Here is a 144,179-nt window from a genome sequence, read left to right as displayed (position 1 = left end):
ATGCTCTGTTGTTTCATTCTCCATTCCTATTCTAACCTCCATCATGTGAAGACGTGTTTGTTATTTTGTCCACCGGGACATGTTTATTTTTGTACTTTTATAATAAAAGAAATATTGCTTTGCAAACAAATGACTGGGCTCTCAGTCCATCACCTCCGCGGTGGGTTAATGTTCAAATGGATATTAATCACTCAAACCGTGACAAAAAGAACTCTGTGAGATGAGTTGGGTTGAGAAAGAAAGACTGTCTCAAAGTTACTTAGCCGGCTTTCAGGCCTAAGATAGGACCAGAACTCACAATCTCCTGGTTTTTAGGTGTTATACCACGCTACCACATTATCCCACACACGGTCTCTTATCTTCAATAGCTCTTAAATAGTTCATATACAGGGTGTCATACTGGCGGCCCACAAGCCAGATGCATTGTGTACAGGCCACATTACTCTAGTTCTACAATGCGGGAAAAACTTTGCAAAATGTCGCATGATGGAACGTGACGACACAAGTTCGACATCCATAAGAGCTGTGTTAGTGCAGGGGTTAGAATGTAGTACTGCAGCTACTTCTACTGACTGTAACTCACTGGCTCAAGGTCGACTCAGTCTTCCATCATTCCAATATTGGTAAAATGAGTACCCAAATTGTTTGGGGTAATATGCTGACTTTGTAAACCGCTTAGAGAGGGATGTAAATCATTGTGAAGCAGTATATAAATCTAAGTGTTATTGCTATTTAGTTAACTTTGGTTTAAAAAGCACTAATAATGAAAATTAAGAGTATTCTGGGATGTTCTGCTATTGCTTTGGCACTTCTGAATTACTTTCAAAATACTTTGTATTAATATAGACTAGACAGCTACATCTTAAAACCACACACAGCTTGCTCTTAAGAGTAATGCCAGAGAATTACCACATTATATTTTTTAATCTGATAAAGTGTATATCAATAGAAAGTAATCAAATGAACAATATTTAAATGTAATTACATGTCATTGGAAATGAAATTAATTTTTTTCACATTTTCCTAAACCATTCTTTATTTGGTGGCCAAACATTTCAGAAGTCAAATGCAGCTCTCAGCCCAAATCAAATTATATACCCAATTGGAAAGATATTCTTATTTTATTTATCAATATATAAATATAAAATAACATTCATGGTGAATAATAAGTAAAGCAATGAACCTCTTCTCCCAGTCTCTTATTGTCGAGACTGTTAAAACTACAGTATTACAAATAACAGTGTATCCAGGGAGGTTGGCAGGCGATGGAGATATTAAAAATGTTAAGATTACATCTTCAATCGTACAGTTATGGCTACCATCTTGTCTTTTTTGTACCTTTTCATGGGCATCCTCCTCTGAATGTGCCTGGTCTTTTAATGCATTTTAAAATAGAGCCATGAGCTCACTTTTGAGAATCTGTCTTAATCTATTGTTTCACTAAGCATGGTAGTGAAAGTTACAGCAAAAACTATGCAATATATAGTTACTTTTTGAATGCCTGTTTTCCTAAATAGCATTATATCATAGATAATAAATGAGTGGTTGAGACTTCATCCAGTTTCCCTTTACACATCCATGCTATTTTTAATTCTGTCACTTTTGTGCTTAGAATGACATTTAGCAACTAAAATTGATCCTGGGATAAATTTTAAGCATCGTTCAATCTCATTTATCTGAACTGCTTCAGGGCACATATAAACCATTTCAATTATGAGGTGCTGAATAAATAGAATGCCTTTTTATACAGGTCCCTGATCACAAAGATTGAATTCCAATGTATGAAACTTTGCAGTATGTCTGTATAGAACCACAAAAGATGCTATGGCACAACTATGCAAATAATGGTTATAATTATGACAACATTATGCATATAATGTATGATTAAGAGAATACCAGTTAGAATTGGTGTGTATAATACTATGTATACTTAAAAAGGATTGGATACAGCTGGTACACTATTGTTGCAAAATTGAAAATATGATGCATTATAAATAAAAATGTATATATGCAAATAAGGAGCTGTGATGTTCCTTTAATACACCCGGGTGATTCAACACAAAAATATGTAACCCTTCCCTGGTGCAGAGCTGAAGGGGTTGGATACTGTAGCCTAGAGGATAATTCTCTGCCTTACAAGCCAAAGGTTGCAGCTTCAAGTCCCAGTGGGTATGGCTAGCTGATGAGGCTAAAATAAGGCCAGAATAGAATCTATCCTAGTCTCCCTTAATATATATATGGTCTTGGTATATTCGGGTTTCTTCCCGTGTAGGATTTGGAAATTTCTGGCGACGTTTCGACGAGGTCCCACTCATCATCTTCAGGCTGATGTTTCTGTCCTTGTTCTAGGGCGAACACAGCGAGACCTGAGCTGCCTTCCTTCTATAAATACTGGTGGCTGGGTGTGGTTTGATGGCTCCGCAATTGCCTGCTGTGTAGAAACTTCCTGGTGAGTCAGTGGGGTAACACCTGGGGTCGTTGATGTAACTGAGGTATGCTGATTAGTTAATGGTTGTGGATTAGGCGTGATATCCTGAGTAATTGGAGCTTGCAGGCTACTTGATTGTTTTGCAATGTGTGTTCTGAGTCTGGCTTCAGTTTCTATGGCTGGGATACGTTTGAGGGCTGGTTTCCAGATGTCTGGTAGGCGGGAGCTTTCATCACGCTTGTTCATATTTTGGGGATGTTTTTCAATCTTGATGGCTTCCATGATTATTCTTTTGTTGTAGTGTTCTGTTTTGGAAATTAATTTTGTACTGTCAAAATCAATTTCATGTCCTGTAGTTTTGAAATGTTGGAAAAGGGTGGAGGTTTTTTATTTTTTCTTTAATGCATTCTTATGTTCTGCAACACGTGCATTTACTCTCCTGTTAGTTTGTCAGGTCTCGCTGTGTTCGCCCTAGAACAAGGACAGAAACACCAGCCTAAAGATGACGAGTGGGACGTTGTCGAAACGTCGCCAGAAATTTCCAAATCCTACACAGGAAGAAACCCGAATATACCAAGACCATCATACCTGTACCCGTGAAAATCTACGAAAACAGATATATGTCACATATTTGTGGGGTTTTTTTTTTGCTGAATTTGAAAATTAAGGGAGACTAGATCTATTTCGGCCTTATATGTATATGTATATGTATGTATGTATGTATGTATGTATGTATGTATATATGTATCACTTTTGTTTCTGTAGAAAAGCTCACTTATTCTCAGAATATTTTCTCATGTCTTTTTCAGCCTCTGTATTAGTAACATTTTGTACTTGGGAAAGCTGGGCTAATATGACACTTCTTAAATATTTCTGAGACAGCAATTATTTGGAAATAACAATGGAAGACATTAAAAAGTAGTTGAACTAAAAAGATTATTGCTGGATTCACATTGCATTAAGCTTTAATTTATTTCATGAAAAAGCCTTACTGACATGATTCACATATGATGCTTAGCCAATAAACCATGATTTAGAAATGACAGTGTCAAAGTCAGTTATGGCACATGTGTCAAAGATGACATATCAAAGATGACAATATTTTGGGTGGCATTCCAGAGTTCACCAATAGACGACAACCATTTTTTAAAATATGTTACTTTCTTTCATGATTTTTGGAGGCTGTGGAAATTGCATGACAATGGAGCGTGATCTTCCAGACAGTGGTGGGCTACAAGCCAGAACACTAAATTGTGCTTACTGCCATGGCTTGTAAGTTCTTGTGGGACCAGCGCGACTTTGCTGCTACACCCGTGAGGGTAGCAAAATTGCGCCCATGTTTCGGTGAGGTTTTATCTGCGGTTCCATGCACGATTTTGCTACCTCCACAGTTGCAGCAGCAAAATTGCGCTGGTCCCACAAGAACTTACGAGCTGCAGCGGCGAGCGCAATTTAGCATTCCGGCTCGTAGCCCACCGCTGCTTCCAGATCTTCCAGAAATTGTGTAGCCTCCATAGCCTCTGAAAATCCTGCAAGAACAAGGCATGCTTTTGTGCAGGTTTTGGAGGCCGCAGAAGAGCTTTTTTCTGAAGCTGCTTCAACAACAAAGGCCTGGAGCAGTCATGGATAGGCCACTGGGGCCTCTCAATATAAAGATAGCACCGTCTGAAGTTAAGTAGTGTATAACAGATCCTGGGGAGTGCTGGGCCATGGGGGCAATTAAAGCGCCAGGTTTTTGAGTAGCAACAGTAGCACTAGGGCTAAAGTCAAGGCTTCGGCCTCCGCCTTAGGCCCAGTCTTGGGACAGCCACTTGGGACCACTGTTGGCCTAGATTGGGGGTTAGGAGACAGATAATTGTTTCTCTTTTTTCAGGTGTGTGTGTGTGTGTGTGTGTGTGAGAGAGAGAGAGAGAGAGAGAGAAAGAGGGGGGGGGGAGAGGGAGATGTCAACAGTTTTAATTTAGACATTTTTTGAATGTTTGACCTGCCAAGCCCAAAAGATTCACCATCACAGGCTAAGCAAACACTACACATTAAGTCAAAGTAATGGGATATCATGATATGTGAACTCGGTCACGTAAAAGGGCAGCTCCCTCAGGCTAGCCAAGAATAAATTTGCCTCTTAAAAGAAAATAGGCTCCCTTCTTCTTCGCTGTCTGTGTAACGATCGCAGTGGCTGTGTACAACTCACTACTCGACTTTCATAAGATCACTTAACCTTGGCTAGAAAAGAAGTTTACCACCCTTCCAAAAGAGTGTTAAAACTGTATATATAAGATGAAATGCCAGTCAGACGTCTGCAAAAGCCAAGCATCTGATCTCTTTGCCAGCCAAAGCCACAATAGTGATAAAGGTAGTGAGTGCCCAGTTACCAAAAAAGGAGATTCCTGCAGCAGTCTAGAGCAATGTTTCCCAACCTTGGCAACTTGAAGATATTTGGACTTCAATTCCCAGAATTCACCAGCCAGCATTCACTGGCTGGGGAATTCTGGGAATTGAAGTCCAAATATCTTCAAGTTGCCAAGGTTGGGAAACACTGCTCTAGAGTATTCAATAGATGTTACATTATCAATACATTGTGGCACATTGTTTATAATGTAAACCGTAAGTAATTTAAATTTAAATGGCAGCCCAACACATTCTCAGTGGCTCCAGGTGGCTTGAAAGATAAAAACCTAATATAAAACAATAAAAAAGAATAACCACCTCTCTGCCCCACCGCATGACAACAGTTCATTAATTAAGCCAATTGATGGGTGCTATCATACTCCGGATTCCCTAGGTCTGCTGGCAAAAACAAGTCTTCAGGAACTTGTGAAAAAATGCCAAAATGGGAGCCAAAAATGTCAAAATGGAAGCCAATTCTGTGGGAATGATATATGACAGGGTGAAATCTACCACAGAGAAGGCCTTTCTTCTTGGTTCCAACAAGGAGAGGGAACCCCAAACCCCCCCATTCCTTCTTGCCATGTACAGCTAATTTAAGATGCTTCTGTGAAGGATTGGAGATGAGGTGAAAGTTTCATCATGATTTTTTAAAAATTATTAGCATTATATGTTATTACTCTAGGTAGAGGGTAAAAAGGATGAGGATGCACCTTAATTTGTTGTTTAGTGCATTTTGTAAACTCAATTGCTGGAGTGTGTTCCCCGTGATTACAGTATAATCTACCCCACTGTGTTTTGATTGTAGTCAATTCTAGATTACTTAATAAAAGATGGCTAAACAATCAGATTTATCATGCTATAACCCAGTCATTGTTTTGATCCTCAAATTTATTTATTAATTGGATTTGTATGCTGCCTCTCTCCGAGGTCTTCTAACCTATATCAGATCTAAATATTGAAACTGCTCCAGAAATGTAAGGTTTAGAATGAGCAAATTCTGTTTAGGTTATTCGGAAAGGAATTAGTTAGAGAAAGATAAAGTTCACTTGACATCTGTCATGGCAAAGATTAGTAAAATGTGGAGCAACATATACGATAAGCTCTAGCCACTATGGATAACAATGAGTCATACAGTTCAACATAGCAGCATATATAAACAGCCACAAGGTTAAACAACAAGTATGTCATGGAAGCCACAATCCAAAGGATGCAGTTTAGCACTTGATTATGTCTGATGCATATGTATATCATCATTTTAGCCATTGTCTATCCACTTCAGGATGAAGGCCTCTTCCTCAGGTTTTCTAATCAATATGGCCCTGAGCTTTCTTTTGCCAATTAGGCCCACAATAGTTGCGGATGGTGTCGATCCATTGTGTTTAGGTTTTAATCAAGTGGTGCGTGTATTACATTATTTGCCTCAAGACATATAATCCCCCCCCCCATTGTTCTCTGTTCAATGTCTGGAGTACTTTGCTTGTGCTCTAAAGATTTATGGTGGAGAGGTAGATAAAATACAGGTAAAATTATATGAAATGGGTTGTCTCAAAAGAAGCAATTTACACATAACGTGGTCACCCACTCATGTGCAGTCTACTGATTTAACTTGCAATAGCTTTACTCTGTATAATGTGTGAGCCTACTTGATTTTATTAAAGTGCAGAATTGGACCTGGTTCAAATCCACATTCAGGTATAAGGGTTACTCCCTGATTTTGGATCAACCATTATTTGAGAGAAGAAATTACCAATTGGTTCTGTCTGGAATATGAAAAGGAATAAATACCATGGGCATAGTTCCCTCTAAGCTGAGCAGTGAGCAATCGCTCACTTAAAAATCATCATCAACTCAGAGTTTTCCAAACCTGCCCAGAAGCCGAGAGGGAAGGAGAGAGGGAAGGAGAGTGAGAGGGAAGGAGAGAGAGAGGAAGAGAGGAAGAGAGAGAAACAGATAGAAAAAAGAGAGGAAGGAAAAGAGAAAGAAAAAGAATGGGAGTAAGGAAGAGAGAAAGAAAATCAAAATCTAGTTTGAAACTAGCTCAACTATTTAAGTGGCATTTTGATAGATAGAGTTGCCCTATTATGAGCTCACTGTTATAGACACACAGAACAGTATTTTATTTTGAAATTCTCTGAGGCAAAACAGGATGGATTTTTTATTTGTTTGTTTGTTTGTTTATTTGTTTGTTTATTTATTTATTAATTATTTCTGTGCTACCCAGTCCCGAAGGGACTGCCGCTCAGACACTATACTTTTCCGCCCACCCCCCCAAAAAATTAGAGGGAACACTGACCATGGGAATAACAAAATTGCATTCTCAGCCAATTAAGCCAGGCAGCCTTAAACGCAATATCAAACCACTCCAATTTTGTTTAGAGTTAGTTTTAGTTCCAATGTTACTAATGGAGGCAAAGTATCTGAGAAGCCTTTCAGAATTTCTGAATATGCCAATCTATGTGGTTAGTTTGATTTTTCCCCATGCAGGGATTAAAGTAGGGATTAAAAATAGTCAAACATAGGTGGGTCCATGACTCTCCATACATCAAAGCCCAGTTTTCATTGTATAGACTTAAATTCCCTTTTCTGGGGGTGGGAGAAAAGAAAAAAATGCCTCAAAACTATCTTGGAAAGCAGCTGCTAGCCTTTTGTTTGAATATAATCCTGGTGGTCCACACTGCTGGGTCACAAATATGAGATACAATTGCTCAGATGGTGTGCAGCTGCCCTGTGGAACTTCTTAGGAGCAAGGATGCAGGGTTCAGATTTTTGATCAGATTGCTGGGGGAGGGCTGAAGTTTTTCCTCCAAAATTCAATTTTGGTTTTCTTCTCTGTGAAAGAAGTTATGAAACTGGTGATCATGGCTGATTAAAAACACACACACACAGCTATCATCAGAGGCCCAGAGTATGAAGAAAAATTCTGAAATTAAGCAGCTATGTAGAAAAGAATGTTCTCTTTATCATGGTTATCTTTGTTAAAACATCAGCATTGCTTTATGTAAAAAAAAAAATGAAACTACAAAACAAAAACAGGCTGAACCTATTTAGCCAACTGTCAATTTTACTTCTAAAACTTACTTCATAGATCAGTACATAAAGTTGTCTCCAACAGGTAAGAGATACATGCATCACAATGAACATTTTAGATGCTAATACAGTATGTTTGATTCAAACAATGCAACATGATCTGCAAACTATATAGATTTAAGATTAAATAGAAGCTAGTTCAGTGCCTGTCAGGCTGTCTTAACTTGTAGTTTCCGTTATGATCGAATCCTGCATGCCATATGCATACTAAATGAATATGATGGAAATCTGTGCAGTTTTAAAGGATAAATCAGCATTAAATATAAACAACATTTTTCAGACACGGAATGTACATTTGCATGCATCATTTCCAGGGAGTGCAAATGTAAGAAAAGGATAGCTCAAATGCTCATCATGCCAACAATCTATTCCCATCACTGCAAAGCTTAAAAAGGGTTCTGGGCACAGGCCAATTCTCCTCTTCAAGGACTTGTACAAGACAATCCTGCATTTGTGCAACTCCTATTCACTTCAACAGTTTCTTGATAGATCATGTTCCAGTAATTAAATAAACACATTCTAAACCTGGATAACACTTGTTTCAAATGTTATTTCTGAAGAATACAAATTTGAGTACTGAATTCAAAGAATGGAATGTTGTTAAATTAAAGCATATGACAAGAACTATTTGGACCAGTCAAAAGCCTTTCTAACTTCGGAACTCTGCAAATTATTCCAAAGAAGTTGCTCAAAAAACATGTAAGCACATGTTAAAGCAGCTGTATCCCCCCCCCAAACCCCCCCCTGCTCTTGATGTTCCCCAGCTAGAAGCAGCCACTTTATGATTTGATGGGCTTCCACCTGTTCCAAAGCATTCAATTTAAAGGATTTGTCCAGTCCTCTAGAGCAGTGTTTTCCAACCTTGGCAACTTGAAGATATTTGGACTTCAACTCCCAGAATTCCCCAGCCAGCATTTGCTGGCTAGGGAATTCTGGGAATTGAAGTCCAAATATCTTCAAGTTGCCAAGGTTGGGAAATACTGCTCTAAAGAACCCTGACCTTTAAAAGGCTTGACACAGACTTATGTGAAGATGCCAAACATCATAAGAGTGCAATGACATTCATTTCATTGGGTTTCAGGAAATTCTGATTTTGAAATATTGAAAATCCTAAATTTTGAGCTTGTTTATTTTGCAGGTGTTCTCTATAAAAATTCAAGTGGAGACTTGGATAGACAGTGCAAAATGGAGATCATAGCTTTAATGGGAAAACAATATGGGCCAATATTTATAGTACCAATAGAAGAGAAAGTCACCTGTATATAAACAGAGAGCAAATCCCCATTCACTGATGATGTTACATAATTGGTAATGAAATATCTGAAAGAAAACAACTAATCTCAGAGAGCACCAAGGACCACATCATATATGTAGTCTTGAACCTTTGAACATTCACATTAATATACCCCAACAAACACAAAGGCAAAAGTGTCTCAGCATAGACAGTGCTCAGAATTCAGGATAATCTACATTTGATGTATTGAATGTTCTATTGGGTTCAGACAGAATAGCCCTTATTTCCTAATGTTTTTCCCCAAAAAATAAATAGCAACTGAGAATACTTAACAAATACTGCTTGTATATAGTCCTTCTTCCCAGAAATCTTTCATTAGATGATTCTGAAGATTTAGTTTTCAGTATTTTTAAAAATCTTATCCAGCAATCCAGTGCGGCCTTGGACCTACAGGTCAACGCACGTTTGCAGTGGAATAATTCCTTTTTAAGAACGTTCCAACAGATTGTCTGAATACTATAAGTTTCCAAATAGTGAATATAATCATTCCCTCACCAAACTTCTGTTTCTTACCATTCTGCAGAAACCAGCTAAAGATATTTCCTATGCTTTCATGAGTTTGATCCCTCTTGCAATTCAAGAAAAATAAAAGGATATATGGGACATTCAAACTCAAATAAATGAAGGCTTATTTTAGTAAGCAGGAATGTAGGCAATGTAGTAATTGAATGAGTTACTTTGCATGGCAGGCTACTGGTATTTTTGAGAGTCACCTTACATAATGGGTAATAAGAGCTGCTAATAGTTGCTGAGATAGAATGGGGGAAGGATATAGAAGATTATCAAACATTTTTCCCTGATAGATTTTAGCTGCTATTTAACTGAAAAGAACAATCAAGCTGTGGAAACCAATACTGTCCAAACTTAGAAAGATCTTTCTTGAAACCAATGGGGTAGTTTCTCATTATATATACAGTGTTCCCTCGATTTTCGTGGGGGATGCGTTCCGAGACTGCCCGCAAAAGTCGAATTTCCGCGAAGTAGAGATGCAGAAGTAAATACACTATTTTTGGCTATGAACAGTATCCCAAGCCTTCCCTTAACACTTTAAACTCCTATATTACAACTTCCCATTCCCCTAGCAACCATTTACATTATTACTCACCATGTTTATTTATTAAAGTTTATTTAAAAAAATGTTTTTTAAAGGCAGACGAAAGTTTGGCAATGACATATGACATCATCGGGCGGGAAAAACCGTGGTATAGGGGGGGGAAACCGCGAAGTATTTTTTAATTAATATTTTTGAAAAACCGTGGCATAGACATTCCGCGAAGTTCGAACCCGCGAAAATCGAGGGAACACTGTATATATAAATTAACCTTGGTGCCTCTGAAATACTTTTGTCCCTGAGTCTGTCGCCTGTTTGCTTGGAGATTACACACATCACAGTTTCCAATGTTAAGAGTAACCATAGGCAACTTGGTGTTGTCTAGATGTTTCCTATTTCAACTCCCATCCACTCTGGAATGTAGGAATCGTCAAATATATCTTGAGAATATCAGGTTGCATCCCCACGTTAAGACAATAGAATCAAAATCTTTCCTAAATTTTCTTCACAGTCAGCCAAATAAAGCCCATTTTTAAAACTCTCCCTAAAGCAAAAGTACTTCCAGTTTTTCCCCTTTATGTAATTGTAGTTACAGTGCAACTTTAAGACATGAAGAGAGGAAAATGCACAACAGTGCCCATATTATACATATTTCCAAAAGAACAATCATCCGTAGGATTTTTCATCTATCACACAGCAGGCACATAGGAGTCCATGGGAATGGCAGGACCCTGTTTCAGTCTAGTAGGTTGTTATCCACATCATGCCAAGGACATGTTCCACCTTGCTTTTGCATTATATAAAGAATGAAATATGGAAGTTGGAATTTCAAACTCTCTTGAACCAAGCCTTATTTTCTTTTCTTCCATAGAGAGGTTTTCTTTGTTGGTTGAATTCATTCAATCACTGAAAAAAGAAAGATAAAATTAAATCAGATTTTTTAAAAATCTTGCCAGATGTCACTGCTGCTCCTTAAGTATTTTGATCTGAGAGGCAATTTAGCAAATAAATATACTGAGAAGGTATTTATCCAGTCCATTGGCAACAGATAAAGAGTGAGACGAGAGGGGGGGGGGGGTCATTTTGAAGTAGAGGGTTTTTTTAAAAAATAAGAAAGGTTCAAACTATTAAGTCATAATGACATCAACAGCCTTGCTGTCCAATCACGTTATATTGTAATGGATTAGGCATGTATAAAACATAGTTGAAACTAATAGGCAGGCCTTTGATCCATGCTTGGAGTACCAGATAATTTTAAGGGAAATAAGGATCGGGGTTGAATCATTGCATCAAAATGCACTTTCCTTATTATTGCCCATTAATTAGTTATCTATAATGTTAACAAATCAGTTAATATATACACATATGTAATTAATAATTATTATTATTAATAATAATAATAATTTATTAGATTTGAATGCCACCCTATCCGAAGACTTGGGCGGCTTACAACCACAATAATAACAGTGTTACAATGTAAACAAATCTAATATTAAAAAACATCTATAAAACCCATCATTTAAAAACCATGCAACACACGTATACCATACATAAAAATATAAAAGCCTGGGGGAGGTGTCTCAATTCCCCCATGCCTGGCGATACAGGTGGGTCTTAAGTAATTTGCGAAAGACAAGGAAGGTGGGTGCAGTTCTAATCTCTGGGGGGAGTTGATTCCAGAGGGCCAGGGCCGCCACATAGAAGGGTCTTCCCCTGGGGCCCGCCAAATGACATTGTTTAGTCGATGGGACCCGGAGAAGGCCAACTCTGTGGGACCTTATTGGCCGCTGGGATTCGTGCAGCAGAAGGCGGTTCTGGAGGTATTCTGGTCCGATGCCATGTAGGGCTTTAAAGGTCATTTCCAACACTTTGAATTGCGACCGGAAACTGATCGGCAGCCAGTGCAAGCCACGGAGTTTTGGAGAGACGTGGGCAAATCTGGGAAGCCCTACGATAGCTCTTGTGGCCGCATTCTGCACGATCTGAAGTTTCCGAACACTTTGACTCCCTGTCCAAATAGGGCCGCAACTGGTGCACCAGGCAACCTGGGCAAACGCCCTCCTCGTCACAGCCGAGAGATGGTGTTCCAATGTTAGCTGTGGATCGAGGAGGACGCCCAAGTTGCGGACCCTCTCTGAGGGGGTCAATAATTCCCCCCCCCAGGGTAATGGACGAACAGATGGAATTGTCCTTGGGAGGCAAAACCCACAGCCACTCCCTCTTGTCAGGGTTGTTTGAGCTTGTTGACACCAATCCAGACCCCAACAGCCTCCAGGCACCGGCACATCACTTCCACTGCTTTGCTGACTGGACATGGGGTGGAGATGTATAACTGGGTATCATCAGCGTACTGATGATACCTCACCCCATGCCCTTGGATGATCTCACCCAGATCATGTAGTTGGCATCCAAGAAAAAAAATCATAGGGAAGCAAAATGAGCAAATGTTTTAGAACTCAAATCATAGGATTATCATAGGAATATCAGATGACCTGAGAAACGGCTGGCCCTCAAGGGAAGAGCATCTTTATAGAAACATAGAAGACTGACGGCAGAAAAAGACCCCATGGTCCATCTAGTCTGCCCTTTTACTATTTCCTGTATTTTATCTTACAATGGATATATGTTTATCCCAGGCATGTTTAAATTCGGTTACTGTGGATTTACCAACCACGTCTGCTGGAAGTTTGTTCCAAGGATCTACTACTCTTTCAGTAAAATAATACTTTCTCATGTTGCCTTTGATCTTTCCCCCAACTAACTTCAGATTGTGTCCCCTTGTTCTTGTGTTCACTTTCCTGTTAAAAACACTTCCCTCCTGAACCCTATTTAACCCTTTAACATATTTAAATGTTTCGATCATGTCCCCCCTTTTCCTTCTGTCTTCCAGACTATACAGATTGAGTTCATTAAGTCTTTCCTGATACGTTTTATACTTCAGACCTTCCACCATTCTTGTAGCCCGTCTTTGGACCCGTTCAATTTTGTCAATATCTTTTTGTAGGTGAGGTCACCAGAACTGAACACAGTACCCCAAATGTGGTCTCACCAGCGCTCTATATAAGGGGATCACAATCTCCCTCTTCCTGCTTGTTATACCTCTAGCTATGCAGCCAAGCATCCTACTTGCCTTTCCTACCGCCCGACCACACTGCTCACCCATTTTGAGACTGTCAGAAATCACTACCCCTAAATCCTTCTCTTCTGAAGTTTTTGCTAACACAGAACTGCCAATGCAATACTCAGATTGAGGATTCCTTTTCCCCAAGTGCATTATTTTACATTTGGAAACATTAAACTGCAGTTTCCATTGCTTTGACCATTTATCTAGTAACGCTAAATCATTTACCATATTACAGACCCCTCCAGGAATATCAACCCTATTGCACACTTTAGAGTCATCGGCAAATAGGCAAACCTTCCCTACCAAACCTTCCCCTATGTCACTCACAAACATATTAAAAAGAATAGGACCCAGAACAGACCCTTGTGGCACACCGCTTGTAACCTGTCTCTGCTCAGAATACTCGCCATTAACAATAACTCTCTGATGTCTATGCTTCAGCCAGCTTGAAATCCACTGAACTATCCAGGGATTAAGTCCAATTTATTGTATGCAAGAGATCCTAGACCAGGGATATCAAACTCGCCTGTCAGGGAAAACAGAACTCCGTTTTTGTTGGCAGAGGACTAGCAAAACAAATTAAAAACAAAAGGAGAAATGTTTCTCCCTTTGCATTTGAGCATGCAGGAAGGGACAGGAAAGGAGAAAGGGAAAGACAAAGGAGGGAAGATGGGAAGAGAGCAAGGAAAGAAAAATAAGGAAAGGGGAAGAAAGAAGAGGGAAGGAGAGGGGGGGAGGTAAGGAGAGGGAGAGAGGGAGGGAGGGAGGGAAGGAAGGAAGATTATAATGTGAGGGAAGGTCTGAGGAAAGTCCTGTCTTAGCACTTGGCCACAAGTGACATGACCACTCCGAGTCTTCGGAGAGGGACGGCATACAAATCTAATTATTATTATTATTATTATTATTAATAATAATAATATGAACGACGTTGAACTGGCCACTCCCACCGTGGCCACATACCCCAGCGCTCCTCCAAGGTCAAACACAACCCTGGTGGGGCCCTCGATGAAATCGAGTTTGAGGCCCCTGTCCTAGACAGTCTCTGGCCTCTGCTCATATAGGAAATGTCTGGAAGACCATTTGTGCCAGTAGTGTCAAACTCAAGGCTTGTGGGGATGGCCTGGAAATAGCCCGCAGTGCCTCTGGCAGCCAAAATGGGGCACAGGAGGGCGCACGTGAACCCCCCCAGCATCCTGTTTTTGTCGTGGACTGCCTCCTGCAGCACCCTACTAGCCAAAACGGCTGGCAGCATGCCCCAGGAAGCATCTGTCAGCTGGCCCACAGAGAACAATACTGATCTGGCCCTCAAATAAATCCAGTTTGACACCCCTGATCTATGCAGACACATGAAGTGAGGTAAACTATTTATTTTTCCAGGTATTGGTGGTGAAATACTGTATTACAAGCAACCATAATTTGGTTGAAAGTAGGCAAAGACTGCAGCTTGAAATTTATATAGGCATCACCTCCATCTTCTTCCCATCCCGGTTTGAATTAATAGATTTGGTGGAAAGGGGAGGTGGCAGGACAGGCTTTTTAATTCAGTACCACAAGTAACCTGTTTTAGTGTCTCCTCTACTTTTCCTGAGAAAATGCTGCTCAATGGTAAGAATCCATCTAAAGGAAAGAGAAAAAAAGTGAAGCTGGCAATGGCCCTTCACCTGTAGGGTTCTTCCTATATGGCTGGCTACCATTGCATCAAAAGGTAGTTCTGCCTTTGGTGTGCAGAGGGCCTATCTCAATAGTTAAGTTTGAAACTTGAAGTACAGTAAGGAGCCAAAAGCAAGAAGCCAAAAGCTACAGGCAGCTACAAGATTGGTATGTATGTATATATGTATGTGTGTATGTGTGTGTATGTGTGTATGTATGTATATATTGGATTTATATGCCGTCCCTCTCCAAGGATTCGGGGTGGCTTACAATTGAGTGTTACTGAGCTATTTGGAGATTGACGTTTCTATGGAAAAGAATAATATTCTGAGAAATGTTAAGATGTTTTGAGTTATGCAGACTCCAAGTATACCTGGAGAAAGGTTGAATTGACCTTGGTCTCTTTTCGGCTCTACAATACCATGGCAGTAGTATGTAGATAGTAGAATCACAATCCATCACTATTCCATCTAGTGATCTACTATTCCATCACAATCTATTGGAATGGAATAGTATGACAGTATCTATTGTGGTGATCCATTTTCCATGTAACACTTGAATCTGAATAAAGTTTTTAGAGGAGGACAAAATAGCATTGATTTGTTTTGAAACATTTCCTTTTCTAAAAGATTTCCTGGGCAAATCTGAACATTTATAAAACACTATCAGCTTCTAAGAAAATAAAAATAGTAAAATATGCCAAGGGGCTCCAAGAAAGAGAGGGAAATACTTTCTAGTTGGATGTTGCAGAGAAATGGAAATAGATGCATAAGTTTCAACTGCTAGAGGATTATATTCTGTAGAATTGGTGAACAATTCTAAGAGCATATAAGAGCAAGTCCTGTATTAACAAATAGAGCAGGAGATAGAGCCGAATTGAAAAAACATAAACATTTTTCAATAATTGTTTTTGTCTTATTGGAAAAGTCTATTGCACTTTAGAAAATTTGATTTAACACTGATTCAGGAGATTATTCATTGATTAGATAACATGCTTGGATTGGTTGTTTTTGGACTCAAATTGATTCAAATATAAAATTATTATGGCATACAACGCCTGTAGTTTCCTGAAATAGTTTTCCTGCAGTTCCGTATTAGCAAAAACTTCAGAAGAGAAGGATTTAGGGGTAGTGATTTCTGACAGTCTCAAAATGGGTGAACAGTGCAGTCAGGCGGTAGGGAAAGCAAGTAGGATGTTTCTCTGCATAGCTAGAGGTATAACAAGCAGGAAGAGGGAGATTGTGATCCGGCTGTATAGAGCACTGGTGAGACCACATTTAGAATACAGTTCTGGAGACCTCGCCTACAAAGATATTGATAAAATTGAACGGGTCCAAAGACGGGCTACAAAAATGTCTTAAGCATAAAACTTATCTTAAAATGAAGGTCTTAAGCATAAAACATATCAAGAAAGACTTAAGGAACTCAATCTGTATAGTCTGGAGGACAGAAGGGAAAGTGGGGACATGATCAAAACATTTAAATATGTTAAAGAGTTAAGGTTCAGAAGGGAAGTGTTTTTAATAGGAAAGTGAACACAAGAACAAGGGGGCACAATCTGAGGTTAGTTGAGGGAAAGATCAGAAGCAACGTGAGAAAATATTATTTTACTGAAAGAGTAGTAGATGCTTGGAACAAACTTCCAGCAGATGTGATTGGTAAATCCACAGTAACTGAATTTAAACATGCCTGGGATAAACATATATGCATCCTAAGATAAAATACAGGAAATTGTATAAGGGCAGACTAGATAGACCATGAGGTCTTTTTCTGCCGTCAATCTTCTATGTTTCTGCTAACATTATTCATTTGTTTGGTTGGTACATTTTTCATTGGTCAATTTAAGACTTGCATTGCACAACTGCTTAAGAAAATGCAGCAGACCTTCCAAAACCAGTATTTTTTTCAGCAATGCCATTCTCTATTGAAAACACTGAAAGAATGACTTAAACACTAGCATTGTTTGAAAATGCTGTTTTTAGTTAATACCTGCTGTATTTTATTTTCTTTATTTTTAAAAAAGATCTTATATCACAACAAAAATATATCACTAACTCTAATAATATTACAGACTAAGAAATGATTAAAATCAGAAAAATTTGTATTTGTGAAATATAAGCATAAATCAGTAGTACAGATTTTATTACTCTTCATTCCTCCAAAATTGGAACAAACTAATTTGCAAAAAGAGTTTAGCAGAACTTGCAATAAATACCGTAATGGTGTGTGCGCGCATAAGAGTGGAAGCTTCATAAACAGTGGCATACTTAAGCTATAAACATTGTAAATATTGTTAATTACTTTATACACACATATATTTCCATGCCATTGATTTAGTTGGAAATTATCTCCTGACCAATATGGGTAAGATTGTTTATCGCTATAGTAAACTTATTTCTGACAAGCAATACCAAGAATGTGATATACAACTTTCCAAAAATTGCCAACATTTATCTATTTAGAGCTGATATGCAGATTGGCATAACAATTCAGGCATTCCAGTTTTTCAAAGGAGGAACATGTACTGTATAATATATTTCCTGCACTATCACAAAATTCAGACTGAAGGTGACACTGTGGTTTGCAAAACATCCTTCCTTATCAGTGGGCAAAGAGACACATAAAGTCATAGCCATGCACAAGTTAAGCCATAAAATATACATTTGCAGAGATGTTACGCTATTCCTTATGAATATTAGCTAAGATTTGAAGACTATAGTACTTCTATAATATTGTCTCCAGCTTGGTGAACAGTTATGTCAGCCTCCCCTCTTGAGGGCTGAAGATGTACAACCTCTCAACTGAAAGCTAAAACTGAGGCCATGCTGACTTAAACTAAATTGTTTTTATAATCAGAAACTATTGCTAAGCATACTTATTTGGGAGTAAGTCTGCCACTCCACAGGACCTATGGCTTAATTCTATCATTACATTAGTTTTGTAAAAATATGTGCATCTAGAGCTATGGTCAAATTATTGCAGCTTAGATACATTAGGTATAAATTAAATACTTGGAACTCTACTCTTTTTTCTACAGATTGGTTGTTACTGAAACTCATGCTACATTATGGTTGGGTTCATGTGTTAAGCCACCATTGTTTAATCATAGTTTGTTGAATAAATAATAATTTACTGGATTCACATAAGCTGAGCCACAATGAAATAATCCGTATTTTAATTAAACGAAATATGTGTTTCTCACATGCATCTGGGAGTAATTCCCACTGAGTTGCCAAAAGTAATGTTTGCATAGATTTTTTTAAAAAAGGTACAAGTGCCCATTATTCAGCAGCAATTTCGGCTCCCAATTTCAGCCATTGCTCCAAAAATCAGCATCATTTACGTAATCCTTTATCTTTCCACTTAAGAGATGTTGTACAACTACTCCTAGATCACAAGATTGTGTAAAATGAGATTGCATAATAAGTGAGATAGCAGTTCACATGCAGTTTAACCAAAAAAGGGAGCAAATTATTGTTGACTTTGCATTTTTCTAGCCTGTCTAAAATTAAACAAATCTTTTTTTTTTTTTAAAGGATGTTCTTTCATATTTTGCATAATTTTTAATAAAAAAGGAAAGAATATCATGTTGGGGGCTTCCTTATTGTAAGTGGATAGCCCGCTGAAGCAAAACAGAAACATTTATTGACTTGTTTAGCAGTGCAAACTCACTTCCTATGCAATTTATATGAGGCGAGAATTTCTTACAAACACCAGTTTTCACATAAACTGCAAATGCTTTACTTCTTACCAAAACCATACAAGTATTTTGTACAAACAACCAAGTAAGGAACACACATGCAAATAACCAATTTACTTGGATAAGGGATATGATTTTACTTGGGCTAAATGGTTTTCTCTTTTTGCATGCTGGCTGTTTACTTGCTTGTCTGTACCTGTTCCTTTTCTAAATATGTATGGAATCTATGAACCTTTTCACAATTATGAAGCACAAAAAAACCAACCTTCCAGCAATCCGTAAAATGTTTCTCTCTCCCTCAAAAAAAAAAAAAAAAAAGTTGAGGCAGCCTTTGTTGAATGGTACTTTTTAATATATGCTCACTCTTTGAAAATATCAAGAGGGGGAAACAAAGAGGGAACATTTCTTTTCTACTTAGATGCTAAGAAATATCCAAGCACAAGCTGGTAGCAAATTGCAAAGGAAAAAAGGCTGGAAAGTAGCAACGGCACAGACTACCTAACACCATGCACCACGTTCATAATAACAATAATGTGAATGGCGTGCAGGGAAGCATAATTCTCTGCACGAGTGAAGTCTCTGATGTCTAGGTGAAAAGGGGAGAGGAAGCAGGTAGGGGTAAGGGCAAGAAGTTAAAGTCTACATTTCATGCAGGGCTATTATGCATCAGGCCCATTTTCCCCACAGTACTTCTTCAGACATCCGAGTTGGAGTTCTGGGTTGTGAGCCTGTGATCTGTGTTGATCTCGTACCTGTAGTGATAGCCCTCCATGTGGTCTCTACAGGCATCCCTGATGTTATACATCCACTTTTTGATCCCCTTTCGGTTCAAATATAAAACCAGGAGGAAAATGGCACCAATGAGGGCCAAGACTATCCCGAGGAAGACGTAAGAAGTCTGCAGCTGGGTCTGGTCGTCGATCAGAAGGGGGCAGTCGAGTTCGGACGCATTGATGCTCACCAAAGAGCGTCCTTGCAACTCCTGCGGGTAGGAGCACCCGAGGGACCCTTTGGCCCAGACCTGCTTGCTCTCCTTCAGCCAGTTCACCAAGTCCTTGACATGGCAGTCGCAAACCCAGGGGTTGCCGCTGAGATTGAGGGACAGCCAAGGGAGGCCCTGGAGCTGCAGGAGGGTGTCGTTCCTCAGGGTCTTGAAACCATTGCCACCGAGATTGAAGCTGTGCAGCTGTTGGAGGCTCCCCAATAATACGTTACGCAAACTCACCAGGGAGTTGCTACCTACGTCTAGGTGCTCCAGGCTGGGCAGTGCAGAGAACATCCTGGCCGGCAGATAAATCAAATTGTTATCCGACAGGTCCAAGTGCTTCAAGTTGAGAAGGCTGCCCGTCTGGAGCAGCTCAGCCACCAAGAGCACAACACTGTTGTTGTAGAGGGAGCTGCTCAGGTTGAGTTCTTCCAAGGGGCTGCTGGTATTGCCCAGGGCCATGGGGCTCAGCCAAGTGAGCAAATTGTCGCTGAGGTCCAAGTGCTTTAGGTGGGAAAGCCCGGCAAAAGTCTCCGCGCCCACCCAGCTCAGCTGGTTGCCTCTCAGGTCGAGGAGGGTGAGATTCAAGAGGGAAGCGGAGAGGAAGGAGGCAGAAGAGAGGTTGCTGATGCAGTTATGGGTGAGGAAGAGGCCCTGCACCGAAGGCGGCAGCGCAGACGGCACCTCCGTCAAGTTGCGGTTGATGCAGTTCACTGTCAGGGGTGTCTCGGAGCACACACATAGCGCAGGGCAAAGGAGGCTTTGTGGTTGTGGCTGCTGAGCCCAAACCCAGCCTGAAAGGACCAGCAAGAGGAACAGCTCCAGCCCCCCAGCTCCTCGCCTCTCCCCACTTAGCGCAGGGGATGCACGGCCCCAATGAGAGCACCCCAGCATCACCACCTCTTGCCAGGGACTGTTCTCTTGCGGTGCTCCCTGGGCTGTCTCCGTCTCAAAAGGATCCTTGGCTCCAGCCCTTCCGAAAAGCAATCTTCTTGGGTCAAACGGAAAGGCAGAGAAAGGAAGGTGCAGATTCTCTCCTCCACGTGTTGTGCAACCCAGCTGGGACTCCGAGGCGGTCTTGGAAGGGGAGGAACAGCCCTAGGAATGGACCACTTCTCTTTCACGTCCTGCCACCCTTGGGGGGAAAAAAGCAGAAAAATATAGGAGGAGGAGAGAGGTTTGAACTAAGCTGGGATGAAGAAGAGATCACTGTTTTCTTCTCAGACTCTGCCTTCCTGGATGCTCCTGCTTCTCAAGAGCATTTTCCCCTTCCCAAGAGCCACCCTTTGAGTCAAACCACAAAACAGCCTGGACTGCAAAAAATAAAAATGGGAGGGAGGGAGGGAGGGAAGGAAGGAAGGAAGGAGGCAGTAGTTCTTGGATTCCTATTGATATGTTACAGCAAGTTTTGCCAACCTGCCCGTACCTGGCAGAGTCTCCGCCTTGGGCAACCTTACCCAGTGGGGTTTAACAGCAATGTCTCATCACCCTGAGCAGTAGGGGATAATGGCCATTATAGTCCAAATATCTCAGGGATATGTCTGTTTGGGGTAAGCTCGTTTAATAGATTTAATAGTAATACTGTAGATTCCTTTTCTCCCTTTGCTCAGGAGCTCCAATGACTCTACAGTACTCCCTCTTCCAATTCTCCACTTACCCAACAACCTTGTGAGGTAGGCCAGGTTAAGAGTGGGCAAGAGCTTCCCAAAGAGCTTCTATTCCGGCCATTAATGACACACATGGTTTTTAAAACTGTTTTAATTTGTTGGTTTTAAATTGTTTTGTTTTTAAGGGGTCTTAATATTACATTGTATGTTTTGTTTTTTTGGATGCGAGCCGCCCAGAATCCTTTGGGAGTTGGGCGGCATACAAATCCAAATCAATCAACCAATAAATAAATAAATACTGGCTAAGAATGGCCTTGAACCTGCGTCCTCTTACCCTCACCACTACACCACACGTTTTTCCCTTTATAGAAACACAGAAGATTGACTGCAGAAAAAGACCTCATGGTCCATCCAGTCTGTCTGCCCTTATACTATTTCCTGTATTTTATTTTAGGATGGATAATATGTTTATCCCAGGCATGTTTAAATTCAGTTACTGTGGATTTACCAAACATGTCTGCTGGAAGTTTGTCCCAAGCATTACAACATCTACGGATGCAAAAAACATATCGGTAATTTGCCGCTAACTGGATAATACGCTGGGCTTTCTATCATTTTGGAAGAGTGGAAATGTAGCATGCGGCTCAAAAGGATTCGCTGCGGGCCAGCAAGTTTCTAGTCCCTACAGAGGCCGTGCTTTTCTTAATCCGCGTTCGCTTTTTACAGATTAACCCAGAGTCCCGGCTTTTGTTCCAACCCCGTTTACCAACCCCAAAGAAAGTTACTGGAGAAAACTGGCAACTTTTCGCAAGTCCCCCTCCCCGTCGCCCCGAACCGAAAGCCGTCGCGTTCGTTATCCCTCCCTTCCAACTTTTCCCCAACAAATAATTCTCGACCACACCCTACAAAACAAGCCCCACGTTTAAATAGCAACAACAACCCCCCCCCCCTCCGCCCTACGGCTACCTCCCATGCAGGAAGGCGGGAAACCCGGGGCTTCCCTTTTGCCAAAGATGCGCGGGATCCAATAGTTGGGGACAGACCTCCCTCCCGCCTTTTCGGGTGGATGGGGGGGCGTAGATGGGTGATTTCAACCTGGGGCTTGGCGAGAGACCCGACTCGTCCCTTTCTGCCTTCTGGGCCGGGAGGGCGAGGACGGCTTGAGCTGGCGTAGCTCAGCTGAGGAAAATTGAAGAAAGAGTCCTTCGTCCCCTCAGCCCCGCGCCGGCATTAGCTTACCTGTTTCGCCACCGGCTCCGCCACTCCCGCGCAAACTCCCGGGCCGAGTGGGAACTGCATGGCGCAGGCAGCAACTTTCCCTGCCTCTCTCTCTCCCCTCACCCCGCCCGCCCCATCTCCCGGCTTGCCTAGCCCGGCCTCCGCTGGAGGAGAAGCCAATGGCAGGCGCGGCCTCGGGGAGGGCAGCCCGGCTCAGCGCACCACGCCCTCGGTGGCAGCGGGCGGCCGCTTCTCGCCTCCCTTCCCGGTTTACTTTGCAAAGAGGCGGCGGCAGGTGGGACTGCTTGGCGTCCCCCGCCGGGAAGCGCCGCCTTTGCACCGCTGGTACCAATACTAATAGCATTAAGACTTATATATACCGCTTCAGAATGGTTTTATAGCCCTCTCTAAGGCTTTTTTTTATAGAATCAACATATTGCCCCCAACAAACTGGGTCCTCATTTAACCCACCTCAGAAGGATGGAAAGCTGAGTCAACTTTGAGCCGGTGGTGAGATTTGAACTGCTGAACTACAGCTAGCACGTAACTAAAGGGCAAACTGCAGTGCTGCACTCTAATCCCTGCACTACCCCGGAGAACGGCTGAAGGGCCAGGGAATACCTGTACAGGAATCCCCCCCCCGCAGAGACTGGCGGAAAGCCCTCTGTACTTACTCAGAGGAACTCATTATGGCAGCTTGACTTTGACATCTAAAGAGTGCAATTGTGTGTTGAGTTCACGGCTACCCTCAGCATACTCGCAACAATCCACAAGGTCCTTCCTTGTCTTTTCCCAGCGGTCCTGTGATGGTTGGTTGAAGTTGCCCAAAAAGAGAACTGATTCACAGAGAGGCAGCCAGTCAACTGTGGTACCCAAGGATGCCACTGCCATAATAGGCTGGGCTGGATGTTATCCTAGACTGGGCTAACTTCATCCTGCTTGAAGCAACATCCTGGCTGGTACGTCGTGCTTTGCAGCCACAACTTTTGGGAGAGCTTTTAAAACCTGCTGAGAACTGTGATTACAATAGAATGGAATAGAATTTTATTGCCCAAGTGTAATTGGACACACAAGGAATTTGTCTACATAGACATAGAAGAAAAAGATACATTTGTCAAGAATCGTGATACAACACTTATTGATTGTCATAGGGGTCAAATAAGCAATGAAGAAACAATCAATATTAATAAAAAAATCTTAGGATACAAGCACAAGTTACAGTCATACAGTCTTAAGTGGGAGGAAAAGGATGATAGGAATGATGAGAAAATGATTAGGGAAGTTTTCTGAGGCGGTGGGGATATCGAGCTGATTCAAGACACAAGGCAATGAATGATGCTGAGTTAGAGGCTGTACTGATTTCACAGCTCTTGCTCTTTTCCTATCTAGGGAAGAAGAATGGAATAAGGAGCTGTTTAGACAAAAGAAAAGAAAAGCAGAGTATCCCTATACCCTGTGGTTGTTGCACCTTAAACTTTACACATATGCCAGAAGCCTGAAAAAATTCTTCAAGATCCAGAGATAAGTTGAAGCTGTACTTGTGGAACCCATTTCTTCCTGTTTCTTGAAGGACAGAGAGCTGTGTACTTGCTGCTAACCTCAGCCAATATCAGAAGACAAGTTTAATGCATGCCTGAGATTACGATAATGCCTGTGTCAGCTCAGGACCAAGTGATCCTCCTGATGAGAAATGGTTTTTCTGACTCCCCTTGCATTCTCCTTTTGACTATGTTTGAAACAAAACAAAACAAATTTACTGTCTAATTTCATGATTTTGCCTTCATGACTGACTTTCAGCAATGGAAGGTGAGTTTACACAAATGGATCTGATAAAAGAGATCCAACCCTGTGTAGAGACATAATTGAAGAAACCTTATTCCTGGTTCATATAAGGGAAGAGAGCAAGATTTTTACAGTCAAGTTTGGAGCAGTTAATATTAAGTTTAAATCTTTTGTTAATATATGTAATATATGTTTCAGCCCCTAAGTGAATGGTTTAACAATTAATCTGTGACAGGTGTCCTCTGCATCTCAAGCCTCACTTGACAGACAGTTGCCCCAAATATTGTCTTGCTCTTTAGCTATCTTTAAAAAAACGGAGAAAAAAATGTATATGCTCTCGATCCTTTATCATCTGAAAGTAAAATGGTAGCCTGGCTATATACCATATGTGGGTATCAGTTGGGAGAATTGGGTGATAGTGGGAGATGGGGAATAATGATAAAATGAAACTGCTGCCTCAGTATTGTCTGCAAGTACGTAAGTAGAAGAGCTTGTGTTGTGCTGTCATGACACACATTTCATCATTTTGACAACATCTTGGCTTGCTGCGGATGTCCCTGGTTATTCAGATGGATCCATAGTGAGTCAGTTATGCTTTTTTATGACAAGGTTAAAAAAGCCATTTTTTTATGAACATGACTCTTGCTTTATACTTTGGGGAGTTATCCACCAACTGGTGATTGTTCATTTTACAAAGTCCCATTAAGGAATTTTTTTTTTGGGGGGGGGGAGGCGGGCTGGCTCTACTGAGAATTGCCTTTATACTAAAGGCTTTGTGGCTGACACCCGAATGAGCCACTGAACATTTGCGCTGGCAGATTGGGGGCAATGCCTTTGCGGATACCATTCTTCTCTTCTCAGATCCCATTGGGAGTAATGAAAACCAAACTGCAAAAAAGGCTACGTTTCTGAAAAGGTGACCAGATGCATCTCAGAACAGAGATGAAAGGAAAATAAATCAGGACCCATCAGTATGTCTCTAGATAATTTCTTGTACATAACAAGGTTTCTAACCTCCATTTATGGAATTACAACAAAATAATTTCTTGTACATAACAAGGTTTCTAACCTCCATTTATGGAATTACAACAAAATACTTCATTTTTTTTCTTCTGAGTTAGGTTTATTAACTTGTTTATTAGATTTCTACACTGCTTTTCCTCCAGAACTTACAGTGGTGCATAGAATACTCTGTCCTTTGTCCATCTGCCTACCTAATATTGCTTAATAAATCTCTATACTTAAACTGGTTGTCCCGTATTCTAATCCAACGCCTTGACCACCATGCCACTAGTCCCTTGGTATTGGCTAGAATTGGTTTATTATTGGGCATGTAGGTTATCCCAGTAGATGTGAAGCAAAGAAATTAGGGAAGGCAGACATGCTGGTCTATGGTAGTAAAAAAACACACCAGGTAGTAAAAAACTTAGTATTGTTATCAGGTAATAAAAAAAATCTAGTACTGTAGCATCTTTTAACAAATTTTATTAAAAGTTGTATGTTTTCATGAACTGCAGATCACTGCATTAGATGATAGAGTAGCTGGACTAATGAAGGATTTAAATGGGGTAAAATGGGAGAGAGAAAGAGAGGGGGAATAAGGTAGGTTGATTATGCACTTCACGTGAGACATTACAAGTACATGTACCATATCAGTTAACAATTACAATGAGTTAAAAACTTCTGAGTTTCTTGGGAATCTTCCAATATTTATGTGAATGGAGGGAAAGAAGAAGATCCATTTTGTGAATTGTGATTTGCTTAATATATGTAGGGCATTGTCCATGTATTGGAATTTTATTTGGGATTCTCATGGAAAAGGATATTTTTGCAATATTTTGTTTGTCACAAATAGTCACATAAGAAGAACATAAGAACATAGGAAGAGCCACGCTGAATCAGGCCAAAGCCCATTGAGTCCAGCATTCTGTATCACACAGTGGCCCACCAATTGTACATGGGGATCTTGAGCAGAAAGAGAAGGCAAAACCCTCCCTTTTCCTTGACCCCCAACAAATGGTACCCATGGGAATCTTGCCTGCCTCAACCAACATAGAGGCGGCACCTGGACATCCATTTCAATAATCACCGATACACTTGGCATCCATGAATCTGTCTAATCCTGCCTTGAAGCTATCCATGCTGACAGCTGTCATGACCTCTTCTGGAAATGAATTCCATAAACCAATGACCTCCTGGGTGAATAAATATTTCCCTTTATTTGTCCGATATTTTTCACAATATTTTTAGACAGTTTCTAGAGACAGTTCAATCAATCAATCAAGGTGAAGGTTCGTGGATGGGTTTCCGAAAATTTTGTTACCAGGCTAGGTAACATCTTCAATGGAATTTAGGGGATGTCATGTTCTTCTGCTTATAAGGGCTTTGGGTGTGGGTGTGTCAAGTGAGGGTCTAGTGATGGGTCTCGTAATGAGATTACATCAAGTCAGAGTCATTGAGAGGGAAACTACTGGTGAGGGGTTGCTGACGCTACTGGCGCGTTCCCAGTGACCGACGCATCTGCTGTGGTTGGGCGCTTGCACATTGGTGCAAGATTCAGCTTCTGTGCATGTACAGGAAGCCAAATCTCATATGCCAGTGTGCACATGCATGTATCGGGGACGTGGAGCTGCATATACAGCTCCATTTTTTCCTACCAGGGGGGGCGTGGCATTGTGTGGGTTGGTGCTGTCGCTGATTGGCTGTGCCAATTGATTTGGATTCTGAGGGGTTTGTGTGCTGGTTGTAGGCCAAAGTGTCTGTTGATGGAATTGCCTGTGGAGTGCCAGACTTTGACGAACTCAAAAGTGTGTCGGGCAGTAGTGTGGCCGATTTTTGTGTTGCTCCAATTGAACTGGTGCTGTTTGGTGTCGGTGTGACTCAGTGGTGGGTTCCTACCAGTGTGCTGGGATGTGCCATTCCGATAGTGGCCCACAGATTGTGTAATTTGCACGCGACGACTCCAGTGCGTGCAATTTTTTTTTTTTTTTAAAAAGGCCTTTTTTTGCTTCTGCGCAGAAACAAAAACTCATGAGGCGACATGCACATGCGTGTTGTGAGCAGAGGCGTAAAACATTATGATGCACAGTCAGTGTACCGGTATGTAGGTAAGTGCAACATGTCTCCTGGAGATTAAGGATTTGGTATCATGGCATTTGACGGCCAGCTGGTATTCGTGGATCCTGGTTTTTAATTGATGTGATGTTTGTCCCATGTACAATGGTTAAAAGTTGATTTTATAGATTACATTGATTATTTCACCCCTCTGTATTTTGCCATTGGTTCTGGACAGTTCCTGGTGCAGTGTGGCTGTGGGTTTGTGGGTTATTGCCATTCCTGCCATTTCATACACCCCTTTTGTGTATGTCGCAAATGAAAGCCAGAATCTTCCAACCTCTTGGAATTACATTGATTACACTGGTTTTTTTTTTCATCCTTCTGTATCTTATCTTTGGTTCTGGATAATCCCTTCTGGATAATTCCACACTCCACTGAAGATGTTACCTAGCCTGGTAATAAAACGTTCAGAAACCAGCCCACAAACTCAAAGAGTGAACTTTCACCCTCATAAATATAGAGTTCCAGTAATGTCCCAAAGCAAGGGTCCCCAAACTTAGCAACTTTAGACTTGTGGACTTCAACTCCAAGAATTCTCTTTGCTGGCTGGAGAATTCTGGGAGTTGAAGTCCACAAGTCCTAAAGTTGCCAAGTTTGAAGACCTCTGTGGCAAAGCATCAATCTTCCCTTCTAGCTCCTACAAGGCAGCCTTTTACAATCGTTTCATAATATAAAAGTGCTAGATTTATTTTGGACAGATCCAAAATGGACTCCATTTTGGACTTGTCTTTTTCAAAGACTACGTCATAAAATACGTTGTTTTCGGCAGTAGGCAAGTGGAGTGAACTTTGTTTTGTATCCTGTTTTTTATTGTGTGTGTGTGTGTCATAGTGATTGTTTGCAAGAAGGGGGTTGTGCTTTTTAAATTGGGGATTAATTTGAAACCTCTGTGCTGATTTATCAGCAGGAAAATATGAAAGCATTATTGAATAAAAAACTTCTAATTTATCTTTTCCCCAAAATAATCTTGTTCGGTAGGAGAGGTGGGTCTTCCAGATGTTGTTGAATTGCACTACTCATCTTTCAGCTTTATTGACTAAGACTGATGGACTTCAACATCTGGAATGAATATACGAGGGTCGCCCAGAAAGTAATGCCCACCAGTTGTTTCTTCAATAATTATTTATTGAACACAATGAAACTTACAAGAAATAATGATGTTTCTTCTACACTCCCCCCTCCCCCTAAGCTGAAGGAAATGGCAAGCCATTCCAGGATTTATCTAGGGCTAGGCAGCTGCCATGAGTAAACACTAACTTGAAGTTTTTATACTTGAAAACTGACTTTCAGTTTATTATTATTTAACACCTGACGAGAATGCACTCATTCCAGATTTTTTTTAAAAAAATCTGGACTTTTCCAAATCTTTCCTAAGTTTGGAAAAGTCATTATCTGGAATTCTTAAATAAGTGAGCAAATACCCTCAGTGTTACAGAAAATGGCTCAACATAGAAGCCGCTTTGATCTCTACAGTTCTGCCTTATTAGTGCCACTTTGCTCTTTACTTGGAACAAATGAACTCTTTCTTCTTCCTGCATGCAGGAGAAAATGTATGAATATACTGTATTGGTAACTTCACAATTGATGACCTCTGCTCCTCTATTATGCTGCTGATTTTTAACCAGTGTCATATAGTCAACTAAGCAAGAGCCAGCAAGATTAACTAAGCTGTGGATCTACAAGTCAAGCCACAGGCGAACATGTAAACTCCCCACCCCTGTATTGCACTGAGATGCTTGAAGCAGTAAAAATCTCTGTGAAAAAAATCTAGAAGAGGGGTGTCCAACCTTGCCAACTTTAAGACTTGTGGACTTCAACTCCCAGAATCCCTCAGCCACCTTTGCTAGCTGAGTAATTGGGAGTTGAAGTCCACAAGTCTCAAAGCTGTCAAGGTTGGAGACCTCTGTTCTAGGAAGCCACTGCTTTGCATAGGTAAGGGCTGCATTTTGTTTTGGCCTTATTACTTCATATTCTCTTAGCAAAAGAGAGACTCCAAAAATCTGAGAAATGATGCTATTTCAAAAAACACTTATTTCGCTTTAGACAAACAAATGATTGATGGTGGCTATAGAATTTAGGAAGGGAAATATAGTAGAGAAGAGCAGAAAATTTTCATGCAGTTGTTCGAGGAGCTATCCTGGAAAGGGGAAGTAACATTGGATGAGACTGTTTATTAGATCTTTCAGTTTTCTATCTTTCTTATGTAGTACACACATCAACCACTTCTTGGATGCCTAAAGCCAAGATTTTTTTTAAAAGACAGAAAATGTGAAGAATACACAAATGACAGAATGAAAATAGAGTATGGGACTAAGGACCAAATTGCTACAATTGCTACAATAGAGCATGGGACTAAGGGCCGATAATTGCTACAATTATTTTATAATTTAAATAATGGGTTAAGTTTTCAATTATCTATCCAAAAGAGGATTGGAAGGGGATTTATTAAATCACAATGGCATATTCTGAGTTGTGATCCAACAATATACATCTATTACTTGCAAACTGATGGAGGAGAAAGCAAATTTAGAATCTCGTAAAAGTACTGGTCAACAATACATTTTGGGAAGCACAGTAAGATAAGGTACAATCATGAAGATATAAGTGTAATAAAATTATGATGCTGTGGAAAAAGAAAATAAGGATATTTTTCTGCCTAGTAGAACCTATGCTTGTTCAGTGAACCTGAATAGTTGGAGATTCAGGTCAGACGAAATAAAATTCTTTGCACAGCACACTGCTAAAATGGGAACTTTAGTAACATGTCAGAAGAGTTTGTATCAATGCCCTGTTCGTAGGCTTTCAAGGGATGTTGAATTAACTATTAATTATTGAACTTAATGGAATTTTGATCTGATCCCATAGATGCTTCTTACAACTTGTAATGAAATTGTAGGGGTTTTGTTAAGTAGAAAAAGAAGTAGTGTCAAAATGTAATGAGAACATTGCCCTGACAATTCTATTCTATCTTCAAAGACATATTCTATTAAAAATAAATGAATGTGCCCCTAGAATAGTATTCAATTCTTAACCTCACTCGTTATTTCCTATTTATTATATAAAGGAACTACAGGGGGGTGGACAGAAAAATGGAAACACTTGACTTTTTGGCATCATAATGTTTGAACATGTTCAAATCAATCAAAACTTGACATATTTTAATTTGTTTTTAAAAAATTAATTCTGTTATTTGATATGTTTTTTTAAACTACCTTTTTTTAAACAGAAATTTAAGGAAATTGGTTATAACTTTCTAGAAATGGCAGACCTTTCAGACTTTCAAAGAGGTCAAATTGTTGGTGTTCGAATGGCAGGCGCTAAGTGTAACAGAAAATGCCCGAATGTTTGGCGTTTCAAGAGGTAATGTCTCAAAAGTAATGACTGCTTTTGAAAGAGAAGGGAAAAAGTCCTCAGCCAAGCACAGGTCTGGTCGAAAGTCAGTTGTCTGAGAGAGACCGTCAGACTCTAAAGCGAATTGTTAGAGCGGATCGCAAGACCACAGCTCCTAAAATCACTGCAGAGCTCAATAGACATGTACAGAACCAAGTTTCCACAAAAATGATTCAAAGGGAGCTTCACAAATCTGGATTCCATGGAAGAGCTGCAATTAGAAAACCTATGCTCTCAAAGACAAATGTTTCAAAGCGTTTAGAGTGGTGTAGAAACCACCAGAAATTGTCCCTCGAGCAGTGGCAAAATGTGATTGTTTCTGATGAATCATCGTTTACCCTTTTTCCGACCTCCGGCCGTATTTACGTTTAGAGACAGTCAAAAGAATCATTTCATCCAGACTGCCTTCTCCCAACCGTCAAACATGGCGGGGGTTCAGTGATGATCTGGGGTGCTATTTCTTCGAAATCTGCCAGGCCAATGATTTCCCTTCATGGAAGAATTAACAGCCATGACTATTTAGGAATTTTGGCCGATCAAATTCATCCTATGGTTCAAGAACTGTTTCCAGAGGGGGATGCCATCTTTCAAGATGATAATGCACCAATCCATAGAGTAAGAAGTGTTAAAAAATGGCACGAGGAACATTCTAATGAAGTTCAGCATCTCATCTGGCCACCACAATCATCAGACCTCAACATTATTGAGAATTTATAGTCGATATTAGTGATTCAAGTAAGAAGACGATTTCCACCACCATCGTCTCTAAAAGAACTGGAGGATGCTTTAACTGAAGAATGGGCTAAAATCCCTTTGGAAACAATTCACAATTTGTATGAATCAATACCTTGGAGAACTGAGGCTGTATTTGCCACAAAAGGTGGACCAGCACCATATTAAAAGATATTTTGATGATTTTTCATGGTGTTTCCAGTTTTTTGTCCACCCCTGTATACTGCAATTTGGTTCTGAAATTGTTTTAATTGACCAAAAAGAAGGAGAAGAAGAAAATAAATTCAGAAGGGTCACCATTTTAAATCAAGTGTATTATTCAAAATCACAAAAATTATGTGGTACCTTAATGTAAAACAGTTGGAAAATAGAAATAATAGTTAAGTTAAAAAGCAACAAACCATTCAGCTCCCCCGACCCTATAATTTGATTAAAGATGAAAGGGTTATTTTCTGATAATTTGTCTGTGCCCAGAGATTATACAGGCTTGAACCTGGATCCAACTTATCTTAAAGAAGAATGTACCTTTATTTATTTTATACTTTTTTACATTTGCTCATCCTTTGCCTGGATATATGTGCTATGATGTACAGTAATACTAAACAGTTTTATTAATAAATAATCTTATGAAAGGGAAATGTTCATAATCTGTTCACTTTCTGCATTTCATTTCTTTTTGACTTCCATATTTAGAATTTCTCCTTCTTGTGAAAATGTATCTGGAATCTAAGGCAATACACAATTTTATAAAGTGAGCTCTTATATACTGGTTACTCTTGATGCAATTGCAAGGTTTTGTTTAAGAAAAAAACACACCATCCACTGAGATCTGATTAAACTGAAGACTTGTTGGATTGTGTGGTAGTGAACATGCTTCTGACATCAATCGATTAGGTTATGTGATGTGATGCCAAATGAGTGGCTCATCTATTTGCCATGGACTTTTTATAAAGAAAAGGAATATTAGCTTGCCTTGGACTAAAATCCCCCTTGGTGCAGGCTGACAAGAAAAGCTGAGAGAAGCAATGTTGGCTTCCTAATAGACAAAGAAATTGTGGGATATTGGGATCTTTCATTTCTAGGACAGACTAATTTTTAATTGGCCATTCTTATCCAGTGTCAGTGCAAACTAGAATTCATGAAGAGCCTGTATTTCAATTGAGATAAAAGTTTCATTTGGAATGTCAGACTATATCAATTCATTGAATGGTGACCAAAGTCAAGTTAAAATTAGATATAATTCATAAGATTGTTAGGGTCTTACTGTATCAATCTTTACTGTTGAATTGGGCCACATTTCTGCAAAAGGATACTGTATTATTTGTACAAATGTCACTTCTGGATGAATTTTTTTTAAAAGTTTTAATATCATTTTTCCCTAGAAAGTAACCAACATCGTATCATTATCTTTCTCCTTGGACACAGATTTTACTCCTCTACTAGATTCCCCAATAGACAGCTGGAAGTTGACCTAGTTGAACAAAAGTGAAAGTGCTTACAAAGAGGTAATGATTCAGTCTGAAAGAAAAAATACTGGCCAATTGATCAGAAAAGAGTATTGTGATTAGACCAGCTTTCTCCATCCTACTGCCTATAGTGTCCTCGTTCTCTGTCGGCGTGGGATATTAGGTTGAAATGATGGTTATTATTCATCCCATTTAAGAGAATATCATCTTGGGAAAGATGAAGGAAAGAAATGAGAAAATATACCATGGCCAAAAGGATCAGCCTTCACTATCTTAGCTTGTTAAACCCAGAACTTAAATATACATAGATAGAATTGAGCCACAATACTGTAAGCTGCTGAATCCCTTCAGCCTAATATTTCTCAGTAATGAATATGAAGCTTTGTTATATGAAATCTAGAGGAACATTTCTCAGGGAATGTAGATTTTTGCAGTTACCTTGTCCTCAATCTGCAGTATTTTACCACCGATAAATGAAAATTGTCTACTGCTTTCAGTTTACAGTCACATTAGTAAATATGATATAGTCTATAGATTTGATCGAATAGATGTGGCAAAATATTACTGGCATAGTTTATAATAAATAGGTACCTAAATATTCTTCTTGAAATGTTTTGAGCAAACATTTTCTACTGTATATTTTTTGGCTATTTCACAAAAAGAAAAATGCATAAGCATTTAAGCATAAACAACAAAAACAATAATGGTAAGAGTATTGTTTGGATGGCCTATTTTTTTCATTTTATACACACTACACTCATGTGAATTGGTAAAATACTTATGATTCCAGGTTCAGAATATTCTTGTCTTGGAATTTGTTTGTGGCATTATATTTAGAGATTGCTGTAGCTCTGGATCTACCAAAGGAAGAGAGTTACTTTTAGTAGGTATTTTCAACAATTCAGCAAAAAAAAATTCATATGTGATAATAGCATTGAATAGTTTCACCCTCAATACTGGAAACTGAAAAATAAGGTATCTCAATGGTGACATCTTGTGGCTAAAACAATACATAGATGCTCAAACACTTGCAGAGTATTGTACAGTACTATTATCTGACAAATGGATTAATGACAGTTCACAAGAATGTAAATCTGTTTACGAAAATCAATCATACTAACTGAAATCCTATTTAACTCAACATAACACAAGGTAATATTGTTTAGGTAGTCCTTGATTTATGACCAATCATTTAACAACCATTCTAAATTAAGATGGCTATGAAAGAGACTTACTAGCCAACCTCAGGTTACGTCTGTTACACCACCTCTGCAATCATGTGATCACAATTTGGGTGCTTGGCAACTTGCTGGCATTTGTAAAGCTCTATGAAGTGGTACTATTGCTAAGTCCTGTCTTTATTTGAAGGTTTTTTTCCCATTCACCTTCATGGACAACTCTCTGTGTGATATTATATGCTGCATCTTCTCTGATATTCTTAAAAAGATGGGAAGCAGTCCTGCAGTCCTTTTACTTTGTTCTCCAGTGAGAAGACAAGCTTAGTATTTGCAATAGGAGTAACTTGTTTAGAATAGAATTGAATTCTTTATTCTTTATTGGCCAAGTGTGATTGGACCCACAAGGAATTTGTCTTTGGTGCATATGTTCTCAGTGTACATAAAAGAAAAGATACATTTGTCAAGAATCATGATGTAAAACACTTAATTATTGTCATAGCATACAAATAAGTAATCAGGAAACATAATATTAATATAAATCGTAAGGATGTAAGCAACAAGTTATAGTCATACAGTCATATGTGGGAGGAAATGGGTGATAGGTAGTGATGGGCGAACCCAACGGTGTTCGGGTTCGGCAAGTTCGGACGAACTTTACGCAAAATTCGGCCGAACCCGAACCGAACCCGAACGGGGAATCCCTCCCACGAAGAGATTCTGGGGTGGAGCTTTGATGTTACCGGCAGGTTGCTAAGGACACCAAGGTGATCACTTCCTGTATTCCATGGAATCCAGGAAGTGATCATCTTGGTGTCCTTAGCAACCTGCCGGTGACGTCAAAGCTCCAAACGGCGAACATGACCCCGAACTTTGCCCGAAGTTTGAAAAAAATTCGGGTTCGTGTTCGGCATACCAAACACCACAAAATTCAGTACGGACCCGAATTGTGCGGGTTCAGTTCACCCATCACTAGTGATAGGAATGATGAGAAAAAAACCTAGTAGTAATGGTAGTGCAGACTTAGTAAATAGTTTGACTGTGTTGAGGGGATTATTTGTTTAGCAGAGTGATGGCATTCGGGAAAAAACTGTTCTTGTGTCTAGTTCTTGGTGTGCAGTGCTGTACAGCATCGTTTTGAGGGTTTACTCTTCTAGTATGGAAATATAGCACTCATCTGGTAAATCACCAGTGCTGGTCAATTAATGTCAGGGGTTGGGGGTTTTTTTGGCAACAATTGAGTTGTCCTATTCTTCTCTCTGCTAAAGGTCCTCTTCAAAACTCTTTTTGTTTATTTTCTAGTTCACTTGCTTTGGTCCCAAAAATTCCAGCTGCCTATAGTTTTTCTAAAGAGCGTTGGCTAAAACTGAAATCTGTAAGTATGAAGTCAGCTCTATATTACTTATAAAAACAAAGACATCTCTGAATTATTATTTTTCTGTTAGATCAGCAATCCTTCTAACAATGTTGGGACTACAATACACAAATTGTGCACAATGACTGAAAATTCTGGGATGTGTACAGCATGTAGTGTCTTCTTCACAGTTATGTTGTCTCTCCTGCTGTTATATTCTGTAAGGCAGGGTTATATTTCTGGAGATTTTGCCATTTTCAGTCCTAATTAATGGAAGTCCACAGCCCCCTTTGCAATGCTCACTGCATTCATGCAAGGAAACCATGAAGAAGCTAGTAGAGCTTAGTGCCAAAACCCCCAAATCATATTCAGGTAGTTACAATCACAATTACATCCACAATTTCTGTTGTTAAATGAATTTTGCCCCATTTTACGAGCTTTTTTTTTGCCACTTGACAAGTTAGTAACAGAACAATTAGGAGAATGGCTTGCCTTCAGAAAAATGGAAGAACAAAGAAACACCTTCAAAGGAAGAGATATTACATAAAACAGTCTTGTGCTTGAAATGGACAGGGTTATAATGGAATTGAAAGATAAGAATGAGTTGGAATACTTTGAAATCTGGGATAAATTGTACTACTGGTGCGAATCGAGGATTGTTGGGATTATGAAGTAGTGACATTGGAAATGTATATACAGTGGAACCCCGACATAAGAGCTGCTCTACTTAAGAGCAACTCGAGATAAGAGCTGGGAGGGGAGAGATATTTTTGTTCTACTTACAAGCCCAAATTCGAGATACAAGCGCCAAGGAGCTGTCTCCTGAAGCCAAACGCTAACTTCCGCGTTCGGCTTCAGGAGACAGCTGCGAAGCGGCGCGCGTGTTTTAAAAGGTTGCAGCCGGCCTGGGGGGCTCGGGGGGTGCTTGCAGCTTTCTTTCTTGCTCTTTTTCTTTCTCTCTTTTACCTTCCCTTCCTCTATTTCTTCTTTTCTTTCTCCTTCCCACCTTCTTCCCTCCCTCCCTCCACTCATTCCTCTCTTACTCTCCCCTTTCATAAGTTTCCTTGCTTCCTTCCTCTGTTCCTGTCCCTTCCCCCTTTCTTTCTTTCTTTCTTTCTTTCTTTCTTGCTCTTTTTCTTTCTCTCTTTTACCTTCCCTTCCTCTATTTCTTCTTTTTTCTCCTTCCCACTTTCTTCCCTCCCTCCCTCCCTTCACTCATTCCTATCTTACTCTCCCCTTTCATAAGTTTCCTTGCTTCCTTCCTCTGTTCCTGTCCCTTCCCTCTTTCCTTCCTTCCTTCCCACCCTCCGTCCATTCATTCACCCATTCCTCTCTTGATCGCTTAAAGCCGGTCCCTGGTGCAAAAAGGGTTGGGGACCTCTGTCCTACAGGATTGGGTGGCAGAGAAGTTGAACATATGTAAATTTAAAAGTTTAAGAAAGTTTACAAGTTAAGTGAAAGAAACTTCATTATTCATTTATATATACATGTACATTTCTTCATTAAAACATGTCTTTCTGCATAAGTTAGACTAACTTTGTGAGTTTTTTGAGGGCTGGAACCAATTAAAATTATTTACATTAATTCCTATGGGGAAAAGTCGTTCGAGATAAGAGCTGCTCGACTTAAGAGCCCAGGTCCGGAACGAATTAAACTCGTATCTCGAGGTACCACTGTACCCTTATGTTAGCGAATAGGAAAAATGGATTTGGTTTTGTATATAAAGTTTGGATATTTTATAGAGAGATACAGAATTGTATTTAGGAGGAGAAATAACTTGATGGAAATGTTTAAATTGGAATGTTACATCATATCCATTTTTAAAAATTGTATTATAAATAAAAAACTTTTTTTAAAAAATTGTGGGTGCTTTATCACTAGGTTTTTTTTAAAGAAGAGATTGGATAACCAATCTCATTATCTGAAATAGTATATTGAGCAAGGGGTTGGATTAGAGAACTTCCAAGGTCTCTTCAATTCTATCATTCTGTTATTCTGTAATCTGGTTTCCCATTGTCTTTGCTTATCAGAAGATGATAAAATGTGATCACATGACCCTGGAACACTGCAACCATTACAAATATGAGTTAGTTGCCAAGTGTCTGAATTTTGATCAAGTGTCTATGGTCATTATGCTACAATGGTTGTGTGAAGAATGATCATAAATCCCCTTTTGCTATGCTGTTATAACTTTGGTTACTAAACAAACTGTTGTAAGTCGAGGACGGCCTGTAGTTGAATCATTTTACACTTACAGCTGTATGATATAAAAAGATGAATACTAAAGCGACCTTGTATAGTATATGTCTATTGGTCCTGAAACCCTGGCCATATTTACATCATATGCATGATAAATTTATCTGTAGTTTAATCTAGTGCAACTTTCTTGGTCACATGACATGCTATATGGTCATGTGACCATATGGGCTGAGTTCATACAGCAAAAAATAAAATTTATTTATTTATTATTTATTAATTGGATTTGTATGCCACCCTTCTCCGTGGACTCGAGGCGGCTCACAACAAACATAGAATACATAATAAAATAATTTGATCCAATTAATTACAGTTAAAAGACTTAACAAAAACATGCTAAAGACTTAAAAAACATTCAATTTATCATTCACTCAATAAGTCACTCTAAACACATTCGTTGGTCGGTGGGGGGGAGAGATCTAATGGCCCCAGGCCTGGTGGCAAAGATAAGTTTTCAAACTTTTTTGGAAAGCAAGGAGAATGGGGGCAGTGCGAATCTCTGGGGGGAGCTGGTTCCAGAGGACCGGGCCCCTACAGAAAAGGCTCTTCCCTTAGGCACTGCCACCCGACATTGTCTGGTTGACAGGACCCTGAAAAGACCAACTCTGTGGGACTTCACTGGATGCTGGGATTTGTGCGGCAGAAGGTAGTCTCAGACATTATCTGGTCCTATGCCATGTAGGGCTTTATAGGTCATAACCAACATTTTGAATTGTGTCAGGAAACCAATAGGCAGCCAGTTCAGTCCATGGAGTGATGTTGAGATATGGGCATGCCTCGGGAGGCCCAATACCGCTCACGCAACTGCATTTTGGACGATTTGAAGTTTCCGAACACTCTTCAAAGTAGAGAGCAATTGGATTGCTCAATTTGGGCTTGTATATTATGTAAACATAATCCTTTCTGTTTTATCAGTGAATTGGCTAATGGAGCCAAACAAATTGTTCTATATTGTGTTCTGTGATAATGGGGATTTAAATCTGATAATGTTATATCACCTTGATGCAGATAATTATGGATATTAATTTATGTTTCAAATAGATTTCTATGATCATTGATACTGACATCTGCAGTATTCAAAGTTAGCACAATATTGAAAGAAAGTGTGGCTGAGTGTTGTAAAATGTAGTCACAAAGCCTTCCCCTCCCCCTTAAGTTATATCTGTAATGTCATCAATAAAAATAAGAAAACATGAGATACTGACAGGGAGTGATGAAAAATGATTAAGAAATTATATAATTATTTGTAGGTGCTTCATTAGTGGGTTTTTAAAGAAAAGACTAGACAGCCACCTATCTGAAATGGCATAGGGCAGAAGACCTCTAAGACCTCTTTAGACTTCCAGGCACTATTTTGTTTGGGTTTTAGTAAATAAATGCTCAGCTCACCCAATTGCAGACTAATTCTGGATAGTCTCAATAAAGGAGAATATGTGCAGTCCAGGGATGAGATGACGGTTCCTTGGTCTCTGAACATGTTGGTTATCTTGCAAACATCTCATTATCCAAACTAGGCAACATTATCAGTGCTAGTCAAGCTCCAGAGTAGCACTGATGGTAAGCTGTGGTGGCATAGTGGTTAGAGTGCAGTATTGCAGGCTACTTCTGCTGACTGCTGTCTCAAATTTTGCAGTTCGAATCTCACCAAGATCAAGTCTTCCACCCTTCCAAAGGTAAAATGAGGACCCAGGTTGTTTGGGGAAATATGCCAACTTTATAAACCTCATAGAGAGGGCTGTAAAGCACTGGGAAGCAGTCTAACTGCTATTGAGGAAGAAGCACATTAATTTCTATTTGCACATTAATCATTTCATGTTCACCATTACTTCTTTACATTCATCATTATTTCTATATTGTTAAGATCTTTGAACTAACTTTTCTTTTTTACACCTCACTAACCTCTAGAAAACCCCTTTGCTTACTGTAACAGGCAAGACAACAAACAAAATAGTGGGGATGCCACAGAGAATCAAGAAATTAGCAAGACCAGCATAACCATAATGTTTGAAAGTGAGATGGGCAATACTAAATTAGATACATAGATCAGTGGTAAGATACTGTTACAAGCTGCATGAGCGAACCTACATTTTCCTGTTTATGTGATTTTTATGTTAACTACTTCTTTTTCTGTATAAGAACATAATATCATCTATAAATTGTTATTGGCAGATGGATGACACCCTTGGTCATACAAGCGTTATGTAAGGTATAAGAATCTTACCTCGGGCATAATTTTATTTATTTAGTCAAGTACATATTGGTAGTATACAAAGATATAAAAATGTTTGTATACATGATACTAGTAAGAAAGAAACATAAGGACAGGGGACGGAAGGCACGCTGGTGTACTTGTGCACGCAGAACCCGGGGTTTAGACTTCGTTATATGAATACTCTGAACCTGCATGCATTAATAAACCTGCATGCATTAATAAATCTCCTTGTGGTCTTCATTCCCGAAACTGGTAAACGAATCCAACTGCAACACTATTGCTGCCGAATTCAGGTAATGAGACACCTGCAAAGAAAGCCAACCAGCTCAAGAGAGCACCAAAGAGCCCTCTGAATAGTCTTGTAAAGAATATAGTTCAGCGAGGAAACACAGACGCTTGCAGACCTACAGCTCACACCAACCCGGCCTGCAATTCAGGCGGAACAAGGGAAAGAGTAGCCGCTACTGTCCGCTCCACCTCGGGTTGCCACCCTTAACCTCATCCTCCTGGCCCAAGCGTCCTTTTACGCGTCAACCTCTTTTCAGCGCCGGGCAGAAGCCGGGAGGCGAGGCTGGCCTTCCCACCAGCCAATAAGCACTCGGAATACTCAGCACGCTGCCCAATCCTGCGCTCCTTTGTTCATGTGTGTGTCCCCTTTCCCCCTCCCGCCGCCGCTATCTTTCTCGGCGCCGTCAGCTGTATTTGGAGGGTTGTAGCCGTGGCGGTTCTTCAGGTCATCTCTGCTGCCGCCGCCTCTTCCTCCTCCTCGTCCTGCAGTTTCGTCCTGACCCGGCCCGGGGCCTTTCGGATTCATTGAGGATGAATTTCCCTGCCCTCCAACGCGCGTCCTTCTGTGACCGTTCTAGCTCCTTCAACTAGCGACTGGTGAGTCAGTCCCCAAAAGGGAAAATCACCGTGAGCGACCGGAGGGGGGGGGGGCAAGTGGGAGTAGCGAGCGTACCTTCATCACACCCCCCCCGGTCCCCAAATGTATGGTAGCTTCTGCTTTTCACACTGACCTGCAGGTAAAAATCCGACAGGTGCACAGTTTCCAAGTATGGCCAAGAAGAACGAAGTCCCCGGATTAAATTTCTGCACGTCACGGAGATATTAAACCTGTGTGTGTGTGTGTGTGTGTATCTCTTGCTGATCCTAATAGATGCAAGAAGAGAAGAAAAGGGAGGGAAGCCTGCAGTCGCTGCAAGCGATGAAAATGGCTGGAGGACAGATTAGGTATACTGTATTTAAAAAAGGGAAGGGAGTTAAGGTCTTGCCTTTTCTTCCTGGAGATTAAGAAAATGGCATTTCCTTGGGTTGCGGTAAATACATATCCAAAAATTATGGTAGCAATAAAAAGGGCCCTACTTTCCTTTTTTGGGGAGTAGTGGTGGTGGTCGTAATAGTAGACCTTGTATTCTGCAGTTCCCAAGAGCAGTACTGGCCTTCTGATTCTGATCATGGAGTAAAATTGCACTGTTTTGTGGATGGCATACTGGGCAGCTTTTTGCATGATTGTTTAGCATTTACATTTATAATACAGCTTCATAGTGCTTTACAGTCCTCTCTAAGCGGTTTACAGAGAGTAAGTAAGCATATTGCCTGCAACAATCTGGGTCCTCATTTTACCGACCTTGGAAGGATGGAAGGCTGAGTCAACCTTGAGCCAACTGAGATTGGATCTGCCAAACTGCTGGCAGTGGGTGATCAGAAGTAGCTTGCAGTACTGCACTCTAAACACTGCACCACCGAGGCCCCTACTGCCTTTTACTGACAATGCTAAATACTACCTGACTCTTTAATCTAATGTGTCTGTTGTTGAGATCAGGAGTTCCTGACTCTCTTTACCCTGACGGTAGCATGATTGCCACACATTAGCAGGTTGTTTCTCTTGATAGAATAGAGGAAACCTTACATTGTGAGAAAGCTATCTCATATGGAAATATTTCAACTTTAGAGCCATGAATCACTTTATTAGTCTTCTTGAGCTTTGTGATCTCCAGGTGTATTAGCTTTCATGCTCTTAATCCTCAGGTAGGATGGCTTTTAGAAATAAAAAAATGAGTGTAAAATACTGAAAAGCAAGGAATACCAGAGTACTGTATGTCTCTCTCTGTGTGATTGTACATGTCTGTGTATCCATCCATCCATCCATCATTTATTGTATCTAATTTAGTATTGCGCATCTCACTTTCAAACATTGTTTAGAGTTTCTGTTTCTTTTATGCTGGTCTGGGTATTTTCTTGATTCTCTGTGGTGTCTTCACTATTTTGTTTGTTGTAACATGGTTCATCAAATAAAATTTTGTACGTTATGGTTAGGAAGCTAAGTGAATTACCGTATATTCCAAACATAGTAGGTGTTGTGCCAGATAGGCCAACTATTGGTAGATAGGTACTAGTTAGCTGTAATTTGTTGACTCTCAGCAAAGATTTTAAATGAATCCCAGTTACAAGCCACAAGAATATTTGATATGGCTTGGGTGATTGAAGCACTTTGATGTGCCTCTTTTTATAATTTCCCCCTCTGACGTTAATAGTGTTAACAATGCTAGTATTGAGATACTGGCAAAATTTATGAAATATATAGCATTGGGCAACTGTTAGTAGCAAAGAGAATGTAAAGGAATTTAGAGTTGAGCTTGGAAAGTATGAAATCTTATCAAATGGAGAAAGAAGGAACAAGCTATTAAGCAGATTCTTGGAGAAGACTAAGAATGCTACACAGTGCCCAAATTGAAAGATGTTTGAAAGTACTGGTCCTACAGTATCTGTTTCTTGACCTGGCTTAGCTTGAATGGCTAATACTTATATATGGGAAGAGATTAATAGAATTATCTTCTATTAGAATTAATAGAAATTAATAGAATTAATAGAAATGCAATGTATTTTAGGAAAAGAAATCTCCTGAAGAGATCTGTCAATCCCCCTCAAAATACTTCCAATGCATTCCACGGTCATTTATGAGATTAATTTTTAATTAATTATTAGATTAATTTATCTCATCTTCTCAAAAGCTCAAGATGGTGAACTACTACTCAAGAACACTAAGAAAGGTTGGACTGAGGATGAATGATTTGTCCAAAGTTACCCAGTGAACTGTGGTTGAATATGGTCTTGACCCTGGTTTGTTTTTTAATGCTAGCCCAACACTTTATTATATCACACTTAGCTTTTGTACCACTGTATCATTTTGGAATGAAAGGGTGGCATGTAATATGATTGTCTGTCTGCATTTGTGAAGAGAAGCGCTTTCACACAGTTTCTTCAAATCTTATTTTTCTCTTCCAGGCCATGACTGTATTGTGACTAAATGCCCAAATGGTGACTTTGAAATTTATAAGCCTTTTCTCATTTTTCTTCTTGCATAAAAAAATCATGAAAATATTAAAAGTTTGTTCATTGTTTTATGACACTTTTTATTGCTTAACTGTAACTTTTGTCATTTGCTCTTCCTTGTTTTTTCCCCCTGAGTCATTACAACTATCCCTGACAAAGTGCTCTTAACTGAGTTTCAGAAGTGAGAGAGTGTTTTTACAATGCTAGTTTCAGAGCAGTGTTTGTGGCTCCTAAGAAACTAGTAAAATATGTATTTATTGGAGGTCTAAATATATTTTTCCCATTAGTTTGTCTCCTTAAATATGTCCCTACATATATTTCTTATTTAAAATGAAAATGAGATAGTTACATTCTCCAATAAACAATAAAATCTTAATGATTAAAAGTGGATTAATCTAAATGTTCTGTAGCAGAATAAAATAATGATAAATTAGAAACCAGCAATAATGTGCTGTGAATGCTTTAAATTGCATGCTTATCTAAAAGTGAAAATTTTCAGTACCATGTTTCCCCCAAAATAAGACCCTATCTTATATTTTTTGGAACTCTGAAATAAGTGCTTGGCCTTGTTGCCATGTACTCAAAAACCTGATTGGGCTTATTACCAGAGGATGTCTTATTTTGGGGGAAAACAGGTTACTAGTATGTCTAAATCTCTGCTTAATTTCTTCAATTGGCATTTCAGTTAGATACAGTCTGAATAAGCAGTCTGAATCAGCCAGGCCTTGATTATTTTTAAAATAAAAAAAATTGCTTCATTTTTTTCTATAAAGTTTTTTTAAAAAATCTGCCCAAATGCTAACAATTAACCACATAGCTTTAGAGAATCTTATTTGTGATTTGGTTCTTTCCCTACAAAATAGATGACTTAATCATTATGTACTGCTACGAATTAGAGATTGAGGTGACTTTGCTAAAAGGTATTAAAAAGTTCATATTTGGAAAGTTCTAACTTGTGTTGGCAACTACTTCAAATCTGAATTGGGCCTATTCCCTCAAATCCTGAAGATAAGCTGTCTTGAAGAAAAGAATTGCTATGGAATACCTGCTGCAAGGATATTATATCCTTGAATAATGTAAGGTTTTAAGTACATTGCACCGGTAATTATTGGATAATTCAGTGTTCTGAGAAGTTTCTGGTACATACAGGCACTTGCATTGTTGTAAGCTAGTTGGCAATCTATTTGTTGATTCATTTTAAATAGTCATGAGATTTGTTGCAGGTTTCTTTGTTCTGTGACACAAACAGTTCTTTTTCTATTGTTTGCAAACATCTCATGTCCAGAGAGGAGAAGTTATAAATGTATTTATATTGTATTGCATATGCAATATACTGTATTGCATATTGCTGATATTTTGAATGGTATATCTCTGAAGTCTATGAGGTTAGAATAAATTATGCTTTGGGGGTCACAGTGATTCGTAATGCTTTTAGAATAAATACATTATTTATTTATTTATTATTATTTATTATTTAGATTTGTATGCCGCCCCTCTCCGAAGACTATTGTATTATTGTATTTCTAACATGGATAGAATTAAATTTATTGCCATTCCTGTACCTCTGTCTCCTTAAAAGAGAATCTTTCTTAGAAAATTTACTTCTTAATACATTAAAAAGCCATTTCGATGTTTAAAAATATTTTTATTTATTTTTAAATCAATATAAAAATACTGAATATACTCATGGTTGAGCTGAGAATTTTAAATACTGAAATACATCCCCAAAACGAGGCTTGGCTTATCTGTAGATGGGTTTATCTGCAAATACAAATTGTCCTTGCTGAACTATCACTTGTTCCTTTCAAAGGTAGGATGTGCTGCATGAAGGTTTCTTATGATGGGTCCTCATATCTGCAAGGTCACAGTATCTCCATGTTCATATGATTGAGGTTTGGTTTGTAATTATGACATTGCAGCATCTTATAATAGATCACCATTAGCTGCCTTTGCTGCCAGCTTCCAATTAGCAAAGGCAAGGGGGAAGCTGTCAGAAGTACAAATCACATTGATCACATGAACCAAGGATTCTGTGACCCCGTGGGATTTGCCTAACAGTGGCATCTGGGATTGCTACAATAGGCACTATTTCTGTCTGTCTATTATCTTTACCTACCTACCTACCTATGCTTCTTAAAAACTACCAGATATTTTGAGTTTACGCGTGGATAAACCCATCTGCAAATAAGCAGACCCTCAATTATTTATTAAAAATACTATGAAAAATGGACCCATTGTGGATGTCAATTATGAAAATTAAAATATATGAACATTTTGAGCATTGTGTTATTTGCAGATGTCACATTTTTGATAATATTTTAATTAAAACTTTGAAAGTCAGCTTATCTGCAGATTGGCTTTTCTGCAAATAAAAACAGTGTGTGTGTGTGTGTGTGTGTGTGTGTGTGTGTGTATGTATGTATGTATGTATGTATGTATGTATGTATGTATTTATTTATTTATTTACCATAAAGTGTATATAATTAATATTCTCTTAAAAAGAAACATAGCCTTCTGTCAAATTCAGTTGAGGATTAAGTTCTATTTAAAAAGAAATATTTATGTATGTATGTATGTATGTATGTATGTATGTATGTATGTATGTATTCATTCATTCATTCATTCATTCATTCATTCATTCATTCATTCGATTTTTATGCCGCCCTTCTCCTTAGACTCAGGGCGGCTTACAACATGTTAGCAATAGCACTTTTTTAACAGAGCTAGGCTATTGCCCCCACAATCCGGGTCCTTATAATATACGTATATGTATCCACTGAGATTAAGCACTTTGAATATCAAGTGTAACATTTACTTTATTGGATCATAAGAAGTTAGTATTACAATGTCATTATTAATCCTGTTCTAGGAACTGCTGATTAAGACTTCATCAAGGTACTGAAGTCTCATCATGATAGTAATTGTCAGGATCATATATTCAGATGCATCCATCCTGTTTGGTGTGGTTCCATGCTGCCAAATCAGCCATCTGTTTCTCTTCATACTCTATGGTCAGGCAAAGTTGGCTTGCCTCATGTCTTCTTATTAAACAGTATCATCTGATGGGACAAAAGAAGTAGGCCTATAAAACTATCATAGCAAACCCACCCCCCACCCCTTCATATTTTTGTGTGCACATACCCTTAAATGATCCCTGCAAACCTGGGTCTTTCTCCAAGGTTTGTATAACATGGGTGAACACTAGGGGAGAATGTTTGATTTGAAAATATTGCTTTTTTTCTAAAAAAAAGAAAAAAACCCCAGCCATTCTACAATGTTAGATAGTCTAATACATTTCTTTTTTCTTTTTACTCCTCTTACAGGTCTCTCTCGCAATTATGGCTATTTGAAAGAACTAGAACGAGTGGAGGGGGAGCCCCCTCCCCCCTCCGTGTGTTGCTTTTTGGAGTCGTACTTTTTCTGGACAGTAATAATATATTTTGTAGATTTAAAATGAGGAAATGAACTCTGACTTTATATCAATAAAGTTGTTTATTTTTTTAAGTATCAAGCCTTAATAGCACAAAGATTCCTGTGGAAGCTGCCCGAAAGATGGAAATCATGAACCTCTTTTGAACAAAGAAGAAAGGGAAAATTTGCAGGGCCTCGTCTTGCATAAATGAACAGTTCATCAGAGAATAAGATGAGTTCTTTGGTGCCCGATTGTACCTCAAAGTGTCGTTCGTTACAGCATGCTTTGGATATTGTTTCCGTAGTGACCCGGGGAAGTGAAGGTCAGATCAAAGCCTTCCTCACTTCTCACTGCTATAATGCTGCAACAAGCAAAGATTTGTTTGGCAGGAATGCCCTCCATATTGCCTCCTCTTGTGGTAAAAAAGGAGTGCTGGACTGGTTGGCCGAAACAAACGGAGTGGATTTGTTGGCAAAAGACAAGGAGTCGGGATGGACAGCTTTGCATCGTGGCGTTTTCTATGGCCATATAGATTGTGCATGGTCATTGCTAAAGGTATTTCACGACTTTTATTAACATTACGAATCTATGCCAAGCCTGAAATCAAATAGTGGGTGAAAGAAGAAAAAAATGTATGAACAGATGCTGGTTGCATTGTTGACAGATCCCATGTAGTTAATATTTCTTTCATTTAGACATAGCTTTTAGCTATGGCTGAAGTGCTAAATAAAATAACTAGATTGGTCTTTTAACAAAATGTTTAGAAAAAAAGCCCCCCCCCCCCCAAAATGATGAATTAAAAATAATTGGAAAGAAATATGTTTCTCAATCAAATTAAATGAAGTAGAGAAATATATGAGACAATAACATTCAGATTTACCTCTTAATATCTATTAAAAGGGTGTTGAAGAATTATGAATTGGGAAAAAGTTTATTTCTCAAATTAAGTAGAGAAATACCTGACATAATGGATTCAGATTTGCCTCATCGGTTAAAATGGCTTTAAACTAGAGAGTAGTTCTGTATCTGTGATGGCGAACCTACGGCACGGGTGCCACAGGTGGCACGCGAGCCGTTGCCCTAGCTCAGCTCCAATGTACATGTATATGCCGGTCAGCTGATTTTTGGCTCACACAGAGACTCTGGAAGGGCATTTTTGGCTTCCAGAGAGCCTCGGGGGGGGGGATGTGGGAGGATGCTTTTACCCTCTCTCAGCTCCGGAGAATCCTTTGGAGCCTTGGGAGGGCGAAACACAAGCCTACTGGGCCCACCAGAAGTTGGGAAACAGGGCGTTTCCAGCCCCAAGAGGGCCTATGGGGGTGCGGGGAGAGGTTTTTGCCCTCCCTAGGCATTGAATTATGGGTGTGGGCACTCGCACATGCGTGATAGCGCACGTGCATTCTCTTCCGGCATCCAAGATAAAAAAGGTTTGCCATCACTGATCTAGATTGTGTTATGTTTACTGTATTTCGTAGCTGCTTTATTAAATATCCCTACTGTAAGGGTGCAATAATTGAATTTAACTTGCCAGAAAAAGTGAAATAAAACAAAAAGACAATGTGTGAATGCAAAAATGAAGAAAGTAGTAGAAATAATTGGTCAAAAATTATTTCTGCATTTAACAATGTTTAGCCTGACATCACAGGTTGGGGGGGTTGGGTTTGTATATTATTCTATTTTTATATTATGCGTTTAGTGCAGAGTGTCTCATCTCCCCCCCCCCCCCCCATTTATTTTCTCCTTGCTTTCAGCATGGTGTGAATTTGTATGTTCAGGATAAAGAAGGCTTGTCTGCTTTGGATCTTGTTATGAAAGACAGACCAGCCTTCGTTACCTTCAAGAATACAGGTGGGTCATTACATTGAGAGGCTTGTTATGCACATAAATCTAATTGTTTTGAGGATGATGGGAAGAGATATAGTCAGTGAGTATATTAAAAGTATCTCTTAAATATAATAGTCCAGTAGATATTGAATATCTTCCGTGGTATATTTGGTCTGAAAAACAATTACAGTATAATGTGTGGGCATTGTTAGTTTATCTATCTATCTATCTATCTATCTATCTATCTATCTATCTATCTATCTATCTATCTATCCATCCATCCATCCATCCATCCATCCATCCATCCATCCATCCATCCATCCATCCATCCATCCATTCTAATCTAATCTATCTGATTTTTATGCCGCCCTTCTCCTTAGACTCAGGGCAGCTTACAATACGTTAGCAATAGCACTTTTTAACAGAGCCAGCATATTGCCCCCACAATCCGGGTCCTCATTTTACCCACCTCAGAAGGATGGAAGGCTGAGTCAACCTTGACCCGTGATGAGATTTGAACCTCTGACCTACAGATCTACAGTCAGCTTCAGTGGCCTGCAGTACAGCACTCTACCTGCTGCGCCACCTCGGCTCTTTAACTGGTCCATTTCCAATCCATTATGGTGGGTGGGTGTCAATTAGAAAACCAGGAAGGCCAAAATTTTGTATCTGCTCTGCTTGTAGAAGTAATCTTTTATCCTAAAGCTGCAGTGTTTATTATTCCAATCTGAGGGTATTGTTAAATCATCTATTTTGGGTCAGTGTGTATATATTATTGCTGCTATTAAAAAGGATGAGGTTATAATCTTCTCTCTTAAAGTAATCTTAACTCTAATTGAATAATGTCTGATTCAGCTTTGATGAAATTATATGTCTGTATATTGAATGTATCTATCTTTTAAGATGCTTTTACCTTAACTTTGATTCTGCAAATTATTGGGTATATAATGTTGTTGAAATAATAACAGTTATACAGATTAATATTCCTAAATTATATTCTGGGAATATATGAAAAGCATTCATAAGCAGAAAAAAAGTAAATGCATATTATCCACACATCAAATGACACACTGCAGTGAAGAATTTACCATTTTACTTTAGATCCTACAGATGTCTATACCTGGGGAAACAACATCAATTTTACTTTAGGCCATGGTGGTCAGCAGAGTAGACATCATCCTGAGTTTGTGGATCTCTTTCCTCGAAATGGGATTTATATTAAACAGGTAATGTAGGCATTGTGGAAAGTATTGGAAGGTGTAAAACTACAGTGGCAGCAGTGGTGAACACTTGATTGACCATAGAGGTTGGGAGGAGTTCTTACATAACTGCTCCCTTTCTTTTTAACAGGAATATTTGAAAAGATCTGTGATACTCTTGGCCCACATTTCTTATTATATATCTGTGGCTAAACTAGTTTTCATAAATACTTTAGTTTCTGATCCAGTCCTATCCTAAAATCCTTAGCAAGAAATGATTTTTAGTACTACTTTTTCCTCTGTGGTCTTCCCTATTCTCTCAACAACCTTCTTTTCAAAGAGAAGGATGGAGATTAGGCAGTAGTTGTTCAGCATGGTTCAACTGAGAGAGGGCTTCTTCAAGACAGCTCCCACCTCCAGGAAGGAGTTGGAATTTCAGCCTCCCTCAAAGAAGCACCTGTCACTTCCAATGTTCCACATCTCCTTGGTTACTTGTAGGAGCCAGGTCTGGCATGGAATGTAGCTTATGCTACAGTCCGTGCTTCCATAGGTGGATATGTAGGAAATAACCTACAAACATAAATCATGTATAAAGTTAAGCTTTATCTTGGTAATTTTTGTTGCTTTTAAAACTCATTTCAAAAATATTAGAAATAAGGACAATTATTTTCAATGTATACATTTTTCTTACGTTACTTTTTCCTATAATACAGTCAATATAGTAAGTGGTTCTTTGTATAGGCATCTAGTATTATAAATGTGCATCGTGCAGTTTATTTAAATTTGTTTAGTATATATTTAAAATCAAACTGTTGATTTGTTTCCATATTATTACAAGGTAAATGATTTAAATACCAAATTAATTTGCAAAAGTTAGCTAGATGAAGTTCAAGTTCTTACTTTTTTAAAAAATCTCTCTTCTCTTAGGTGGTACTCTGCAAATTTCATTCAGTGTTCCTTTCCCAGAAAGGACAGATTTATACCTGTGGGCATGGTCAAGGAGGTCGCTTGGGGCATGGTGACGAACAGACTTGCTTGGTATTTTAAAACTAATAATTTAGATTATGAAAAAATATATTAATTTTTAGATCCACTAAGCTATACATGGTAGAACTTCTAATTTCTTTTTAAAAAGTGGCTTTTTATCAGATATTAAAAAACATGTTTCTGTTTAATGTAGTCTATTTTAAATATGAATACTATAATTCTAATTGCATATCTGCAGTGTCATGTACACACTACATGTACACAGATATTACTCCCCTATTATCCACATCTGGAGACTTTTATTCCATGGTGGAATAATGGAAATGATGATCGAAATAGTCCAGTGTAATTGGAGGGATAAGGTGGTCTTGTAATATTAAATGCCCTTCTTATACTTTTAACTGTTTATGTACATAAAGTATACAAGCAAATATGACATATGCATATTATTTCATATATTCTTGAAGAAATTAGGGGATGCTATAATTCTAATTTTAATGGGTAGATCATATTGAGCTTTTTTGCTCTATAGTTAAAAGTTGTGTTAGTAGTTGATTCCATAAATAATGGGTTGCTTTCATTATTAATGAGTTCTCAAATTATCTGGAATGGAACATAAATTAAAGAATAATCTTGAATAATATTTTGAAAGGTAGCCATGGACAAGTACTTTTCAGCAAAACAGAATCCTACATGTTAAAATTAATAAATTTCTTAGAATATAATGAAAACACTATTAGGACATTTATTTAGCCAGTTTCCAGAATCCTATACGTTAAAATTAATAAATTTCTTAGAATATAATGAAAACACTATTAGGACATTTATTTAGCCAGTTTCCACTATATCAGGAAAAATAACAGCTTTGTAGTACAATGAGAGAGTTTTATTTTCTCCACAAAAAAGTGTGTCATAATAACAATATTGTTACAAGGTATCCTACAAGGCAAACGATGAGTGGAATCAAAATAATCCTTTTGATCTGAAATAATCCTGCTTGAGTTCTTGATAATGAACCTTCTAATAAAGAGAGATGTGGCTTGAAATATTGAAGGTGACATTTTCTTGTTCATCTGTGTTAGATTCCTAGACTGGTAGAAAGCTTGGTGGATCATCAGTGTTCTCAAGTGGCAGCAGCTAAGGATCATACACTTGTACTAACAGAAGATGGATGTCTATATGCCTTTGGCATCAATACTTTTCATCAACTTGGTATACATCCTCCTCCTCCTAACTGCAGTGTTCCCAGACAGGTAAAAATAACCTCCTTACTAAGAAGATGTTTTAGATGTGCCTGTACATTTGTATGTTCATGCACCAAGTGTGCACATCTTATTGAGCATCTGTCCATCCATCCAAATTTCTGTAGCTGCCCATCTCAATCTGTACAATTCAAAATCATGTACAGTAATACCTCATGATACGAACTTAATTGGTGCAAGGAGGAGGTTCGTAAGACGAAAGGTTTGTAAGACGAAACATTGTTTCCCATAGGAAACAATGTAAAGTCAATTAATCCGTGCAACCAAAAAACCCCCCGCAAAAAAATGGCTTTTGGCGACTGCTGGGAAGCCGCGCGGCTGTTTTAAAAGGTGACAGCCGGCCTGGGGTGCTGGGAAGCCCCCCAGGCCGGCTGCGACCTTTTAAAACAGCCGCGCCGCTTCCCAGCTGTCTCCTGAAGCCGAACGCGGAAGTTCGGCTTTGGCGTTCGGCTTCAGGAGACAGCTGGGAAGCGGCGCGGCTGTTTTAAAAGGTGACAGCCGGGCTGGGGGGCTTCCCAGCAACCTCCCGAACCGAACCCGGGCTTCAGAAAAATTTTGCCTCTTCTTACGAACTTTGCTCGAGTTACGAACCGGCGTTCGGGAGGCTTCTGGGAAGCCCCGCCGCCCGGCTGTCACCTTTTAAAACAGCCGCGCGGCTTCCCAGCAGTCTCCGAACGCCGGTTCGTAACTCGAAAAAAGTTCGTAAGAAGAGGCAAAATTTTTCTGAACCCCGGGTTCGTATCACGAGTTGTTCGTAAGACGAGGGGTTCGTATCTTGAGGTACCACTGTATATGCACAATAGTAGTATTGTGTGATATTTATTATTTATTTTACAGTATTTATATTCTGCTCTATTATAAACATTCTAGGCAGTTCACAAAACCTGTTTGTGGAAGGATTATAAAACTATGTTCTATCACTATATAAGTACAGTAGTACCTCGTGATACGAACCCCTCGTCTTACGAACTTTTCGAGATACGAACCCGGGGTTCAGGATTTTTGTGCCTCTTATGAACTTTTTTCGCCTTACGAACCCACCGCCGTGAACGCCAAACCTGGAAGTTCTGCAAAAGTTCGGGTTCGGGCTCGGGCTCGGCCGAGAAGCACCGCTGCCTGGCTGTCACTTTTTGAAACAGCCAGGGGGCTTCTCAGCGTTCTCCCGAATGCTGAACCCGGAAGTTCGGCAAAAGTTCGGGTTCGGCGTTCGGGTTCAGGAGGCCGCTGAGAAGCACCTTTTGAAACAGTCGGGGGGCTTCCTGGACTCCACGTTTCGGCTTGCCAGGAAGGACGTCTCCATGACGTCAAAGCTCCGCCCATGGAATTCTCTATTGGGATTCCCCACCTCCGTTTGAGCCTCCCGACCGGCCGATAGCTCCGCGGCTCTTCTGCAAAGGTGACAGCCGGGCGGCGGTGCTTCTCAGCAGCCACCTGAATGCCGAACCCGAACTTTTGCCGAACTTCCGGGTTCGCCGTTCGGGAGAACGCCGAGAAGCCCCCCGGCTGTTTCAAAAGGTGACAGCCGGGCGGCAGCGGTCAGTGGAGTGCCGTTTTTGTGATTTTTTTTTGCTTGCACGCATTAATCGGTTTTACATTATTTCCTATGGGAAATATTGTTTCATCTTACGAACTTTTCGCCTTATGAACCTCCTCCCGGAACCAATTAAGTTCATAAGACGAGGTATCACTGTATATGAAATCCAGAATTAAAATGTAACATAAAATACATTAAAATGAAATGCAGCAGTTAGATGTTAATCTATGAAATCATGTCTGAAATGCCAATTTTTAGTAGCTTTCTCAATGACGGAAAATACATATAGTCCTCATTTACCATCCACCATTTTGCTAGTAACTCTTTTGCTAAGTGACACGATTGAAAAATGAAATATCATATGTTTGCACCTGGTTTAAGATAGCAATTGTCAGTTCCTACTGCAGTTAAGTGTGATGTTATATGAATGAGGCTTGCAACTTTACATTTCCTACTGGTGTCCAACTGACATTTCTTGTTAGAAACTGGCTGTGAAGATCATAAATGGTGATCATGTGGCCACAGGACACTGGGATTGTGGTTAAGGTGCCAAGAAAGCAGAAGTGTGAGAATTAGTCCTCTCTTAGAGTTCTGAGGTCAGTCACAGGATTTTTATTGTAAGGAATATAGGAAGAAGGAACATTAGCGCTTAGACTTATACACTGCTTCACGGGCTTTACAGCCCTCTCTAAGCTTTACAGTGCCAGAAGGATGGAAGGCTGAATCAACTTTGAGCTTGGTGAGATTCGAACTGCCAAACTGTTGGCAGAATTAGCCTGCAATGTTGTATTCTAACCACTGCACTACCACGACTCAGATATATATTAGGTATGTAAACTGCCTTTAATTAACAAAAAATAAAGGCAGAATAAACATGTAATATTAAATGAAAAAAACCCCCAAAGAATCATCCAGAAGGCTAGGCTATTTCAAAATTTCCCCTGATTGCTCTTGCATGCAATGTGTGCATGCACAAATAGTACTTCTGCTGGATATGGCAGGCAAATGAAGTGACTACATGGATGCAAATATGCACACAAAGATAATAGAGGTTTGAAGGCTTTGCTGCCCTGTACTTCTGTTGAGTGCATTGCAGAACTCTATTAAATAAGCATTTTATTGTGATTAACATCATTCTTGGTGCTTTTAATCTAAACATGAGCCAAGCAGATGACAATAATACAATATTAAAGAACATAGGAAAAGAATATTGCAAGCTCTTAAAAAGCTCTCTAACAATTAAGAGTTCTTCGAAATAACTGCTGGAAGAAAAATGTTTGTCTCTGCCATCTAAAACTAAAAAGAGATTGCTTTGCAACTCTCCCCGAGGAGGAAATTTCAGAGTTATGGTGTCACTATGGCAGTGTTTATCATCTCTTTCGCAATGGCTGATTAAATAATGCATGTTCTTATTTTAATTTTAATTTATGAATTAAAATGTTTGTTAAATTCTGCTGTCTTCTTGTTCTTTAGATTCAGGGCTAAGATGATTTGATTTATGACACCTGTATGTATGTCTGTGGGCTTTTTTTCTTAACAGATTCAAGCGAAAACTCTTAAGGGAAGGACAGTGATTGGTGTGGCTGCAGGGAGATTCCATTCAGTATTATGGACCAAAGAAGCAGTCTATACAATGGGACTGAATGGTGGACAATTGGGTGAGAGGGAATAAAAAACATTTGATGTTTGTGGATCTTAAATGTTGCTATAATTTTTGCAATCTACTTGCGGTACCACTAATGAGGTGCCAAAGTTGACATGTATTTGAAGTAGTGCTGTTAATGGTTAAAGCTAACTATGCCCTTGGGAAGTTGTTGATTTTTCTCTTAGTTACGTTATTTGATTTCCTTTACTTTCTAACCCTCTCTCTCTATATATATCTTGGCTATGCAATGAATGTTCCTTCCCATCCTCACAAAAGGAAAGATTATTCTAACAAACTAAAAGAATTCCCACAAGCTTAATATTCAGAATGTAGATACCTTTAATGCTGAAAACACAGGATTTTATAATTAAATGAAACTGAACTTGAACATCTATCAATTTAGGAGCTACATAATCAAGGCAACATGGGTACAAATTTTAGAAAAAATTACAAGGCTTCTTGAAAGTGTATGTGAATGTAATCTGTAAATTTAGCAATGGATTCAGACTGGTAAAATGTTGCATTATGACTCTATGAAACCATATAAATTTAAGACCCTTTCAAATAAATGTGCTCTAAGTAAATATATACTTATTAATTGTATTAGAAGTAAAGTTTTGTTTGTAAAATGTTTTCATACAGTTGGATCCTCCCTATAAGTTTGCTTTTAGTGATATGCTAAACAGAATGTCATGCAATTATTCATTTAATAAACAGATTTTGTGACCTTCTTTTTCTGCTCTAATCCGTAACTTTTTCCAGTGTTCTCTTTTAATGTAGTTTCATTACAAAAGATATGTTCTTTGACAAGAAGATACTGGAACATTGTTACCAATCAGAAAAAATAGGCTGAGTGTAGTGGAGTAAATCAGTATAAAGCTGCTTCATATGTTGGCATATGTTTACAATTAATTTTTTGATCCTCCAGGCAAATGCACGTGGGTGAATGGAAAATGCTTATTTCTGCCTTTCTTAATAAGAAAAGAATTGTGCTTAAATGCCAAATAATTCTAGATCTGGAAAACTTGACATCTAGGGTATTCTCTTACATTGTAGGATACTTGCTAGATCCTAATGGAGAGAAGTGTGTAACTTCCCCTCGCCAAGTCTCTGCTCTACATCATAAGGATATCAATATGTCCTTTGTCACTGCAAGTGATGGTGCCACAGTTTGTGTTACTGAAAAAGGAGACATCTATTTGCTTAGTGACTATCAGTGCAAGAAGATTGCTTCCAAGTGAGTGGTATCTCCCCCCCCCCCCGAGAATTGTCTAAGCTTCTCTTCCTGAATTTTTTAAAATTATGTCAACAGATTGAAAGGCTGTGGTTGTTGGGTTTTGTTTTTTGTTTTGTAAAATCTTCTGTTTTAAGCATACTAATATTGCTGATGTCTAATACTAGGCTATTTTGCATTGTGATACAGAAAATTGCATGTGAAAGGACTAATATTGCTTGCTCCATTGTATAGTTGTACAAGTCTTTGTGTAGATTGTTCTTCCAGTTGTGTGAAATAGGCTTTTGCACGTAGAGCTGGTCCGGATACAATCTGGGTGGGTTTTAAAAAAAATATACTACTGCAGGAACACAAGACAATGTAAAGCAAATCTAGTTTGTAAACATACAAATCCTTTAAAAATATTCAACTTTTGAACAATTTTTCCCAGAGAAAGAACTTTACTGAAACACCCCCCCCCCCAATATTTAACATTTTCTGAATAGTACCTAGGTTAGTCTGTTAAAGCAATGAAATTGGGCCCACTTATGATATTTCTTTAAAGGGTCTTTTTTTAGTTTTTAAAGTGCTACAAATTAATATAACAACAACAACAACAACAACAATAATAATAATAATTTTGCCCAGTAAAATTGAACAATGATGCCTCTAGAGTTAAAATATAAATAAGATATAAATTACACTTCTGCTTTTGGTTTGAAAATTCTGTTGCAGAGGTGGGGCAATAATTTTGGCCAAAGACTGATTTGGTTTTGGGTAGCCATGTGACAGCTGTGGATAGCTTACCCATTGCAGGTAAGCAGCCTGATGCATTTTTCTAGAAACCAACTTCCTTCCAATTACTCACTTTTTATTTACTCATATTACACATGAAATTCTACTTATTTGGCTTGTGATGGTAGCTGTGACCAAATGATGTTGGGCTTATTGAGATTTATTTGAAAGTTAGTATGTAGCATTGTTTGCAGAAGAAGTCTCTGTTCTTCAGAGAATCAAGTGAAAATATATACCTGTATTTATTTTTTAATCTAATTAGTCCACCAGTCAATCAGTCAGTTACCACTAAATCCAATTAGACTCACCACACTGTACCTACCTATAAAATGTCCCTGGTAAATTGAAATATAAACATCTATAGTAAACAGCATTAAAATAAATGTAAAAATTAAATAATAATCCAAAGGTCAAAATAGTACATTCAAATCAAGAAGTCATCCAAGCACTACATGGAGAAACTTAGTTTTAAGCATTTTCTGGAATGAAATCTGAATGAGAATTGGTCCTTCTTGAATTTTGGCCCAGCTCACCTGATAATAGTAATGGCGTTTCCCATAACAGGCTGGCTGATTGGATCAATTCTGCCTGAAGAATAACCATTTTTTGTATGAAACATAATATCACATTGCCAATTGCATGAAATCAATATTTAATTTTAATAAAATTGTAATATTAAAAAAATCCAGCTTTTTCTAGGCCTTTTTTTTTTGGAATACAGCTCCAATATGTTACTCCAAATGCTGATAGTGTAGATAATGTAAATTGTATTTTGTTTAGCTTAAATTACTGTAAACATGACAATGGAATTCTATAAATGTTTAAATGCAAATCTATGATCCTCTTTTTAAATTATAACTTGATACTACTATATATGAATTTTTGGATTTCTTAAATTTTGATTGCCTAGATTCTGACTATTATTTGAATCATTATCATCAAATTCTTTTGCGCTTACTTGAATCTGCAACTAGAATGCTTTCTTAAAAATAATGCTTAACTTTCTTTTTTCAGGTGCACAAGCAACTTTGCATGCACTCTTGTCAGTCATCTTTACAATTTAATTAATGCAACTTGTAGAGTCTGTTTGATTTATTGAGTATAAGTAAAGCTGAAAGGATTATGGTTTATTAAAATGGTTTATTGTGTTTACACTGATATTTCAACCCAGAATGGCCTTATCTAGATTTTAACTATTTTAACTCTCCAGTTGTCTCCAAAGTTAAGGATTTTAAGTCAGTGCACTTTCTAACTCTCGTGAGTTGTAAGGAAATGTTGAATATTACCATCCTTTTTGTTTGCATTTCAAGTGATATTTTCAGATACTATCTTAACAGTCAATAATTTGTGTATTGTGTTTTTATTGAAGCACTATATTTTTTTAACAAAAAAGAGTTATGTGGTATATATTGCATGATTGGTGAAGAAAGATGTTAGCAACAGAATAGGACAAAACGTCACATTGGCTTATTGTACAGATGTGATAGTCTTTTAGGATTAAGAAAAGTTACTGTATCATGTTCTCTTTGTTTAGTCATTGGGCTCTGTCAGCACTGCAGTTTTTTCATTAATAATTCACTTTTTAAATTGCCAAGTGAGATATCTTTTTTCTGTTCTTATTCTTGTTATTTCAGCATAAATTATTTTGTGTCCTTGTTTAGGCAACTTAACCTAAAAAAGGTTCTCGTGAGCGGAGGCCGTTTGGATTACAGAGTGAATCCTCAACATCTTAAAGAAAACGGAGGTCTGAGGATTTATATTCTTGCACTGGATCAAGCTGGAAGGGTAAGTTGTCTCTTACTCTCTCCATTGCTGCATCTGGACAGCATACAATAAGTATACCTATTGCACTTTTTGAACTATTGTACTTTTTTCCTGACATTTCCCCCTTCCTAACACTGAAAATTTCCTTTTCGAATTGGTTAACAATTATGTATAGTTGCATCAATAGAGTCATAGGTTTCTGAACCCACATAGGCTCAATTGACTTCTCAGTACAAAAAAATAACCCAAAGCCTCAGTGGCGCAGTGGTTAGAATGTAATACTACAGGCTACTTCTGCTGACTGCCGGCTGACTGCAATTTGGCAATTCAAATCCCACTAGGTTCAAGGTTGACTGAGCCTTCTGAGGTGGGTAAAATTGTAAATTGTTGGGAGTAATATGCTGACTTGGTTAAACCTCTTAAGAGAGAGCGGTAAAGCACTTAGCGAGTCCAGGACCAATGCAGAATGAAGATACAGAATGCTACTAATGTAGACATATTTTCACTTTTTAAATGTTATGTTTTAGGTGTTGTGCTGGAAAACTGCCAACAGTCCAATGAAGCAGTGCCGATGGATCTATGGCCGCCAAGTGTATATGTCTGATGTTTTTCTAAATAGGAATGAAATTATGTTTGTTACACAGGATGGGGAAGCTTTTAAGGGAAAATGGATGGATGGGAACAGACATTCAGAAAAGAGAGGTCAGTTAACAACCTTAAATTGACAAATGTGAAGCCTTAAAATTTAATCATTTTTGGATATATTATCAACACGAACCTTCTGGATATGAAATGAAGATAATAGTCATGCATCCCATTCTTTCCCTCTGCAGTCAGCATTTATCTGCCTTTATATATGTCTTATTTGTCTTTTCTCTGTCCTGAGAAGATTTTGGGAGCACATGAGAATGTTGCAGTGAAAGTGGCAAATTGCGGTCTTACGTTTACCTAACAGAAACAATTCCCTCAGTGAAAAAATAACATTTAATTTTATTCATACAGACAGTCTCCAACTTAAAACTGTTTACTTAGTAAATTGCATACTTAGTGACTGTTTGAAGTTACAACGACACAGAAAAAGTGACATGAACATTTTTCAACACTTACAAACGTTGGTCATGTGATTTACATCAGGATGCTTGGCAACTGACTCACATTTATGACATTTGTAGTGTCCTGGGGTGATGTGATCACCTTTTGTGACCTTCTGACAAAAAAAGTAAAAAAGGAATTCAGATTCGCTTAACAATTCTGTTTCTAAATTATTGACTGCAGTGATTTACTTAGCAGAGGAAAGTTATAAGATGGGGCAAAATTCACTTAACAAATGTCTCAATTCACCACAGAAATTTTGATCTCAAATGTGGTTGTAGGTTGAAGACTATCTGTAATTATTTCTGAACTTCATGTGTATGGACACAAAATTAAAAATTATGGCGAATGGCAATTTTACTGAGGTAAGTGGGATTGCTGACAGCTGAGACAGTATTATCCAATAGAGCAGAAGGTATCTGACTGGTTAGTGCCATCTACTATATTGAAATGGTATGGACGTATATATAAAATTGATTGTCAGCGTTCCAAGTAATACACCCATAGCAAATGTTATTACTTTATGTGTGTGTGTGTGCGTATGCTAATACAGTTGCCCACATTGTGATAACAGTCCTCATGGATAACCCTAGAACAGAGTTCCCCAACTTTTCTGATTTTATGGATCAGCCTGTTGGGGGAGCAAGGGGAGATGGTTCCATGCTAACGGTGGGGAAGCACTCACAGAAATTGAGCATGTGTGTGTGTGTATGTGTGCTTGCCTGCTACTTGTGCAAGTGGGGATGTGCACATGCTTGCCTGCCACTTTGGGCGGCCTCATTGTAAACAGCTCATGGCCTGGTAGTGGGCTGTGACCTGTGGGTTGAGGACCCTCACCAATTTCAATTGACATGAAGTCATAAGCCAACATATCTTTTAAACTACAATTAAGCTACAGATGATTTTTTTTCTCTAACTTAAGCTTATTGAGGTTGGTTGTAAATATTTCGAGATAGTTTTAAAACACAAGATATGCATTCTAACATATGCATATGTCTCTGATTCTGAAACTGTCATATATATTTCAGAATAATTACAGAAAAAAACCCCTTAGTATTTTCTTTAATTACCTATAAAGTTATTTCAGCAGTATACTTCCAACAAAATATTATTTTTTACATGACTATTGCACAATTCTTTTCTAATTAGTTTCACCTGCTAATTGTTTTCTTTATGGCCCTATAAAATTAGCCATTGAGAGCTTGTATCTTTGTATGCTTGGAAAAGCTTTTTTGTTTTTCTTGTCGTTTGCTTCCAATTAATGTATCTTGAAGAGCAAATGCAGCATATTTATTTCATATTTTAACACCTCAACTGCTTAAACCAGATATACTGGATTCTGTCTATTTAGCCAGGCCTTTATACAAGTAGTTTTTGATTTACAACCACAATTATACCTAGAAATAACCCATCGTTAAGTGACTACTGCTCATAGTACTTGAATTTTATAAAAAAGTGTAGTTGTGCATTGCTGAGTTTGATGTTAAGATTTTTAAAACGCTACTGCATTTGTAATGTCACAGTGATAAATTTTATTTCCAAAGCAGCAATGGATTATACCATGTTTTCCCCAAAATAAGACATCCCCAGATAATAAGCCCAATTGGGCTTTTGAGTTCATGGTAATAAAACCAAGCGCTTATTTCAGGGTTCAAATTTTTTTAAGACATGGTCTTATTTTTGGGAAAACATGGTAGTAGATGGAGGTTAGATTCAGCATTTTCTTCATCTGGTAAAGTGCTCATATCAGTAATTATTCAATTTATTCCTGGCAAATTCAGAATATTTTCTTGGAAGTCATGAGGGTTTATTTTTAAAAATGTAAAAAAATAATAAAATTTTAAGATGGTTGGCAAAAATGCAGTGAAAGATAATAATGTAAGGAGAATAAACCTTTCAATGTTATTATTTATATTAGAAAAATCTTTAAAATAAATTTCTGTGTATTAAACTTGAAAGTTAGTCCTTTTTCCTCATTTATTTTCAATGATCATATGAGGCTTTGGTGGTGTAGGTTTTATGCAGTATTCCAGCCTTGCCACTGGATGGCAGTGGTGTGCTACAATTAGTATGATTGAAATAGAAACTGGTGATAGGATATACTTTAACTTATAAGAAGTTAATAAATCACCCCCACCCCAAATCTTGGATATTGCCTTTGATAGGAATAATGAGATAAACATCCTACTTCCACACAAAAAATAAGCATAAGAGAGAGCAGCAAGACTTTGTTAATACCACGTAGCTAGACCTTTAAAGCCCTTCATGGCATCGGACCAGAATATCTCCGAGACCGCCTCCTGCCGCACGAATCCCAGCGACCGATTAGGTCCCACAGAGTGGGCCTTCTCCGGGTCCCGTCAACCAAACAATGCCGGTTGGCGGGCCCCAGGGGAAGAGCCTTCTCTGTGGCGGCACCGGCCCTCTGGAACCAGCTCCCCCCAGAGATTAGAACTGCCCCTACTCTTCCTGCCTTCCGTAAACTCCTTAAAACCCACCTTTGCCGTCAGGCATGGGGGAACTGAAACATATCCCCCTGGGCACGTTTAATTTATGCATGGTATGTCTGTGTGTGTGTCTGTTAGCATATGGGGTTTTTTAAATATTTAAATATTTTAAATTGTCTGATTGCTTATGATTTGTTACTACATGTTGTGAGCCGCCCCGAGTCTTCGGAGAGGGGCGGCATACAAATCTAAGTAATAAATAAATAAATAAATTACATTTGTAATGAAATTTTCTTGTTTATCTTTTCCTTAGAGAAAAATAGATTCCTAAACCAAAATTCTCTGGTCTGCTTTTTCCAGCCTCTTTCATATTTCAGCCTCCATTAGGCTGAGAAATCTGCTGGTTCTTTTCTTTTCCTAGTCATAGTGCCAAGCTTCTGTATTTCCTTTTCCAGTTCTGCTGTAAGATTGACAATTAAATTTAAAACATTTAAACAGTTATCCGTTTTCTTTCTTAGAGAGAGGGATTGGGGTCTAAAACAACAAAATTGCATCCATTAGGATCTGTTGTATTACTGACTGCTCTGTGCCCAAAAGCAAGTTTCTCAACTTCCTATGCATGATTTGCCTCATCAGTTGAGATATCACTTGAAGAATTCTGAAGAGAAATTTCTTAGTGCAGATAAGCAACAACGTTATCTCATTCACAAATGTGGACTGATGATGTTTGCATTCTGGTAGTGGGAAGGTGCCCGCTATGTTTGAGTTGGTATCAGTTGCAGACCCTAGAGAAGCTTAAGATGGCACCTGGTTGTCTTGTGCTTAAAGCTAACAATTGCTTAAGTACTTTTAAATAATTTCCTCTTGCTTAAATAAAAATAAATATGTAAATAAAATTCAACATGATGAAAAAATGTCTGTGGCAGCAGTGTCTTTGAGGAAAAAGGATGTAGTCTTCAGATCTAAGAATCCTTAAAGAAAAATAAAAGAATAATTATTGTCCGTCTATACCGGGGCTGTCAAATAACTCCCAGAGACCAATTAGAGCACACAGAGTCGGCCTCCTCCAGGTCCCGTCAGCTAAACAATGTAGGTTGGCAGGGCCAAAGGGGAGGGCCTTCACTGCCCTGACTTTATGGAACCAACCCCCCCCCCCAAGGTCCGTATGGCCCCCACCCTGCTGGCTTTCCGTAAGGCCATGAAGACCTAGCTATGCCGATAAGCCTGGGGGCCCTAAATCAACCACTAGCTTGTTCATGTGTCTGAATTGGTATGAATGACTAGTATGTATGCTGTTAAATGGTCTTTAGTTTTAATTAGGATTTTAGAATATTCTTTTTTTCTTGACTTCTTTTTCTTGTTGCTGTTATTTGTAATTTTATACTGTTGTAAGCCGCCCTGAGTCCTTTGGGATAGAAATCAAAATAAGTAAATAAATAAATTCCTGGCCCGTGGGCCGGATGCGTCACTACACTAGCCACACCCACACCCGGTTTAGCGAAAAGGGGAAAAAAAGTGCTGATATGTCACGTGATAACATGAGTTTGACAACCCTGGTCTATACTTTTACTCTTAAGATCTTTGCAAAGTTTTAGAAATCCTCAGTTTGCTAAATTATGAGTAAAATTTAGAATTAGGAGTAAAAATTATGGGTAAAAATTTAGGATTATGGATAAAAATTATGGGTAAAAATTTAGAGTGGACACTGACTACAAGCCAAATCCCCTTGTGGTTTTGGGCATGATTTCAAGAACAATTTAGAATGAAAACTAGATCTGATTCTTAATAGAAATTTGAATCCATAAACTTTTAGCCTAGTTGGAATCAGTAAAATTATTCACAAATATTTATCTTGCTCTGCTGATCACCTAATTATTTATTTTTTATTTCTTTTACAGATACAGTGTCAAATCTTCAGAATTCTTCAAGTGATATATCATCCTATGATACAAACAATACATATGAACGAATACAACTTGAGAAACTTGCTTTTGTGCACAGAGCAGTCAGTATTACAACAGATCCTAATGGATATAATTTTGCTGTTTTACAGTCAGATCCCAAAACAAGGTTTGAGTATATATGACAATAACCTTTTCCTTTGCAACTTCTGGAGGGAATAGTGCTAGTGAATTGAAAATTTTCCCTTTTGATTATTCAAGTCTTTATGCAAATTAGTCAAGCTCTTACCATATTAATATTTAGCATTCAAGTTTGTACTCTTGCCTGACTAAGAAAAGGGTAATTAACCCAGCTTTGCTGTCAACAGAGAAAACAATATTGGGCTTATATTTCAAAAACTAAGTCAAATACGAGTTGAAATACAATAAGAAATAATAGCATATTAAATCTTCAGAATGGGAAAATGTTTTTTTTTAATTGTTAAAACATAGATATGGATGAATGTTCTTTATTCAAGATAGAGCTTTCCGCATTCCCTCTTCCAAAAGATAGGATATATTTGTGCATATCTAAAAGGCACCTACTGTATATATCCAGGCAAGATTGTGTTCATTGTATTTGTATTTCATGTTCATCAGCAAGTTACAAATTCTTATTTTAAAAATTGTTTCTTTCTCTTTCCATTACACATGAAGATTTTTAAAGGATATAGTAAAAGCTGGATTTCTTGAAAACATTAATGCTTGTGTGCTTTTTTCTTCCAGTTTGTATGAAATTCCAAATGTGTCAAGATCCACCCTTCCTGAAGATTTTGGAAAGTTGTTGAGAGAAGCTGAAGTTATGGACACCATCCATGATGTTACTTTCCATGTTGGCTCTCAGACATTTCCTGTGCACAAATACATGTTGGCAATGCGCTCTGATTTTTTCCGGAAACTCTTTGTATCGGACCCAAATTGGTTAGATTCTGCTGACCTGTATCGTAAAGATAAAGATGATGTTGGTTGTGATCTCTTTGTAATAGAGAAAATTCATCCAGACTTGTTTATGTACCTTCTCCAGTACATTTACACAGACTCCTGCGATCTGCTGATTCATGGCTACAGGCCCAGAATGGTGTACAAAGAAAGAATGGAAGAAAATGAAGACAACTTAATTACAAACTTGAATAAAATAGTTGCTCATGGGGACGTTAATAACAAGTCTGCATTTGCGGTTTATAGACGCAACCAAGTGCAGATGATGAATGAAAAACAGAAAAGTAAATCAAAATCCACTTCTAAAAAATGCAAAGATGTTGGAGAAGAAATGAATCTTGTTAAAATGTTGCAAATTGTTGCAAAGAAATTTGGTCTCAGTAATTTAAGTTCAAGGTATGTGAATGTCTTTTTACGATTTTGTATGTGTAATTACCTCCTCCACACACATAAGAGTTTAATCTTCAGGTTAATATCTGTACACAATATTGATGTGTCTGGTTATGTGTTCTACAATCAGACTTTTTTGTTGAAAACATGAGGCTTTGTATAGTTAATTATGTACAGTGTTGAACATAAGTTTTATGAATAGAGGAGGGATACATCTTGCTGTTTGAACCATACAGCTGAACTCATTTACAAATATGCAGAAAGTTAACAACAGAAGTAGCATCTTGTTTATATAAGTTGATATTTTACTGCATTTACTTTGCACTTCAAAATATAATAACAAAATTATACAAATTAGTTATGGACTTTACCATAGTCCTGTTTAACTTCCCTAATCCCTTTCCTGTTTCTAGGAAGCCTTCATAATCTTTTTACTTTGCTGGCACAGACAAACAAACGCATGCAAAAGCAGACGTTTTTCTAGTTCTGAAAAAAAGTGTACTCACTACTTAAAGAATACCGTGCATTGAACTTCGGCAGACAAATTTTCTGTGGTTATTTATTATTATTTTCAAAATAAATTCTTGTAATAACAATTGTGATTTTTAATTTTGTTTCCACACAGGCTAGATGGAATCAGGATAGAAAATGGAAAAGTTAATGTTGTGAACAGAAAAAATGGCAACAAACCAAAGTTTAGTCAGAAAAAATGGTGAGTGTATAGGATTTGGAAGAAGTGGGAGTTACAAAGCCAAATAAACCAATGGGTAATCCAGAAACTACTTTTTCTGAATTGTGATGAAGGGGTTTTACATCTCAGTGATGGCTATAATGGCTGTGGTATTGAGAGTATATATACACTCCCAAGAAGAGTCATCCATGATAGGCTGAACCTATTAGGAGGAATAAGACTAAACAAGATCCACCAGAAAAGAAAGTGACAGTCCACTCCAATATTCCGCCAACAAAACCAAATGGACCCTCACAACCCATTCAATATCAATATTATACTAGAAGGCACTCCTTGGGTCAGAAGTTATCCAGTGAGCTTTTGGGAAAGAGGAGATAGTTTTACAAGTAATGCTAGTAATTTATTTTGCACTGAAGCCAATCCTGATATGACCAGAAGCAAGAAAAAGTTTAGCATTGCAGCATTGATATATGGAATGGCAGAATGATGAACCAAAGCAAACATGATGTCAGACATAAATATCAACACTGGACATTGACATTCCTGGAATCAGCAACTTGGAATGGAACAACATCAGGGCAACATAGAGTCTACTTCAGGCAAGAAGATAGTAAAAAAATAATGGAGCATCAGTTAACAAAAGGAAGTCAAAGTCATCCCAAAGATGCTTTTCCAAGAGGCAACTGGACTTCCTGGGTTTTCTTTGAAGATGTTTCGCTTCTCATCGAAGAGGTTTCTACAGATCTCTCGAGGTTTGCCTCTTGAAAAAGTTCCTTTGGGTCAACCATGACCTGGATGGCTGACGATCTCCATAGAAGTCAAATATAGTTCTGCAACGCAAGCCAAAAATGATACAATAATCTCAACTTGAATGCTAGACAAACCAATCAGCAATTTGTTGATACCACTCCAATCATAGAAGCAGAGGAACTGGAGGATGAACACATGTATTGTGGCTTGCAACATCTTGCTGACTCATCAACAACAAAGATATGCTAATGTTACAATATGTAAGAACTCGGGGAGGAAATAAATAGCATCTAAGGTAGTGGGGAAATGGTTTTAGATGTATAAAATAAAGCAGGATCGTAACTGATAAGAACTCTGTGAAAATAATTTCAATATTTATAACAAATTCTCTACATTTATTATGCAAACAACCTAAAATATAGCTCTATAAATGTTTCTAGTTGGGCAAGATGAAATCAAATTGATGTCTGCAACCCTCTTCAGTCAGCAAAGACAAAATCTGGCACTGATTGTTGGTTTCAATCACAAATTTGTTGTTCCAAAATTACAAGTTAAAATTAAATAAATACATTGCGTGTTTACATGTTAAGCTTTTTAAGCAATAAACTGCTTTGTATATACTGTATCCTATATTAATGTTGTTGTTTTTTCCAGTTCACACCTTTGTGATGTGACTATTAAATCTAAAGATGGAAAGGAATTCCCATGCCACAAATGTGTGCTCTGTGCCAGGCTTGGTAGGTATAATATAAGGTGGCTTGCTTAATTTATTAATAGTTCTGGGTCTTTTTAAATACATGACAGAATGAAATCTCTCTTCTTTGCAGACTACTTTCACAGCATGCTGAGCAACTCTTGGATTGAGGTGAGTGTGCAGATCCGTTACCAATGCCTTTTTTAAGGTGCAAATTATTTATTGGGGATTATATGGATAATTTTTTTTTCTTATAAAGTAAATTAAAATAATGCCATGCAGCATAGAGGATTATATACTTTTAATAAGATAAGATAAGAATCATTCAAGAATAAAGCAGTACTTCCTTGTTTGTATAATTGATTAAAGAATGTAGTTACTTCATTTTAATATGTACAATTAGTATTAAGTATTATCTGCACTATATTGTAAGGTACAGAATTATCCTGTAGGCTACAGTATCCAATCCCTTCAGCTTTGCACCAGGGAAGGGTTACATATTTTTGTGTCGAATCACCCTGGTGTATTGAAGGAACATCACAGCTCCTTATTTGCCTCTCGGCCCAACCCAGGGCCATTTCCAAGGCAGCTATAATTTTATTGATAGCCAACAATTCTATCTGTATGTGTCACATTTTTTTGTGTCACATACATACATACATACATACATACATACATACATACATACATATATGGAAGCAGGGCCTCTCTCAGTGGGAGGAACTTTGGATATTCAGGAAAACGAAATATTAAAAAGACAGTTAATAATAAAATTTCTGTTCAGACAGAAGAACATTTAAATGTCTTCATCGCCTGTCAAAAATGGCCTTAGTAGATTTTAGTAGATTTTTAATAGATAAACGAATGTTTAAAAAGAATATTCTGGTGAGAATACTTTTAAAAGAATAGGATGAGTTAACTTTTATAAAAATTGTACTTGTGACAAAGTAGCCACTGTAGCAACAACCACCATTCTTTTCTCACACTACTGTGCCAGCCAATATAATCCCAAATGATACCTGGAACTTTGGAGCATGGCCACACTGTTTCATATTGTTCTATATTCTCTTGTATTCAAGTCCATGTAGCCATTGGGCGTTCTGTCTACTGCATTTATTAAACCCTGATCCCATATCTGAAGATTATTTGGTTTTTTTTTACTCTTGTACTCTATTTATTTTCATTTAACTGTCTTTTTTTCTGAATAGAAATGCTTGGGTACGTTGCTAGTCTTTTGATTGCAAAGGAATAGATTTTTCTTTAGGTTTAACTGTTGCACGTTTATTATTTAATTTATCACTCAACTTTCTAAAGTCGCCCAATTCGTAAACAGTTCCAGAAGTTAAAAACAACATCCAATATAATAAAATATAAAACAGAGATTTCGTGGTTTATTGGCAATGATAACAGAGGCAACTGATTTATTGCTGGATTTGACACTAAATTTCCTAGGGCTGTGCCTGAACATGCATGGGGTGTTATATTACTAATAATGTGGTCATATTAGCGTTATGTAAGGGCCCCCCCCCCCCATTGCATTGGGAATTCTTTTTGTGGTGTGAATGTTCAATGGTTTTTCTATTCAGTCTTGAAAGAATGAAGTCAGATCGAATCTTTTTCAAATTAATATACACAGAAATTGCCAGTAGATGACTAATAGCTATGGAGCATTTAGTAGACTCCCTTACAGTTATTTTCCAAAATGGAACATTGCCAACATTTTTGAAATAATTCAGTTATGTCTTCAGGTTACTGTGTTTATGTAAGATTTTCCCCCTTGTTTGCATTTGGCTTGAGATTTCAGAACAATTGATGAGGCATGGATGCTATGGACTGTATCATGAATTCCCATACAATATGCTGTGAGAAGATAAGGGTGTTATCTGCCGTTGCTATCAGAAGAGCCTGCCAAGCGTGCTTTTTAGCTCTGTTCCGTACATTAGCTTTCTTCCTAGCAACTGATCTCATTGGAAAGATAATTCTATGAAGCCTCTTCGTCAGATGGGCTTCCATCATTTTTTCACATAAGAGATGTATGTTAAGAAGCACAATTCGTGTATAACTTTAAATTTAAGTTTTATTAGATTTGTATGCCGCCCCTCTCCAAAGACTCAGGGCGGCTCACAACAACAGCAATACAATATACAAAGTACAAATCCAATATACATTAAAAACAATTTTAAACCCATAAATATTAAAAAACAATCATTACTGCACAGTCATACCATTCTCATATATTACAGTCAGAAAAAAGGTGGTGCTGGGGGGATAAGATAGTTATTCCCCCCATGCCTGGCGACATAGATAGGTCTTCAACATCTTGCGGAAGGCGGGAAGAGTAAGGGCAATTCAAATCTCCGGGGGGAGTTGATTCCAGAGGTCCGCAACTTGGGCGTCCTCCTCGATCCACAGCTAACATTAGAGCAACATCTTTCAGCTGTGGCAAGGAGGGCATTTGCCCAGGTCCGCCTGGTGTACCACTTGCGGCCCTATTTGGACCGGGAGTCACTGCTCACAGTCACTCATGCCCTGATCACCTCGAGGTTCGACTACTGCAGCGCTCTCTACATGGGGCTTCCTTTGAAAAGTGTTCTGAAACTTCAGATCATGCAGAATGTGGCCGCGAGAGTTATTGTGTGGCTTCCAAGATCTGCCCATGTTTCGCCAAACTCAGCGGCCTGCACTGGTTGCCGATCAGTTTCCGGTAACAATTCAAAGTGCTGGTAATGACCTATAAAGCCCTACATGGCATCGGAGCAGAATACCTCTGGGGCCGCCTTCTGCCGCACGAATCCCAGCGGCCAATTAGGATAATAACAATTTTGGCAAAATCCCTCCTGATTTTCAAGAATGGAAACACCCTAATTTTTCATATAATGAATATCGGCATGGGCTGCCAGCAGACTTGGGAAATGATCTTCATTATTTGAAAATCATAGATACTTATTTCTTAATAGTTATTTTGTGTGGGCAGCCTATGTCTTTTGAAATCTGAAGATTTTTTTTAAAAAAAATCTTACAGCAAAATTGTCCTGGAACATAAAGTGGATTTGCACTCAAAATGTTTCTGTAAACTCTTTTTCATGCAGGCATCATGCTGTTCATCTCTAGAGTTGCCGTTCCCATCTGAAATTCTGCAGGTCATCCTGGATTATATTTACGCAGACGAAGCCGTTGCAGTAAATGGTGAGGGCATGAACATCTCTTGCATCACTAGAATAAAAATGAGTAGTATTAGGAATGAATAGGAAGTGTGGTATCCTTTGAGAAAATTCGTGTTTGCACATCATTAGGGATAAGATAGACATCGGGAATAGAAATTGGGAGAATAGTAGGAAATAGATATTGGGAATAAAAAAGAAAGTAGTGACAGCTCAAACTATAGTATGAAACTGTAATGCAAATAAGGCTAAGATTTCATGAGGAAGGAACTCCTCATGAATAGTAATTCATTTTTAAAAATATGCTTGCAGAAAGGTGAAATAAGGAAAAGGCTAAAAGAGATAATTCATTATGGAAAATGAAACATCTAGAGGAAAATTTGATATTACTAATAATATCCAATAATTTGATATTTCATTTAAATTTGATATTACTACTAATATCCAATCATTTAAAACCATTTGGTGTAAAGGGAGTTAAGATACCACAAATGATAGCGTGCGATATTGGTTCAGCTAGCCTGTGGATAGTAAGTAGAGTGAGTTGAAAATTCATTCAAGTTACAAATTTTTCACTGATTTCCAGAATCTCAAAATGTGGAATTCATCTGCAATGTTCTGGTGGTGGCAGACCAGCTCCTTATGTTACGGTTAAAAGAAATTTGTGAAGTAGCCATTACTGAAAAATGTGAGTTTTTGTTTCAGATTGTTGTTGTATTTTCATTTTTCATTAACATAATGTAGAAGCTTGTATCACAGTGAGCATAGAAGAACAAATCCCATTCTTAAAAAATAGATTTTCTCTCAATGCTCATGAATTCTTGCTTTCAGTGTGGTATGAGTATGCATTGTAGAAAATTCCATAGAACCTTGTGAATATGCTGGAATATTGGTGTATGGGTCCTCTAGGATTGGCACTAGGTGAAAAGTGATCACCTTATTTGTCTCTGTCATGTTCTCCAAATAAATAACTACCATTTATAAATTTCAGTGACTTTAAAGAATGCTGCTGAGCTCCTGGAATTTTCAGCCACATATAATGCTGAACAGCTAAAACAGTCCTGCTTGCAGTTCATCGTATTAAACATGGCAGCCATACTTGAAACACGGTAAGAGCAGGACTTTGGTATCTATATGTCTTACTGAATGATTACAGATCCTTTAGCTCCTCCCTCATTTGGAAAGCTATATATAAATATGAAATATGAAAGCTGGACATCAAAATCAAATTCTCTAGAGCAGAGATGGCCAAATTTTTTTCCGTCAGGTGCCGAAAGAGAGTGTGTATGCGCTATTATACTTGTGTGAGTGCCCACACCCATAATTCAATACTCGGGGAGGACAAAAATAGCTTCCCCTGCCCCCTGGAGTCCCTTGGGAGGCCAGAAACAGCCTGTTTCCCAACTTCTGATGGGCCCAGAAGGCTCATGTTTCGCCCTTCCCAGGCTCCAAAGGCTTCCCTAGAGCCAGGAGAGGGTAAAAACACACTCCCCATCCCCCCTGGAGGCTCTCTGGAAGCCAAAAATGCCCTCCCAGAGTCTCTGTGCAAGTCAAAAGTCAGTTGGCCAGCACACACATGCATGTTGGAGCTGAGCTAGAGCAACGACTCACGTGCCAGCAGATATGCCAAAGGTTCGCTATCACTGCTTTAGAGGTAAGATATTTTTTTTTAATCAAAACAGGACAAAAGTACTAAAAATAGGAATCACAACAAAATCCATATATTTACTGAAATCATCTGCAAGTTGAACATATACAGTACCTTCACCAGGTTTCAATACCGTGTTTCCCCGAAAATAAGACACTGTCTTATATTAATTTTTGCTCCAAAAGTTGTGCTACGTCTTATTTTCGGGGGGTGCCTTATATTTCTCAAATAAGACAAATTCACAGGCAGAAAAGCTGACACCCCCAAAGAAAGTGTACCGTACGGTACACTGATTACGGTATGGTAGCTGTCAGTATGGCACCCACACACAAACGATGGCACTTATACGATACAACAGTATACTTCCGCTATTGCAGCTTCCAGCCACCAGAGGAACGACAGTCTACGCACTGTAGTGGAGACTAAAGGCGGTGAGACAGCAGCAGACTGTGTCTGCTATACTGGATGGTACAAAGCGATGGAAGGGGCCAGCAGGGAACGCCACATTATTACGGTACCACTATGAACAGCTTCGAATGGTACCGTATGTTTTTCCACCGTATCGTATGTAAACTTGACTACGCCTTATTTTCGGGGGGTGCCTTATATTAGCAAATTCTGCAAAACCTCTGACATGCCTTACTTTCGGGGTACGTCTTATTTTCGGGGAAACAGGGTAGTATTTTTCTTTAAATGCTGATATTTAGCCAATTTTGTTTCCATGTATGGAATTTTTTGAACTCAAAACAGTCAATTTGAGTGTTCTGACCTCATATCAGAATATACACATTCCAAGAATTGTACTTTGAAGTTGAAATAAAATATCTGACATATTTCAAATTTTGCTCCAATGAAATGCATTTATTTCAAGATTCTGTTTTGTTCCAAGTTCAAAAAACCTCTTTTCTCAATTGCAGTCACTTTAGAACTTAAGGCTATTATCAGTATTCTCTATGCTTTAAGAAACCAAATTAAAAAAAAATATTCAGAAGTCAACATATTCACTGATTACTGCTGGGGCACAGCAGGGTATAATGCCATTACCAAATCACTTTTTCTTTGTTTTTTTTAAATGCTCTTTATTAAATATTTACATTAAAAAACCATAAAAAACAAAGACAAGACACACCTTACAAAACATACAAACACATAAAAATATATAATCTTTCATATTTACAACTGTATATCAAATTTTAAACATTTGATGATTTACACAAACGTCAACCATCCTGTAGATCTTATTTATTACAGCCTACTTGTATCAGCCTACTAATATATACTTTAATATAGTGTACATTTTGTTTTCTATTTTAAATAATTATAAATTATCAAGAGTATGTGACAGCTATTTATATACATTTTGGTCTGGTTTGGTTTATAAGATTACTTGTATATAACAATGCATTTTGCTTTTCTAATTGTGTGAGATCTTAAGGTTTATAAGTTTGAAGTTTTTATATATTTATATATATTTTATTTTCTGATTCAACCAATCGTACCAGTTGCTCCATGTCTGATAAAATTCTGTGTTATCTCTTTCCTGGAGTTCTGGGGGTCATCTAATTCATTACCGCTATCTCATGGATGGATTTAAGTTAATAAGTTTAATGTCGATGGAATGGTTTCTAATTTCCAACTTTGAGCGTATACTAGTCTGGCTGTGGATAATATGTGCAATATTAAATATCTATCTTCTTTGGTCAATTTTTTGCCTAATTATTCCAAGTAATTATACTTCCGGTTTTAATGGGATTTGTTTAATGATAATCTGTTCCAATTTCTAATTTTCCCCCGGAATCAATTTGCAGTTGGTCATGTCCACCATAGGTGGTAAAATGTTCACATTTTACTTTGTATTTGTCAGAGTTCTGGATGTTCTAAGTGATGAAGTTTTGAAAGATCTTTCTACCTCTTACAGAAAAATGGTGAGTTCTGCACTTATTAGCTAAAACAGACTAAAATTTTAAATAACTTGAAAGATGAAATGTAATGACAATTTTTTTCTAGATACCAGTTTGGATGAATGTAGACTATTAAACTGATATTGCTTTTTAAATTGTTTGTTTAAATTGAAAGTCTCTTCCCAATTTATTTTGACTTGTAAGAGGCATTGATAGCAATGTCATGCTTCATTAAAATCATGGAAAGATATTGTGGGATGTTCCAAATAAAATGAAGTGCACTAGTGAATTTTGGCAGAGTGAGGAGTTTCTCATTTTTGTAGACTCACATGGTTTTAGTATTAGCAATGCAGCTCTAAAAATAGTAGCACAACTGATGGAAGCATATAGGAACCAAGATGCTTGCAATTTCTGTGAAACATTTGGAACACCCCAATTCAATATTTCATTATTTCTGTGTAATAACTTTCAGGTTTTAGGTCTAGAAATGCCATGGCATTTCAGCATTCATGTTTGCAAATTTGGTGTTCTTATCAAGAGACCAAATATTATGAGATTTTGGTAAATTCATTTTTATTTTTTGTTATCTTTGATGTTGTTTATGAAAAGTTTGGCCATTTCTTATGCTGCTTTTTTCTTTGCAGAAAAGGTTGATTTTGAGAATAATTTAATTCAGCTGGTTTTCTTTTTATATTGCATTGAATTCATATGGCACCAAATAACAATGTTGTATTTTGTATAACATAAGTAAAAAATGCATGAACAACATTTTCTACGTATGTGTTTTTTAAATATATTTTATACATTGCTCCCCAAGATTCATTCATGCATTATGTAACAGTTAGTACATTGTTGCACTCTTTAAACCATACATTTTCCCCAGAATTTCAGCAGGTTAACAGCTTTTTAAAATACAAATTTGGTGCTTCCCCTACCCCCAAATTGTCAACTTAAATTTTTTTTGTAATACTATAGATTCCTGCTATGGAGCGCAGATTAATTACCCCATACCAAGATGGTCCTGATATCAGTTCTCTGGAGCCTGAGGAAGGAGAAACCTTTGTCTTCCTAAAAGATGAGCTGAGTATGGAGCAAGCTTTGCAGTGAGAATTCTTTTTTCTTCTGATAGAAGTAATAGGCTTGAATGAAGCTCTTCATTCTTCCAATTCAGTCTACAGAGAAGTAGATTCAATTGGAAGGTCCACGTCTGCTTCTGAGTCTCATAGTAGAGTGTCAGAACTACCTTGGAGCTGCTGCTATACTGACCTGCAGTCTTGCAAATGTATAAAACCATTTATGCTGAAATGCAATGTCTGAGCAATGTCTGATATTTAGATTGCAGAATTTTGAATCCTGCTTCACTCCAGAGAAGATAGTCCAGAGGGCTCTAAAGCATTGCCACTTTATAGAGTTCCAATATTTAAGAAACAGTCATATATTTGGAATGGAGTTAAATATCTTTCTTAATAAAGTGGGACTGCCAGACTTCAGAGCCTCCCAGAGTGAAGAGGCTCGAAAAACAGGGCCTATTTTATTGTTGGGAGAAGGGCCAAAGGAGGCAAAATAAGTATTTAAAGCTTTTAATGCCTTGAAGCACCAACACATTGAGGGATGCTTACCATGCTACAAAAAGTGTGGTCCAGCCCTCAAACAGTTGAGAGCTGTGTACTGTTTTGTTAGAAGATTTCCTTTGATGCTACTTGAGTACTATAAAGGCCCGCTGTAATTTCTGTGGTCTTGATTGAAACTAAAGAAGAAGAGGAGAAAAGTTTAGACAACTTCAATGTTCAGGTGTTGAGCCTATCCAGCCTGAATAATGAATAGTAAGCCCACTATAATACAAGGCAAATTGCAAAGAACCTTGGAATGGTGTCAAGCTTTTCTACATGGGACTAGGAAACCATTGATCATGAATTTGGAGAAATTTAAATCTGGGAGGCTGTAGTAAGGACTGTAGTAAGGACATTTTAAATCAGTGGTTTTTGAATGTGGCAACTTTAAGATGTGTGATTCATCTGGCTTGGAAATTCTGGGAGTTGCATCATAAAGTGGCCAAGTTGCCATCATAAAGTTGCCAGGTTTGAATATTTATTTATTTATTTTATTTATTATTTAGATTTGTATGCCGCCCCTCTCCGCGGACTCGGGGCGGCTCACAACAAGGCATAAACAAATGGTAACAAATTCAAATAAATTTAAATATTTAAAAAAGTTTAAAAAGAACCCCAATATACTAACAAGCACACACACAAATATACCATACATAAATTGTACATGCCCGGGGGAGATGTTTCAGTTCCCCCATGCCTGACGACAGAGGTGGGTTTTAAGAATTTTACGGAAGGCAGGGAGAGTAGGGGCAGTTCTAATCTCCAGGGGGAGTTGGTTCCAGAGAGTCGGGGCCGCCACAGAGAAGGCTCTTCTCCTGGGGCCCGCCAACCGACATTGTTTAGTTGACGGGACCCGGAGAAGGCCCACTCTGTGGGACCTAATCAGTCGCTGGGATTCGTGCGGCAGGAGGCGGTCTCGGAGGTATTCTGGCCCCAGCCCTAATAATAATAATACTGAATAATAATGATTTAGATCTTTCTAGATCAAGGATTGCAACCTTTGATGTCTGTCTACCTCAGTTGGTGGGATAGAGACAGAAAACGAGTGGATTTCTTCCCTCTAGAGGGGTATTTTCCACTGAGTTTTTTCTGTGTTAAGGGGAATTGCTGTATTTTTGGAATATAAGAGGCACTTTCCCTCCCCTAAAAGTGAGCGAAAATTTAGGTGTATCTTATAGACCAAATACAGGTGTTTTTGGTCTCCCGAACCCTTAATGTGTTGTGTTTTTGTCTTCCCTGGTCCCCAGAAGCACTCTGCAGGCCAAAAATTTATTTATTTATTTATTTATTACTTAGATTTGTATGCCGCCCCTCTCCGAAGACTCGGGGCGGCTCACAACACGTGGAAACAAATCATAAATAATCTGACAATTTAAAATATTAAAGATTTAAAAAAGACTTTAAAAAATGACTGTGTTTTTGGTGAAAATGAACCTGGTTTTGGCGAAAATGGGTCGTAGGGAACAGTGCCGAATGCTTCTGGGGGCCTGGGAGGACATGGAGGCCAAAAGCTATTTTTTTCTTGTTTTCCTACTGTAAATTTAGATGTGTCTTATAGTCCGGTGCATCTTATAGTCAGAAAAATATGGTACTACAATTGTTATATGTTTCCTTTCTTAATATAATGGGAAACCATGCCACTGAATTTCAACATATTGTCTGAAAAAGAATTAGGAGTCTGCCAGTTGCCTAGTGATTACAGGGTACCAGTGATTATTTTAATCACTTTGAAGGGATTAGTGAGATGGAAATAAATATTGGTTGTTTTGTTTTTTTAAATTAGAGAAGCACTCCTCAAGAAAGCTAAAGCAAAGGCCAAAAAGAAACCTCGAAGACGTTCCGACAGTTCAGGAGGGTATAATCTGTCAGATATTATCCAGAATACACCGACTACAGGTTAGTGGCAAAAAGCAGGGCTAATTTATTTTTTTAAGAGTGATTTTATGTAACATAATGGCATAATTTTAATGTATGCACTAACACAAGGCTTATAATTTTATTTTTATTTTATTTTATTTATTTTGTTTCATTTATTTATTTTGGCAAGTACATATTTGATAATATACATAAGTATAACATTATTTGAATACATAAAACGGGTACAAATAAAAGGGAACATATGGACAGGGACGGTAGGCATGCTGGTGCTATTAGTCCATGGAAAGATCACATAAAAGGAGATTGTAAAATGAAAAATACTACAATGCCTTGTGAAATTTAAAGATTGAAATTCCTTTCCTGCAAAGTTGATCACAATACTGGGAGGTGGCTGCCATTTGCAGATTTCTCAGTAAAAAGAGAGAATCAGAATGCTATAGTCATCTGAAAAATTACAATACAAAACATTTATTTTGTTAAGAAGAAAATATACAAATCTGATTTTTTTCCCATGCAAACAGCTTATTGTAATACATATCACTGAGGTGTGCAATCTTTAACTGGAAATTTGAAACAACTACAGGACTCTGAAACCATTCCATGATTGAAGCAATGCTATTTCAAAATGTTTTTTTTTCAAAATGACTGAAAATAGTGTAATTTGTGTTTAAGAGGTTAATGCACTCTTCTATTCCAACTCCATGCCAAAGGAGAAAAATTGCTGCTACCTTATTCCTCAGAAATGACTGTGTGAAACAATGGGAGTCTTGAGAATTGTGCATAAAAGAACGAATACTGAAGGCTGCTGCTGCATGCTTGAAACAGGATTTGGGACAATCCCTTTCTCTGTGAACTCAAGCAGGCAGTTTTAACTACTAGAGAAGTGTTTCTAGATCTCAGCAACTTGATCTATGGCTTTCAATCCCTAGCTGAAAAGGGAATTCTGGGAATTGAATCTACACATCTTAAAAATTGGTGAGATTCAGGAACATTGTTGTACACAGCATTGCGATCCGAATGCAGTATCAGTAGTTTTCCTTCCCTGGGCATTTCTGATCTGTCCTAAGGTGATTGTGTATTTCTCTTCCCCTCCACCCCGCCATCCCAGTTCATACACGAATACTGAAACTGGATAAAGCTAATTCTATTGAATCCCTCCCTGAAATGCTGACATCAGATTCTGAAGGCAGTTCTGTGGGAGTGAACAGTCCCAGAGATTTGCGGTCTCCTGATTTCATAGCAGGTCTCCCTACAGATAAAATTGAGGTTTGTGTTTGCTAATTGTTTTTCTGATGAATTAAGTACAGCATAAAATTAATACGTTTTTTAGAGGCAGAATAAACCATACCCAAGTGGTTAAATTTAAAGTCTTATTTAAAGTGCCAGGTCTGAGGATTGGACTTTGGTGGTATTTCATTTATCTGGGGACTGTTTCCTTAATTCTGCAGATGTTAACCCTCTACTCTAGATTGTGGCTATGTAATCTGCAAAATATTATACAGCATAAAATTCCTGTTTTGTTTAATGCAGAATAATTTACAGGTAGTCCTTGATTTATGACAATTCATTCAGTAATTGTTGAAATTGTGAAGGCGCTGAAAAATGGACATGTGCCCAAAGATCACACGTGGTTATATGATTGAAATGTCGGAGCACTTGGCAGTTCACCCACAGTTAAAGTGTAGACACATTCCAATTCCCCCCAACTGTCTATCTCCCCGCGCCCTCATCTCTGCCTTTGGACCACTCTTGACCTTGTCTTGCTGGGCAGCAAGTGGACCCAGAACCATGTGGCTTTTGGACTGCTTGCCACATCCTGGGAAACTGCCCCATCTCAATCCCAGTCTTGGTCACTTTTGCCACCATGCCCTCTTGAAACCCCTGCTGCCCTGCACTCCATGCCCCAACTCACCTTTGCAATTTTATGGCTCTCATTACTGAAGGTGTGTCTCTGGACTGGTTGCTGGGATGGGCCGAGCTCGGTATAGTTGTAAGGGGAAAAAATGGTGCCTGAGCGGCAGCACAGAAAAATTCCCCTTTGCAAAAACTCCTTGAGTTTTTCATACCAAAACATTTCTTTTCTTTTTTTTTCAATATTTTTATTAATTTTCTTTAAAATGACATACAGACTTACAAACATTTAACATACAATGTAGGGATGTACCATCCCTGCTCTTCTCAAAAGTATAAATGCAGATACAGAAAAAGGAATACATAATTGAATATCTAATTCAATGCTACTAATACAAAAAATATCTAATAGGAAAAAAAAGAAATTGATATCATGAAAAAATTTCTACCTAGTTTCAAAGTCAATAAATCTTTTTTTTTTAAAAAAAGCAAACTTCTATTCTATATTTGTCAACTAAATCTAATATAAATCTCAATAAGAAAATAATTATCTACTCTTCTTTCTTTATTTTTTATTCTTATCTATCCATTCATAAACATTGTTCCATGTTTCGTAAAATTTGGTTTCTTCCTGATCATTCAAGCGTCTTGTCATCATGTCCATTTCCGCGCAGTCTAAAATTTTTGCAATAACTCCCTCTTCTTTGGGGATATCTTCCCCTTTCCAGTTTTGCGCGTAGATAATCCTTGCCGCTGTAAAAATATGTATAATCAAATACAAAATTTCTTTTTTATAATTTTGGTTAGTAATTCCTAGCAAACAAAACTCCGGGGTGAAATCTATTTTCTGCTTTGTAATCTCTTTTGTCATTTTCTCTATCATTTTCCAATACATTTTAGCTTTATTACATGTCCACCATTGGTGGTAGTAGGATCCTATTTCTTTCTTACATTTCCAACATAGAGGTGATGTCTTTGGGAACATTTTTGCTATTCTACTAGGTGGGAGATGCCATCTATAGACCATTTTAATTTGGTTCTCTTTCAAAGAAACTGACTTTGTCATCTTCCAATTGCACATCCAAACTTTCTCCCATGTATCTAAATCAATTTCTTTACCTATGTTTCTACACCAGTGTATCATACTATCTTTTAATGTTAACTCAATATTCTTATGAGTAATCAAATATTTACCGGTATATATTTTTCCAATTACCCTATTTTGATTTTTAGTAATTAAATCGCTTAACAGATTTTTACTTTTATTAAATATATAAAGTGTACTGTCTTTCTGGTATCTGGATCTAATCTGCGTAGTGCCACCAATCAATTTGTATCCCTTCATCTTGTAATTTCATTCTAGATTTTAATTTCATTTGGTTATCTAACAAGTCTTTATATCTTATATTTCTTGTGTCATTAATAGAGTTTGGGTGTATTATTGCATCCAAAGGGGTAACCCACTCCGGTACTGTTAAGAAGTGGTTTTTCTTTATATCTTTCCAGACATCAAACAAGTACTTTCTCAACGTATGTCTTTTAAAATAAGAATGATTTTTATCTTTATCATACCAAACGAATGCATGCCAGCCAAGCATAAGATCATATCCTTCTAATTTTAATGTTCTCATGTCCTCTAAGGTTATCCAATTTTTAATCCATGTTAAAGCGGCTGCCTGATAATATAATTTCCAATTTGGGAGGGCGAAACCCCCCCCTCTCTTTTATATCTTCTAACATATTTATCTTAATTCTTGCCTTTTTCCCTTGCCATAAAAATTTTTTAACCACATTTGTTAAATTTTTTAAAAAATTGGCCCCTGGATTAATTGGGATCACTTGAAATAAAAATAATACCTTAGGTAAGATATTCATCTTAATCATGGCAATTCTTCCTAGCAATGATATTTTTAAATTATTCCATATTTCCAAATCTTTTTTAATTTCATTAATTAATTTTATATAGTTAGCATTTTTTAATGTTATTGTTTTGGCTGTTAACCATATTCCCAAATACTTTACTTTTTTAACTATTTGCATTCCAGTAATACATTCTAAATTGTTTTCTTGTATTTTACTCATATTTTTAGTTATAATTTTTGTTTTATTTTTGTTTATTTTCAAACCTGCTACCTTACCATATTGTTCTATTGTTTGGATTAATCTTGGTGCTGTAACTAACGGATCTTCCATTATAAAAGTCAAATCATCTGCAAAAGCCTGGACTTTATATGTCTCTTTTCTAACTGTTAAGCCTTTTATCTTTGAGTCTGCTCTTATTTTTATTAATAGTGTTTCTAAAGTCATAATAAAAAGAAGAGGTGAGATGGGACATCCTTGCCGCACTCCTTTATTTATTTTAAACGCTTCTAATTGCTCATTATTCAATATAATTTTTGTCGTTTGTTCTGAATAAATAGCATCTATTAAATTGACAAATTTGGGGCCGAATCTCATTTTATTTAATTGTATCTTTATAAATGTCCAATTCACATTATCAAAAGCTTTTTGAGCGTCTAGGAACATTAAAGATAATGTTTTGTCTGGGTATTGCTCATAGTACTCTAATACGTTAATAATTGTTCTAAGATTATTTTTGATTTGTCTACCTGGAAGGAAGCCATTTTGGTCTGAATGAATTTTGCTATTTATTACAGTTTTCAGCCTATCTGCGTATATTGCTATAAAAATTTTATAATCTACATTCAATAAGGATATTGGTCTATAGTTTTTAATTTTTTCTTTTGCTGTATCTGGTTTATGAATTAAAGTTATCAAAGATTCCGACCATGATTTAGGAATTCTACCATCTACTCTACATTCATTAAAAATTTGCAACATGTTATTTCTTAATACTTCATTGTCTATTTTGTACCACTCTGCAGGGATGCCATCCGGCCCCGTGGCTTTATTATTTTTCTGCTTTTTAATAACTGTGAGGAGTTCTGTCATTCTTATTGGACTCTCCATCTTTTCTTGTTGCCCTTCTGTTATTTGTGGTAGCTCTGCAGTCTCTAAATATTTAAATACTACTTCTTCTTCAACATTGTCATCTTTATACAATTCTTTAAAAAAATTCTGAACTATGTTTGCTTTTCCCTCTGAATCATGTTTTATTTTCCCATCTTTATCTTCTAACTGTCTAATTAATTTAGATTGTCTCTGTAAAACATTTCTTTAAAAAAAGGTCAGTCCATCAGAATAGAACTGGTCTTCTAGTCCAACCCCCTACTCAAGCAGGAAACCCTGTACCATTTCAGACGAGTGACTGTCCAGTCTCTTCTTAAAAACTTCCAGTGATGAAGCACCCACAATTTTTGAAGGCAAGCTATTCCACTGGCAAAGGTGGGTTCCAATTTACCTTGCTGCCAGTTTGCTTTCTACCATACTATGAAAAAAAGCCAAAACCAAAGTGGTGACACATGTGCAGTGCCAAAAACCAAGCTTTTGTGCATGCATGCACAGAAGGAAAATAATAATAATAATAATTAAAAAGATGGTGCCCACGGACTGGCACCGACCAATCTGGTTCGGTGACATCATTGTGATGTCACCAGTAAGGTCAGTACCAGTTCGGGCAAACCAGTCCAAACCGGGAGGAACCCATCTCCACTGGGTAATTGTTCTTACTGTTCATTGTTCTTAATTCCAGGTTGCTTATGTCCCTGATTAATTTCCACACATTGTCTCTTGCCCTGCTTTCTGGTGCTTTGGAAAATAAGTTGACCACCTCCACTTTGTGGCAGCCCCTGAAATACTGGAATATTGCTATAATGTGTCGCCCCCCCCCCCCCTGTCCTTCCTTGCTCTAGAGCAGTGTTTCCCAACCTTGGCAACCTGAAGATATCTGGACTTCAACTCCCAGAATTCCCCAGCCAGCATTCGCTGGCTGGGGAATTCTGGGAGCTGAAGTCCAAATATCTTCAGGTTGCCAAGGTTGGGAAACACTGCTCTAGACGAGCCAAACCCAAATCCTGCAACCGTTCTTCATATGTTTTTGTCTCCAGGCCTTTAATCATCTTAGTGGTTCTTCTTTGCATTTTTCCCAAAGTCTCAACATCTATTTTATAATGTGGTGACCAAAACTGGATGCGGTATTTATGAATGAAATCATTAAATTGCTACAATTCATGCTTTAACTCTCATGTGTTCCCCAGAATCACTGTTGTGACATAGGTAGCCATATAAATTATTTAAATAGATAAATAAAAATCAATTGGAAAAAGTGGCACAAAGTCAGTAGGGTTTGTCCAGATGATTTCCCAAGATGGAGAATGTTAAAAACACTGCGACATGAGCACTAACTTTTAAAATGAGAGAGTAGTTGTCTTTGTAGACTTCAGCCAAAATAGATTGAATATCTGAAAAGTTCATAAGATTCTGTTTCTACAACAATGTAATGACAATATGTTTTGACTACAGGTGACAGAGAAAATGGGTCTTTCGAATACGTTTGTTTCTCCTGCCAACAAAGAGTTAAAAATCTGTCATGGATCATCAGTGCAAAAACATTCTCTTCCACAGAATATTCCTAATAACAAAAGCACCTATGTGAGTCCTTCCAACTGGGTTGCTGGCTCTTTTAGGTATACATTTTCTGTGTTTCTGCCTTTGTCAAATTTTGTCCTCTTGCAAGATTGTTCCTTTGTCTGTGGACTGTGAACCTCACTTGCTATTAAAATACAGGACCTTCAAAAAAAAAAGATTTTTTTAAAAGAATCACATCACCTGACTTTCTGGTTAGTTTGTGGTCATGCTGCTCAAAACATTGGTGTACAGTGCTCCCTCGATTTTCGCGGGTTCGAACTTCGTGAATAGCCTATACCACGGTTTTTCAAAAAATATTAATTAAAAAATACTTCGCGGTTTTTTTCCTATACCACGGTTTTTCCCACCCAATGACGTCATATGTCAGCACCAAACTAATAATTTTCGCAAATAAATAACAAAAAAATAATTATTGTTAATAAATAATTATGTTTATAAATATCAGGATCACTAAATGTCTTATTGAATGGTGAGTACCAGTAATAATGGTGAGTAAATGGTTGTTAAGGGAATGGGAAATGGTAATTTAGGGGTTTAAAGTGTTCCGGGAAGGTTTGTGATACTGCCCATAGCCAAAAATGGTGTATTTACTTCTGCATCTCTACTTCGCGGAAATTTGACTTTCGCGGGTGGTCTTGGAAATCGAGGGAACACTGTATTTCTGCTTAGGCTCCTAATTGTCTTTGGAGAAGGGCGGCGAATAAATCCAATAAATAAATAAATAATTTCTGCCTTTCAGTGAGAGTTCTTGCAAGCCTAATTATATTTGGTTGCAGTTTCAAATTTCCATCTGTAATATTAATTCATGACAGGCTTTAAAAGAAAAATAGCAAGACATCTTACCTAAAATTCTATCTTAGACATTTTATTCAGTGTTGTGAGGGGACCTAAAAGTATCCTTGGTGTTTATATTTCCTGAAAAATATGTATAAATAAAACATTCATTCGAAAACATTCTATTTGAGGTTTGCCATAATTGAGGACATAGACATAAATTATACATCCGGTTACATATAGAAGGCTACAACAGTGTTTGGCAACTGGAATCTAAGTAAAAATGGATATCTTAAAAAGTGAACAATTTGTTGTTGTTTTTTATTCAGTCCTGCCAGTCCTCCTGCTGTTGATTTAAGAACTATTATGGAAAGTGAAGAAAATCTACAGAAATGTGAAAGTATGCCAAAAATAAATTCAAGGTTAGTAAAAAGGGTGCAATACAATCAATTTCACTGTATTAAAATCCTAATTTGTTGTGTATCTTTTTTGAAAAAACAACTTTGTTAGAATCAACGTTTCTGAAGTTTTAGTTTAGGATGAAAAGTTAGTATTAGTAGTGCAGAACTCATGCAAACACGGGTCAATATTTATATGAATACATAATCTCAGATTAGAAATATTTATTTTTAAAACTGCTATTCTAATTATGGATTTGGTTAATGGTGGCAATTTTTTTAAAAATTCACAAAATATAGTATGTTAGTTTTGTTTGATAAACCTTTAGTAAAGTAATTTTACATTTCTGTGTCTACTTTTAGTAGAGCCACTTCCCATGGAAATAAACTTTCTCAGAAGCAAAAGAAACTGATGGCTTTGGCTGCTAAGGATAATAACCCAGAGATTGTGCCCGATGCAATTGTGTTATCAACAGCTCCCAAAACTACAAAACCAGCGACTACGTGGTATGAACCTTCTATTTTTTTTTTTTAGTTTACTGCCTATTGAGGTCATTTCAGTTTTGTGTCAGCCTCATCTATGGGGAGGGGATGACAATAAATTAATACTAGAGTATTGATTTGAGTGACAATTTTTTATTCATCTCTGGCATCTCAGGGTAGGAAAAGAACCTATATTAAACCACGAATAATCACTACTGGTGATGTTTTGTGGAAATATGTAGTGGTTGGACCAAGAGCATGTCTATGTCCAAAGGAAGTACAATTTTTTTAAAAAAAATTATTATACATGATTCATTGAGTAACTGTATTTATATTTGACTTTAAAGTTTTATATAAAATAAAAATCTAAGGCTGGTTTTTATTTTTGTATTAGTAAATAAAGTATTTGCTGAATATTCCTGAGTACTTAATAGTGAGAAAGAAAAATAAAGTATTTGCTGAATATTCCTGAGTACTTAATTAATAGTGAGAAAGAAAAATAAAGTATTTGCTGAATATTCCTGAGTACTTAATTAATAGTGAGAAAGAAAAAGAGGTGTACTTAACATGCTGAGATTTGTTGATGTGATATGACACTAGTTTTTATAAAGGAGCATGGCATTTGGCATCAAATTGAGGTTTCTATGCTTGCAGTATATGGCATTCTCTTGAAGCATTGGTTTGCAGTGAAACAAGATACTTGTCTTGGAAATCCAGCAGGTCTCCTGGAAAGAAAGTATGCCAGAAGGGTGTGGGACCTTTTGGATTTATTTATTTTTTTGTTATTGTTGACATGGAGATTCAAGCTACCTTAAAACATACTTGCATTTTTTTTCTTGCCAAAAATAATGTCCCGTTTCACAGTTTTGTGAAATCAGGGATATGTATTGTTCTTTGAAGATTAATTAAGTAAAATATGTGGAGATTATTGTTTAGAGTGAAACGTGGAAGAAGACTAAAAGAACAAAGACTAATCTTTCCATTTAGAAATGGATTTAAGTATAATTTCCAAATATATGTGTATATGTGCATATGCATCTCTGGTGAAAAAAAAAAATCTACTGGAAGATATGACTTCTTCTTTCTGGCAGGATACATTATACTGTTACTTTCCTAAGTGCCAGATGGTCAGGGTTGTTTCTATCCCCCCCAGTTAACAGGTTCTGCAGGTTCTCATTTTTGAGAATTGTTTATTTCTCATATTATGCTTCAGACCTTTGGTGGCTTTAACTGAAAAACCACCTTGTTTGCCTAACTCACGCCATGAAGAAGCTTGCAAATACTCATGGTACATCAACGTTGTAAGCGTGTTTCTTCATCTGGAATGTTGAAACTTAATGGGCTGCAGACCACAACATCCCAATTACTCCAACGCCTGAAAAGAAGAAATATCTTGTTGAGGAGAATTTTGTATGCAACAGGAAAACCCCCCACGGTGCAATGATTTTTATGTTGTGACAGTAGAAAGGAAAACTGCCATCATATATTAGTCCCCACCTCTGCTTTAAGGTAATAGAATTGTTCAAAGAATCCTGTTAAAAGAATTCCTGCTTCAGCTATTTTCAGCCCGTGTTCCAAGAAGGAAAGACAGTTTAAGAGGTGGAGACTAGTCACCGTTAATGGCTCTGTGGATACCTTAGGACTTATCTATGGTTTTGGTCTTATGATTTTAGCATAGTTGAAGTATATATTTACCAAGCTATATTATGTTTAGTCAGATTACTGATAGAATAGAATATTTTATGGGACAAGTGTGATTGGACACACAAGGAATTTGTCTTTGGTGGGTAAGCTCTCAGTCTACATACAAACAACAAAGTATATAATCATAAGGTACCAAAAACAGAGGTAGTAGAAAAGATGAGAAGGATAATAATAATACAGCCATTCTACATGGGTAAAATATATCCTTAGACATAAAACAGTGCTATGATAATTCAGCAGAGTGTTGGCACAAAGGGGGAAAAATCTGTCTAGTTTTTTTGGCATGCAATGTCCTATAGCAGTGCCCTTAGGGGACACATCATCCATGCAGTTTACCATTAATTTCAATGGATGAAATTATTTTCTGATTTTAATCAATTGTGTAACAGCTCCACCCCTTACTTACCTTTGATTGAATTTTTTTTCAAAATTTCTAGCAAAAACAGATTCCTCACTGTATTGTACTGTTTGAACACAGAAGCAGAAGATACAAAAAAATAACGTTCTAGGACTGCAGTCATGAATTCATGTTTCTGAGTGGCTCATTTCCCTAGTAGAAAAGATAGATTAGGTGGTGAAAGAATTGCGCTAGGATGGTCAGTATAAATGTAGCATAATACGATTTGGTTTATTTTGCTTTAGGGCTTCTTCATTGCATTCTGCTTTGCCAAAATCATTCCGAGGTCTCCTGTTACAAGAGAAAAAAGTAGTTGGTGCCAACTCTGCTAAAGTGATGGAGAATGTACCGGCGCAAAAATGTTTGCGGTAAGACAGCTTCAAATTGTGTTTCCATTTCTAATGAAATACTTTTCTGAGACACACTGAAGACACATATGCAAGGATAAAAGAGCCAGTAATTTTATTTTGGTGTACATAATGATGTGGTGGCCAGTCAGTGAATATCTACTATAATGAGATCAGGTTGCCAAAATTCAGTGACAAAATAGTCAAAATTCAGAATGATTTTTCATGGCTTCAGTGTTCTCAGACCTGAAGGGTAAGAGCAACAGGCTCCTGGGGTGCCTCCTGCATTATTTACTGATCTAATATCCCAAAGGCTGAAATCTTTATTAATTGGGTCACTATCAGGCTTTTTAAAGTTTTCGGAAGTTTTAGTGATAGGGATGGGGAGCAAACTGTTCTTACATCCAACCCACTGAAAATATTCAAAACTGGCCTGCTGCTGCTGCCATCTGTACCTGTTCCTGCTTATCACCAAAAGTTGCTGATGGCATCATGTCAAAGGAAGTTTAGGAGGCTGCATTATAATTTTCATCCATTGTCCTTGGGAAAGGCATTATGACTGACAGATCATCCTTTTAGGACTGTGAAACATTTTATTTAAAAGCGAATGAGTGGAACATCTGTTATTTTTTCTCCTGATGTTGCAGTCTAATTTTTAAGTCTAGATATATGTCACTCTGCCATAACAAAATAAATTTTTGCCAATCCCAGTCCTGTCAAAACAACCATCTTGAGCTGAAATAGTTTTCTATTTTACTTAACCATTGTTTCTCCTTAAAATACTGTTCCTCTGACTCATACTCTATACTAGTGAATACCAACACTGCAATGGCTGTTTATGTCTTCACAGAAGTGTTGATTGAAACATTTTAGTCTCAGCTGAATAAAGACTATGTGGTCATAACCATTTACTTTTTAGAAGACAGAGTGCTGCATTTATACAAGTTATTTGGACTCTATGTTCTGAATTTTTGCACCTTAAAGAACATTTGTTATTAGCAATAGACTTAGACTTATATACTGCTTCTTAGTGCTTTTACAACCCCCTCTAAGAGGTTTACATAGTCAGAATACTGTATTTCCCCCAACAATAAAACAATCCTCATTTTACTGACCTGGAAGGATGGAAGACTAAGTCAACCTTGAGCTGGTCAGGATTGAATTGGTGTTAGTTGGTAGCATTAGCCTGCAATACTGCATTCTAACCACTGAGTCCTTATGGCTCTAAAAAATGTTGTGCTCATTTTTGTCAACAGGTGCACAAATACCATTGCTCTTGGGGCAGAAAGTTTGCATTCTTGTGAACCAACACCATCAGAAAATCAGAAGTAAGATACATTTATAGTGCAATTATACACTGTACGTACAAAAAGCATGAGTTGTAAAAATGAGATGTTTTGTATTTGTAATTTATCTTACAGTCCTTGGTTAGCATCACCCTTACGAAACCCGGCTGCAGCATTGCCTATCACATTTGCAGAAATTGTAGAAGAAGAACTTCAGCAAGAAGCTGCTCTTATACGAAGCAGAGAAAAACCTTTAGCTTTGATCCAGGTAAAGAGTAATAAAAGTCAGAATTATGCACTATATAATGTTTCTTGCCTTCTTTTCATCTCTTCCTTCATTTGGGGCTTCAAGGAACCTTAGTGATGTTTCTAAAAATCATACAATATTCTTAGGGGTTTAGGCTGCAACACATTTATTTAAATTTCAGTTTTAGAAATCCATATCTAGATTATACTAAATTGTCATGGTTTCAGTAGCATGGCTAGATATAATTGATGGCTGCTTCCCTTCTTGTGTTTTGCTAAAAACAATTATGGATTACTCTATAACTCTGGAATCCAGAATCCAGAAATGAATGCTATGATTTATCCCATTAAACATTTCAGTGTAGGTGAAAGATCTAGTCACTGCCCTGTATGCTTTGCCCTATGAGCTTTTGCTCTTATTCCAGTTCTTGCTAGATTCCTAAGAGTTTCTCCCTTCCTTTCCCCCCTTCTCATTTCAGATTGAAGAACGTGCTATTCAGGATTTGTTAATCCACTACCAAGCAGTTGACAACCCTGATGAGTTTGTGGTTGTTGAAAGGTCTCCACAGGGGCCAATTGCAGCTCCTATGTGGAATAAGCATTGATGCCCTCATTTAAAAAAAAAAAATGACCGTGAGGCTATTTGTTGTTTGCATGGATCTGCTGATTCTAAAATAAGAATGAGGATAGTAAGATGTGTTACCGTTTTTCAGTATAGTATCTGTTTTGAAATGTGCAATTTCTTTATCAAATTTCTATACTATATTGTGCTCATTTACCAGATGCTTCTTACTCACTGTTTGGAGTTGAAAAATATTGCATAGGGTTAAACGTAAAGTACACAGGTCATATATTTCATATAATTAGTTGTCAATAATAAGTACCATGTTTTGAACTGCTTTTCCAGTTGGCAGCAATTGATTTCTCATACCCATGTATACCTGTGAAATTAATGGGACTAAAAATGATCAACCTGAATTTCAGATTATTTAAAAATGCTTTTGTATGTAAAGGAAGAAAAATAATGCTGTTATAGAAATGGGTATTTGATGTCTGTATTTTTGTCGATTTACAGTCTTTGTTTTTTCTGGACAGTGCTCTTAACTCCATGCCTTATGGGAATGCAAGCGCTTATGTTGTAAGAATGATAGTGTTGATGATGATACTATTTACTATTAGTACTTCTACTACTACTACTACTACTACTACTACTATTACTACTTATTCCTTCTGAAGCTAATTTTCAGATGATGTCTTGCAAGAAAGGGTACACAGAATGGGATCTGATAAATGCACGTTAATTTGAAAAAATATATTTCAGCAGAGATGCAAGCTAAGTGTTAAAGCTTGAAAGGAAATTGGACAATTTACTTAAGTGTTAAAATCAGTGAGATTGATCTAGATGTTTGGGCTTCAGTTCTCACAATTACTAAGCCAGCACAGGAAATTCTAGGAATTGAAGTCTGCACATCATAAAAGTTGCTGATATTGAGAAGCACTGCCTTAGATGTATACAATATAACATTGAATTCTGGGTCGTCAAATCTCTGATTGTGGTGTGGTTTTTTTGTTGTTCAAAAGCCTTTCTGCAAAGTCTAGAAAATGCTGTAAATTATGTCTGATGTTGGGAGAAGGGTAGGATGACTTTCTTTCCATTAGTTCAGATTCTTCCATAGTAACCTGTGGCCAAGTGGACTTTCCCTCCTGACCACTAATGATCCTTGGAAGAAATAATCTATATCCATAATTATGTAATTCTGTCTAATGATGTGTGATTGATCCATAAAAATAACTCTGTCAACAGAGCTGCAATAAAGAGCGAAGAGCAAGTTCTAACAGGCAATCTCAAAATAGCAGTTCTTCCCTTTTGTACCACTGTCAGAAATCCTCAGTGTCTTCATTGTACTTTTGCAAGATCAAGAATTAACGGGTACAAAATGCATTTAATTTCATTTGCATTTGCAGTTAAAGCACCAACCCTAAGATTAGGCCTGAAGAAGCTCTTGAATGCTCTTCTCAAGTGATATTTTTCCACTTCTTCACCTGATGTCTTCACAAATAATGGCTTCGACACTCATCTTTCTGCAGAAATCCCTTTTCTTTAGGTGTAAATAAGAAAACGTTCATTCTAGATGCACTTATCAGATTGCTTATAAAACTGTATTGACATTATTCTTCTAAGTAGGCCATTTTCTTCATCTAGCATAATTATTTTTCTTAGATTTAGCTTTTTAAAAATCACATTCAGTTAAAAGGTCCACCTTTTTAATAATCCTTAAATGGTACAAAGTGCTTTGGATTGGAAACAGTTCTTTTGGTCCAAAAACAGTTCATAAACATTTTCTGAGCTTCTGACTGTCCAAACTGAGCTATGTCAGTGTCAAAACACTTCAGCTGATGTTGAAACGACTATTCCAAACTCAAAGTGAGACATTTTAGATCTGAATTATTTTGGACGCCACTAGGGTGTACTAGTGACATATTCTTATTCATCATAACTTTCATTAGTTTTCACACTTTCTTTGAGACACAATGAACTGTAGTTCAGTTGTGCAGTATGGTGATAACTTTTTTTTTAAAAAAGGTTTCTTATACCAAAGTGGAAAATAGGCAGTTAGAACTTTGAGTACTTCTAAAATCGTGAATAATACTTTGGATTCAGAGTTAATCACTAGATTTTTAAGCATCATGGAGTTCAGCATAATGATTACAAAGTGAATTACAGCTCTGTCTTTATTAAACCACTCTGTCTAAGGGGTTCACAAATGAGTAAACATCCATTATTTCAAGATAAAACATAAAACATTTTTTTACAATGATTGTAAAAGATTCTTACAAATACAAGAATTGCAAGGCATACTTTCCAAAATAATTCGTATGTAATTTAAATACTTATTCCCAGAACATCTCATTAAATCCAGGATTCCCTAAGAACGGTTCTAGATTCATTAATTGATTTCCTCTGTCAATTAATTGGACAATTAGGTTGCCTGTAGTAGCCAATAATTCCTTAAAATTACTGTCAGCCTTTTTTTTTAGCATACAAACTGCAACACTTCCCCCCCCCCCCAGAAAATGCCCAATTTGAATTTTTCTGTTTATCACAGGATTCACTAGGAAAGCACTTTCATGGAAAAATTAATGGCAACTCTGCTGTCCTCTTCTTTGAAAGAAATATCCACTTTTACATATCCACTCTGGAAAATAAAAATATGATTGCGCTTAAAATCCTCTTCCATTAGCCAAATAAAGTACTTTGTATAGAGCAGTGATGGCGAACCTATTGCACAGGTGCCACAAGTAGCACGTGGAGCCATATTTGTGGGCATATTTGTCCTAGCTCAGCTCCAATGTGCATGTGTGTGCCGGCCAGCTGATTTTTTTGGCTTGCACAGAGGTTCTAGGAGGGTGTTTTTGGCTTCCAGAGAGCCTCTGGTGGGGGGGATGGGGAAGGGCTTTTTACCCTCCCTCGGCTCCAGGGAAGCCTTTAGAGCCTGGGGAGGGTGAAATACGAGCCTACTGGGCCTATTAGAAGTTGGGAAGTAGACTCTTTCCGGCCTCCAGAGGGCTTCTGGGTTGGGGAGCTGTTTTAGCCCTTCCCAGGCATTGAATTATGGGTGTGGGCACTCGCGCATGCATGACAACCTGCGCACATGCTATTTCGACACCCAAGGAAAAAAAGGTTCACCATCACTGGTATAGAGCATAGGTGAAAACTTGCAGCATCATATTGCCATCACTGGACATATCGCAACATTTTTTCCCTTCGCACAGTTGGTGTTGGTGTGGCCTTCACATGATGTATCCTGCCTGTGGGCTACCAGATCGACACCCCTGATATAGAGCCATTGCCCCTTTTAAAAAGTTTTCACATAAAGCCAATAATATCTCAGAAAGCTATAAATGTATCATTTCATAGTTGAGGAAAAAATATATTTTTCAAGCTGTAACAGAAAGTACCATAGTAAAGCTGAATCTAAAGCAAACAGTAGAAACATTTTTCTAATGCTACATTTAATGAGAAAAAAATGAATTTCAATAATTGTAGAATTGGGCTGCAGCATAGCAAATTTGACAAAAGGGAAGGGGGCCTGAACACTTTCTGAATACACAGTTATTTGTTAATTTATATGGTCATCCATCTTCACAAGTAACTTTTGATAATCAGGTGTTCTTGCAAAACTCATTTTCTGCAATAGTTGAAAAAAACCTGACACATTTACATTAGGAAGCACAAACAAAATATGATTTTAAAATAGGGACATCAGAAGGAAAAACCTACTAAAATAGCACATGGAAAGTAGGAAATACAGTGCAAGAACCACAAAATGCCTAAAATGAAATACAGAATTTAGAGCAAAACTCGGTGTATGCTTTCAAAGCATAGAAGATAGATGATTCCTGCAGACCAGATTGAGAAGAAGGTGGTGATATCCAGGAATGAAAGGAGGTCGTGCCAGTCACATTGAATTGCATCATAGTACACAAGCAGTTTGGGCTTGTAATCAATTTTACAAGGTAATACTGAAGAAATAAAGAGTTTTTCTCTGTATGTTCTGCTTGGATTCATAAATAAATAAATCTTAAAAATTGCCACCACACAAATATTTTTCTTTTTTTATGCTTTCCAAAGAAAACATGATTTAAAATATCAGCAAAAAATAAATAAAAATGCAGATCCTTCAGACAGAAGTTACTCCTCAAGATTCAGAGCATAATTGTTAATGTCATATTGTACTTTGATATTAAAAATGTAAAATGCTGCAAGATTGCTATGCATTTGTTTATTATGTAGCTTTGATATATGTATATAATGAAAGTAAGTGAAGATTATTATGCAGTGGATTTCCACATCTAACATCCTACCTGAACCTGTTCGGACCATCTCACGTGGAGCATATTTGAGGAATCTGGGAAAAGGAGGAAGAATTGGTTCTGCTAATAGAATGGTGCTCTGGATTACAAACACAAATCTGTTTTTGCACCATTTAAAACATTAGGTGGTACTTTTAAATAGTTCCAATTTTCTCAATGATTGAAGTTTACTGCATTTCTTTTTTTTGAGTTCTTACCAAGATTCTTACACATCTCTGTTCTTGCCATTACAATGTTCTTTTGGAAATGAGCCTTTCTCAATTTCTTTATAGAGTTCCAAAATCATTAGAAAAAAACTTGAGTTGAAAATAAATCATTGAAATCAGAATAAGCAGCATAAAAGAATATTCCCAGCTGTGTGTGCCAACTTTGATTTTTTTTACCCATTGTTTTAGTAATATCTATAGTGCATGCAAGAATAGAAATCTCTAGGGCGCACAAAATTACTTAGTATTTGTTATCTCTCTATATAAAAGCCAAATACCACTCACTCATCATGAAATCTCTAGAACTGTAAAGCCTACAAACTTTAAACTTGGCATGTATGTTCCTCTTGGCTTGTAGGTGCTTGCTAAGAAAAGATTTTTCGAAATGACCATCAGATCATTAGTATTTCTTATACAGTATTATATTAACATGCTCTGATGCTAAGGAGTTAGGCGCTCTACTCCCCCTCCCCACATGAAAAGAACTCTGTTTCAACTGCCAGTTGCCTTATATTAACATGCTCTGATGCTAAGGAGTTACACATTTTACATACATTTTCATGTGTTAAGTGTCAATGTATCAAGCCCGATCTAACTACTCATTAATTTTCAAGCTTTAACTGTCAGTTTATCAAGTTCTATCACATAGTTTTGTAGTGAAGCACGGGTATCTAGATACTAATAGTTATATACTAAAAACTGAACATTTAGCTTTTTGAAGAATAGTAATAGACTTTCATCACTGCTGACATTTACTACAAATATGCCACTGCTTGAAATAGGCATAATATGATAGGTTTATAGTTGAAATCTTATTAGCCATCATTTCAAAGAGATGTGTGTGTGAGATTTTAACCACAGTAATACCACTTTTAATATTCCTTTAGACTCTTGAACAATACATTATTAAATGAGATAGGACAAAATAAAAGCAATATTTCCAATGCTGCAGTTCCATTCAAAGAGACTTCTGAGTTTTCCATCATTACAGTTAGAGTTGTATTAGTTTTTGTAGGATTTTGTAGGATTTGTTGTAAGACAACTATTGGTGCATCCCCCCTTTTTAAAAAAATAGAAGATTGACTTCTGTAAAGCCTTTGACCAGTGGTTCATGACAAACTGCTTCTAAAATTCAAATCCCATGGAATCTTAGGATCTCTCCATAGTTGGATAACTGCATTCCTATCAAACAGACAACAAGTTGTCAAAATAGGGAGTACCATATCTAATCCTGTTCCGGTTAAGAGCGGCGTACCCCAAGGCAGTGTACTTGGACCACTCTTCAGACTCTATATAAATGACTTTTGCATCACATTACAAGCAACTGTGTTCTCTTTGCCGATGATGTCAAACTTTTCAATACTACTAATAACACAGCTATTCTCCAAAAAGATCTTGACTTTGTGTCTGAATGGTCAAACATCTGGCAACTCCAAATTTCAACCAATAAATGCTCTGTCCTAAACATTGGCAAAAAGAATCAGAACACCAAATACAAGCTAAATAAACAAGACCTTGCAGACAACCCTCACTCCGTTAAAGACCTTGGAATACTCATATCAAATTACTTAAGTGCCAAAACCCACTGCAACAACATCGCCAAAAAGGCTTCAAGAGTTGTTAACCTAATCCTATATAGCTTCTGCTCCAGTAATCTCACACTACTAACCAGAGCATACAAAACTTTCGCCAGACCAATCCTTGAATACAGCTCATCTGTCTGGAACCCACACCACATTTTGGACATAAACTCCCTAGAAAATGTCCAGAGATACTTTACTAGAAGAGCCCTCTACTACTCTGCTTGTAACAGAATACCCTACGCAACTAGATTTACAATCCTAGGTTTAGAAAGCTTAGAACTATGTCATCTTAAACATGACCTAAACATAGCCCATAAAACCATCTGCTACACGCGACTACTTCAGTTTTAATCACAACACACACACGAGCACACAACAGATACGAATTTAAAGTAAACCGCTCTAAACTTGACTGCAGGAGATAAGACTTTAGTAACTGAGTAGTTGATGCATGGAACTCATTACCTGACTCTAGTATCATCACCTAAACCCCAAAACTTTACCCTTAGATTATCCACTGTTGACCTCTCCTGATTCCTAAGAGGTCAGTAAGGGGCGTGCATAAGTGCTTTACATCCCCATGTCCTAATGTTTCTCTTTTAGTAGAATCATGTATATAAATATTACATCTTTGTATACCACCAATACGTTTGTGACAAAAGAAATAAAAAAATAAAATAAACATCTACTTTTCTCAGGCACTTTTGTAAGCATAATATACAAATAGATAAAACTGCATTCCTTTGTCTGCTTGAATGGTACCCACAATGACCTGAGATTGGAACATTTCTTTCCTGAAATTGTTCCCAAGCTGTTATGTTAGCAGCTGAATGCATATGTAGCAATAGCAATAGCACTTAGACTTATACAGCCCTCTAAGCAGTTTACAGAGTCAGCATATTGCTGCCAACAATCTGGGTTAAAATTTTACTTACCTTGGAAGGATAGAAGGCTCAACCTTCTATCAAACTTGAGCTGGTGAGTCACCAGTATTTCTTATATTACTAATAATAATATAAGAAATACTAATGATCTCATGGTCATTTTGAAAAATCCTTTCTTAGCGAGCACCTAGAAGTCAAGAGGAACATACGTGCCAAATTTCAAGTTTGTAGGCTTTATGATTTTGGAGATTTTGTGATCGTGGAATGAATGCTTTTCACTTTTATATAGATTACAATATTTCCTGCTACTAGCATTTTAAAAATAAAGTTAACAAAGGGAATTTCATGTATGGGTCCCAGTATTAATCCCACATTACTTAGTGACTAGGTTTTGGGTTGGCTGTAGTTTTTTTTTTGGGGGGGGGGTTGTGTGTGTGTTTGTTTTGGGTTGGGTGTGTGTCAGATTAATCCAAATAGCACTTTAGTTTCTTCACCCAATGTCAGGAGTTTTTGTTTGCTTTTATTCTGAAATTACCAAATTACTCTTTATCTTTATCCCAAGCTTCTTTTCTAATTAAATTTTGATGTGGCATTTTTGTATTTAAAAGCTGCTGCTTGTAATCTATTTATTACAAATATTCTTATGGTTTGACTTCATATCTATCAGGAGCAAGGAACCAGAATGTATGAAAACAAGTTGAACCCCAAGTGGTCATGAATCCAACCCCATGCACATTCTAGAGTTTGCAACATTATCCCCGATATATGACTATCCAACACTTCTAAGTTTCTGATCATATTTGCATGGTAAACCAAACTAAACAATGAAACTAATTGCATTGTTCCCATTTTCAGTGGGATGTGATGACTTAGCTATGCTAGTAATATATATATATTTTTAAAATAGCATTTTTAGTACATGCTTTATGCTATGTTTAGTTGGACAAATTTAAAATTAACATGCAACTATTATCAACTATGACGAAAATGCAACCATGGTAATTCAACGTGAGAACATAAAAATATAAGAACATAAGAAATGCCATGCTGAATCAGGCCAAAGCCCATCGAGTCCAGCATTCTGTGTCACACAGTGACCCACCATTTGTCCATGGGGGATCTTGAGCAGAAAGAGAAGGCAAGACCCTCCTTTTCCCTTGAACCCCAACAAATGGTACTCAAGGGAATCCTGCCTGCCTCTACCAACATAGAGGCGGCACATGGCCATCCGTTTCAATAACCACCAATACACTTGGCATCCATGAATCTGTCTAATCCTGCCTTGAAGCTATCAAGGCTGACATCTGTCACAATGTCTTCTGGAAGTGAATTCCATAAACCAACGACCCTCTGGGTGAAGAAATATTTCCCTTGATTTGTCCTCACTTTCTTACCTATGAGCTTTAGGGAGTGCCCCCTTGTCCTAGTATTGTCTGATAGAGAAAATAATTTTTCTCTATCCACCTTTTCTATCCCATGCATGATTTTATACACTTCGATCAAGTCACCCCTTAAACACCGTCTTTCAAGGCTGAAAAGACCAAGTGAGCACTCTGAGTGAAACAGCATGTAAATATTTTAGAAAGTTGAAGCTTTTAACAATTGCACATTAAATTGGAGGTGATCACAGGAAATAATTTTGGCTTGGTACATGGCTTACTGTCTAATATATGAATCCTTAGATTCATCTTATTCATTCTCTTTTGCTTCCCCTTGTCTTTCCATTCAATATCAGAGTGGAAGCTTTCGATCAGATGCTCCTAATAAAATATACATGGAATGAGAAACAAAGAGGGTTAATGTCTTTTTTTTTAAGTCACTGAGTATTTGCCCCTAAAATTACTCCTATTTCAAGGGATTTTTGTAGTCCCAATTTCTGATTCAAAGGAATCATGGAACATTGCTTTCTGAAAAATTTCTCCATTTAAAAAGTCAATTTTTTAATAGTACCAGGTGAATTTTCACTGAGAACATAAACCATTTTGCTTCAGTCAGTATGAATCATCACCTGTATCACTCTTCATTATGACTCATTCCTGATGGCTATTTTCTATCTTAATTTCATGTAGGCAGCTGTTTGCCACATCTGCTAAATGTCACTGAGCAGAGTTGACACTTCATTAGAAGTGATGTGCTTTTTCATAATAAAAGAGGCTGAAACAATAGGTGAAGACCAAAGTGGAAACATTAATGGAAAGATGCTCGGAATTGAAAAAGAATAATCTTTTCTTCTGCAGTTCAAGCTATGTGCAAGGTGGATGATTTCACCCGAAAGCTTTGAATACATGTTTTCGAAGAGAGCTATACTTGGAGAAGGAGCTCGATCTTTGGACTATAACTTGAACTGACATCTGAGCTGTCATTGTTGACAAGAATTGGGAGTTATCATTTGCGAAGAAGACTTGAGTTATCGGCCAAGATGGCTGTGTCATATTCATTTGTCTTCTGCTGGATTAGATTAGATTTATTGGATTTATATGCCGCCCCTCTCCGCAAACTCGGGGCGGCTCACAACAGGGTAAAAACAATACATAATAACAAATCCAATACCCACCAATCCAATTACAATGTTAAGCTAAAACATTCATAAAAAACAACCCCAGAATATTAAAAAACAAGCACACAATCAATCTAACACCAAAACAACATGGGCAAGGGGGAGATGTTTCAGTTCCCCCATGCCTGACGGCAGAGGTGGGTTTTAAGGAGTTTGCGAAAGGCAAGGAGGGTGGGATTAAGAAAGGAATATTAATTGCAGCATGTAAATGAAGCTTTTCTCTTCCCGTGCAAAGTGGAGGAGGTGTAGAGTTAGACTTAATTGTGGGTGGATCACTATTGTATAGCCATCTTTCATCTTTCTTTCATCTTTCTTTAGATTTGTATGCCGCCCCTCTCCGCAGACTCGGGGCGGCTCACAACAAAGTGGAAACAACAGTTTATAACAAATCTAAATTTCTACTAAAAACATTTTAAAAACCCCAAACATAGTACAGCTTAAAACACCAGCTTTACATCTACGGTGAAGCTGTAGCCAACCTCCAAGGATGAAGCTTCCTGAAGTCTTAATTAAATATTAAACTGCCATGCTTGACAAAGCAGGTGTAGGAGATGACCAGGCTGAGCCCAGGGGAGGAGTCAAAAGTATCATAGCCACCCAGAGTCCCTTGGGAGTTGGGTGGCCTACAAATCTAATAAAGAAATAAAATAACCAGTCACAGTCTCTTTGCACCACAAGAGATTGAATCCCTTCTGTTGCATCCTTGACTTACAACCCAGAAAGTCCTTGACTTACAACTTAGAAACATAGAAGACTGACGGCAGAAAAAGACCTCATGGTCCATCTAGTCTGCCCTTATACTATTTCCTGTGTTTTATCTTAGGATGGATATATGTTTATCCCAGGCATGTTTAAATTCAGTTACTGTGGATTTACCAACCATGTCTGCTGGAAGTTTGTTCCAAGGATCTACTACTCTTTCAGTGAAATAATATTTCCTCACGTTGCTTTTGATCTTTCCTCCAACTAACCTCAGATTGTGTCCCCTTGTTCTTGTGTTCACTTTCCTATTAAAAACACTTCTGTCCTGAACCTTATTTAACCCTTTGACATATTTAAATGTTTCAATCATGTCCCCCCTTTTCCTTCTGTCCTCCAGACTATACAGGCTGAGTTCATTAAGTCTTTCCTGATACGTTTTATGCTTAAGACCTTCCACCATTCTTGTAGCCCATCTTTGGACCCGTTCAATTTTGTCAATATCTTTTTGTAGGTGAGGTCTCCAGAACTGAACAACTTGGAAAGTCCTCAACTTACAACCACCCTGGCTGTAGCTTCAACCTGATTAGGTGAAGCTCAAGCAGTCTTAAGAGCGGGAGAAAGGACATGTCCCATCCCTTGAGCGGTTGAGCGTTCTGTATAAATAGGAGCTGTCACCTCTCAGTTGTTATTCTTGCTGTTAACTGTTCGTGGTGCTGAATAAAGTGTTCTGGTTTAGCTTTTCTGCCAGAAATATGTTTTTTTTTTACCTCAGCCTATTTGTTTTTATTCCTCTCAGCTGAGGCCTCTGAACTGGAGCCACCATTTTTTCTTTTGTCTCTGCTGCTCTCACTTTTCAGGATGACCACAATGCCTTCTTTTCCCCCCTTTGAACCAAATATTGAAACATAGGGTGACTACTTGAACAGATTTGAGTGTGTTCTGAGGGCCAGGATCTATCATCAATTTCCTCTAGCTGTTAGTAATTGTAGAGAGCTAGATTCTTGTAGAGAGCTTAGGCTTGCAATAAATCTTTATACCCATTTGAACTGCCTGGATCTCCTGATTTTCTTGGTACTTGACCCCTTTTGTCTGATAACCTTTTTCTTGGATGATAGATGAGAAGGCCGACTCTAAGACCTGGGACGGCTATCCAATCCCACAAAACAAATTCAAATGCATTGGCAGTAGGTAAGTGTTCTGTCTGGGCAACGATCAGAAATAAAGAACCACACTCGCTGGTCAAAAGCTGATGGTAGGCAAAATCTATTGGTAAAATGAATCATGCAATTCATTGGTTAATTTCTAAGGAATTTCATGCTGGCTGTACTTCTCTCTAATGAGCTGGAGATAAGAACTTCGAGCCAGAGGGCTATAAATCTTAGTCTTTGAAGGGTCTGTGGCAGCTTGAACAAGACTCATGGTTGAGTAAAGCTTTGCAAAGCATATCACAGGCATGAAGGGAAAGGATTTGAACTCAAAGTCCTCTCAGCTTAGATTCTCCGGCATCCATGATGAGGAACGTTGTTCGCCACCCCCACTTTCCCTTAGAAAGCCCCTTATACACTGGCAAGGCATGGCCAAGTGTCCCATAGATCTATTAACATCAAGAACCCCTTCTTTTCAGATATTCCTGTCTAGACCACATTCTCCTGACTCTTGTATCTAACAGGGTCCTCCTCTAATTCCCCATCGTCCTCTCACTAAGTCTCATAACTGGGGGAGCTACAGTCTCAGGTAGTTCATCAGTCTCCAATTTCCCTTCACTCTCACTCTCAGACTCAGATGGCAAGAGCACTTGCGATGCCAGTACTCACCCGTCTCCTGGTCCTTGAAATCCATGACCAGCTGAGCCGGACGTGGGTCACTCACAACAGTAACACCCAAATAAAGAAAGGTAATCCCGAGCAGTTGCCCCATCAGTTGCAATGTTCAGTTACTAGTTTGGTTTTGATACTACTATGCGTGGATGTGGAGTTCTCATTCCTTAATGTGGGAATACATGATAATCAGATAAAGTGAGGAAGAGGGTCCTTGCCTGGGATAGATTTCTGTGGAGGGAATGAAAAGATCAGATGATATTCCCAACCGTACCTCATATTTAAAAGGGAAGTGAGTCAGTAAGAATGTTTCAGATAAATGATAATCTGAGAAGATGGTTTTGAAGGAAAGCCTCAGTTTGGGGCCAATTGTCTTGCTTTCTTAACTGTTTATGAGCACCTGTGTGTGTGTGTGTGTGTGTGTGTGTGTGTGTGTGTGTGTGTGTGTAAGAAGTCTAGTGAATTTGTCCTACATTCTGCTGGGCAGTACACATTTTCTTGAACATACAGTATATGAGCATGCCATTTGCTATCTTGTTCAGGTTACAAAACAACTTAGCAGGGCCTTGGTGTCAATGTTGGGTTGCAGCTGTAAAATTTTTGTGACTCTTAGGAATTTTTGCCAAAGTCAGTACAGAGGCTTTGTCCTATGGATAAAACGGCATCTTAATTCATAAGTTTAATTTTGTTGGAGTAGTTGTTTCTGCTCCACAATTGTGCAAAATTGTGTTAGCATCACCAACTGCTTTTCTCTATTGGAGTTTGAATTAATTACATTACAAATACCTTGTGGTTCATTGCCACCAAAGTATTTTATGATGTTTCTCCTCTCCGCAGCTTATCCAACTAAGAATAATACCTTATGAATACAAAGAAAGGAATTCTCATCCACAAAGCTCATTCCAGGATAATTCTTACATCTTTGTGGTGACAAAAAAAAAATCTGTGACAATATGTTAAGAGGTGTCACACTCAGTCAAAGCATCTAGGGAGATAACAATCTTGCATCTTTATTCACCATCTTTGCCACTGATATTTTCAGAGTTCAAAACTCCTCTCTATGTATAGGGCAGATTACATCAAGACATTTATTTCAGCATGACCCTGAACCAGGATGAAGGCATTCACATTATTAACACCCTTCACATTGTATTAGTCAAGAAAGTCCTTGCAAAAGAGATGTTACCTGTGCTATAAAATGACTCATAGACAAGCAGTTTCCAAGTATGTTCTTACTGCTGGGAAAAATAACCAAACTTACTAAAATGATTGGATTATTAGGTGTTATCTTCTTGGTGTGGTGTTGGTATTTTGTTCCAGCTTTCCCAAATGGCACACAGCATTATATGTTAGTATGGGAACTATATTTTCTTGCAACTGGTGTCTGATTGGGAATGGCCAAGTTTTTTCCCCTTAGATTTATGGGGCCTAGCTTTTCCAGTAAGACAATGATGTCAGGCTATTAAAAACTCTGGTAGCAGAGATAATCTTTGCAAAATAGCAGCATGTAGCTGCCCTTATGTGGGTTAAGGAGCCAAACAGGATTGGCCTATTTAATTTCTTGAGTGGGGGATTACTAGGGAATTACTGGGGTATAAAATGGGATGGTGGCAATGACATCTAGTTTCTCCATGCATTGCTAATACAATTTCAAGACTTTGAGTCCAAGGGCACTTGAGTGTAAATAAGCCGATAGAGATACAGTGGTACCTCTACTTAAGAACTTAATTTGTTCCGTGACCAGGTTCTTAAGTAGAAAAGTTTGTAAGTACAGTGGTACCTCGAGATACGAGTTTAATTCGTTCCGGACCTGCGCTCTTAAGTCGAGCAGCTCTTATCTCGAACGACTTTTCCCCATAGGAATTAATGTAAATAATTTTAATTGGTTCCAGCCCTCAAAAAACTCACAAAGTTAGTCTAAATTATGCAAAAAGACATTGCAAGAATAAATGTAACTTTACTTATTAATAAGATGATAAGCTGAGAGCTTTCCTTCCCTTCCTCTTTTTACCCAAAACAATCAACATGGCAAACTTTTATTTTTATTCATTAAACTGTAGTTATTTATTCAACTTTACTGCCACCCAATCCTGTAGAGGGAGGAAAGAAGGGAGGAAGGAAAAGGAAAGCAAGAAATGGAGGGAGGAAAGGAAGGAAGGAAAGAAAGAAAGGAAGGAAGAAAGAAAGGAAGAAAGAAAGGGTGAAGGGACAGGAACAGAGGAAGGAAGCAAGGAAACTTATGAAAGGGGAGAGTAACTTCACTGCCACCCAATCCTGTAGAGGGAGGAAAGAAGGGAGGAAGGAAAAGGAAAGCAAGAAATAGAGGAAGGGAAGGTAAAAGAGAGAAAGAAAAAGAGCAAGAAAGAAAGCAAGCAAGAGAGAAAGAAAGAAAATGAAAGAGAAATAAAAATAGAGAGGGAGAATGAAAGAAATGGAAGGAGGGAAGGAAGGAGAGAAAGAAAGAGAAAGAAAGAAAGAAAGAGAAAGAAAGAAAGAAAGAAAGAGAAAGAAAGAAAGAAAGAAAGAAAGAGAAAGAAAAAAGAATGAAAGAGCAAGAGAGCAAGAGAGAAAAAGAAAGAGAGAGAGAGAAAGAAAGAAAGAAAGAAAGAAAGGCAACTTCAAAGAAAGGCTCACTGAGCATCTCTCACTCTCTCTCTCACTCTCTCCCTCTCTCTTTCTCTCCCCCCTCTCCCCCCTTTCCCTCTCTCTTTCTCTCTCTCCCTCTCTCTTTCTCTCCCCCCTCTTCCCCCTTTCCCTCTCCCCCCCAGACCGGCAGCGATGTTTTAAAACAGCCGCGCCGTTTGCGAGCTAACTCCTGAGGTGCGGAAGTTCGCCTTTGGCGTTTGGGCCACTCGGAATGTGAAATTCAAAACAGCGTTCGGATCCCCCCACCCCCAGCAGAAGCCAAGGACCCCCAGAGTGGGGCGGCAGGGGAGGCGACCGCCTCTCCACTCACCAAGTGCCGGGATACGAGCCGAGAAGAGCCGGGCTGGCTTACTTTCCTTCCTTCCCGCGCTGATGCAGAGCCACTCGAACAAAGCGTCACGCCCCCCTGACACTTTTGGCGGCAAAAGAGCCCAGCGTCGCTTCGGAAGCCGCCGAAAGCATCAGAGGGGCGCGACGCTTTGTTCGAGTGGCTCTGCATCAGCGCGGGAAGGAAGGAAAGTAAGCCAGCCCGGCTCTTCTCGGCTCGTATCGCGGAGAGGGGCGGCATACAAATCCAAGTAATAAATAAAATAAAATAAAAAAATTTCTCTCCTCTCCCAGCTCTTATCTCGAGTAGCTCTTAAGTCGAGCAGCTCTTATGTCGGGGTTCCACTGTAGAAGCAATTTTTCCCATAGGAATCAATGTATAAGTAAATAATGCATGCAAACCCATTAGGAAAGAAATAAAAGCTTGGAATTTGGGTGGGAGGAGGAGGAAGAAGAAGAGGAGGAGGACAATCACTGCCCAGACTGAAGGGAGTGTTTCTTTTCTCTGGGCGCTGGCAGAGGTTTATTCCCTCTCCAAGCGCCTAGAGAAAGGAAAATGCTTTGTTCGCTCTGGGCTGCCAAAGCCTCCTTAAGCGCCACTGAAAGGCTCCTCTGGCAGCCCAGAAAAGTCCGAGATGGCTGGGATTAAAAGGGGAACGGCAGGAAACTGGCCGGGCCTTTGTGCCACTCTCAAATTTCCTGGGAAATTTTTCTGGGTTCGGGTTCTTAAGTACAAAATGGTTCTTAAGAAGAGGCAAAAAAATCTTGAACACCCAGTTCTTATCTAGAAAAGTTTTTAAGTAGAGGCATTCTTATGTAGAGGTACCACTGTATTCTAAAGCCCTCTCAGTTAGCCTATGCAAATCCCTTATTGGTTATAAAAAGAGGAAGACTGCCCTATACCGTCAGCTCAACATTGAAACTATTTGCACCATTTGTAAGGGAATTTTGTGTATTGCAATCCAAAACATGTAGATCTAGATCATTTTTTCAAAGTAAGAATTTTTCAGATGTGTCAACCTCAACTCCCAGAATTCTCCAGCTAGTATTGAAAAACAAAGAAAAATATTTTTTTGGGTGATGATTTCAAGCCTCTCAACTTTCGAAAGGAAGATCATTCCGTGTCTTGATTTATATTATGTATTATTTGACAAAGAAAAACAAGTCTGCTCGTTTTTCCCTTTCCCTTCCTACACACACATAAACGCACACACATACACACATTTATCTGATGATTTTTTAAAAATAAAATTGTATGAGCACAGGAATCACAGCATTTTTACTTCCAGGCAATGAATCTTCTGCTTACATGGCCCCATTTTAGAGAAGAAAAAAGTCTAGTTATCAGCGAAAAGTTTCTTGCATTACTCACAAAAATATTTCTTATAAAGCCATGTCTACATTTTTCAAATTGGCTTTCTCCACTAATCACCATATGGATTTTCCATTTTTCTGGAAGCACAGATTATTTTTCTTAATAAAATGCGAAGACCGACTATCATTTCTTTGGGATAGGAAGATTTTGTGGGTTGTTTCTTTTTTAAACAGAAAAGCAGACAAGCAAGGGTTCATAGATCTATCAACAATACCCAGATAAAGCAAAGATTCAGTTTAAAATTAATATACTTCTACTGTCCTTGAGCGCTAGTCTGTAGGGCCGAGGGCCAGTGATTTCTGCAATTGTGGCAGGAACCCTGAGAGGGCCCCCGAGCATAGTTGTGGGCATAAACTTGATCCCCTATGCTGAATTGCCAGAGTTGGCTGTGGAAGTCTACTGGGGCCTCAGCAGAGTAGTTTGAGTGTAGCCCCTCTAGGGCAGACCTTAGCCATATCAGATTTATTTATCTATCTATCTATCTATCTATCTATCTATCTATCTATCTATCTATCTATCTATCTATCTATCTATCTATCTATCTATCTATCTATCCATCTATCCATCCATTCATTCATTCATTTATTAGATTTGTATGCCGCCCCTCTCTGAAGCCTCGGGGTGGCTAACAACAATAAAGAAAACAATGTAACAAATCTAATATTAAAAAATAATCTAAACCCCCCCCAATTTAAGAGACCAATCATACAAACAAGCATACCATGTATAAATTCTATAAGCCTAGGGGGAAGGGAAAAAATTTCAATTCCCCTATGCCTGACGACAGAGGTGGGTTTTAAGGAGTTTGCGAAAGGCAAGGAGGGTGGGGGCAACTCTGATATCTGGGGGGAGCTGGTTCCAGAGGGTCGGGGCCGCCACAGAGAAGGCTCTTCTCCTGGGTCCCGCCAAATGACATTGTTTAGTCGACGGAACCCGGAGAAGGCCAACTCAGTTTCCAGCTGATATGTCCTGCTGATGATGATATTTTGTTTTTTTAATATAATAATTGCCTGTGATGACCACTAGAGCACAATTGTCTGAGGAGATCTACTCAAAAGGTCGTCTCAAGCATTCTGCAGAGAGAAAAGCTAATATTAAGATATAATTAGGTTTTGAGTTTCCCATCTTTCAGTTAAGATAAATATATTTCCATTTAAATTACAGTGATTATTTGAAATCAGAACTTTTATATTTAAATATATGCAGAACAGTCTGAAGATGTGTAAAATCTATTACTCTCCAGTTCTTGTTGCATTGTAGACATACTCGGGAAACCAAGTGGAAGGGCAGAAGCAGGGGTGGGCTGCTGGGGGTTCGCAGGGGTTCGGGAGAACCTCTAGCTAAGATTCTGTGCAGTTTGGAGAACCCACAAATCCAACTCCTGGCTGGCCTTGCCCCGCCAACCTCACCCTGCCCTTCCCAGGAGTTCCCATGTGGTCCGTTTTGGATGCAGATAAGTGCAGGGCACACACGGAGGCTCGGGGAGGGTGAAAAACAGGCCTACTGGAAGTTTGAGAAGATTCCTGTTTCCAGGCTCCAGAGGACCTCTGGAGCCCGAGGAGGCCGTTTTCGCTCGAGGAAAGCCCCTGGAGCCAGGGGAGGGGAAAATGCCCCCCCTACCATGGTGTAGGAGCAGGGCCACCATCAGGAATTTTGGGGCCCCATACAGCCTAAGTGTCTGCCCCCCCGGCCATTTTAAAACTACTGCCCCCCAAATCCGGTGCCATGCCCACCATGGCCACACACCCTGGGCAAGCCCTCCCCCGGCCCTCTGAGGTCAAACACAGCCCTGATGTGGCCCTCAATGAAATTGAGTTTGACACCCCTGGCCTAGAGGCTAAATCCTATGAACAAGGGCTAAGAGAATGAGTATGTTTAGCTCAATAAATAGAAAACTGAGGGGGAATATAATAGTAGTTTCCCAATCCTTAAAGGGCTGCCACAGAGCAGATGGCATCTATTTATTCTCCATGCCACCTGAAGGCAGTACAAGAAGCAATGGGCGGAACCTCGCCAAGAAGAAATGCAATCTGGAAATAAGGAAAAACTTGGGACTGGGCGGCATAGAAATAAAAAATAAATAAATAAATAAATCCCTTCTTTTTTATTAAAAGAAATTAATAGAAACATAGAAACATAGAAGACTGATGGCAGAAAAAGACCTCATGGTCCATCTAGTCTGCCCTTATACTATTTCCTGTATTTTATCTTACAATGGATATATGTTTATCCCAGGCATGTTTAAATTCAGATACTGTGGATTTACCAACCACGTCTGCTGGAAGTTTGTTCCAAGCATCTACTACTCTTTCAGTGAAATAATGTTTTCTCAGGTTGCTTTTGATCTTTCCCCCAACTAACTTCAGATTGTGTCCCCTTGTCCTTGTGTTCACTTTCCTATTAAAAACACTTCTCTCCTGGACCTTATTTAACCCTTTAACATATTTAAATGTTTCGATCATGTCCCCCCTTTTCCTTCTGTCCTCCAGACTATACAGATTGAGTTCATGAAGTCTTTCCTGATACGTTTTATGCTTAAGACCTTCCACCATTCTTGTAGCCCGTCTTTGGACCCGTTCAATTTTTTCAATAATAATTCAAAAAAACCAAAATCCATTACTATTAAAACTAAAACAACCAGCAAAACTATTAATAAAAACAGGTGAGGGCTGGTTTTTTTTCTTTGTTATTATTTAAGTGCTTTTACCATATGCTTTAAATCAAGAATCACTTCTCTCTCTGTTTCTCTCTCTGTTCTGTCATTCTCTGCCTCAATCATTTTCTTATTTCTCTTTTTTTCTCCCCTTTTTTCTATTATTTCTCTCTCTCTTCCTTCCACTCTTCTCTCTCTCTCTTTCTTCCTCTCTTTCACTCTCTCCCTTCCTCTCTCATCTCTTTCTTTCTCTTTCTCTCTCTTGCTTTCTTTCTCTTTCTCTCACTCCCTTCCTCTCTCATCTCTTTCTTTCCTTCTTTCTCTATCTTGCTTTCTTCCTCTCTCTTACTCTCTTCCTTCCTCTCTCATCTCTTTCTTTCTTTCTTTCCTTCTCTCTCTCTCTTTATCTTGCTTTCTTCCTCTCTCTCACTCTCTTCCTTCCTCTCTCATTTCTCTCTCTCTTTCTCTCTCTCTCTCTTTCTCTATCTTGCTTTCTTCCTCTCTCTCACTCTCTTCCTTCCTCTCTCATTTCTCTCTCTCTCTTTCTCTCTCTTGCTTTCTTCCCCCCTCTCTCTCTTTCTTTCTCTCTCTCTCTTTCTCTCTCTTGCTTTCTTCCTCTCTCACTCTCTTCCTTCCTCTCTCATCTATCTCTCTCTTTCTTTCTCTCTTTCTCTTTCTCTATCTTGCTTTCTTCCTCTCTCTCTTCCTTCCTCTCTCATCTCTTACTTTCTTTCTCTCTCTCTCTCTTGCTTTCTTCCTCTCTCTCACTCTTCCTTCCTCTCTGATCTCTCTCTCTTTTCTTTCTCTCTCTTTCTCTATCTCTCCCCCTCTTTCTCTCTCTCTCTTTTTCTCACTTTCCCTCTCTTGTTTTCTTTCTCTCTCTCTCTTGCTTTCTCTCTCACACTCTTTCTCTCTCTCGTTCTTTCTCTTGCTATCTCTTTCTCTCCCCCTATTTCTCTCTCTCTCTCTCTCTCTCACTTTCTCTCTATCTTGTTCTGTCATTGCTCTCACTCTCTCTCGTTCTCCGGAGGCTGGCGAAAGTAATTTTCAATTACTTTCAATTGTAATTTTCAATTACAATCAACCTATCTCTCCTTCCTTCCTTTCCCCCCTCTCTCTTTTCCTTTCCTTCCTTCCCTTCCCCTTTCTCGTTCTTTCCCTTCTTCCTTCATTCCAACCAACCAACCAACCAATCTCTTCTTCCTGTTTCCTTCTCCTCCCTCTTCCCCTTCCTTCCCCTCCGTCTTTCCCTTCCTTCCCTCCCTATTTTTCCTTCCTTCCTTCCCTTCTGTGTCCTCCTGGCCCTCTCTTCCCCTCCCCTCCCCTCCCTTTCCCCAACGAGGGCAGCCTGTAGAGTCACACCCATCCCGGGCCGAGTTACAAGAGCCGCAGCCGGGCGGGGAGCGCCCCACTCGCTTCGTTCCCGCGGCAGGGCTCGGTCGGGAGCCCGCTGGTCAGGGCTCGGTCGCCGCCACCCCTCTGCTCCCTTTCCCCGACGAGGGCAGCCCGTAGAGTCACACCCATCCTGGGCCAAGTTACAAGAGCCGCAGCCGGGCGGGGAGCGCCCCACTCGCTTCGTTCCCACCGCAGGGCTTGGTCGGGAGCGCGCTGGTCAGGGCTCGGTCGCCGCCACCAGGAATCCAGGAAACCAGGGTCAGGGGACGGTGCCTGGAATGTCGGGCGCGTGGGCTGACGCACACTCTCTCCACCCCCCTGCTGCCAGCCCAACCCGGAAAATTCAAAGTAAGAAAAACCTTCGCTCTTACTTTGAATGCTCCGGGCAGGCTAGCAGGGAGATGGAGAGAGCGCAGTGGCCCCCACTGTGAGAATGCCTGCAGGAAAGAGAGGCGGAGCGGACGGGCGGGCGAGGGCAGCGGCGAGTAGCCACAGGGGCGCGAGGGGGCTAGAGGCGCGGGGGGGCGGGGGCGGCCGTGGCTTCGTGTGCACCCCTGGAAAAGGGTGCGCGGGGGGCCTTTTGGGGGACGCTGGCGCACGCGTGGGAAGCCTACAACTTGCGCTTGTGTTAAATTTTGTTTCTTTCCTAAGCAGCCTTCTGTGTAAAAAAATCCATTTGGGAACGACTCGTTCCCAAATGTATTTTTTTACACAGAAGGCTGCTTAGGAAAGAAACAAAATTTAACACAAGCGCAAGTTGCAACCGCCACCCCGAAGTTTGAGAAGATTCCTACCCCGCCACCCCGAAGTTTGAGAAGGGGCTCCTACCTTCGCCGCACACTTTACTCTGGGACTGGAGGACCGCGCTGCCAAAGGCTCCGTCGGGGCTTCTTCGAGTCCTGCCTCGCGAGGGCCAGGGGGCCCGCCTTTTTCGTTGGTGAGGCAGGCAAGAGAGGGCCGGTACTGCGCATGTGTGACGGCGGGCAAAACCGGGCCCCCCTCATGGCCGGGCCCGGTACACCACTACCAGTAGTACCCCCCTATCGGTGGCCCTGTGCAGGAGGCTGACTAGGCCCCACTCACCATGGCCATGTTCACCCAACAACCAGGCAGAGAACCCTTTGCTAGAATTTTTGAATCCCATCCCTGGGCAGAAGGACTTCTAGGCTATTTCAGCCCCCAGGGAGCATGTCTTCTACATTTCCCTGATCAATCCTTCCTCCAAACTGCAGCTGCCTGTCAAAGACACTAGACATAGTGGCTCAGGAGATGACACTAAAACTATTTGGTGCATATTCTTGCCAAGAATGCTACATGAACATGTCTATGTAATTACCAGGAGTCTGGTTTCATCAGGTTGGTTAATTGCAAGGATCAAAAGGACGAATGAGCGTTTGCCCTTGGCGGGGGTGGGGGGATCAGATTCCAAAGAAGGAAAGGAAATGGATCTTCCACATAACTTTTTATTATAGTTTTCAGCATCTGGGTAGAAATTTAAAAACTCAGCATTATAGGGTCTGCACAAACCACCAAATAGTTTCTTTCTATTCAGGCCAGTTTAAGTATCAAGAAAATTGATTTTTTAAAAATAATAATAATAATAATAGGTAAATGGGCTTATCATTCCATCCCTCCTCTCCACTTTAAGGTATTTAATTTTTAAAATTATCTCTAATTCTAATGAAGGTCAGGGAAGGTAGTTTCAGTTATGTATCTTCCTTACCAGAGGGAAATGGAAGGAATAAGTGAATTAAAATGTCTTAATTCAAAATAAATCAATGAAAAAAAACCATTTAAAATTGAAGCCCGTTCTGAACTTTGAGCCCCAATGTCCTCCTAATAATGCCCCATCTTCTGTTTCTTCCTCCTTTCTTCTCAGAGTGGGATGTTCTATTGTGAGGTTCTCATTTGGTCAACAATCCTGAGTGTTATGACCCTTGTGAAAACTTGTTTCCAACTTCTGGTGTTTTTTGCCAAGCTGGGACACCATGAGAAGCCCTTTTCCTTCAAATTGTCTTGGCCAGTGGTTCTCAACCTGGGGGTCGGGACCCCTTTGGGGGTCGAACGACCATTTCACAGGGGTTGCCTAAGACCATGGCAAAGGACAAATTTCCCACAGTGTTAGAAACTAAAGGTTCTATTCTTGTGCCTTGGAACATATTTGTACAATTCGACCAATCAGACGTTTACAGCGGGGATGTCCCGCTGACATCCTGCCAATCAGCTTAAAGCTCTGTTGGGAGAATAGGCACTAGACTTATGGTTGGGGAGGAACTGTTGGGGAGGAACATGAGGAACTGTATTAAGGCATTAGAAAGGTTGATAACCACTGGGACCCTAGGCATTATGGGCTACACCTGGGCATAGGCAGAATTCAATAAGTTCCCAGATAGATTTTAGCTCTTCTTTGTCAAAATAAAAGAGAAAATTTGTAGCTCACTGTTGAAGTGAGGGGGTCCTTGTATGAGGTTAGTTGCTTTCTTGTGGTATTTCATTACCTGAAATAGGTAACATCCTCAATGCTAGCAAAGAATGGGGTCTGCTCTCAGTTTATATGAATGCTTGCCCTGGCAATGTTGGTGGGAGTGGTCTTGGAGGTTCTTTGATTGGTTTGTTTAATGTTGGCTTATTTGCCAGTTCCTTGATAGGACTATTGTTTATTCCTTGAATGTTGATCTCTTCTTAGTCCCTCTTTTATTTTATTTTCCCCCCCACTTGCTTTCTTCTGCCTTTCTTTTCTTATTCTCTTCGGTTAACTCTGTCTTGCTCTATAAAGCACATACCTCCACTATGATATGAATATAATGACATGCTTTATAATTGCTAAGTTACTCCCACTTAATGATACCTTTTAGTCTTCTTCCTTCAGTGGTCCATCCTCCTTAATGGCTGGCTGTTCTCCACTTCTGGAACCTTCTTTTCCAAGGGTCTGACCAAGATTCAGCCGGGAGAGCTCGCAGCAATGATGTCATTCACTAAAGGAAGCATTTAGTGGCTAGAGATAAGTGTGGGTTTGTTTTAGTGGCATGTTTTCTATGTATTTCTGTTATATATTTTTGCGGCTTCCTTGGAGGCATTTCAATCAGTTATTTCTCCCAACCTAAGGAATATGTCAAGATATAACTCTAAAATAAATCAGGAGACAAACTACAAGTCTTTGGGAAAGTAATTTCAGAGTTATATACGAAACACCCCAGATTTGGTGGTGGGGTGTGTGTGTGTGTGTGTCTGGGTGGTGGGCACATTTCACTATGCACTGTTTTATGTTGAAGGAGATGTTTAAAAAAATGTCAATTCCAAATATTGAGTCAATAAATACATTTACAAGTGAAAAAAAGAAAGAAAGTAATTTCAGAGGTCTTAAGGAGGTATAGATGGGAAAGACTGATACGCTGATCTGGGATGAGGTAATAACGTCAGATTTATTTATTTAAATTTTTTATATAACTGCCTATCTTATAACCAACTCTGGGTGATTCCCAATCAAAAGTAAAAGCCATAATAAAATGAACAAACTAAGCACATGAAAAACATATTTTTCATATCTATAACAAGGTATCACCCTAACTCTCCGCAAGTTGCATTGGTTACCAGTCAGTCTCCAGTCACAATTTAAGATGTTGGTTATTACCTTTAAAGCCCTACATGGCTTAGGACCAGACTATTTACAGGAACGCCTGCTACCTCATACTTCCCAGCAGCCAATAAGGGCCCACAGAGTTGGCCTTCTCCAGGTCCTGTCCGCCAAACAATGTTGGATCTCTGTGGTGGCTCCGACGCTTTGGAACCAACCAATATAACTATTATAGTCTATCTAAATCCCCACTTTAAAAAAATATTCATGTAATAATATTATTAATAAATTGCTGACTGATTTATAAAGTGGATTACTATTTGCTCGTCTGGATGTTTATGTAACACTCTGTTATGCTACATGTAAGATACTTGAAAGATTTTTTAAAGTTTCAGTCTAAAATCTGATATTTGTTTTGTAATGGGGATGGCAAAATATGAAATATGCTACAGACACACACGTGCTACGCACGCATGTGTAATGGGCAGCCAAAATTTTTACTGCCACACTGTGGGTGTGGCTTTCTGGCCATGTGACCAGGTGGGTGTGGCTTGAACGGTCATCATTGGTCAAGTGAACTGTTAAGTCCTCGACTTACAACCTCATCAGTGTCGCTCTCTGGGGTGACAATTTGCTTTGCGTTTCCCGCACTCTCCTTCCTGGGTCACCCCACTACCTCAGGGTGGGTAGCTAGGCGAACAGGTGCTGCCAGAAGCATAAATGCTGCCAGCGCTGCTTCCACCCACACCTTCTGCTTGCACCTCAAGGCAGGAGGTGGCCGTGTGAGGCTGGAGGGGAGCCGGGCAGGAGAGAGGGAAGCTCGCCTGAGGCCAGGAAGGAGGAAAGAGGAATAAAGCAAGGAGCGCAGATGCAGCAGCAGGGAAAAAAAGGAGAGCTGACCTGAGACCAGTAATCCCGGAAGTGACAGCTACCGATCAGCTGGAGCTGTGCACACATGTTCATTTCCGCCGGTGGAACTGTGTTCCACCCTGTCCTGCCTACTGCCCACCCCTGAACTTGTCCCAGTGTGATTTTGCTTCTGTCTATACATAGGAAGCAAAAACCTGCTGAAATCTCTCAAGGGGACATTCATGTATGAGAGATTTCAGCAATTATTTTGCTTCTGCGCATGCGCAGAGGCAAAAATTCAGCAAACGCTCATGCATAAAAATGTCCTCTCATGAGAATTTGCTTCTGTGCATGTGCAAGAAGCAACCCCCCCAAAAAAAATTAAAGAAAAAAGATAGTGGCACCTGAAGGAGTGGCAGTGGAGTGGTCACAAACATATTGCGCAATCTAGCGGCTGCTACTGGTGCACAGTTGCCTACCCGCTGGTAGCATCCCAACTCTAATACAAATAAACATAATAATAAATAATATTATTTATTATAAGTAAGTAAGTAAATAAATAAGTCTGTAAATAAACAAACAAACAATAAATAAATAAAATACAGGTATGGTGACGCTTTCAGAATTATTTGTGATTTGTCTATATGCACTTGTTTAAAAAAGTTGGGAAAATAAGATTCTCATACCAAAAAGCACAACATGAATATATTTAATCTGCTTCTCGTTTTATAATTGCACACTATGACAGACTCCCTTAAAATGCAAAATGTGGACAAATTCTCTCTCCCCCCCCCATTCCAAACTCTAAGAACGGGCTTTGCAATGGAATTGCCTTTTCTCTCAAGAGAAGAGATAAACAATTAAAACTTGCCATTTTTTGTAAGTAGTGGCATAGTTTAGACTTCCCAAAGGTATAATAAGAGTTGACTTTGGAGCGACCTTTGCATCCAAACCAGCAATAAAGGGAAAACCCTCATCTTAAACACAGTGATCAACTTGCCGTCACGTCCCACTCTCATATTTTTAGTTCTTGTGGTTTTTGAGGAACTCGAAAGAGGAAAGAAAACTAATCTATTAACACAATGGGGAGGGAAAAAATACATTTGTTCTATAGGCCTGCATCCTTATTTGACAGTCCTGGTGAATTCAGTAGGACTTAACCTCAGGGGAGATAAACTTGTCCTGCAATGGCTTTTGTGGGAATGAAGCCAAATTTAATTCCAGGTACAGTACATATACAGGAAGCTAAAGCACAAAGCTTGCTAGGCAAAAACCCGCAACTGAATTCTTGGGAAGTTCATGTCATGTTTGCCATGTATAGGATTGCTTTAAAGCAGAGTATGTGGTTCTTTCGGGCTTAAGAACAGAGATGATTTCTCTCTAGTAGGTTCTATAAATTGATCTATTTGTAGTGTTGGCCAGAAGTGGGATATCTGATTTTTCTCTTTTTTCCTCTAAGGTACGGTTCTGAATTGTGAATCATTCCTAGGGATTTGCCCATGTAACCTTCGATTTCCCCCAAATTCTAGCTTTCTTTACATAAATTGACAAGTTAAATACCTAACAGCTGCCTTTTAGAGTTACCTTGGTTTGTTTTTACTTTTATTTATTTTTTATGCCTAACTTATTTCTCTAAGAGAGTCAGTTTGGTACAATAGTAAGACAGTTAGATGAGTACCACCTAATTCAATGTATTAGGCAAAGATGGGATTCAGCAAGTTCTGATCAGTTATGGAGAACCGGTAGCAGAAATTTTGAGTAGTTTAAAGAACTGGTAAATACCACTTCTGATTGGCCCTTGCCTCCATCTATTTGCTGTCTCCTGAGTCCTAGCTGATCTGGAGGAAATGGGAATTTTTCAGTATCCTTCCCCTGCCACACCCACCAAGCCAAGCCACGCCACGCCCACTAGAACTGGCAGTAATTTTTTTTGAATCCCACCACTGGACTATTAGGTGATGCCAATACACAGTAACCTGTGGCCTAAATGTAGTCAATATGGAGGTGATATAGCAAGCAATCATCTCCCAAAGAATTCTTCCCCGCAGGTTCTCCTTCAAATCTCCTTTCAGAAAATGCAAGATTCCTTGAATGCTGTTTTATGACATTTTGAATTTATTATCATCATCATCATCATCATCATTATCAACAACATTATTATTATTATCATTATTATCATCATCATCATCATTATTATCATTATCATTATTATCATTATTATTATTATCATTATTATTGCATGTTGAGTTTTCTGTTTCCTTTTTTTAACACTTTGGGAAATGGTGCCCAGGCATTACTTTTTCACTCCAGGATATTATATATAACATGATACCTACAAAGACTAATGCAATTTCATGGCTTGTTCCTTGAACTTTTTTGTCCCTATCCTGGTTACTTTTTCAAAACTAGGATTGTAAAGTTTTACAACAAACTCAAAACTTTGCATAATTGGTTGAAACAAAATTCCTGCCTGCCTACCATAAAGTATAAGCAGCTTATCTTCTCTTTATAGATAAGATCTAAGAGAGAAATGTAGTCATCTTGTGAATTTAAGCTTAAACTGAAGTCTTATGCTCATTGCAATGGCTAGAATGCTGTATTGCAGGTGAACTCTGCCCACCGCCCAGAGATCAATCCTGATGAAGATGGAAGTTGACCTTCCATCATTCTGAGGTTGGTAAAATGAGAATCCAGATTGTTGAGGGCAATATGTCATAAACCATCTAGCGAATGCTGTAAAACCCTGTGTGGCGGTATATAAGTGTAAACGCTATTGTTATCTTCATTGTCATAATTCTGCAGAGTTTTAGACTTTCTAGTCCTTACATTCATGCTATGATGGCATCTATTGAACAGAACAATATGAAGCTTATTCTTCTGAGTTCTTTGCAGTTTTTAAGTCCTTTTCACTCTCTACATTTTGCCAGTTATTAAAACCAGATCAGGATTATCTTAGTAAGACAAAATGCTGCCATTTTATCTATGTGGGTTTGTTGATTGATTTAATGTTTTTGGCCAGTGAGTCATTTCTGCTTGCGAAGTTCACATTTACAAAAGGAGTTTTCATAGTTTTCTTTAGTCACAGTCTTTCTTTCTCTTTCTTTTCTTCTTTTGTAGATACTGTTAAATACGGTGAATCGATGAGGCAGACATCAAGCTTAGTGACAATAACAGCTCTTTATTTGACAACTATGTACAATCCAACAACTGTCTGTCTGATAGCTTCCCCTGCTTGACCAATCAGCTTTGAGTATTTTCTCGCTGGAATGGAGGACCTGACTGAAGCCTACTTCCTTTAGTCTCAGTATGTAATGCCCCTCCCCACTTGATTGGGCCAATCCAATGTGTGACTTAGTAATGCTAATAAGCTGGACGTTCAGTGTTTCTTTCAGACCTGCTGTGCAGGTATTCAAGTGGAGCTGGGTTAGCTATCAGGTCAGTCGAGTCTTTGTCTCTCCTGGCCTCAACCAATGGAAGTGTCTGGAAACTTTCCTGGGGTGTGGCTGGAGTTCTGGGAACTGGTTCACTTGGAACTTGCTCCCTGGCACTAGCATCCCTAGCCGCTCCGACTCTCCGGAGAGGGGCGCCATACAAATCTAATAAACAATGACAATGACAATGATAATGACAATAACAATAACCAACTCCCCCCAAAGATTAGAACGGCCCCCACCCTCCTTGTCTTTCGCAAATTGCTCAAGACCCACCTTTGTCGCCAGGCATGGGGGAGTTAGGATATTCCTTCCCCTAGGCCATTACAAGTTATGTATGGTATCTTTGTGTGTATGTTTGGTTTTTATAATAAGGGTTTTTTAGTTGTTTTATTAAATTGGATTGTTACATGTTGTTTTTTTAATCATTGTTGTTAGCTGCCCCGAGTCTGCGGAGAGGGGCGGCAATCAAATCAAATCAAATCAAATCAAATCAAATCAAATCAAATCAAATCAAATCAAATCAAATCAAATCAAATCAAATCAAATCAAATCAAATCAAATCAAATCAAATCAAATCAAATCAAATCAAATCAAATCAAATCAAATCAAATCAAATCAAATCAAATCAAATCAAATCAAATCAATACATAAATAAATAATAATTGAGTCTGCAGAGAGGGGAGGCATATAAATCCAATAAATCTAATCTAGTCGTCATCATCATCATCATCATCATCATCCCCAGGTAAGTTCTTTTTGGCTTGAGTTTTCAAGCTAGGAGTGATGGATTGCTCCTTTTGGTTAGGCATTTGGCTTTCCTGTTCAAAAGTTATTTTTGGTTGCCTAAGTGTGGAGTGGCTGAGTCGGCCTCAGAGTCGGTCAATTTGCCTTCTCTAGCTTCTACCATCCTCGAGAGCTAGTCTGTAGGACAGAGGGCCAGTGATTTCTGCAATTGTGGCAGGAACCCTGAGAGGTCCCTGAGCATAGTAGTGGGTGTAAACTTGATCCCCTACGTTGAATTGCCAGAGTTGGCTGTGGGAGTCTACTGGGGCCTCGGCAGAGTAGTTTGAGTGTAGCCCATCTAGGGCATACCTTAGCCAGCAGCCCATTAGAAGTTCAGAGGTGCTTCTACCAGTGGTGGTGCTAGGCGTGATATGCTGCACTCGGAGAAATTTGTCAATGCCAATTGTCTGGGCTCATTCTTCTTGGCCGATCTTACCATTCTTTCAACCATTGACCATTGCTGACCGGATGGAAAGGCAAGCAAAGGGCATGTCTGATTCCCTGCTCTGCTGGCAAGTTTTCAAAATTGATGGCCATGAATTGGGGCCCATTGTCAGAAACCAAGACAATAGGCAGATCGTGTGTGGAGAAAAGGCTCCATAGTACCTTGATGACTGCCTCTGCCATTGTGGCGGCCATGATGACTACCTCTAGCCATTTTGAGTAGGCATCCACTACTATGAGGAATGTTTGCCCATGTGTAGGTCCAGCAAAATCCAAAGTCCTTGGATGGTCTTATTCATGCCCAGGTACCTCTGGGGGACCTGCTCAGGATTCCTGGCACAGAGTGCAGGTTGCTACCCATCCAGTGATTTTCCCATCCATGTTAGGCCACCAAACATAACTCCTGGCCAATGCTTTTATCCGGACAATTCCCGGATGCCCTACATGTAAAGCCTTTAATACTGCAACATGCAGTTTAGGTGGAACAATCACCTGTTTTCCCCATATTATAGATAATTCGCTTTGCTTAGTTACATAGCATTTAAATTCAGGCCCAACAGATAGCTTGGGCCACCTCCTTGACACCCAGTGCCAAACCCGGGCAATGGTTCTGTCCTTGGCCGAGTGATGTATGACTTCATTTGACATCACTGGCCCAGTCTCAAGACAGTCCTTGAGCAGGACAGGCATGTCGGGCATAGGATTGTCCAAAAGTTTGGGCGGGGGGTACCTGCTGAAGGCATCAGCAAGGCCCAGAGTCTTTTCAGGGCGCTGAATTAGCTGGTAGCTGTAAGTGGCTAGAAAAACAATGGAATGAGTCATTCACAGTGAAAGGGACACAGGTGTAGGGTGGTTCAAGCAACAGTTTGTGGTCAGTTATTAAGTCAAATTTTTGACCTTACAAATATTCATGGAACTGATTGACCCCTGCCACCACAGCCATTTTTAATGCAAAAACTACATTAAAGGAGCAATATTTCTCAGCCATAGCAACTTTCAAGATACGTGGACATCAACTCCCAGAATTTGCCAGCCAGAAGGAGTTGAAATTAAGGGTGAGGTTGAGAAACACTGTGCTAACAAAAAGCTGACTGTGTAGTCCTTCAAATGGGTTTGGGAATAACTTCCTACTGCAATGCCTTATTCCAAGGACAATTAGAATGAGCCAAAAATTCTCATTCACGGCTCTTCTAGATGAAGAACAACTTAGATATCTTATTAAAATTGTACATGCATCATCGCTGCTGAACAAGTCCCCTTTCCAGCAAAAAAAGAAGCAGTAAATTAATTTTGCAAAGTAGTTTTCACTTCAAAATGTGCATAGTACATTTGACAATTCTACAAAAAAAAATGTAAATAATGTACAAAATACATGACCATAGGATGATTGTTAGGAAAAGTTGTATATATCTGCCGAAAATAAATATGTAAACGTTTTGAGAAATTTACTGAAAAATATATAAACTTTTACAAGAAGAGGATCAATCATTGTTGTGAGGAGTATTATTATTATTATTATTATTATTATTATTATTATTATTATTATTATTATTATTATTTAGATTTGTATGCCGCCCCTCTCTGAAGACTAGATTATTGATTGATTCACTTCTTGACTCGGGGAAACTTACTTTCTCAACTTTCTTAAACTTTAAGTTGAAAATTCTCCGTAGAACTTTAAAAATGTGAAGGATTATGTCTCTGCTATAGTTATATTTAAGTGTATACCCACAAACATGTGGTTCTATGAGATATTAGTAAAATATTTTGTAATGATCGGTATCTGTTTTGAGTGAAACAATAGAAGTCTCATACATATTCTGCTGATAAGGAGTTATCACTTCTTAATCATATCTTACTGTGTCAAACTGAAAGCGGTTTGTTTAAAGTGAAATTCCTAATAAGAACAAAATTCTACAGAAAAAGAAAATGTAGATGGATAAAGAATAGAATAGAATACAATAGAATACAATATAATTCTTTATTGGCCACGTGTAATTGGACACACAAGGAATTTGTCCTTCATGCATATACTTTCAGTGTACATAAAAGAAAAGATACTTTTGTCAAGAATCATGAGGTACAATGCTTAGTGACTGTCATAGGGGTCAAATAAGCAATCATGAATATAAATCCTAAGGATACAAGCAACAAGTTACAGTCATACAATCATAAGTAGGAGGAGATGGGTGATAGGAATGATGAGAAGACTAATAGTAATAGTAATGCAGACTTAGTGAATAGTTTGACAGTGGTGAGAGAATCATTTGTTTAGCAGAGTGATGGCACTCAGGAAAAAACTGTTCTTGTATCTAGTTGTCTTGGTGTGCAGTCCTCTATAGCGTCATTTTGAGGGTAAGAGTTGAAACAATTTATGTCGAGATTGTGAGAGATTAGTAAATATTTTCACGGCCCTCTTTTTGACTCGTGCAGTATACACGTCCTTAATGGAAGGCAGGTTGGCAATAATTTTTTATTCTGCAGTTCTGATTATCGTCTGAACTCTGTGTCGGTCTTGTTGGGTTGTAGAACTGAATCAGACAGTTGTAGAGGTGTAGATGACAAACCCCATAATTGCTCTGTAGAACTGCATCAGCAGTCCTTGGGCAGTCTAAGCTTCCTGAGTTGGTGTAGAAAGAACACTCTGTGTTGTGCTTTTTAAATGACATTTTTGATGTTCGGTGACCATTTTAGGTCTTGAGATATGATAGAACCTAGAAATTTGAAGGTCTCTACTATTGACATTGTGTTGTCTAATATTGTAAGTATTGTAAGATACTGTAGAATGGGAGGGTTTCTCCTAAAGTATTTATTGTTTTAAGTGCGTTCAGTTCCAGATTGTACCCGTCACATCATGAGGCTAGTTGTTCAACCTCCTGTCTGTATGCGATTTCATCATTGTCTTGAATGAGACTAATCACTGTTGTATCATCTGCAAACTTCAATAGTTTAACAGATGGATTGTTTGAGATGCAGTCATTGGCATATAGAGAGAAGTGGAGAGAGTACACAGCCTTGGGGGGGCCCTGTGCTAATTGTACAAGTATCTCATGTGATCTTGCCTAGCTTTACCTGCTGCTTCCCGTCTGTTAGGAACCTTTATAAATACATTATGATGAAGTCCACTCATTTGTCTTTTGTCATACTTTCCACCTAAGTAATATTTTCTTTGGTTCTCATGGTCTTCATTACTGTATTTTTGGAGTATAAGACGCACCAGAGTACAAGACGCACCTTAGTTTTTAGGGAGGAAAATAGGGAAAAGAATCTGCTTAACAGGTATTCATCTGGCTAGCATCCTTAGATTGGTCAGTTTCAGCACATTATTTTATCCCCTGGTTAGGGCTTTAAAAAAACCTTATTTGGAGAGAGAGTAACAATGAAAGAGCTTGCAAGCCAGTAAGAGCTGGGAACATTGTTAGAACCTGGTTAGGGTTGGAAAGAAACTTACTTGGAGTAAGTAAGAGTAATGAAAAAAACTCTGCAAAGACATAGAGCAAGATAAGAGCAGGGAAGATCGTTAGCACCTAGTTAGGGCTGGGGGGGAAAAAGCTTCAATTACAGCTGCATTCAGAATATAAGATACACCTGAATTTTCAGCCTCTTTTAGGGAGGAAAAAAGTGCGTCTTATACTCCGAAAATACGGTGTTTTGTCCATGTTTTTAGGTTCATCGTGTTGTATCTTAGTAGGTGATTTCCTGACTTAAGTTAAGATTATTCTCATTATAAGACTCTATTCCATGAAAAAAAACCCAAAGCTCTACAAATTACAGAACATTATGAATTGAGACAATCTGTGCTTTCAGAATTCTAAAGTCTAAAAGGAGAAAGAATTGAGAAGGAGAGTATAAAAGATAGTTTAGGCCATAGTCTGATTATTCCCATCTGCAATGGAAATAATTCAGCTACTTTGATAAAATTACTTCTCGTGGCGGAGGAGAGAAAGGAACAGAAGAAAGGGAAATAGTTTTGCAACAGATTCAGCAGAATAATTATGTTCAATGTTCTCATGGCAAGCAGTAGGGATTGCCTTGGAAATATTAGGATGTGTGATAAAGAAGCAGCCTTTTATAGTAGTGATGGCAAACCTTTTTTGCCTAGGGTGCCAAAAGGTGTGCATGCATATTTTCCCACACCCATAATGCAGTAATGGGTAGGTGTGGCTTATTTTGTGGGTGTGTCTTAATGGTCATGTGACTGAGTGGGAGTGGCTTGCCAGCCATGTGATCAGGTGGGAGCGGCTTGAACAAACATCATTGTTCAAGTGAACTGTTAAATCCTCAACTTACAACTTTACCAGTGTCATTTACTGTGGTGAAAATTTGCTTCGCGTTTCCCGCACTCTCCTTCCTGGGTCAACCTCCCCCATTTCAGGCTGCGTAGCTAGGCAATCAGGTGCTGCCAGAATCATAAATGCTTCCAGTGTCGCTTCCACTCACGCCTTCTGCTTGCATCTCAGGTGGGAGGTGGCCATGTGAGGCTGGAGGGTAGCTCTTCTGAGGCCAGGAAGGAGGAAAGAGGAAAAAAGCAAGGAGCGCAGACGCAGCAGCAGCAGCAGCAGAGGAAAAAAAGGAGAGCCGGGCTGAGACCAGTAATCCAGGAAGTGACTGCCGCCAATCAGCTGGAGCTGTGCACGCATCTTCATTTCCGCCAGTGGAACTGCGTTCTACCCCGTCCTGCCTGCTGCCCACCCCTGTCATAATGCAATGCCTCCCCCCTGTGCATGACACAACTCATGCACTGCCCCTGGAGCTGACATAGGGCAATGCCTCATGTGCCCTCAGATATGGCTCTCCGTGCCACCTGTGGTAGGTTCACCATCACTGGTGTATAGAATTTATAGTTTATATCAGGGGTGTCCAACCTTGGAAACTTTAAGGCTTGTAGACTTCAACTCCCAGAATTCCCCAGAGGCTATGAAGTCCAAAGGTCTGCCAATGTAAGACAGCCCTAGTCTAAAATTTTATAGTTGCCATCTTATAAGTGGAGGCAATCTCTGAAGAACAAAAAGACCACCCGTACATCATGTGCTATAATTGGACTTGTGCTACATTGCTGTGTCTGCTGAGCCTTTGATCAGAGGAGTAATAGACATTCTCCCTCATTTTGCTCTTGAGGCCAATCCATGTACGGTTGTTTGGTCAAAGAGACAAATATGGGAGACATACAGTATTTTTCACGATGTTGAAGAAAATACTCTCTCACTCTCATCTTCAACCATTGGAATCATGCATTGAATTTGTCTTCCAGAATAATTTCTGCAAGATGGTTGGGCATTTTGAGTTACATAAACACAATTTTCATTAATAAAAATGATTATAACCTGGCCATGATCTAACCCAAGCATTCCATAGCTCTTCTGCAGGGAAGCAAGATGTCTTTGGTTTGGTTTTCTTTAAGGAAAAAAAAAAGGTTTCTAAAGCTTTCTTTACTGCATTCCGTGAACCCCTTTTTATTATCCTCAAAATGAGATGAAAGAGAAAATATATATGATTCTCATCCCTGGAGATTTTTACAGAATGTGCTTCTGAAGAAAAAAATTCCATAGAGGATTTCTGGGACTTTAAATGCCTAAAATGGAAAAAGCGAATGGACGAAGCTTCTCAGCCCCCTTCAAGCAAATACCGTATGTGCAGCTCAGCTGGACTGGCTACAGGAGCTGTCTATTAAACACCTGACTTTATGCCTGTGGAATTTTTCTGTCCTGTGGAAATGGAACACTGGTAAACTTTTCCAACTGGAAATATTGGATTTTCAAACCCGCCTATTAGCCAGACGATCTTAATATTTTGGAAGGAGACAAATTTCAGGCAAAATGGGCTTCATAAATTTCCATGTGCGAAAAAGAACGCTTGGATTTTACTGGCAACAAGGAGGCTTGGAATTTTTCTGCCTTATTGGTAGACAGTTGACTTGTTTCAAATTGGATATGCAGATGTTGAGGAAAGAGAAGAAAACATTATTTCTATGTTGAATGACGCTCAGATTAGGAAAGCAGGCAGCCCTGTCATACTCTGATTAAAATTGGCCCCTGTTATGCTTCGACATGGCAGAAGGTGAGGAAACATTCTGTGCTTATGAGATTCTTCCCTTCCCTTCCTCAGTTACTAGTTTTTCATCTTGAATATAGGGTAACTGAGTGTCCAGTTTTAAAGGGCATAACCTCTCCTTCAGGGGACACTTCGGTCCAAAAAGAAGCATTGGGAGGTAGAGCTCCTGAAGGCCTCATCAGCCTGTAAGCACCTAAAGCAGGGGTCCCCAAACATGGCAACTTTGTGACTTGTGGACTTCAACTCCCAGAATTCTCCAGGCTGGAGAATTCTGGGTGTTGAAATCCACAAGTCTTAAGGTTGTCACGTTTGAAGAGCTCTAAACCTAAAGAATAGACCAAGTGGAGATGCTGGCTATCGGATGATTATCTTTCCCATGGTGGGCTGCATATTTAAGAACAAAAGAACATAAAAAGAGCCATGCTGAATCAGGCCAAAGCCCATCGAGTCCAGCATTCTGTGTCACACAGTGGCCCACCAATTGTTCATGGGGATCTTGAGCAAGTCCCTCCCTTTCCTTTGACCTCACAATAAATGGTACTCAAGGGAATCCTGCCTGCCTCAACCAACATAGAGGTGGCACATGGACATCCGTTTCAATAACCACCGATACACTTGTCATCCATAAATCTGTCTAATCCTGCCTTGAAGCTATTCAGGCTGACAGCTGTCACGACCTCTTCTGGAAGTGAATTCCATAAACCAACGACCCTCTGGGTGAAGAAATATTTCCTTAGATTTGTCCTCACTTTCTTACCTATGAGCTTTAGGGAGTGCCCCCTTGTCCTAATATTGTGTGATAGAGAAAATATTTTTTCTCTATCCACCTTTTCTGTCCCATGCATGATTTTATACACTTCGATCAAGTCACCCCTTAAACGCCGTCTTTATTTCGTTAATAAAGATGTATAAGAGACATTTTGTCAAGTAATGGTGATGCTAAAGGCTCTTTGTTTCTTTGCAGCATGGCAGCTTCCTAGGTGTTGTTGAATAAAGGAAAATGTAAAAACAAAATTAAGAGAGATGTAGGAAAAAAGAGCATTTCAGAACATGATGATGATGACAACGACAACCAAACCACCAACACAGTGATTTTCAACCTTTTTTGAGCCGCGGCACATTTTTTACATTTTAAAATCCTGGGGCACACCACCAACCAAAATGACACCCTAAAACACTCTCCTCTCTTTTTCCATCCGTCTCCTCCCCACCCTTGTGCATGTATATACACTCTTGAACCATTTCCAAAACAGGTGAGGGCTGGGGTTTTTCTCTCTCTTATTCTTTGGGTGCTTTTTATCATATGCTTTAAATCAACAGTCACTTCTCTCTCTTTTGTTTCTTTCTCTTTCCTCTCATTCTCTGTCTCAATCATTTTCTCATTTCTCTTTTTTCCTCCCCTTTTTACTCATTTCTCTCTCCCTTCCTCTCCTTTTCTCTCTCTCTCTTGCTTGCTTTCTCTCTCTTTCTCTCTCTCTCTTTCTTTCTCTCTCTCTTGCTTTCTCTCTCTCTCACTCTTGCTTTCTCTCTGTTTCTCTCTTTTCTTTCTCTCTCTTGCTTTCTCTCTCTCTCTCACTCTCTTTCTCTCTCTCTTGCTTTCTTTCTCTCTCTTTCTCTCTCTTGCTTTCTCTCTCTCTCTCTCTCTCTCACTCAGCAAAAAGTTGCGAGACAGGAACCTGAGCTTCCTTCTTCGCTGCACACCTGACCAATGTTTCGCGGCACACTAGTGTGCCACGGCACACTGGTTGAAAAACACTGCACTAACACCATGTCTTTTGATTGTGACAAACTCAGAAGTTCTGCAGATTGAATGTTTCTAATGCACATAAAATAAAAGTAAAAAGTCTAACTGATAAAATGTACTATTTTACTATTATTTTACTGAAAGAGTAGTAGATCCTTGGAACAAACTTCCAGCAGACGTGGTTGGTAAATCCACAGTAACTGAATTTAAACATGCCTGGGATAAACATGTATCCATTGTATGATAAAATACAGGAAATAGTATAAGGGAAGACTAGATGGACTATGAGGTCTTTTTCTGCCGTCAGTCTTCTATGTTTCTATGTTTCTATTTACAACATTTATATTTTTACAACATACGGTATTTTGAAGAAGAATATACAGGTCTACAAAATTGTATTAAAACTCTACGGAACACGAGGAGCAAAGGGATCCAGATAATTAATTACAATAATTCAAGAGACTGTCAGAATCTAACCAAGGAATTTTTGTTATTTGGAATACTGATCTTTTACGTCACAATCTTTCTTACAGAATTTTGGCTGTTTAGGAATTTTATTCTCCCAGAGAGAACCTTCTTCAACAAAGGTAGAGTTAAAACTTTTATTTTGCAAGAAGATATCTTCTTTCTTGCAAGAAGATATATTTATATATGCCTGGAGCAAAGGGCTGTTGAATTAAAATGGATGTGCTCAATTTTTGCCAATTTTCATTTAATGTTTTCTACATGCCTTTGGTTAAACTATCTATAATAAAATTTTCACACTGGGTTTTTACTTAGCTTTGGGATGCAATTTAAAGTGCTGGTGTTAACACAAAGGCACCTCAATGTCTTGGTGCTCGGCTATCTGTCAGAACCTTCCGAAGTCGGATTCTTTCTTACAGTTATGTCAGGAGAAGCAGCTGAATACAGTATTCCCCAATGCTCAGAAGCATTGTTTTCCCATGGTATCACCCTGCCACTAGAGGGCACTGTTTAGATGGTTGCCAGGGTAAGAAGACCTCCCTCCCATTCCATCTGTCCCATTGGCCTTAGTTTTAATGTATTTCTTCATAAACTCCTTTATGATTTCTCTTTTTACCATTTATGAACCTCCTGTAATCACTTTAGGGCACATAAAGATGAGAGGCATATAAATTTAATAAACAAACAAGTAAACAAACAAATCAAATGATCATAACACTTAGTTCATTTCTGGTGACCAAAATCCCAGGCAAAATCAATGAATAAAGCTACATTACAATATTGGAAAAAAAAGTACATTTTTCTGATAACCACTAAAAAACCCCCACCTTCTTAAAAAAAAAAAAATTCAATCCTGCATTCAGGCCATACCTCCAGCAGTCAACACCTCTACATCTTATGGCGTTAAACATTAATGATGGAAGTTTTTGACCAGAGGAATCCAACTTGACCCCTTTGATGATATGCCATATTTGAATCTTTGGCATCTAATATACGAAATGCAGCTCTGCCTTTCTGTCCAGCTCTGGGGGTAGAATTGATTCCAGGTGAGGACAATGAGAGCAAAATGATTTCTTCTTCCTTAAGGGTATCAAATTGGGGGAAGCGGAACTTACTGTAAAAGAAGTAAAGAGATTAGAACCATGTATTATCAGAAAAGGGATAAAGATCACCAGTTGATTCTTGGGACAAATGCTTTTATTTATGAAATGTTTTTATTTTATTTATTTATTTTGTCCAATACACAATGAGGGTTTTAGTGGGTATATATCTATATACACATAGTAAAATACATGATGAAGGTTATAGAGGAGATACTCATAGTAAAATATATCTAAGAAAGAAAAGAAGAGAAGATATAGTAATAGAACATATCAATGAAAGAATAGAAGAAGAGATATAGGAATAGAAGAAAGGTATAGGAGAGCAATAGGACAGGGGATGGAAGGCACTCTAGTGCACTTGTACTCGCCCCTTACTGACCTCTTAGGAATCTGGATAGGTCAACCATGGATAATCTAAGGGTAAAGTGTTGGGGGTTTGGGGATGACACTATGGAGTCCGGTAATGAGTTCCATGCTTCGACAACTCGGATACTGAAGTCATATTTTTTACAGTCAAGTTTGGAGTGGTTAATATTAAGTTTAAATCTGTTGTGTGCTCTTGTGTTGTTGCGGTTAAAGCTGAAGTAGTCGCCGACAGGCAGGACGTTGCAGCATATGATCTTGTGGGCAATACCTAGATCTTGATTAAGGCGACTTAGTTCTAAACTTTCTAGGCCCAGGATTGAAAGTCTAGTCTCATAGGGTATTCTATTTCGAGTGGAGGAGTGAAGGGCTCTTCTGGTGAAGTATCTTTGGAGTTTTAGTTGAACTCTCTAGTTCTTAGAGAGTTCTAGTTTTTGGTCAGGCTATGGAATTGGTCAGTTTATGGAAGATTTATGGACAATGAACACTTAAAACTGAAAAAGAGAAAAACCAGAAAAAAGAAAGAAAGAAGGAAGGAAGGAAGAAAAGAAGGGAAGAAAGAAGGAAGGAAGTAGGGAAGGAAGGAAATGAAAGAGGTCTATCCAGTTATATGTTACAGCTAATGGTGTGATCAAGTTTGGGGGAAAAAGTATACTAATTGACATGGTAATGTAAAAGACTATTGGAAACAGCTTCAAAACAGTCTGGATAACAATAGAAGTGCTCCTTATATGTTTCCATTTTATGCTTTCTGAGAATATCATAGTTCCAGAACTTTTCATTTTCAAGAAAAGCAAATTTGCTGAAAGTATTTTTTTCGTTTTTGAGAGGGTAGATTAGGATAAAATCTTGGCTTTATTTAAAACCCCATTTTAAAAAAAATGATGTCTGTTCCTTACCAAGTGGTTTCATAGCAGTAACTTTCAAGGATGTCTCAAATGTGTATTTATTTATAGAATATACTACTGTGGTGCACAGTTATTTATTCAGACTGGAAACATTTAGTAAACAAGCAATTTGTTCTAAGTTGCCATGCTTGGAATGATACCAAGTACACACAGTCAATTGGAAATGGGAATATCAGCTCTGCCTCAATGTTCAAAGCATATCTTTCTTATTTATTCTCACTGTGTTACTGAGTTTTAGAAACTGAAAGCAGAAGCCAACACACATCAAAGGAACAATTTATATAGTGTGTAGAATGCACCAAATTGGAGGAGTGACACCCCCCCCCCAAAATTATTCTGCCAGCTTCTTAGGGATAATTGGTTTATGTAGGTTGAAGCAGCTGTGGCTGTTTGCAGAACTGGTGAACAATTGATAGTAAGTGGCATCTGGTGAAATCATGATAGCTGTAGGTATTTTGTCAAATTTCCCACTGTTGCAATTGTTCACTTCGAGATTGCATGATTCACCTAATGACTGTAGCAAAAGAGATAATAAAAGTGAGCATAACTTACGGTAACAATTGCCTTGCTTATCAATAGAAATTTTGATCCCAAATGTGATAGTAAGTTGAGGACTATCTGTAGACAAGAGGGATTGATTGCATATTTTCCTTGTGTTCTTATGTGCCTGACTGCATTCTGCATGAAGAATAATCGAAATACAAATTTGGAAGGGACCTTTCAGGTCTTCTAGTCCAAGCCCCTGCTCAAGCAGACAACCTTAAACAAGATCTAAGTATTGCCCACAAGATCATATGCTGCAACGTCCTGCCTGTCGGCGACTACTTCACCTTCAACCACAACAACACAAGAGCACACAACAGATTTAAACTTAATATTAACCGCTCCAAACTTGACTGTAAAAAATATGACTTCAGTAACCGAGTTGTCGAAGCGTGGAACTCATTACCGGACTCCATAGTGTCATCCCCAAACCCCCAACACTTTACCCTTAGATTATCCACGGTTGACCTACCCAGATTCCTAAGAGGTCAGTAAGGGGCAAGTACAAGTGCACTAGAGTTCCTTCCGTCCCCTGTCCTATTGCTCTCCTATATCTCCTATACCTTTCTTCTATTCCTATATCTCTTCTTCTATTCTTTCATTGATATGTTCTATTACTATACCTTCTTTTCTATTATTTCTTAGATACATTTTACTATGAGTATCTCCTCTATAACCTTCATCATGTATTTTACTATGTGTATATAGATATATACCCACTAAAACCCTCATTGTGTATTGGACAAAATAAATAAATAAATAAAATAAAATAAATAAACCTATACTATTCCAGGCAAATGGCTATCCAGTTTCTTCTTAAACATCTCCAGATCAGAGGAAGTTTCTGGGAAGACCCTTAGATGCAGGAACAAGCACCTCTCAGACTTAAAGAGCCGTGGTGGCGCACTGGTTCGAATGCAGTAGTGCAGGCTACTTTTGCTGACTGCCTGCTATTTGGCAGTTCGAATCTCACCAGACTCAAGGTTGACTCAGCCTTCCATCCTTCCAAGATGGGTAAAATGAGGACTCAGATTGTTGGGAGTAATATGCTGACACTGTAAGCCCCATAGAGAGGGCTGTAAAGCACTGTGAAGTAGAATATATTTTATTTATTTATTTTATTTATTTATTTTGTCCAATACACAATGAGAGTTTTAGTGGGTATATATATATATATATATATATATACACACACGCATAGTAAAATACACGATGAAGGTTATAGAGGAGATACTCATAGTAAAATATATCTATGAAAGAATAGAAAAGAAGTTATAGTAATAGAACATATCAATGAAAGAATAGAAGAAGAGATATAGGAATAGAAGAAAGGTATAGGAGATATAGGAGAGCAATAGGACAGGGGACGGAAGGCACTCTAGTGCACTTGTACTCGCCCCTTACTGACCTCTTAGGAATCTGGATAGGTCAACCGTAGATAATCTAAGGGTAAAGTGTTGGGGGTTTGGGGATGGAGTCCGGTAATGAGTTCCACGCTTCGACAACTTGGTTACTGAAGTCATATGTTTTACAGTCAAGTTTGGAGCGGTTAATATTAAGTTTAAATCTGTTGTGTGCTCTTGTGTTGTTGTGGTTGAAGCTGAAGTAGTCGCCGACAGGCAGGACATTGCAGCATATGATCTTGTGGGCAATATAAGTCTAAGTGCTATTGCTGTTTTCAAGCATCCTTACACAGACATTCAAAATAAATGCAGTGGTGAAATCCTATCAGTATGCTTCGGTTTGGGCATACGGGTAGTGGCAGGTGCTGGTGGTTCGGAGAACTGGTAGTGGCGGCAGCATGAGGCTCCGCCCACCTGCCCAGACATCACAATTTTCTTGTTTTTAACCCTCTGTTCATGCGCAAAGCCTTCTGCACATACGCAGAGGGCGAAAAAGTGTGCATGACAGTGACACACTTTTGAACCAGTAGGGAAGGTAAGTAGATTTCACTGCTGAATAAATATCTTATACAGGTTTATTCCAAATATCTGAAATCAGGGACTGATTCCAGAATCAAGGAACGGCTCTAAAGCTACGTGCTTGGGGATGAGAGATAAGGATGTCAAAAAGAATAAAGGAGGCACCTCAAGGAAATAATTGTCTCTCAGTTCTTTTCAGCTCTGGCCTCATGGACTACTTATTACTCCCCAAAAGATTACTGTGAAGGAACACAGCTCCTATCAGGAAAACAAAACAAAACCCGGGTCCTATTTCCTTCCAAGCTGCAGGAAACATTATTTACACTGATTTGAATATTGCGGTGCATAATTTCCTCAGATGAAGGAAATAGGACTGTGACTTTAGCTTCATGTTAGAAATGGGCTGATTTGCATCTTTTACAAAGAATGGGTACAATAAATTTATAGCCTTAACTATGATGTGGAGAGAGAGAGAGAGGTGGGGGAGAGAGGGAGGTAGGGAGAGAGATATAAATATTTCTTGCCATCCTCCTATTCTACCATTACTGATTGAGTACGCGGGACAATATATCCACATTACATTATAGGAAGTTGTTGTCCTTTTTCTGCAGAATAATGTCGTTGGCATGAAAACTTTTGGCTGTGCCCTGCTACTTCAGCGGAGCGGTTATGGAAATGTCAAACTTTCATTGTGACACTCCTGCTAAAAAAGAGGTCCAAGTACTTAAAACAGGAAGTGTTAAGAGACATTGCACACTCTTCACTTTGGAAAAAGCTCTTCTATTTGAGGAAGATCTGCCAACTGAAAACATCTGGTATCAATATATAGGCTCTGAATTTTTGTGCCCTGGGTTCACTCCACTTATTGCATTCAAATATGGCCGCTTAATTAATTAATGTAGCATATACTTGATGAATTAGGTTGGTGGCAAAGCTACTTATTTTTTCATCCATATGGTAAATGATTTAGCTTTACTAGATAAATGGTCAAAGCAATGGAAACTGCAGTTTAATGTCTCCAAATGTAAAATAATGCACTTGGGGGAAAGGAATCCTCAATCTGAGTATTTTATTGGCAGTTCTGTGTTAGCAAAAACTTCAGAAGAGAAAGATTTAGGGGTAGTGATTTCTGACAGTCTCAAAATGGGTGAGCAGTGTGGTTGGGCGGTAGGAAAAGCAAGTAGGATGCTTGGCTGCATAGCTAGAGGTATAACAAGCAGGAAGAGGGAGATTGTGATCCCGCTATATAGAGCGCTGGTGAGACCACATTTGGAATACTGTGTTCAGTTCTGGAGACCTTGCCTACAAAAAGATGTTGACAAAATTGAACGGGTCCAAAGATGGGCTACAAGAATGGTGGAAGGTCTTAAGCATAAAACGTCTCAGGAAAGACTTAATGAACTCAATCTGTATAGTCTGGAGGACAGAAGGAAAAGGGGGGACATGATCGAAACATTTAAATATGTTAAAGGATTAAATAAGTTTCAGAAGGGAAGTGTTTTTAATAGGAAAGTGAACACAAGAACAAGGGGACACAATCTGAAGTTAGTTGGGGGAAAGATCAAAAGCAACATGAGAAAATATTATTTTACTATTATTGGAACAAACTTCCAGCAGACGTGGTTGGTAAATCCACAGTAACTGAATTTAAACATGCATGGGATAAACATATCCATCCTAAGATAAAATACAGGAAATAGTATAAGGGCAGACTAGATGGACCATGAGGTCTTTTTCTGCCGTCAGTCTTCTATGTTTCTATGTTTCTAAGAACACAACTGGCAGCATACAGGTGGGTGGGTGGAGCCTTGACCTGCCTACATGGCCAGTTTTCTGATGGCCGAGAGGCATGAGCGAACCAGGAGCATATCACCCCTGTCTAAATGTAACGTCCTTTAGCATATTTGGTTTCAACCATCTGTACCATCATTTTAATATCGAATAATTCTTAAATCCAGCTATATTTGCTATTTTGTCTAATGGAGTGCAATTATTATCTGAGAAAATGTCCAACATTACCCAATTAGGCTTTCAGTGTAACATCCAAATCATGTTGCCAGCCAGCCTAATAGGTATTGAAATGTATTTTTAATGTGGTTTCACCTTTACTGGAAAAACATTTTTCTTCTTCCTAATTAATTCAGCCACTTCACTTGTCACCTATGAATAGTAATTATTTCACTATCCAAAGCATCAAGGCAATCTGTTTTCCAGCTCCCCATTCAAGCCAAGAACAGCTAAAACTACTGATTGGAAACAGTTCTCCAGTGTGATTTCCCCCCCCCCCCAGCCATTCCTTTTGCTGAAAATCTCTTTTCTTTGATAACTCTATATAATATACCAACCACCCTAACAGTGTTCCCTCTAATTTTTTCCGGTGTGGACGGAAAAGTATAGTGTCTGAGTGGTAGTCCCTTCGGTACTGGGTGGCATAGAACGCTAAATAAATAAATAAATAAATAAATAAATAAATAAGTGAGTGAGTGAGTGAGTGAGTGAGTGAGTGAGTGAGTGAATGAATGAATGAATGAATGAATGAATGAATGAATGAATAAATAAATAAATAAAGTGTGGGCGCGCGCTATCACGCATGCACGAGTTCTGACATCCATAATTCGCTCCCCCTCCTTCCTCTCTCTTTCTCTCTCCTCCTTCCTCTCTCATCTCTCTTTCCTTTCTATCACTCACTCTTTCTTTCTCTCCCTCCCTCATTCCCTTTTTCTCTCCCTCCCTCTTTCTCTCATTAGGTGACCCTAATCAAGACCAGTACTGGCAGGAAAGGTGATTCTTTCCAAATAGCTTTTCCTATTGCCATTTCTTTTTTTCCCCCAAACAAACCTTCCTTTCTTTTTCCATTTTTAAGTTCAATCGGGGACAAGGCTTTCTTTTCAGCATATATGTGCACCAGGGGTGAATTCTGGTTTTCTTTACTACCAGTTCGCTCAGGGACATACTTTGCATGTATGTGCACATGTACAGTAATAAAAAAAGGCAATGGGCTCAGGGGCGTGGCAGGCCTGGGCCACTACTGATCCCAGCGATCCAGACTGACAAGTTACTATTGGTTCTATAGAACCGATCCGAACCGATAGTAACCCACCTCTCGTGTGCATTTGTGAATGCTATTATTTTAAAACTGTAGAATTGAAAGATAGCTCCTCGGTCATCTAATCCAACCCAACAAGTTTTATTGGCACATATAGGTGATGATCTAAACTCTGTTTGAAGACTTCCTGTGGAAAAGAACCCACACTTTATACAGTAGCTTACTGCCTTGAGTGGCAACTCATATAGATACAGTTCAATCTTGGCTGGGTCAAGGTTGACTCAGACTTCTGAGGTTGATAAAATGAGGATTTTGGGGGCAATATGTTGATTCTGTGCTTGGAGAGGATTGTAAAGCAGTATATAAGTCTGAGTTGCTATTGCTATTGAATCTTATAGTTCCTTGTAGTTTCAGCCCATTGATTCTGGTCATGTCTCCGAGGCAATACAGAAATGTGTGTGTGTGTGTGTGTGAAATTTAATTTTATGCAAACATTTTTAGCAGGATTTCCATTCTCCAATTCTTACATTTCTGTGGAAATTAATTTTCTTTCCATACAATGCCACACTCCAATGACTCATTAATGGGTTAGTTCCTTCTAACCTTCCAGTGTTTTTGTGCTGATCATAAATACCATCCCACCAAATGTCAGTGATGCCTAATACATCATAGCTGTCTTTCTGAATTAGAGTTGCTAGTTCACATTGTTTATTCTCATACATTGGGCATTGATACAGAAACATCTGATCTTTGAGTGACATTACCTACTGGCTGTTATAGTTTCCTGTGAGACACTGAGACCTACCTTTGGCCTTCTTCTTTCTTGGCCTCAATCCTTGGATTATACTTGTTGGCTTTTGACATTCTTTTTTTCTAGATTTACATTCGACACCCGCAAAATTGGATTGAAGGTCCAAATACCTGCCAAATACTTTCCTCTAGTCTTTCTAAGATGTAGCCTGTTTGTTTCCAGAAATTCTTCATGAAATTCACATAAGCTGATGTTGTAGAATCCAAGTCTTTTATTGACAGCACATATATGAAATCTTTAAAAGACCCTATTTTACCAATAAGATTTTGAGTGGAATTCAAGATAGCAATAGCTTGACAATTGTCTCTAGGCAGTTTACAGAATCAGCATATTGCCCCCAACAACCTGGGTCCTCATTTTACCAACCTTAAAAGGATAGAAACTGAGTCAACCTTGAATAAGTCAGGATCAAACTGCTGGAAATTGGCAGAGTTAGCCTACAATACTGCATTCTAACCATTGCACCATTATGGCTCTATCTTTAAAGCCCTATTTGGCATAAGCTGTAGTTCTCTTTTCTAAAATTTACCCAAATTCTATGATCCAGAAAAATGGCTTGATGTGATTGGAACTGATCATTGAAATAACATCATCTAATACGATCCACAAAGTGAGCTTTTTCTATGTTGTACTTACCTTCTAGAATAGCATTCCTCTGAAGAATCAACCCACTTAGATCTTCAAAATATAGCTTTTCCTAAAGATTTTGGCTTAGTGGTACTTCACATTGAGAAGTGGGAAAAGTGTGTTTGGATGCATTAACAATAATAGTAGTAATAGTAATAATAGTAATAATAATAATAATAATAATAATAATAATAATAATAATAATAATAATAGTTCTGTCGGGCTCTCTGGTAGACTCCTCCCAAAAATTCACAGGTACAAATTTCAGACATGCACAAGTTTGAAAATTCAAAACAATGTTCTTTATAATGAAAATTCACTTAAACTAAGCCCTCTTTTGGTATAGCAAAGAGCACTCGTCTCCAAACAAACTGGTAATTTGTACAAGTCCCTTATCAGTTCTGTGATACTTAGCTTGCAGCTGTGAGGCAATTCACAGTCCTTCTTCTTTCACAAAGTGAAACACACTTTGCTCTGGTTTAGTTTCAAAGCGGGGAAAAATCAGCACACAAAAAGTCAAAGTCAGTAAAGCAGTCAGGAAACACAAGGATCAGATAATCCTCCACAATGGCCAAACCCACAGGCTGCTATTTATAGCAGCCTCACTAATTACCACAGCCACACCCAAACACAGGTGGCCTCATTTTCTTTGATAATAATCTCTCAGTTGTTGCCTATGCATCGCTCTTCGCATGCGTGGCTGTATCATTAACTCTTGTTCTGAATACAAGGAGGAGCTAGATAATTGATCTCCTTCTGAGCTGTCTGCCACACTCTCCTCCTCCATGTCACTCATGTCTTCTTGGTCAGAGGAGCCTTCATCAGCAGATTCCACCGGGGGCAAAACAGGCCTGCAGCATGTGGATGTCTCCCGCACATCCACAGTTCTTGGGGCAGGAGCTGGGCCAGAGCTAACCACAAATAATAATAATAATAATAATTATTATTATTATTATTTATTAGATTTGTATGTCACCCCTCTCCGAAGACTCGGGGCAGCTGGCCACAGCAACAGCATTGTTTCCTTTTAAGTAATAATTAATATTATCAATATAGCTTTTTATTGTGAAGTTGTTCGGAGCTGTTTTGGTGCTGTGCAGATGAGAAAATTGATGAAGAAATAAATAATAAGTGAAGTGACATGATTCAAGTTATCTTTGGTTCTGCAAAACTACTTAATTCTTTTGAACCTTACAATATCTTAGATTTAATCCTTGGTCTTTTGTTAAGCCATATATCAGTCACTTAATATCATATCTTAATTTGTTATTGAAATCCTCTGGCAGAGAAAATTAAGTTTTTTACAAGATGATACTTCTTCCTAACAATGGCAATTTTTGCTTCCTCAGTATAAATTATGTATAAAATGCCTAATGAGGACACATCCTGTTTTTCAGCAGTATGAAAACTTTCATTTCTAAGGTCTCCCACGCCCACTTAATTTCATTAATTTATTTATAAAATGTAGAGAATTCTTCCATTTAAGATATTCTCAGCAGCAACTCATATTGGTTTCTTACTTGGCAAATGCACGAATACTAGAACTGATCTCCAAAAATTTGGAGAGTCCTTAGATCAAGCCAAGATCGGTCTTCTCGCTGCTGGCATTGCACTCTTGTTGTTCCCCCTTGAAAGATTTCTCAGGATGTTGAGTTCATTTAATCTTATTATGTAAGCCACAATGCTTTCATTGGCTAACTCTAAACCAATTTTCTTTTTAAAAGATTTCACATGCATTCTGGAATCTGAAATAAAGGCTTGCCATTCATCGTTACTGTTTCACACTTGTAACATTTGTTGGTTTAGGCATTTCTAGGCTGGAAGTTATGATAATCTCTTGAGTTCTTTTCCTTTCCAATATAAATATCCAAAAATTTCAGCTGACTTTCAGCTATTGATTCTTTCCCTGCCCAGTTTAATTCTTGAGGTATTTTTTTTTCTCTCTCTATCTCTGTAAAACAGGGTGAATATGTGTTCTGCCGGGCTCTCTGATAGGAGCCTCCCGAAAATTCAAGGGTACAAATTTCAGACACACACATGTTTGAAAATTCAAAACAATGTTCTTTATCACAAAATTCAAAATAAACAAAGCACTCTTTTTGTATTGCAAAGAGCACTCTTCCCAAAACAACCGGGTAGTCTGTACAATTTCCCTTAAGCAGTCATTAAGTACTTAGCTAGCAGCTGTGAAGAAACTTCACACCCCTTCTTCTTCCAAGGAAATGAGACACACACACACATGTTGCTCTGCTTTTGTTTCAAAGGCGTGAAAAAACAACAAAATCCAGCAACACAAAATTCCTGACGAACTCCGATCAGATATTCTTCCACAAGGGCCAAACCCACATGCTGCTATTTATAGCAGCAGCCCTAATTACTGGAGCCCCACCCAAACACAGGTGGCCTCCCTTATTTCCTGTAATATGTTCTTACTTGGTCTCTTCTATGCATAATTCTGCGCTTGCGTGGGTCCAAAATGTCATCATCTGAATCAACGGAAGATAAGGGAGATTGACTGCCTGGGCTGTGTGCCAAGCCCTCCTCTGCTGAGTCACTCCCACCTTCTTCTTCGTCCGAGGAAACTAAACTCTGAACTGATTCTGTCTGCAATAACACAGGCCTGTGACATGTTGAAGTTTCCCCTGCATCCACCTCCCCACTCCCCGGGGCAGGAGCTGGGCCAGAGCCAACCACAACAATACGTTATTAAGTTAGTAAGATTTACGAAATTATTTAAGCATAATTTAGGAGGGTGTATTTCCTTCGCAATGTTTATTTATCGTTATAATAAACTTTTCTTATTTGGAGCTGATTTTAAAATATTGCCTCGGAGCCTACGGAACCCCAAAGAATGAAGATATTTATCGTAATTCAAGATTAGATAATTTCCAATGTATTTTTGTTAAAGCAATGTGAACACAAACCTTCCATTGATATTCCTGTTAACAAGCAGCATTAGCTACTGGCCTCTAAGAAACAAAGCATCTTTACAATGGAGATGATTTTTCAATATGAAGTCATTGATATCTTCATTGATAAATGATTGAAGGATCTGAAGAACATAGTACAGGTGTTCCTCAACTTACAACCACAATTCAGCCTGATATTTGTGTTGTTAAGTGAGAAAATTGTTAAGTGAATTTGTCCTATTTTATGACGTTACTTGTCACATTTGTTATGTGAATCACTGCAGTTGTTAAATTAGTAACATGATTGTTAAGTGAATCTGAGTTCTCCATTGACTTTGCTTGTCAGAAGGTTGGAAAATGACTCCTGTACACTGCAACCATCATAAATATTATTATTATTATTATTATTATTATTATTATTATTATTATTATTATTATTGCTGTTGTTGTTATTGTTATTGTTATGTTATTATTATTTATTATTTATTAGATTTGTATGCTGCCCCTCTCCGTAGACTTGGGGCGGCTCACAGCACAATAAAAACAGTTTATAACAAATCTAATAATTTACAATTTAAAATATTAAAAAAACCCATTATTAAACAGACATACACACAAGCATACCATACATAAATTGTATAGGCCCGGGGGAGATATCTCAGTTCCCCCATGCCTGATGACAAAGGTGGGTTTTAAGGAGTTTGGGAAAGGCGAGGAGAGTAGGGGCAGTTCTAATCTCTGGGGGGAGCTGGTTCCAGAGAGTCGGGGCCGCCACAGAGAAGGCTCTTCCCCTGGGGCCCGCCAACTGACATTGTTTAGTTGACGGGACCCGGAGAAGGCCCACTCTATATATGAGTATGTGTGAAAAAGGGGCATCAATCACTATTTTCAGTGCCATTACTAAATCAACTTTTGTAAGTCAAGGACTACCTGTATATGAGTAATATATACTGCTCAAAAAAATAAAGAGAACACTCAAATAACACATCCTAGATCTGAATGAATGAAATATTCTGATTGAATGTTTCATTTGCACAACTATTCCATTTGCACAAGGAGCATGTGAAATTGATTGTCAATCAGCATTGCTTCCTAAGTGGACTGTTTGATTTCACAGAAGTTTGATTTACTTGGAGTTATATTCTGTTGTTTAAGTGTTCCCTTTATTTTTTTTGAGCAGTGTATTATTCTCTCTTCCCTGCCACAGATTAGAAGCCAAGTAAGGGAAAAAGATTAGGACATTTAATCTGCAGCTGAGGCGAACATTTTGGAATCCTCCTGTGATTTATACGTCAGATCCACATTGCTAAAAATCCTCAGATATGATTTATTCTCTTCAGCATTCTTCATGACAATCACACCCTGCCATATTCTGCACAGCAAGTAGAATTGCAACATCATTCCCCAGTAATTGCATAGGCATACCAGGAGGTTTTTCATGACCAAATTTATGGCTTTCCTTGGTAAAGAGGCTAATATTCTTTATCTACATGGTATTTTGTTGTATAGATATATACAACAGATAGTTATATGGATTTCTTTGGCATTTAGGAAACCAAAAGTTAATTGTTGAATGACTGTCAAAGAGTGCATCAATTTGGACATACAGTGGAACCCCGACATAAGAGCTGCTCTACTTAAGAGCAACTCGAGATAAGAGCTGGGAGGGGAGAGATATTTTTGTTCTACTTACAAGCCCAAATTCGAGATACAAGCGCCAAGGAGCTGTCTCCTGAAGCCAAACGCTAACTTCCGCGTTCGGCTTCAGGAGACAGCTGCGAAGCGGCGCGCGTGTTTTAAAAGGTTGCAGCCGGCCTGGGGGGCTCGGGGGGGTGCTTGCAGCTTTCTTTCTTGCTCTTTTTCTTTCTCTCTTTTACCTTCCCTTCCTCTATTTCTTCTTTTCTTTCTCCTTCCCACCTTCTTCCCTCCCTCCCTCCCTTCACTCATTCCTCTCTTACTCTCCCCTTTCATAAGTTTCCTTGCTTCCTTCCTCTGTTCCTGTCCCTTCCCCCTTTCTTTCTTTCTTTCTTTCTTTCTTTCTTTCTTTCTTTCTTTCTTTCTCTTTTTCTTTCTCTCTTTTACCTTCCCTTCCTCTATTTCTTCTTTTCTTTCTCCTTCCCACCTTCTTCCCTCCCTCCCTCCCTTCACTCATTCCTCTCTTACTCTCCCCTTTCATAAGTTTCCTTGCTTCCTTCCTCTGTTCCTGTCCCTTCCCTCTTTCCTTCCTTCCTTCCCACCCTCCGTCCATTCATTCACCCATTCCTCTCTTGATCGCTTAAAGCCGGTCCCTGGTGCAAAAAGGGTTGGGGACCTCTGTCCTACAGGATTGGGTGGCAGAGAAGTTGAACATATGTAAATTTAAAAGTTTAAGAAAGTTTACAAGTTAAGTGAAAGAAACTTCATTATTCATTTATATGTACATGTACATTTCTTCATTAAAAACATGTCTTTCTGCATAATTTAGACTAACTTTGTGAGTTTTTTGAGGGCTGGAACCAATTAAAATTATTTACATTAATTCCTATGGGGAAAAGTCGTTCGAGATAAGAGCTGCTCGACTTAAGAGCCCAGGTCCGGAACGAATTAAACTCGTATCTCGAGGTACCACTGTATCTCTAAACTGATTTGGCTTGATTCATATGCTACACAAATGAAAACAGGTCTGCTGGGAATATTTCCAATGTTTTGTTGTTGGTTTGTTATTAATTTTAAGACATTAAATATATATTTATTTCTCCTCAACTGATTCACACAAAGAAAATCCCAGGCTTAAGAGACAAGGAAGGGACTGAAGGAAGTAAAATCTATGTTCTACTATAGTCTTTTATACTTTAGAAGTAGACCAATAGCTTGCCATCCAATTACAATGGTTCTAGCAAAACCTTCCAATCACAGCACCACCATCTTTTTTTCAGAAATTTCCTCATTTTCCCCCTGTGTTTGGATGGTTTCTCCTAGTCCTCTGCTTTGAAAAAAAGCCGTCCCACCTGCCCCTGCCCCCGAGTTAATACCAGCTTTTATTTCTTTGCCTGAAGCACAGCTGAGTAGTTCCCACCTTCTGAGCATGCATGGAAGTGAATTCGGGTGAGGGGACGCGTGCAAAACATCGTGATACAAACTGGCGGTAAAGGTAAGTAGAACCCACCCTTGCTATGAAGATATACAGTGATACCTCATCTTACGAACTTAATTGGTTCCAGGATGAGGTTTGTAAGGTGAAAAGTTTGTAAGACGAAACAATGTTTCCCATAGAAATCAATGGAAAAGCGATTAATGCGTGCAAGCCCAAAACTCACCCCTTTTGCCAGCCGAAGTGCCTATTTTTGTGCTGCTGGGATTCCCCTAAGGCTCCCCTCCATGGAAAACCCCACCTCCAGACTTCCGTGTTTTTGTGATGCTGCAGGGGAATCCCAGCATGGGG

The 144,179-nt window shown here is 38.6% G+C and overlaps 2 protein-coding genes across 4 annotated transcripts; one reads left to right on the top strand and one right to left on the bottom strand.

The window, feature by feature from the left end:
• Nucleotides 1-16,997: 16,997 nt before the first annotated feature.
• TPBG (trophoblast glycoprotein) lies at nucleotides 16,998-22,649 on the bottom strand. Its single transcript, XM_070733130.1, has 2 exons — nucleotides 22,554-22,649; nucleotides 16,998-20,842 (listed from the first exon to the last, which is right to left on the bottom strand). The coding sequence occupies exon 2, from the start codon at nucleotides 20,599-20,601 to the stop codon at nucleotides 19,417-19,419; it is 1,185 nt and encodes a 394-aa protein (XP_070589231.1). The 5' UTR covers nucleotides 20,602-20,842; nucleotides 22,554-22,649; the 3' UTR covers nucleotides 16,998-19,416.
• Nucleotides 22,650-40,701: 18,052 nt separating this feature from the next.
• On the top strand, nucleotides 40,702-92,047 carry IBTK (inhibitor of Bruton tyrosine kinase). Of its 3 annotated transcripts, none has more exons than XR_011557391.1 (29): nucleotides 40,702-40,901; nucleotides 46,676-47,319; nucleotides 48,516-48,612; nucleotides 49,690-49,814; nucleotides 50,715-50,825; nucleotides 51,857-52,027; nucleotides 55,111-55,228; nucleotides 56,272-56,452; nucleotides 58,885-59,008; nucleotides 59,515-59,689; nucleotides 64,425-64,596; nucleotides 65,193-65,801; nucleotides 66,421-66,507; nucleotides 67,891-67,973; nucleotides 68,064-68,101; nucleotides 71,020-71,116; nucleotides 71,678-71,779; nucleotides 72,083-72,200; nucleotides 74,604-74,664; nucleotides 75,616-75,743; nucleotides 78,034-78,146; nucleotides 79,237-79,394; nucleotides 84,402-84,530; nucleotides 85,631-85,723; nucleotides 86,063-86,206; nucleotides 88,529-88,651; nucleotides 89,887-89,958; nucleotides 90,052-90,184; nucleotides 90,642-91,998. XR_011557391.1 is itself a non-coding variant. In XM_070733109.1 (29 exons), exons 2-29 carry the CDS (start codon nucleotides 46,972-46,974, stop codon nucleotides 90,765-90,767), a joined length of 4,071 nt encoding a protein of 1,356 aa, XP_070589210.1. In that variant the 5' UTR covers nucleotides 40,702-40,901; nucleotides 46,676-46,971; the 3' UTR covers nucleotides 90,768-92,047. The 3 variants fall into 3 exon arrangements, 2 of the variants coding, with proteins under 2 accessions (XP_070589210.1, XP_070589211.1); XM_070733109.1 differs by having other exon boundaries at nucleotides 84,402-84,565; nucleotides 90,642-92,047; XM_070733110.1 differs by having other exon boundaries at nucleotides 75,616-75,719; nucleotides 84,402-84,565.
• Nucleotides 92,048-144,179: the final 52,132 nt, after the last annotated feature.

This window comes from Erythrolamprus reginae, chromosome 1, assembly GCF_031021105.1.
Source record: "Erythrolamprus reginae isolate rEryReg1 chromosome 1, rEryReg1.hap1, whole genome shotgun sequence".
NCBI classification, from domain to species: Eukaryota; Metazoa; Chordata; class Lepidosauria; order Squamata; family Dipsadidae; genus Erythrolamprus; species Erythrolamprus reginae.
Note: the sequence above shows the minus strand (reverse complement) of the source record. Positions and strands in the feature narration are given on the sequence as shown.

Excerpts from the sequence above, each read along its gene's own strand:
- IBTK (XM_070733109.1), top strand. The coding sequence starts at position 46,972 with ATGAACAGTTCATCAGAGAATAAGATGAGTTCTTTGGTGCCCGATTGT. Across the intron at positions 78,147-79,236 it reads CCAGAATACACCGACTACAG|TTCATACACGAATACTGAAA; the intron begins GTTAGTGGCAAA and ends CCGCCATCCCAG. Across the intron at positions 84,566-85,630 it reads TGGGTTGCTGGCTCTTTTAG|TCCTGCCAGTCCTCCTGCTG; the intron begins GTATACATTTTC and ends TTTTTTATTCAG.
- TPBG (XM_070733130.1), bottom strand. The coding sequence starts at position 20,601 with ATGCTGGGGTGCTCTCATTGGGGCCGTGCATCCCCTGCGCTAAGTGGG.